Below are 113,646 nucleotides of genomic sequence, written 5' to 3'. Positions count from 1 at the left end.
GGTAAGAAAACCAAAGCCAGTAGCTTTCTTCTTTCCAGGCAGGTAGTGGCAAAGTGGAGATCAGAGGGAAAGAAGCTGTTAATTAACTCTCTTCCTTCTTCCCCTAGGAGCAGCCTGAGTAAGGAAATTCTTCACCCACCTTCCGGTAAGTGAAGGAGGCAGTTTTAGAAAGTTGGGAGTTAATTCCTTCTAAGGAAACCCATCTCCAATTTTCTATCACCAAATTATGATTTTGAAAGCTGTTGTAGAGAAATAAGCAATGGATCTACTTTCTTTTCCATCGGAATGACAATGAGGGAAGAAAATGTAGATCCAGGCACAAGAATTTTTCACTCAGCATAAAGGCCTCTAATCTGGGAAATATGTGACCCTCTCAGGTCAACCCCAAAATGATATGTATGAATAGGTATTAAAGATTTTGGATAAATAATGAAGAGATAAATTAATGAAGAAATCATACTCCCTCCCAGGCACATGGTAAGCCTTAGTTCAGAAGGTACTTTGAGCATAGTGTTGAGTGCATAAATGAAAAATTTAGGATTCCAGTGCAGTTCTCCTTGGATGCAGGCAAGCATCTTGGTCATTGTGTACATGACTGGCTGGCTTTGGACTCTGGCCCCTGCTCCTTAACAGTCCTCCCAACATGCTCATCAAGTGCATTAGACCCTACATATGATTAGTGTGACTGTTTTCTCAGTTGTCCCAAGGATGCTAGATAACTAGTGACATTCTGGATGCATAGGAAGAAGTTAATTTATCACATGTAAGGAATGCCTTGGGACATTGGAACTTAATTCTCATAGAACTGCAGTTGAGAAAGGCTGGAATAGATACTTGGTCTCAACTGAAAATAAGCATTTTAGTCTGAACAGAACAGCTCTTCGTACTGAGCCGAAATAGATCCCTTCCTTTTTCAAAACTTTGCCTTATATTTACTGTCTTCTAGGAATATTTTCTTTCTTAAACCCATGATTCCAACCCAGACCCAAACAGTGGGGGTCCTTGGGTGAAAGACATGAGAAGAAATATGGAAAGCTTGAAGTCAAACAGACCTGGTTCAAATCCTAGAGCTTCTACTTTCCAACTGCATAACTTAGAGCAATTTATAAGCTTCAACTCACTCAGTTGTAAAATGAAGATTAAAAGAGATAAAGCCTTCAGAGCCTCATGCATAGACGGCTGTTTCAATCATGTATTAATGTGTATATTTAGTGGTTTGAAACAGCAGCAACTATTCATCTGCTCATGATTTTACAATTTTGCTGGACTATTCAAGGAGAGCCTGTCTTTACACAAGGAGTAGATTGGATTTGTCTAGAGCTGCAGGCTCAAAGGTGGCCCCACATGTCTAGGCTGCTGGTGCTGGCTATCAGCTGGGATTCTTGGTTGTCCTTCATGGGCCTCCCATAATTCAGCAATCTATGATGAGATTCTTTAATTGGGAACATGATAATTCTTTAATTGTGCACATGACTGGCTGGGAAGCCAGTCAGTTATGTACACAATGACTTCCAAAAGCAAAAACAGAAACTAGTAGACCTCTCAACTGGCATAACATCACTTCCGCTGTGTTCTTTTGATCAAAACAGGTCACCTGGTCAGCCAGATTCAAGGGGGGAAGAAACAGACTCCAATTCTGGATGGGAAGAGCACCATGCCCTTACCAGGATGGGAGGAATTATCTCTGTCTTCTGCAGACTCCATCACAGAATGCCTTCAGTATGTTATTTGTTATAGAAATGAAAACATGTAAGCAAGAGCACATCACCTTTATTCTTTCTCTAGGGCTTATTGAAACTCTGCTTCACTTTCTTCATTGTCTCCTAGCCCTCAGGTTTTAGTGCTCTGTCTTTAATTAGTTATGCATGTATTCATGTATCCTGTTGTCTGTTTCTCTATAATAGAATTGCATCCAGTTTTCCAACTTATACTGGAAAGCGCAGAGAGGAAGAGGGCAGGTCATCTTTAATATCCCTTTGAGCACCTGATACTGTATAGCGCTGTCATGACTGTCTAGAGAAAAAGACAGTGTTAGGGATCTCTGTGGAAGAGAACATGGATATAGGAAGAGAAAGAGGAGTCTTGGAGGTGCAGAGATTCCATAAGTCTGGCTAAAGGATTGCAGTCTTCTTAGTGGTTTTCTATATAGAAAGCCTCAAACAGATGGACACTTTTGCACTGAGCATCCACACTTTTATTTAGATTAGTCCAAACAGACACTGTACTGGAGCTTCTTAAGAACACAGTCTTGCCACAGGCTTCCTGGAAGGACAGAAAAGAGAGGGTAGGTTGTGGCCATAACAGCCAACAGCCAGAGTGCATCGAGGCTGCTGAGGCAACCCGTTCACATTCTCTGCATCCTGTGCTCTGAATTCTCCATTTACCCTGCTTCGTTGCTGGCACTAACTGGGAGAGATGGGAAAGGGCAACTAACAGTAACAAGAATAACATCAACACAATGTCATTAACCTTAACCTTAATGCAGAGAGGAACTGAGGGATGGCGAGAGAACTGACTGTGCAAGCCAACTGGCAGAGCGAGCTCTCCTGAGAAGTTTGCATTTTAATGCATCCCTCAGGGTTTTCATTTGCTATAGAGCAGTGAGAGGCTTAAATAAATGGCTTCTGGGATGGAATTCACTCTTGGGTTTCATCAGCCAGGAGCTGCAAGTCAGAGGAGACGTTGAGAACCAGTTCTCTTTAATTTTCTCATGAGCTTCCTTTTCACCCCACTCATCAGCTTGTACACAACATTTCTACTGTGAATGATGTAGTCTTGAAGGAGCTGTCAAGTTCTACATGACAATCTGAGCTGCCCTTTGTCAATAATGTGCTGCTTGGGACCACATAACCCACATGTTCAATTATTATTGACATATAAGGATAACAGTGGTTTTCTTCTCTTGGAAGGGAAGGAACCCCAAAGCTTCAAAGTAAAAAGCAAGCAAACTAATCTGTTTTTCATCATGCTTAACATACTGTGGTAGAAACACTTATTGACCAGAACATCTTCTTCTCTCTTTTTCTGCTGTATGGTGGCTGTGACCTCCACCATCCTTCTCTCCTGACTGTTTCCTTGTTGCCTTTCCTTACAGCACCTGTTCACTCCTTCCCACAGAGCCCCCCAACCCCCCCCTTACAATTATGTAGATGCTATCACTCTTCTTCAGAAGACCATTAAGTTTAATTCCTAACATCAGCTTGAGGAGTACCGATAGATGGAGGCTGAGACCAAAGTAGACCTCATCTATAGTAAATTTCCTCCACATGGATGTTAGTATTTATTCACTTACAAAAACGTGGTTAAACTGATCACCAGCCCAGGTTGGATACATGAGACAAGTGCTCGGACCTGGTGCACTGGGAAGACCCAGAGGGATTCAGTAGAGAGGGAGGTGGGAGGGGGGATCAGGATGGGGAATACATGTAAATCCATGGCTAATTCATGTCAATGTATGACAAAAACCACTACAATATTGTAAAGTAATTAGTCTCCAACTAATAAAAATAAATGAAAAAAAAAACGTGATTAAAAGAAAAGAAGTGTGTACACAGTCGCAGCTGCTCCACCTTCTCTCTCAAATGCCAGCACTGCCTCTAGCTCAAAGAGCTCCAGCCATGGAGAAGGGGGAATAATTAAGGAGGTCTCTATATGGTGGCTTAAGACTGCCTTCAAATCCATGGCTGGTAAAGCAACTGGCTACAAAAGCAACTGCGCCCTCTACTGGAGGGGTAAAGAAACCTCATCATTAACAGGACTGTTACTATGGCACTGGGTGAAATTAGACGTAACATTAGAAGTCATTAGATGAGCAAATCTCCCTTTCTTCTCTGTTGCAGGAAATTGCCCAGGACCTCAGAGCAGATCTGAGCCTCCAGAGGGCAGCTATGGGCGCTTCACAGGAGGCAAACCAGGCCTGTCTGGTCGGCCTTTTTGAAAATATCAACCTGTGTGTTATCCATGCCAAACATGTAACAATTATAGCAAAGACATCTAGCTAGCATACCATAAACGTGGAGAACCTGCTTAAGAATGCACTATGATGGATACATTTCATTCTTTAAAAAAAAAAATTCTCTTCTTCCTGCTATTGGTAGTTCTGAACATTATTTTTTTCTATTGAGTCAAAAGGTACCTAAGTGTATGTTTGCAAGTGGAAAAATGGGGGACAGAAATCAGGTATTGGTAGTTTCTCCGTTTTCATTTCTGTGTGAATTTTTAACATAAATGTGGGACCATAAAGCATTAATGCAAGTCAGAATGTTTCAGTAAACAAGATTCAGCAGTTCAACTTTATAACAATAATAAATAAACCTGTCATAGTGGAAATATAGGTAACTTTGTTCTGTATTTTCCAAGTCTTCTGTAAATGTGTTATCATACTTCCATAATTCAAAAAATAAAAATGAAAGAGAATAAATCAATAACCAGTTAAATTTTTCTGGACAGTGCCAGCATTTGGATTTTTAAAAACAAGCAAATTTCTTATTGACTTCAACTAAATGGTGTTTATAGCATTTTAATTATACAGTAGATTCCATCCATTCAGTATACTTTTCTGAGTTGTCCTACATGCAAGTACATGTTTTTAATGTTGTCTGTCTTCTGTGCTATGTTTGCTATTAAAATACATTAAACTATTTTGAAAAAAAGTGGTTGCCAGTGAGTGTATGGTTGAAAGGCTCAGGAATACATATCTGTCCCAGATTCAACAACACTAACCATAAACATAAAATACTGCACTCAGACCCCCGTCCCTCTTTCCTTACCTTCCTCGGAGTTACCCATTTCCGCTTAGGGTGCCTCAATTAGGAGCTGCAAGAATTAAGACATTTCTCAGTGTTAACATCTCAGAAATCTCTGGGAAACCTTTGAGAACATCAAGAAGGGATATACTTTCAGGTCTGGGAGAAGTCTATGGGTCTAATTAGGAATCTATGCAGAGGGAAGAATAGGACATGTAATGGCCCGTTCAGCCCTGATTCATGCTGCATACACTTAGAAAGAGCCCGCTGTGTGTCATAAACTGGGCTAAACACTGGGGGACAAAGGCAAATAAGATGGTCTCTGCCCTCAAAGTGCTCATAGTTTATGGGGAAATAGATCAGTAAATAGATCATTATAAACAATATTCCAAATGCAATGATGTGGACTTCCTAGTGGTCCAGTGGTTAAGCCTCCACACTCCCAATGCAGGCTGCTTGGTTTTGATCCCTGGTCAGGGAACTGGATCCCACATGCCACAACTAAAGATCCCTCATGCCACAATGAAGATGGAAGATCCTGCTGGCACAACCAAATAAATAAAAATAAATTAAATGTAATGATGATCTGATCAAGGTGACCGGAATGGATAAATAAGTGAATGCTTGAAAAGAGGTAGAGAGACTGTGCAGTATTTTTGTTTAACAACTGGAGATGAAAGTCCTTTGGTTTGTCTAAATGCCCAACAAAGAGCTGCAGCTCTCTGGGATTGAGTCAGGAGATCGTACAGTTTAATGAAAACAATCTGGGTGAGGTCCAGGAGACTTGGCCTCTTTCCACCACAGTGCCAACTCCTCAACTAACCAACACTGGAAATCCAGGGTAAGCCGATCAGTCACCTCCCTGTGCTTCAGGTCTCTCCTTTGCAAAGTGGAAATAGTGATTCTTCCTAAATTACAGAATTATGATGGAGAAAAATGAAAGAGTGGATAATAAAGACGGCTCCTCAGATACAACCTGATGACGACAGTAATGAGAAGGCCTGAAGGGGAAGCCCCCCAAGCCCTTCTCCTTCTAGGCTTGTGTCTCTGCCCTCAGATTTTCCACCTAAGGAGAGAGGAGGTGCTTGCACCCTAAGGTGACAGGTCTGCCCTTACCTTTCACATCCACCCGACAGTCCACGGACGCCTCCCCCAGGGGGTTAACCGCCTTGCAGGTGTAGATGCCTCCGTCAAAGGGGCCAGGCTTGCGGATTTCCAGGGAGCAGATTCCCAGGTGAGTAAGGGCTCTGTACTTGGGGTTGCCCTGGATATCCATCTTGTTCTTCAGCCAGATGATCTTCGGCTGGAAGATAAAGATGAGGGGGGAGAGTAAGAAGAAACCAACACAGCTCCATCGCCCCTGCCAGAGGGACAGCTCGTGCCCAGATGCTAGCAGGTCATTAAGTGACCGGAGAAGGCAATGGCACCCCACTCCAGTACTCTTGCCTGGAAAATCCCAGGGACGGAGGAGCCTGGTAGGCTGCAGTCCATGGGGTCGCACAGAGTCAGACACGACTGAAGCGACTTAGCAGCAGCAGCAGTATTAAGTGACATCTTCGTGTATGAGGAACAAACACTAAAAGGCAAACTGGAAACATTATCCCCATCGACCTGTCTTGAACCCCAGTGCCCTGAGTGTTCCTACCTAATGTGCTGTGAAGGTGACAGGAATAAATGTTTTGGTTAGAATGTTCCTCAGCAGGCAGAAAGTAACACAGCCCAGCACGCACAGACCTCCCTGCTCACCTTGGGGGAGGCACGGACGCAGCAGAAGAGCTGGGTGTCGTAGCCAATGACCGTAGTGCAGTCCACCAGGGGCTGGGTGAACTTCGGGGCTTCAGAGAAATCTCGCTGGGCAAAGCCCTCGGTCTTGTAAACAGTAGCTGAGGGGACCAAGAAATGCCTCAGGGCCCCATCCCTCTCCAACTCTTTCTCCTTAACTCTTCGCAGCTTTGAGTCCTGGTGGTACCTTACCTGCTTTCTGGATGTGGGCCAGGTCGGAAGTGACGGGGGCGTTCTCGCTGAGCCCACACTGGTTCTCAGCAAAGACTCGAAATGCGTAGGAGTTGCCGACGATGAGGTTGGAGACCGTGCAGCTGGTGCGGTGATAGCGCTCCAGCACGCTGAACCACAGCTGTGAGTGTCCCCACAAGACGCCGGGAGTGAGACCCCTGTTTAGGGCATTCACTGATCCCCAGCCAACCGCACAGAGTTACCAGAGCCCCATTCCAGAATGTTCGTGTTCCTCCCTCCCTCTCTCCCAGCCAGGCCTCACCCCAGATTTGGTGTCAGCCTTCTGCACCGTGTATCCCAGGAGGGCCGCATTGCCCATGTCTTGGGGAGGAGTCCACTCCAGGGTAGCACTGGAGCCCCAGACATCCACCAACTTGATGCTCTGAGGAGGGCCTGGCCTCTCTGAAAGGGCCAAGCAAAACTGTGGGCGCGACACGCCTCCCCTGCCATGACATCACTCCAGGAGGGGCGTCTGTATGCCAGCCCTCCCTCCACCTTCCACTGCGCCCCCAGTCCCGCCTCCCCAGCTCTCTGTGCGTATCCCCATTCAGGCTGGAGCGGGAGCCCCGAGGACCACCCAGTCTCCCATTCCCCACACGGTACCAATCACCAGGATGTCAATGGTGGCGGTGGCCTCCAGCCCGCCCAGCCGCACACTGAGCTGGTAGCGACCCGAGTCCGCACGCTGGGCCTCTCTGATGAAGAGGATAGAGTCCCGCTCCCCATTCCGCACACTCACACGACTGGTGTCCAAGGCACAGCCATCACGCGTCCAGATGGCTTGAGGTTTGGGTTTGCCCTGAGAAATAGGGAGATGACTGTGAGTGGCCCCCAGAGGCCTCTCGCCCCTCCCAGCTGCAGTAAGGGTCAGATCCACCAGGTCCACATGGTGACTTGACTCACAGCTGCAAATTCTTTGACTGAGAGTTTGGTGAACTGCCCCAGGGGACCTGCATCTCCCGGCAACAGTCTCAGGATCATGGGAAAGGGCTTTGCATCGCCCACCCTCTGAGAGTCTAGGTCATGGACACTCAGGGCAGCTGGGACTAACAATAGCTGCCCAGACTCTTGTCCGTGCATGTGTGCTCACTCAGTCATGTCTGACTCTTTGTGATCCCACAGACTGCAGCTTGCCAGACTCCTCTGTCCACGAGATTTTCCAGGCAAGAATACTGGAGTGGGTTGCCATTTTCTTTTCCAGGGGATCTTCCTGATGCAGAGATCAAACCCACGGCTCCTGCATCTCCTGCATTGGCAGATGGGTTCTTTACCAATGAACCACCCGGGATGCCCGCCAGACTCCTGAGAGCCCCACAAGCTGAGAGCTGTCAGATCTCTGCTGATTGAAGGGTGTGGATTAGCCTCGCAGCATCCCCTAGGCATGCCTGGCCTGATCTGACCTGATCCCAACCCCCCTCAGGATTGCCAATGGAAGAGCCACCTCAAATTTTGGGGGACACGCACCCTCCATTCAAGGCTAGGATGGCTGCCCCACTACTAGCAGAACTCTTGGTTTTTGTTTCCAAATCAAAACCCTGGCCTGGCTCTGGTCATGGACTCAACGTGGGCCTGGTATGATCACCTGGAATGGGATTAGAAGGTTCACAGTGTCTCCAACCTTCCTGATGTAGGTCTGCCTCAGGGCCCGAGGTAGCCAGATCTTGGGGTGCTCTGAGTGATGGAGAGAGAGAGAAGAGGGGGGTGGTGAGCTTCCTGTAGGGGGAAGAGGAGAGTTTAGAGGATGTGAATGCTGCATGGAGTTGTGTTCCATAGGTGGGTGACCCAAGCAACACTCAGCTAACTCAGCCCTCCCTCAGGGAATGAGAGGACGGCACCCGTTGTCTCACTGAGATTCAGGGATAAGCAACCAGCTGAAGGATCTGAGAGAGAGAGCGTTAAAAGTATAGGCAGAAAGAGGACAAAAGGGTGAGCCTGACTCCTACCTCTTTTAATCTGTAGCTCTCTACCACCGACTTTTCATCAACTGAGATATTTTGTTTGTGCATGGACCAGTCTAGCCTGAGTGGTTTGTCTTTCCACTCCTTTTCTACATTTGTCTTCAACACTCCCTTTATCAAGGCCACTTTCAGTGTCAATCCTGGCCCCCAAGTATCAGCCCCTCTTCCCATTTTGGGGCCACACATGGAGGAGGAAGCTTTACTTTCCGCAGGTAGTCAACACTCTGAACCCACCAGGACAGCAATGGCGTCACTGCAGGGGGAACTGGCTCCTGGGTCCCTTCCTCTTCGAGGCCACCCTGTTCAGGGGCCTGGGTAGTGTCTTCCATTCTGTGCAGGATCATTTTGTACAATCAGAATCTGGGAAAGATTAGGTCCATTGCTCACCCCACCCCCTTGATCTTCCAGGCTGTTTCAGTGAAAGAGAGATTAGATTATGTTTATTGGCTTCCAGGATGAAGACAGGAGATGCTCAGGAGTAAGGTTGGAGGATGGGTTCCCTTGGGGTCCTGGCTGGATTCCCTTGGGGTCCTGTCTGGAATCTACTCTGTTTTCCAGCCTTCTGGAGCTCCCCTGTCTCCTCCTTTCTCTAGCAGAAAGCAGCTTGATAGCAGATTCCAGCCTTTATAACATACATGTCCCTGTAAATACATTCCTTAACATTCACCCCAATACATGAATGTTTACTTACAAATAGAACTGTTTAAAATGTACATTACATAATGCAGGATTGGAATGGTGGAGTTGAAAATAAAACAAAAAAAGGTTCTACAAAGCTCTTCCTACCCCTGAGTTTGTAGGTCTTGCTTAGAGACCAGGAACTTCACTCCCACACTCCACCCCCATCACCATCACGAGGTTACTTGGGCTTGGTAGATGAATATAGACAGAAATGTTCAGTGCATGCTGTCCATTTTATTTGCCTAGTTTCCATTTTCACCGGGCGGCTTACATTTCAACCTGGGTTGTGCTGTCTTAGGCTGCGCCTCACCCCTCTACACCAACTGAACAGGAACTGGGTGGTACTGCGAGGCTGGGGGCAGGGGCCGTGTTCTGAGCGCTGTCCCACCCACGTGGCTCGGGGCCTGAAGCCTCAGCAAGGACTGGGCAGCTCAGAGCCCGGGCAGCTGAATGACCCCGCTCCGCTCGGCTGCCCTCTGTTCGACTTTGGCAGTTTGGGTGGAGGAGGGGCATGAAGAACAGAAGAAGTGTTGTGTGATGTGTTCCTCTCCTGTGGTCATCTTGGCAAGCGACCAAGGAGTTGAGAACAGGCGGATATGACTTTAGGGTTTTCTGAAAAAAGAGGGTGGCAGTTGAAAAGGAGGCTCAAAACCTCATCTTGTTGGCTTTGCTTCCCCACTGCTGGGTGGGGAGCGAACCCCTCACGCTTGCTGGGCAGAGGGTTGGGAAGAAGCCAGCTCTGATGTCCCTTGCACTGCTTATAGCATCTCTGAGTTAGGAGGGACCTTGGGACTTTCCTGGTGGTCCCGTGGTTAAGACTTCACCTTCCAAAGCAGAGGGTGTGGGTTCGATCCCTGGTCAGGGAGCTGAGATCTCACATGGCTTGGGGCCCAAAACCCAAAACATTAAAAAAAAAAAAAAAAAAAAAACCCAGAAGCAATATTGCAATCAATTCAATAAAGACTTTTAAAATGGTCCACATGAAAGAAAGAAAGAAAGAAGTGGGATTCCCTGACAAGAGGATGGATCAAGAGGGGACAAACTTAAGTGACAAGAATGTTCCAGGTCTGAGGACAAGCAGGCGAAGATTGTGCTCTCAGAGTCTCCCAGCTCCAGTGGGAGGGCGGGCGGAGGATGGGCTTGAGGCTGAAGCTGCTGACACAGTGCAGAGGTGGCAGAGGACTGTTTGACAGCACAGGTGTCTGGGCTGCGGCAAGCCCTTCCCCAGCGCACCCAGGGTTCGGTTTGCCCAGCAAAAGAGAGCAATCTGACCCTTGCTAAGCATGTTAATAGCAGGGCTCATCTGGGGCCTCTCTTTTCACACATCCACAGTCAGGCGAGGTGTTAATTGTACTGACCTTGGAGAAACCTGGCTTTTCCTGCCACCCAAGGTCTTTCTCCTCCTCAGATGCCAGGAGGGATGTGCAACAAAGACTACCGCCCTGAAGCACAGCCTTGGTTTCCTGAGACCAGTTCTGGGACAGCGGCAGTTTGGTTTTCTCCCTTCACAGAGTCTTAGGAAAAAAGTATTTCGAAAAGTGCTATGAGAGTCCTTGGCTTCTGAGCCGTGTTGCTCTCAGCACTGAATTTTTCTCAGACCGAATACTGTCTTACAAATTAGTGGAGAAAGGGGACTTCCCTGGTGGTCCAGTGGTTAAGAATCCGCCTTGCAATGCAGGGGCTGTGGGTTTGATCCCTGGTTGGGGAAGATCACACATGAGCAACACAGAGCAACAGAGCCCAAGAGCCGCAACTAGAGAGTCTGTGTGCTGCAACGAAAGACCCCTCGTGCCACAGCTAAGACTTGATACAGCCAAATTAATTAATTATTTAGAAAAAAACCCAAGTTAGTGGAGAAGGAAGCTACTTAAAGTCCAGAGATCTTGACTCCTCTTGAATAGAAAATCCCTTCTGACTTCCCTGATGATCCAGTGGTTAGGACCGCATGCTTCTAATGCAGTGGGCGTGAGTTTGATCCCTGGTCAGGGAACTAGGGTCCCACATGCCATGCAGTTCAGCCAAAAAAACAAAAAAGAAAAGAAAAAGAAAAAAAGAAAGAGAATCCCTCCTAATTCTACCTAATTTCATCCTGCTGAGGTTTCCTTCTCTGTCCACGGGAATTAACTGTCAACATCCTCACTTAATTTGGTTTCACATGGCTAGAGACTTTCCTGCAGTGATTCCCTAAGGACTGTGTAGTTCAGAATGATGGTGTTCGTTATGGTCTGGAGGGTGAAGGAACAAGATGGACACATTGAAAGAGTGAAGTGTACATGTGCCTGAGTGTGTGTGAGTACAGGACTGTGAGGGCATGTGTGTGCACAGGCCTGTGTGAGTGAATGGTTACTGAAAGAGCAAATCCACAGGGCAGGCTACGGCTTCCAGTAACCCCAAAGATTTCCATGGATCCCCAAAAGTGCCAGCATTTCTTAGAAAAACATTAGTTAATCCACAGGATATCACATGCATCTTACACTTCTCTGAGGAGGAGACTCTGTCACCCTCTCCTCCTCATGCTGATGACGGTAACACTGACTCAGCGTCACCTTCTCCAACACAACTAAAGTCAAGATTCTTGGTCATCTCAACACCCAGACTTCCAGTTCCTGCAGGGCCGCCTCACAGCCTCGCCGGCCGCTCCTCCAAAGATTTCATCCTCCCCTGCTTCAGCCCTTGGTTCCTTTAGTCATTGTCAAGGCCAGTAGAATAGAGTCTAGCCACTCTAGAATCTGAATTTCAAGCAGCCCACTCTCTCAGCACCACCTTCTATCCCGTCAACTCTCTCCCTCTAGTGCTTCACCAGCAGCGACCCTTCAGCCCACTGAGACCCCTGACCCATTATCCTCCTACCCCTGCACTCTCCATCACCCCCTCAGTGTTATTTTCTTTCTCACCCAGCTTAGCCTCCACGGTTGTCATCAGATTCGCTCCTTGCAAACCCACTCATATCCCTAATCCTTTCCACATCCTAATAACACCCAGCCCCAGTTAACTACCACCCCCTCGGTGCCTGCATCCGTACAGTCCAACGTGGCTGGGGAAAATATTATAAAACTGTGCTGACTTTAAATTGATGGCCAGGACTTCCCTGGTGGCCCAGTGGTTAAGAATCTGCCCACCAAGGCAGGGGACAATGGCTCGATCCCTGATCCGGAAAGATTCCACATACTTCAGGGCCACTAAGACTGCAAGCTGCAACTATTGAGCCCACCTGCACAACTACTGAAGCCCGCATGCCTAGAGCCATGCTCCGCAACACGAGAAGCCACCGCAACGAAGCCCTCGCAGCACAACTAGAGAAACGTGTAGCAACGAAGACCCATCACAGCCAAAAAAAAAGCAATTTAAATGGATGGCCACTACCTCGAAACAGACACTGGCATTTCTGCCAGACTTCCCTGATTCCTTCAGTCTCCTATTCTCCCGGGTGACTGTTGGACATCCTCCGCTTCTAAAACTTCCATACCTTCTCCCAAATCCTCATTCTAATTGATGATCTTGCTAGTGTCTAAGGCTTGCCTGTAGCCTATCTGGGAGATAGTGAAGGACGGGGAGCCTGGTATACTGAAGTCCACGGGGTCACAAAGGACTGGACATGACTCAGCGACTGAACAACAACAACACAGCCTATTCTTAGTTCAGCAGCCAGAAAAGTTTTAAAACCTACACCTAAAACCCTACACCGGCTGCCCCTCTGTCTCATAGTTGAACCGGTGTTCACAATGGTCCTGCCACCTTGTGACTCCAAACCTGACATTCTCTCCCTCACTCTGCTTCTGCCACTGCAGCCCCAGTCCATAAGGCACAGCCCTGCCTCAGGGCATTTGCACTTACTGTTCTCTCTCCTTGGAAAACCTTCTCAATTATCTTCATGCAATTATCTGCAAGCATATCTCTTGACTCCTTTAAGTTGCTGCTCAAATCACCTTATTAACAAGGCTTTCACTGAATAACCTGTTTAAAAACCACAAGCAAACTTTCCTGGTGGCGCAGTGTATAAGAATCTGCCTGACAATGCAGGGCACATGAGTCCGATCCCAGGCCCAGAAAGATCCCACATGCCCCGAAGCGACTAAGCCTGTGGGCCACAACTACTGAGCCAGTACTCTAGAGCCCTCAAGCTGCAACTACTGAGGCCAGTGTGCCCTAGAACCCATGCTCTGCAACGAGAGAAGCCACTGTAATGAGAAGCCTGAGCTCTGCAATGAAGAGTAGCTGCTGCTCACTGTAACTAGAGAAAGCCCGAGTACAGCAGTTAAGACCCACTACAGCCAAAAAATAAATAAATAGATCTTAAAAAAATAATGAAAAAAAAAGACAAACCTATTAAAAAAAACAACAACAGCAAGCACTCTTGCCATTACCAGCATTTTCTATCTTCTTTCTTTGTCTTATTTTTCAGCACAGCAGTTTATCACTATTTATACATTTTATTTGCTTATTTATTTATCTGTCTCCTTACATAGAATGTAATCTCTACAAGGAAATTATTTTTGCCTATTTTGTGCATTTTTGTAACAGTGCCTGGCACATAATAAGATACAAAATAAATATTTGTAGAAGGAAGAAAGAGGATAGGAAGGGAGAGTGGGAGGGAGGATGGTTGCTTCAAGGCTGGGCACGCAGCTTCCCAAGCGTGAAGACACAGGACGGTCCAGATTGAAGGAGGGCACAGGGTCAGCAGGAAGCAATCGAGCTGAGATCTACAGATGGGCCCTCCCTCTGGGGCTCAGGGTCCCGTCTTCTCCGTGTCAGGATGCAGCTGGTCCCATGGCCTCTTATTATTATTATTTAAAATTTTTACTTATTTATTTACTTTTGGCTGTGCTGGGTCTTTGTTGTTGCAGCGACTTTTCTCTAGTTGCAGAGAGCAGAGGCTACTCTGTAGTTGACAGTGCTTGGCCTTCCCATTGTGGTGGCTTCTCTTGTTGCTGAGCATGGGCTCTAGAGCACGCGGGCTTCAGTACATATGGCTCATGAGCTCAGTAGTTGTAGCCCCCCGGGGTTTTGGAGCACAGGTTCAATAGTTGTGGTACACAGGCTTAGTCGCTCCACAGCATGTGGGATCTTCCTGGACCAGGGGTCAGACCGTGTCTCCTGCATTGGCAGGCAGGCAGATTCTTTACCACTGAGCCACCAGGGAAGCGGGCCTCTCACTATCATGAACGCTCTCCTCTGGCCTTCAGGACACAGTGCCTCCGTGTGTGCTGAGAGTGACAAAGGATGCTTTCCCAGTGCCAGCCACCCACTTCCACTTATTTACTTAGCTATGGAGAGCACCTTCTTGACTAAAAGCTCAGTGCTGGCCAGTTGCAGTTTATTTTGATGTTGCAAATATTTTGACGCCTGCTCTATTTCACATGTGCTCACATGCTCACCACTGTGCCTCTCTGGGTCCCATAGAACTCCCCGTGAGAAAGAGGAGGCATTAAGAGGAAGGAGAAGTCCTTGGCGCTCATAGGGAACTTGGGGGCCATCTAGGCCAGCACCATGGCACTCCCTAAAAACCTCTGGATAGACTTCAGTAATTCTGTGAACTCCCTGAGCTTTGTTGAGTATTTTTCTTGAAGCAAGAGCCCAGTTTTCCTTAGTTTTCCTAGGGATCCATATCCAGCAAAGAGTTAAGAACTCTGATTTAATTCTACCTCTCAATTTACAGGTAAGAGATGGAAACCCAAAGGGGTGGATTGACTTGCCTAGGGTCACAGGACAGAGCTAGCATTTGAACTCTTTTTCCAAACAGGTGACAGATGCAAACACTTTGCACAGTGTCACCAGGAGGCTTTACTGTCAGGGGCCTCTGGGATGCCAGTGGGTGAGACCACACACAAGAATGTGGTCCTTCAGGCCTCACTTATGGGCTGGGGATGTTAGGAGTTGACAGCCCACAGCATCCACCCCTGTGGCCGGAGGGGTAAGTATGAGGGGATGAGCACCCTCTCTCAGGGCTTTGCGGAGACCAGTGGTCAAGGAGTCAGCAGTCCTGGCTCTCATTCTCCCTCACCCTGTGGCTTATTCCCTGGGTCTTTTGGGGGAAGAAACTGGCTTTCTGCCTCAAGACCATTCCAACCTAACATGTTCCCAGTAACTTCTGCTCTCTTTATCTGTTTTTCAATGGGGGTAAACTCAGTTGCCTATGTGCCATTGACATTCAAATAGCTTCTGAAGACCCATTGTCTTCCATAGGATGATAAGAGGTCCTGGACTTTCCCAGGACCTGCAAACCCTGTTTGCAGGTAGAACTCAGCCTTTACTCCTGATTTGGAAATAATACATTATCTATTCACATCTTAATTTGGCCTCTTCAAAAGCACTTTGGATTATCTCAACAATCCTTCCAACTACCTTACCAGGTAGATACTAATAATCACCATTTCATAGAGAGGAATTGAAGCCCTGAAGTCCATTGACTTGATCAAGGTCACGGAGCTGCTGGAGGCGGCCCTGGGAATTGAGTCTAGACCCTGTCTTTTCTTCTTCTCCCTATTCTGGCATTCCACGCTGTCTCATTTGTGGTCTTTGCATCCTCTGCACTTAGGGCTTCAAGGGGCGAGAAGCGGGGACTTTATACAGGGAACATTTTTCAGTGTTTCTTTGCAGGAGAGGGCAAAAACCAGTCTCCCTTGGTTGGCTAAGCTAGGCGCAATGGGAGCCACTCCAGTGAAGTCTCTTAGCTACAGAGGCCAGTTGTGGGGCCAGGGCCAGGTGTGGGGCGGGCAGCAGGGCTGCAGGCAGGGAATTCCAGGGCTGGCCAGGGCACCCACTACCTCTTAGGTCAAAAACACCTCTTTGCTGAGAGGCTCACAGAGACCACAGAGGAGGAACCTTAGAATGCTTCTCCTCGAAGGTCTCTGCTTCCGTGGTGCTTGGGTTAGGAGAGGCTAGAGTTTCCCATGGGAGCTGGCGGGGGCATTGGGATGGGTCTCGGACTCCTGGCCCTGCTGAGGGCGAGGCAGAGTGTCACATCTGTTCAGTGCTCAGCTTCCCAGCGGCTCCAAGCTTTTCGTTTCCCTCTTCTCCTGGTCCAGATGGATCCCATCTCACCCTTCATTCCCTCCCTGACTGATGTTAGTAATATATCAGGTCCTCCTAGGCCCTGTGACCGATACATTTTAAAGGTAAAAATATAAGCCTATCAGTATTAGTTACTATAGCGTATCACAAACACCATTCACTGACTTCTCAGGTAAAAAGCAAAAACCCAGCAGAGGCAGTTGAGCAGCAAGAATCCATCAAAGAGGGGGTGGGGGTTCCAGCAGATGCTCCTCCATCCTAAGTCCCCATCCCATGAAAGCATTTAGCTTTGCAAAACCCATGGACAACACCCACTGCCCGGCCTACCCCCTCCCCACCAGTCACCTTCTATGGGGGGCAGGAGCTGGGGAAGGGGGCTGCCGGCCCCCTGCCGGGGTGAAGCCTGAGGTCCGTCAGCATCTGCTGGGCTGGCTTCTTTCACCTTCAGTGTGGGTCCTAAGGCCGCCTCCGGAGCTGTGGCTGCCTCCATGCTGGGCCACCCAGAGGCTGGGCTCCAGGGGAAGATTTTCACTGTTGATGGTGAGGGAGGGGCTGAGCACCTGCTCTCCAGCCTGGCTCCCCAGGGTCATGTAACTGGGCTGTCCTGTTCCCACCCAGCGACTCCCATGAGGGATGAAGCGGGGGCTAGAGGAAGAGGGGGAGCAGATCACAGCCCGGAATAGCTGCAGGAGGAGGGCCCAGTGGCCCTGTTATCTTGGGAGAGAGAGGACACCTCTCACACAGCACCGGGGAGGGAGGGGAGCGCTTGAGCTTCAAACAGCCCCTCCCTGCTCAGACCATTCACATGGGGACTCGGGCTTCTGGGGGGAGGACTGGGCGACATCTCAGATCCTGATCTCCAGCTCATCCAAGGGTGTCTGGGTCCACAGGAAAAGGGCCCCATCCTCTCCTTTCCACCCCACCCACCTGCCCCATGGAAGTGGAAGGCAGAGTCTGCACCCTGGAGCCAGACCCCCAACTCACTTTGGCTCCATCACCAATTGCCTGTGCCTTGTAACAACAGTCTCAGGTCTGTTTCCTCATCTGTGAAATGGAGATAACAGTCTTAGGGCTTTTGTGAGCATTCAAAGAGGTAATCTGTGTAAAGTGCTTAGCGGTGTGTAGCCAACTAAGTGCTCGATGATAAGTGTAAGCTATTTTTAGGTTGGGCCAGCACTTAACCCTTTGAAACCTCCCTTGCCTGTGAGATGAAAGTACAAGTGAGAGGCGAGACAGCAGTTGCGAGAGGGGAGTCAGAGGACTTGAGTGTGACCCTGGCTCTGCTACTTACTCCTCTGCTAGGCGGCCCCAGGAAAATCATGGACTCTGGTTTAAGTCCCAAAATCTGGAACTTAGGTCCCTGCTCTATGAAATAAGGCATGACGATGCCAAGGTAGTGTTGAGGATAAAATGGTAAAAGTGTATGAAAGTGGCCAGAGCACAGTAGGTGTTAGTTACATACTAAAGGTCCTGTGTGATTTCTAGGCTCACTAGACCATCACTTACACCTTCCATGCAGTACAGCCAATAGATCAGATTTCCTATCGTACCCTCCCTTTCTCATTTCCAGAAGCTGGCATCTCCTCTGTGAATATATATATATTTTATGTGAATATATATATATATTTAAATATATATATATATATATATATATATTTAAATAGACTTTAAAAGAGCAGTTTTAGGTTCATAGCAAAGCTGAGTAGAAAGTAGCAAGTTTCCACATCCCTGCTTCCCCATCTTTAAAGGAAACCAATCAGTATGGTTCAATGAATGAACTCCTTACTCATTTTTCTCGTTTGGCCCTCAAATTGGGGGCAGCCAATAGGATCCTGGGAGTCTGTGTTACTACCCTGGGTCGTGGGACAGAAGCCCAGAGCTCATCTTTGCAACTTGTATTGGGACTGAGGGCCAGGACAACTTGTAGACCCACTTGGGATCCAGGAAACTGTTTTATCAAGAGCAGGATGGCTGAAGAGGGTGACTATAGAGCTTGACTTCTGGGGTTGGTGGTGAGAGGCTGTGCTGTGTTATGTCAGGACTCTCATGTGTAAAGGCCTTTCTGACTTATTTCTCTTATCTGAACCAGCCAGAGCCCTTACAGGTCCGGACAGTATACCAGGGTACTCCAAACACCCCTCTTATCCCCATGCTTTGATGAAGAGACTGGTTCAGGGTTTTGGTCTTAGCTCCTTGTTGCAATTGAAGGTATGAAAGAATCAAATAGAAAAGGCCAACTCCTAGGGTCTTATCCACTGGAAAGGCTAATTTAGTAGGTCTTGATGGGATATGCATTTAAAAAAGCAAGTTACTGATTCTGTCGCAGGAAATCTGAGAACACTATGTTAGAATTCTTGAAAATAAACCACCCTGGTTAACCTCCCCGGGGGGAGGACTCTTCCAGCAGACATGCAGTCCTCAGGAGCAAGGTCTCTGCCTGGTCATCTTCACACCATGGTCCCAGAGTAAACATTATATGGAAAGACCCCCCAACACAGGACAGCAGGCTAAGCAGTTGTCTGGCTTGGCTAAAGGCTAAACGGGGGTGGGCAGTAACCTCCACTAAAAGAAATATTTTGGAGTCAAGTTGCAACTCTTTTAAGGTCCTAAATGAAATGGGTTAGGAACGACTATGAGTAAGAGCAGCAGGAGAAATGTGAGAGGGGCAAGTGCGCAAGTGTTGAAGGTAAACTCCTCAGTGCTGTCGTCTGTTGAACCTGCTAAAGGATCATGTAATTCAAGTGAGTAATGACATATAGCTGCATCCAGAAGGAAGAATGTAGCAACCAAAGCTGAGAAGCTGTACTGGGGTGGATCAGCTATACTTCTGGGGAGGAAGAAAAAGAAATCTGGTCTTACAAACACCCATGGCGGGGTAGATCTTTGAGAGCATGAAGAAGAAAAAAGTGAGTAGTTTTTCCCATAAACTACCTAATACCCTTCATGTAGGACTTACAGACACATCGTCCTGGCTCATTAATTGATGTTCTCTGATTGCTGGGGTTCGATTTTTGAAGCTAGAAAAGTGGAGAAACTTTCATATTAACAAACTGTAGCTTAGTCATTTTAGTAGGTCAGGTAATAAAGTCCAGTCTGTTTTATTTCTAACCCAAATATTGCAAATATACAGAAAATTACCAGTACAAAGTTAAACACATCCAGATTTATTTACACAGTGCTAAAGAAATTTGAGTTTTATTTCCATTTTGTGGAATTTTATTCTGGGGTCTGGCTTTGTTGTGCAACTGACATAGGTCATTGAAACTTGATTATCCCACCTCACATGCAATTTCCTGTCCCAAGGGAACAGAAAACTTGGGTTTTTAGCGCACATGCAGTAATGATCTTAATACTGCTTTAGACTTGAGTAGGAAGGCTATCTGACAGCTTGGGGAGGAGGCAGAGAAGTTACAGAACCAGGAGGGACCACATGCTCAGACAGGGAACAGGAAACAAGAGAGGGATGGATACCAGGCACACATGGGGACCCTGAGCATATCTGTGCACGAGGATAAGGAGGGTACCATCAAAACCCTACCCTCCTCCCTGGATGTCCAAACACAGGAGGTGGGCAGAACCATCAGGAACATTCAAGTCAGGTGACTACAAACTGAGGGCATGCGGAGGATGAGAACTGCATTAAGGATTTGGGCATATCATTAACATGTACACTATACAGTTTATACATGTATATATGTACACACACACACATATATATATAGAAAGGTACAGATTAGTTTACGTTATTCTATATAAACAAGAATGCTTAAGAATGTACCGGTGTGAAAAAAAAATGCATACAGTAAGCTGTTGAAGACAATTTCTAATTAGAGTTCTGATTCTTATTGTTATAATGCAAAGTAGCCAAGAAATCAACATATTCCTGCTATTTCAATCATCCTCCATGAGGGCGAGGCCTCGGCCCTCCTGGGGCAGGACGGTGTCCCTGGCGCAACCTGAGCTGGGCAAACTGGTGGCAGATGGAACAGTCTGGCCTCCCTATCACTATCATGTGGAAATCTTAAACTTTGGTTTTTGTTTGAAGGACATGTAAGTCCATGTTTATTTACCTGCTTGAGGGAAGGTAGTAGCAAAGTTGAAAAGCTGAAGCTCTTCCTATTTTAGCAGTTCCAAGTACCCAGGTTAATGTGGGGCAAGGGGGCGGTACCAACAGTGAGCATGGTGAGCTCCAAGCCACTGCACACAGAAGCAGGGCTCTTTAAAGCTCTCCTAAGAGGAAACACGAAACTCTCTACTGGAATCATTTGCTTAGAAAACAAAGACTGAAGCCAGGCCAGTCCTGCCACGTGGGGTGGATGTGGACAGCCCTGCACTCCTCTATCCTTGTCCCATGGTGAAGGCCACGGGAGAACCAGCTGCTGACAGAGCCAGTGGTGGCCAGCACATTACTGATCTGCCAGGGATGAAAGGCCAGCTTCGGCATGCAGGGGCCCAGAGGTAAACCTAAGAATGAGACAGAAACACTGGAAAGCCTATTCAGAGGCAGATGACAAATTCTAAAGCTTTAGTTACAGCTCATCTATTGACTCTCCTGAGCCCAGCCTAGAACTGCCACAGTCCCCCAAACACTTTCACTCTTCTAAGTGGCGTTCCCATTCCATGAACAGCTTAGGCCTATGCATCCCTGGTCTCAGGTCTCAATGAAAACCAAAAGCCATCTTAAGTCCAAGACACCTGTCCACAGAACATGAAAGATGGTGAGTTCGCCACCTGGATTTCAGAGCTCAGATCACTCTGGACAGTCTGCTATGTCCAACCTACCTTATGACGCTAATTTCTATTACTGAAACAATCCCTTTTGCTATTAAGCCTGAGACTACACAACTTTATTTTCAGAAATAATCCTCCAACCTGACACCAGTAGGACAAATCAGAAATCTTTCTTTCTTAGGAGCTATCGTGGATCTATTAAGCTGTTTTTGTCTTGGGCCGAGGACATAAGCCCAAGCATATCCCTTGTGAGAGATGCGGAAGGCTAGCCAGCCAGTCTTGCTAGCAGTCCTCAAACCAGCTAAGTTCTCCAGCCAGTCATGGGTGGGAGGACAAGGGAAATGGAGAGGGTGACTCATCAGTGGAGATTCCATTCCCACACTCTTGAACCACCGTGACCCTCAATGATGTAAGGGGCGGTTTCTAAACACATACTCAAAATTACCATTACTTTTGCTTTCACCCATGAAGAACAGGAGAAGCCACGAAAAATTTCCTGTTTACTAAGGTGGCAAAAGAGCTCTACATGCTACTCTGAAAGAAGGGCCATTGTGCCCTGAAGAACTGCAAGACGTTTGTAAGAAAGCAGCCTGCTCCCACGTGGCAGCAAGAGCATCCATCAAAGTGCATGAGATCCAAAGACAATCACCGTCACCACTCGGGACTCACAGGGACCCTGACACCTTTACTCCATTTTTGTACCTCAGCTCCATCTCTAATGGGGATTACAAACCCTGCGTTTTTTTTTTTTTTTAAGAATGCTGTGAGGTTCAGATGACATAATGTAAGTGAAAAAGTGCCATGAAAACTACCAAGTTCTACAGAAACCCCAGATATCGCTGTAGGTAAAGAGCCCTAGTCTTACATGGTTAGAGAAGAGTATTAGCTCTCTTACATGTAAAACTAATCAGAGAACCACCGTATGTTGGCACATCTACTTCGGTGGGTATTTATGGGGAGAAGAGTGTATGGTCTAAGTAGGTCTTCTCTGGGCATCAAATTCACATGGGGCAGGAGGTGAAGGTGAACGGGATAAAAGCTGAGACTTTTTAATCATTTGTGAGCTGGTGTATCTTTGGAAGTACTTTCAATTTAAAAACCTTACAAAAGGAATGAGATTTTCCTAAAAAACTAGTGCTCTCTGGCTCTAACAAATATGAACTCTCTTCACAAAAACTGCCTTAACTTTATAGTGCCCTGACTTACATTAATCTTACTGCAATTTCAAAGTCTCTCTAAAATTCTCCATCCACTCCCTCCCCTGCTTTCCCTACTGCTGTTAATCCATTCTGGTGAGAAGACAATTCAGCCATCTGCTCATACATTCTGACAAAAGTTCATTTGGCACATTTACTTTTTCCTGACTTTCTAGCCATAAAATGAACTAGCAGCAAAATGGCAGTTATCAAAGAATGTCCCAATCATAATTATTGGGAGAAAATGTGACCAGCACAGTAGGTGTGCTAAGACTGAAAACGTACTACTATGTTCGAGCATAGCAAACAGTCAAGCTGTACGAAAACTGATTACAGCTTTCCATCGCTGTCTGGCCACCCAAAAAGCCACCTCGTTACATTTTCTAATTTATTTCATTTTTTAAAAATGTCAAAGGGAACATTTTTTTAAAATTTAAAATATGAACTTAATGTATCACACAAAACATCAATCTGCACTAGAAGTGTGTTTTTCAGTTGGTTTGGCTAAAAGTTTCAAGCCAACAAATTACTTGGCAAAGCTGGGGAAGTGGAGGGGTAAGGAGGAGAACTTGGTAACAAAACTGGTTTCTTTTTTAAAAGCCTAAATCTGAAAACACGTCTAGTCACGGCTCCATGTAGAGCAGCAACCTAAGAAGAAGCGAATAAGCAGCCATTCTAATGATTCACGGATGAGCTGTCCTCAGAGGCTGCGCTGCACACGCCACCAGCCGCGCCAGTGAAGAGGTTGCTCAGCCTGGGCACCCAGCTTGAGCCCCATCCTTGAGCAAGTCCACTGGCATACACATAAGGCCTGGCCTGAAAGATCTCAGAAGAAGCAAGAATTTCTCCTTTAATAGGTGCTAAATCTAGTCAATTCTCTGCTGTTCCCTTCTTCCTGCCCCAAGTTAAAAATATTGCCCTTTAAGTTTTCCTGATTTAGTGTCTTGGAAGCACATGTAAGTTAGTTGCCAAAGGGCAATTAACAAGGGTATTGCCTAATTAAACAGGGGAAAAGAAAAATCACTGTGGCCTGTGGCTCCTGAAAGAAAGAAAAACAAAAAGCAGTGATCTGTGTGAGGAGCTGGTGCGCACTATTCTTGGAGCGGGGCTGGCCCCAGAGGGAGAGAGGCTGCCCAGGCTGTGCCAGTCATCGCAGCCTCGTTGCTCATCCCTGCAGCTGCTTCGTGGCGCTGGCACTGTCCAGGGACAGCACAGCCCGGGGACGGCACCAAGGGCTTCATGAGAGCTGATGACGAAGCTGGCCGGTGCTCTGGGGTGGGTGCCACACAAAACATGCGACTGTGGGGTTAGTGAAAAGTTCCCTTCAATTCCATTTCATTTCCCTTAAAAACCAAAACCAAAAAGGGCCCATACCTTGCAAAAACACAGAACTCGTAAAGTTAAAGAATCAAAAATTTCCCCTCTCTTCTCCAAGCCAATTGTCAAGAGTGTTTTGGGTCCCCACCCCCCTATTTCTTTAGTGTAGGTCCTTTTGGCTTTGATGGAAGCAGCAGAAACAGAGCTGGGTCCTTCGCAATGGGAAATTTATTTCCCTAAGTCGGAGCCACAGGGAGTGTAGGAGGTACTGTGGATCCATCATCCATACTCGGTCCCAGCTCTTTTGAGGAGCTATTCCAGAAGGTCCTGAAAAAAAAAAAGATATGGGCCATATTATTTACAGACCAAAAAAAGAAAATCCCTAATCCTTATTTTGAAAGCCATTACGTAGCTTCTGGGTTGGCCAAGTCTTACAGTCATTAAGTTGCTGCCTCTAGCTTATACCCTCTGTTGCTTCAAACATACCTTGGTCATAAGAAAAGAATCGCTCTTTTTAAAAACTTCTGGACCACCCCTCAAGAAGAAACAGTCTCACCTCATCTGAGTCATCATGATAACCGCTTTTGTGCGTGTGGGAGGCCGTGTCCAAAGCATCCACACCATCCACACCATTAGCCTCTGCGTGCTGCTGGAGCACCGAGTATCGATGCACCAGGAACCTGTGGGTGGAAACCGCTGTCAACCCTCGCGCGGTGAGGAAGAACGTGTTTCTTATAGGGCTGTGGACTTCCCAAGTCTTACACACTCACAGAATGAGTCACACACACAGGAAGCACAGCCTATGGTTGGTATATGAAAAATGGAAGGAAAGATTTGGGTCAGATGTTTCAGTCACGTCACTTCAACTAGTCAGTTTTCGCCAGCAGCAGACTCTGCCCTTGGCTGACTTGTGGGTTGACTGACTCCGGTTCCTTACCTTCCGCCACAGACGTATTTCTTCACAATGAGCACTCCTGCTATGACTGTGACCAGCATCAATCCCACAGTGGCCAGGATAATTGGAACAGAATTTGACTTGGAATTCTTGATGAATTAAAACACAAACACAAACAGTTTTGGGCGTGCATATTCCAGGACTGAATTCAAAGAGGCTGCTTGATCTCCTATTTCTCTGTTCAATGATCTGTACCTCTAGGCACTTAATGATGAAATGTTCCCAAACCCCTCAAGATGACCATCTCGGTGCTACCAGGAGAAGACCACAGCTGGCAGAGGATAATCAAAACTTGAGCTGCCTTGAAGCTGTCAGACTAGTGCAAACTCAAGGGCTTTAATGTCAAAGTTACACTGGAAGCTATGGCAATTACCTAGATCAAATATAATTGTGACTGTTCCCATGACCACTGCTTATAAGTCTTGGAGCTTTTAAGGGTGAAGCAGAGAGGGAGACCATGATAGTAGGCGGGCTGAACGAATCTAGTATAGGGCCATCACCTGGGAAGGAGCTGTGCCAATGCTATGTCAGGCAGGCCCTCCCATGACACCAAGATTCGTTTCTTAAGTTTTGGTATGTTGTTATAAATAAGCTTCATCATATCATTGTTTGAGTGTGACCTACCTGCTTCTGGGTGGGAGATAGGGAGTGTGTGTTTTCAGTGTATCCCAGAGGAGGCGGAGCTGGATTCTGGGACAAGCTGTGTCCCTGTGGGCGGGAGTCCTGTGCAATCACACACACAAACACTCTGAGGACAGCCACCAGGAGTGCAGGGCAGTGATGCAGAGCAGCAGGAGCTTGCCCCCAACAAGTACACACACCCACACACTCTTCTCCCCTGCCTTCTTCCACCCCATGTCAGGCCCTCACTCCTGAGGTTAGACAGCAGGGACTGAAGACTGCCCATCTCTCAATTTCCAGACTAGGAATCTGGGGTCTACAGTCTTCTGTTCCCAGTCACACTGCTGGGCCAGTGCTTCTTTATCAAGAGGGTTCCTCTTACCAGATCCCCATATCCTGGCCAGACAGTTCAGTGCTACAGATTTGGAATCATCCCCCAAACTTGCTTCTAAATCAAAACCAGCCCCTTATTACCACAGTTGAGGTTTTCATTCTGAACACACCTGACATGACTCGGCACAGAGATCCCCACTAACTAGGGTCCCATGCCCTTCCCTTCCACACGGGCAAAACCCCAGCCCTTGATGGCAGGACTTGTTGAGTCTTTTTTCTAAGTGACTCTGAGCCTCAGAAATGTTCTCAACGCTAAGCTTCTAAGACTTGGATAAATACTGAGCACCATTTTCCCTCCCCCAAAAAAGTTTTCAGCAGATGAGCTTATTGTTGGCTTAAGTGACCATCCTTCATCCTAACAGTTTCCTGTGCAATGGGAAGCCTGACCTAAGTGCTCTGGCCACTTGTATTAGGTGACAAAGTTCTCAACACACTGTAACTTCGACTATTCCTGGCAGAACTCGAAACCCCACTTGTATCTACACCAGATCTACTTTAACATACCTGCTTTTCTGGACTCAAAAAGTTGCTTGTGCATTTCTTTTTCAAGTCTTTCACTTCTCGAACTGGATTCACGCCACCCTGGCATTTGTCTCCTGGAATTTTCCGGTACCTGAGGGGCAGAGAAAAGGTGTTGACAGAATACAAGGAGGCACTTTCTGGATTCTTGCTTACTTCCTGAAAACAAGATCTGAAAACCTGCCCAAAAACATCTGGTCCTTACACCATCTCCCAGGCCTTGGGGGAGACCCACAGGGGCGTGGGGGGATACTCTGTAGCTTTAGCCCTTGGACAGACCACACATCCCTTGCCCGGCTGCAGTGACATGCCGACTTTCTGCCCTATGTGACTGCTGGGGAGAGCTCGTCAGTACGCAGTACAGACACAGGGGAGGGCAGAGTTATCAGGGAGTAGTCAGGCTCCTCTACAATGGCACTCTCTGCGATGGTGACTATTTACTTTTAAATTAATCAAAACCACTTCAGTTCCTCACTCTAGTGTCAATAGCCACAGAGGGCTAGGGGCCGCTGTATCAGACACAGCAGATTACAGAACACATACCCCATCACAGAAAGTTCTACCAGACAGTGTTTTTCTAGACTCTCTCAAACACTCAGGAGCGTGTGGAGGGAGCGCTCTCTCTGTACAGTGGGGACGCGGGCCCGACGCGGGGGGAGCGGCCACCTCACCCGTTTGTGGTCAGGTGCTCTTCTCTTCCGTACAAACAGAACTCCAGGTCATGGCCCTTCAGTTCCGGCTGCTCCACACACTTGGAGTCATTTTCTGGACGGAAGTAGCCAAAATCACTGTAAGAATCAGCAAAGAATGTATCTTTCAAAGTTGCTGAAAGACAGGAGGCAAATAGTGGTGAAGGCTTTATGTGGGGCTGCTGCTGCTGCTAAGTTGCTTCAGTCGTGTCCGACTCTGTGCAACCCCACAGACGGCAGCCCACCAGGCTCCCCCGTCCCTGGGATTCTCCAGGCAAGAACACTGGAGTGGGTTGCCATTGCCTTCGCCAATGCTCGAAAGTGACAAGTGAAAGTGAAGTGACTCAGTCGTGCCCGACTCTCAGTGACCCCATGGACCGCAGCCTAGCAGGCTCCTCCGTCCATGGGATTTTCCAGGCAAGAGTACTGGAGTGGGGTGCCATTGCCTTCTCCGTTATGTGGGGCAGAGGATGGTTAATATTCCAGGCCTGGGTTGCCAGAAAGCAGCTAAGGAAGTCTGTGACATATAAAGAGGTCTCTTTAGGAACAAAAGCACACAGAGAGGGCTTAACTGGGGCGGGTGGAAATGGCTTATGGATTGGGCCTGCTGGACTGAGGACTCAGTAGCTAGGAGTTCCACACAGACAGCTCACGCTCAGGGAAGGGAAAGCGTGCAGTCTATAGGGGGTGGGGATACATGCAACTAAGACACGGAGAAACAGTGCGTCAGCCACAGACCTAAATGCAGGGGCACTTAGCAATTCTTTCATCTCCAAATAACTCATTATGTTATACCCATGAGAGTGTATATCAAACCTTTCCTGCCTTCCCCACATCTGTGTCCCTCCCTCTCAGCCTCTTAGATGGTGCCTGACGCCAATGTGAATGCCTGTTCCTGCCCTCCATTTCATCCCATCGCTCCATAGTGCCCCCTGACCTGTTCTTTCTCTGCTTTCCCCAAAGAAAGGACAAGCAGGGCCTTGGCACCTCGTGCCCCTAGGTGGGGGGTTGCTTCATGGACAGTGTGGAGGGACTGCCAGTCCCCTCACCTGGCGGCTTCTCCTTAGACTGCACCTGTCCTCTTCCTTCACCACCCTCTTTCCCTTATTGACCAAATTTCTCTTTTACTTGTTCTGTTTTACTCATTTACTTTTTATTCTCTGCATCTTGGCTTGAACCCCCAGCTGCAACCTTTAAAATGAAAGTCTGTGCCCCCGCAGGCCCACCAGTCATCCGACCTTGGGGGCTTTCTCTGTCTTGTTCACGTTGGCCACCTGGCACACCGCTGTGCCCACCCACTGCAGCCCCGAGAGCTGCACTCATCTGTTTCTCTGGTCACTGTTGGCTCTGCTCTCTTCCTAACACGTAGGTGCAGATGTTTTCCAAGATTCTAGCATTCATTCTCTTACTCTGTAATCTGCTCTCCCTTTGTGAGCTTAACTATTTGCTGCGACTAAAACTTCTAGGTTTGGACTTTCCTGGTCGTCCAGTGGAGAAGAATCCACCTGCCAATGCAGGGGACATGGGTTTGATCCCTGTCTGGGAAGATTCCACATGTCTTGCAGCAACTAAGCCTGGGAGCCACAACTACTGAGCCTGTGCTCGCCACAACAGAAGCTACCTCAGTGAGAAGCCTGCACACCGTGATGGAGAGGAGCCCCTGCTCGTCACAACTAGAGAAAGCCTGTGCACAGCAACAAAGACCCAGCTCAGCCAAAAACACAAATAAATTAAAAATTTTAAAAAATTAATAAAACTTCCAGGTTCTACCTCTCTTGAGCTCTAATCCTAGATTTTCAAATACTTGATGAACACTGCCACATAAATCTGTTGACAGAACCTCAAAGAAACGAAAATGTATGTTCAAAATGTATCACGTTTCCTCCTTTGTGCTGGCCTCTCCTTGTCCTTTCTTTACATTTGTCCAGGGCACTATCTTCCTCCGCACCACTGAAGTTGGAAACTTAGCCTGAGCACCCGCATCTGGACCCCCTTTCTGTCCTGTGACAGCCACGGCTTCCCCTCACAGCCTATCTTCCGGCATACTCTTTCTTCTTGAAATTTATTTATTTATTTATTTTTGGCTGCCCCGGATCTTTGTTGCTGCAGGTGGGCTTTGTCCAGCTGCGGCAAACGGGGGCTACTACTTGCTGTAACGTGCGGCTGCTCACTGCGGCGGCTCCTCCGGTTGTGGGGCCCAGGCTCTAGGCGCCAAGGGCTTCAGCAGCTGCAGCATGTGGGCTCAGCAGTTGTGTGCAGGCTTAGCTGCTCTGAGGCATGTGGGATCTTCCCAGACTAGGGATTGAACCCATGTCTCCTGCATTGGCAGGTGAATTCTTCTCCAGTGAGCCATCAGGGAAGCCCCAGCACAACCTTCCTGATCATGCTGTCGGGGGTCTACGCTCACATCAGTCCACTGGCTTTAATGATCTGCTTCTTTCCAGATGTACAGTCAAACCTTACAGCTCATCGGGGCTCAGCTCAGAGGCCACCGCCTCTACAGAGCCTCCCTGATCCAACTCCTTTTAGGTCTGGATGGAAGGATCTCTCCCTGCTCTAAATCCATAAGGTACTTACTACTTTCTGTTTTCAAACATAATCATGTGACTCTTACCAAAAGATCCTATAATAACATTTCTGTTATCACGTTTGCACTGCCCTGTGCATAACAAATATTCAATGAATATTTGGTAAATATATAGATGCTGCTTGCTGAAGGGAGAGGGTAAGAAGAACAAGAGAAGACATCATGCCTCCAATAGTAAGGTGAAATTTCTGGCAAAAGCTTTGTGTGTTCAATCCAAAATTCCAGGCACCACACCCTGCCCACTCACAAAGCACACATTCCTGAGGCACGCGGGGTATGTGTTCAGGCTCTGGGGCAGAACTGCCACGTTCGCATCCCAGCTCTGCCACGTGACAGTAAGTTAGTCATAACCCTTCTGTACCTTTGTTTTTCCCTCTGTGAAGTGTAAATAACCACAGCACCTACCTCATTCAGCTGCTGGGAAGTGTAAGGCAATGTTTAAAAACATCAGCTGCTATCATTAGGATTATGTGATTATCAAATACAATATGTAGACTCAGGGAGTCTAGATTTTAATGATGGAATCTAATCTATACATAAGAATTAAAAATATAGTAAGTGCTGTAAAATGGAGAAGGCAATGGCACCCCACTCCAGTACTCTTGCCTGGAAAATCCCATGGACGGAGGAGCCTGCTAGGCTGCGGTCCACGGGGTCGCTAAGAGTCGGGCATGACTGAGTGACTTCCCTTTCACTTTTCACTTTCACACATTGGAGAAGGAAATGGCAACCCACTCCAGTGTTCTTGCCTGGAGAATCCCAGGGACGGGGGAGCCTGGTGGGCTGACACCTGTGGGGTCGCACAGAGTCGGACACGACTGAAGCGACTTAGCAGCAGCAAGTGCTGTAAAAATATAGCAAGTGCAGTGGGAGCCTAGATGAGGAAAAACTGGGGAAGGCTTTAGGAGGCAACATCTGAGCTAAAGTGTTAAAGGCCAAGGAGGAATTCACCAGGCTTGGGGGTCAAGCAGCAAATGTGGAAAAGACCTTCCAGGTAGGAGTAGCAGCATGCGCAGTGGCATGGAGCTCTGAAGCCGCAGAGCATGTTTGGAAAAAAGAAGTAGTTCAGGTGACCAAGAGTCAACCTGTGGGCCATTAATGGTGAGAGAGCCCTTCTGGTGAGAGAGCCCTTCAGAGTCTGACAGTATCCACAAACTCCAGCCCTATTGTAACATCCAAGTGACCTGGGTGCCATTCTCCCTTGTAGAAATAGAGAAGGGAGGGCCCCTGGCCATTCCACACACAGATGTGAGCCACACAGGAGGAAACACACTGGGTCAGACTGGGGTTTGTTCAGTCCCACACTCTGTCACCTACAGTTTGGGAGAATACATTGTAGGAGGATAGGACTGCTATCTTCCTGTCTTCTTTTCCAAATCCACTTCTACCTCCCTGAGAGCATCTTCTGCAGCTAACAAGTTCCATAAGATTAGTGCCTGTGATGTGAAGCAGTTCCTCTTATCTGCCCTAAACGAGGCTACCAAGGGACTCCCTCATCCCTGTACAATCAACTAACCCTGTGCCAGCCACGAAACCAGTCCTTAAGCCTGGATGGTTCTGAGCTCCAGGGGTCCACCTCGATGGCTCCTGAGCCTTGACGGGACACAGAGACCAAAGATGCTGATGTCATCTCCTCTCAGGACAGAGCCACGCTCTCTCTGGCTTCAGTACTGCAGACAACTCCAAAGCTAGCCCTACCTGCTGAACCCAGGCAATCAGGCTGTTCACTAAAGCCCCGTTTCCCTAAGCTCTCAGCTCCCGCCCCACTGTGCGTGGTGCTTCTGTCCTATCGCCTTCCCTCTCTGCTTTCTCACTCTCATTCTCATTCTACACTCCTCTCCTTCTCCACACGGGTAAGTCAGATTTCGGGGGTTGTTGCTGGTTCTGCACAATAATTAATGGTCTGATACAATAATGTTATTTGTCCAATTACTAACAATTCTGCTTCCCTTCCTCTGTGCCTCAATTTCCTTGAGGAAAGAAGCAGCAACAGTTTTTCCACTCTTGAGGAAAAAAGGGAAAAAAAGGACTGAAATAATTTCAACTGTCTTTTGCCTCCTCCAGCACAGGAAGTGGCTGACAAGGATCTGAGGGGTGCAGATACCAGAGGAAGTCCTCCAGGGAGCAGGGACAAACGGACGGCTGCTTGGTCACAACATAGTTTCGACCATTCTGGCAGACGGATGACTTGCGTAGCCGGAGGTATTGTTCTTTATAGCCTAAAATGCAGCCATCTCCATAATCTCCAGGGTCTGTAGAGTGAGCCAGCCAGATGGTATAGTCCTTCTCTTCACCTAAAAGAAAGATAGGCTCTTCAGGAAACTGCATGAATCCACCCATGTGAGACAGCTGCCAGGCAACAGAAAGAAGGAGGAGAGGAAAAGTACAGATGTCTGACTTAACCTATTGCTTCCCTTTGGAACTGCAAAAGAAAGTTGCATTAGTGGGAGCCTACTAGCGATCGGCCTTTCCTCAAGCCAAGGGGAGAGTCTTTGCAGTTCACAGCCCATTTGAGTTCTAGGAAAAACCTTCTTGTGCAGCGTGGATGGAGAACCTCTAAAGTTACTTACAGACTGAGAGGTGGCTGTCGTTAAGTCTTGAACACTGTGCTCTCAGTGGGGAGCTGTCAGAGGTAAGCAACCAGATGTTTGCCTCTAGGGCAAGACGCCAATTAACCAAAAGCAAGGGTTTAATTGTTCTACAGGTGAGTATGCTTCCAACGGAAGAGGAAACATTCTCTTTCTAGTATCTGTGCTGAGGAAGCGAGCACAGACATTCTCTAGCCTTTTAACTCCTGTTGACTGGCTTTCACATGAAGACTGCGGATGACAGTCAACCTGGCTCAGTGCGTCAGATCACCCACTCCTGGAAAAGTGACTCAAAGGCTGTGGCCTAAAGGCTGCGGGTTAGGCTTTTATCCTTTGGGAGATGAAGACTAGCACCAAGCCTGTTAAAGAGCAGTGCCTAACCAATCTTTTAATGATGTCAAACTTCAGGGATAACTGTAGAAGCTGCCTGCATCTGCAGAGGGGAAAACTCATAAGCCAGCTCTTTTACAGTCTATTTAATGAATTTAGATTATAATGACTTTCTGGTTTTAAATCATTGAAACATCTTGTAGAAAAGGTCCAAACCAAGTGCTCTACTTCCTACAGGAGTCACTAAATTAACATGCTAAGGAAATGGGCCCCTAACACAGTCTAAAAAAGTCAGGACCAAAATTTAACCCAAGCATCTTGAAACTTTATATCTTCTTTCATATTATGCCAAGCAATCACGGGTCACAGGTGGTCACTTTTTGTCCAATTTTTCTTTTATCCTTCTTATTTTCAATACAGTGTCAGCATCTTTAGTACTGGGGGTCTGGGTTTGCTTGTGATTCTTTAGGAATACCATGAAATGAATATTTTAACTCCTCCTCTGAAGCCATTTTCTGGGTCTCTAACATGTCTTCCAGTTTGAAGTCACAGCATTCAGAAATGGTCAGTGTGGGCTTCTTGCCTGCTCAGGAGCCAGTCTAGAGTCTCAGTTGTGACTGACATTCAAGCCAAACTCTTTGCATGAAAACTTCCTTACTTCAACATTTTAATAAATGACATAATCAATTAGATGTAACACATTTTCCTCTTAAGTTTCCGCTTTATAGTTCTGCTGTAACCAGTGGTAAAAAACCCTAAAGTCTTATGACATAATTTTAGACAAACATAAACATGCATTATCCTTACAAGCAGAAAAAAACTCAGAAAATGCTAGAAATCTAAAGAGCAAAACTAAACTCTTCTAGATATCCACATGTGGCTGGTGTGAATTGAGATTTACAGTAAGGGTGAGTGTAAAATATGCATCAGATTTTGAGGACTCAGAAGAAAAAGAATATAACAGATAACCACATGAAAAGATGCTCAACATCATTAATTATCAGAGAATCAAAATTACAATGAGGTATCACCTCACACCAGTCAGAATGGTCATCATCAAAAAATCTGCAAACAATAAATACTGGAGAGGGTGTTGAGAAAAGAAAACCCTCCTACACTGTTGGTGGGATGTAAATTGGTGTAGCCTCTATGGAAAATGGTACAGAGGTTCCTTAAAAGACTACAAATAGAACTACCATATGATTCAGCAATTTCATTTCCGGGCATATACCCAGAGAGAACCATAATCTAAAAGGATACATGTGGACCCCTATGCTCATAGGGGCATACTGCACTCCATACTGCCCCACTGTTTATAACAGCCAAGACATAAAAACAAAAGCATCAACAGAGGAATGGATAAATGGTGTGGTACATATATACTATGTTGTAGACAGTGGTGGTACATATAAACTATGGAGTATTACTCAGCCATATTAAAGAATGAAATAATGCCATTTGCAGTGACATGAATGGGCCTAGAGATTGTCATACTAAGTGAAGTAAGTCAGACAAAGATAAACATCATATGATATCACTTATATGTGGAATCTAAAAAAAGGTACAATGAACTTATTTACAAATAGAAATATCCACAGATATAGAAAACAAACTTATGGTTACAGGGAGAAAGTGGGGAGAGTGATGAACTGGGAGACTGGGATTGACATATACACACTAACTGTATATAAAATAGGTAACTAATAAGGACCTACTGTAGCACACAAAGAACTCTACTCAATACTCAGTTTATATAGGAAAAGAGTCTAAAAGAGAGTGGGTATATGTACATGTATAACTGATTCACTATGTTGTATAGTGAAACTAATACAGCATTATAAATCAACTATACTCCAAAATTTTTTTAAAAAAATCTTTAAAAAAGAGTGTAAAGTATTTCACTAATAATTATAAAATAGTTTTACATGTTAAAATGATATTTTAGACATACTGAAATAACTATATTATTAAAATGAATTTTGCCTCTTACTTGTATAATGTAGCTAGCTAACAGAATAATTTAAATTATATATGTTGCTCTCCTGCTATTTCTCTTGGACAGTGCTTATCCAAACAGGGAAGTGCTTCTCTGCTGCCATTCCACTGCCTGCTCACCCACGCGGAACATCCTTCAATCCTCTTTCATATACATGATTTTCTTACTCCAGTTAGAAGAAATTGAACTGGATGGGTTATTTAGGAAAATGGGTTTACAAGTTTCTGACAGAAAAGGTCAAAGGAGACACTCACAGTTCCTTCCAAGGATGTCTGTGAAGTCGATGGTGTAGGAGACCCACTGGCGGGCCAGGAAAGGCTCTGTGAAGCCCCAGATGCTGATGTTCATGGACCTGGCTCCGGGTTCTGAGGCCAGGCCCGTAAAGTAGATAGGCTCCCTGGTGAAGGTGTAGGTTTGCCAGCACTGACCCTCGTCTGTGGAGAACCTGAAACCACAGTTAGAGGAAGCTCGTGACAGAGGATCAGCATTTACCGGAATATCAGGAAAGCACTCCAGCTGTTTTCATCCCACATCAGAGAACTCTCATATTTAGGTGACGGCTTACTGACTGACAATTGTATTAATTTCTAATGCCTGCGGTTAACAGCGAAATGGGATTCACTCAAATAGTATGGAAGAAAATGCATTTATAAAAATTCTTCCAAGGGAAAGAAAGAATAGTGACCCACATAAGAATGGGCTTCTCAGTCAATAAACAGAAATTATACAATAAGAACTTGTACTTAAGGAGTCATTTCCCATCCAGAGTGCTTTAATGCATCCATAATATTCTTGTGGGAAGAGAGAAGGGTATTTTTTTTTTTTAAGTGATAAAAAATGTTAGCTAGCAGAGTCAGAGGAAAAACACAAAGCCATTTAATTTGAGTTGCTCTGAATGCAACCCCTTCACAAGCACCTCCCCTGCAGCTCTGCAGAATGCCCAAATCTGAATCAGGGTCCGGAACTTCCCCGCCAACTGAAAAACATCCCGCGGTAGCCCTCTGGGCAGACAGTGTGGGTGGAGCTGAGCTCATGCATACTTAATCACATTGATTGGATGGCTGCTGTGCTCGATGGCTGCGATGATGCCTCCAGAGTCCAGGATGGTGTAATAGTGGGGTCCTTCCAGCATCTTCATCCAGGAGTAACCCCCGTCATCTGAGATGTACACATCTGGGACCATCACTGAGATGGCATCCCCCACGCTACCTACAACACAGCCCACCATCTCATCAGCACACATCAGCAGTGAGACACAGAGGATTCACCGTCACGAGGAGAATTCTGAGTGAGCTTATTCTGATTATTTCCCATCAGGCCTCTTGGAAAAAAAAAAAGGGCACGACAATTTGGTAAAGGAAGAGGTCATGTTGCTGCTCTCTGATAGGACTCCATGAAAAACCCACAGTATCGTTATCTTGCAAGAAATTCTGCAAAGGGTGCTGAAAGCCACAGATGGTGGTTTTCTCACTGGGTTCAGTGCTATGACTGAGCTTCAGTGTGCTCAACTAGTTCTTCCCACAGAGGTGAGGGAGGGCCGCTTACCATGGGCAATGACTATGCCAACAGCATTAGGCTCTGACAGTGGGGCCATTGGAACGTTTAGTTTCTGAGAGATGCTATAGGAAGCATGGATATGAAGGCTGCACTGTGGAAAGAAACCAAAGCTTAGATTAAAACCAAAGATGTAATTTTTTTTTATTCATCTCACAGAGTCTTCTAATAATAAGGCGTTTTAACTTATTAACCCAGACTTCAGTGGGATACTCTTTTTTAAAAAATTATGGTTAAAATAACATACCATAAAATTTACATTTTAAAGTGTGCGGTTCAGTAGCATTAAGGACATTCACACTGTTGTGCAGCCATCACCATAATTCATCTCTCGGACTTCCACATCTTGCAAAACTGAGACTTCTGTGCACATTAAACCATAACTGCCTATTCCCCCTTTCCCAGACCCTGGCATTCCCAGACCCTGACACCATTCTACTTTCTTTCTCTATAAATCTTTTGATTATTAAATTATTATTAAATGCATTATGCATTTAAGAAGCAAGAATATCCCACTGAGCCTATAATTCAACAACAAAAAAATAAGTAACCCACATTAAAAATGGGCAAAGGACTTGAAAAGACATCTCTCTAAAGAAAATGAGAGGCTTCCCAACTTGATGACCACCTGTCATATTTCAGATATGAACAAGATATGGTGGTCATAAGACCCAGTCCTGTCTTTATGAAACATTTCTTAGAAATTAGTTGAGTTATAAAGTAAGATGGCAATCCTTTAAAGGATGCTTTAAAAGAGGTTTGGGAGACTTCCCCAGTGGTCCAGTGGTTAAGACCCTACCTTCCAATGCAGGGAGTAAGGGTTTGATCCCTGGTCAGGGAACTAAGGTATGGGAACTAAGGTCCCACATGCCACAGGGTGTTGCCAAAAAAATTACAAAAAATAAACAAGTAAACAAAGAGGTTCAAATTGTTTAAAAAAAAAAAAAGCAGAGACATTACTTTGCCAACAAAGGTCTGTCTAGTCAAAGCTATGGTTTTTCCAGTAGTCATGTATGGATGTGAGAGTTGGATTGTAAAGAAAGCTGAGTGCCGAAGAATTGATGCTTCTGATTTGTGGTGTTGGAGAAGACTCTTGACAGTCCCTTAGACTGTAAGGAGATCCAACCAGTCAATCCTAAAGGAAATCAGTCCTGAATATTCATTGGAAGGACTGATGCTGAAGCTCAAACTCCAATAATTTAGCCACCTGATGCAAAGAACTGACTCACTGGAAAAGACCCTGATGCTGGGAAAGATTGAAGGCAGGAGGAGAAGGGGATGAAAAAGTTTGAAATGGTTGGGTGGCATCACCAACTTGATGGACATGAGTTTGAGTAAGCTCTGGGAGTTGTTGATGGACAGGGAAGCCTGGTGTGCTGTAGTCCATGGGGTCACAGAGTCTGACACGACTGAACAACTGAACTAAACTGGCTGAAATTGTTAGCCTTCAGTTTTGTTTTTCTTTAAAGACAAATAAACCGTAATATTTTGGTCTTTCTTCACAGTTCAAATTTCCTACATCCTAGTTAATTTCAACTTCTCATTTCCCAATTTTCCACTGTTAGCTGTGGACCCTCAGCAAGCACAAAACTTCATTATTCAAAAGCCTGGCACTAATAAGAGCAGAAAAGAATGGTTGCTTTGCTCCAAATACATGACAGTGGAAGTAAAACAAACCTCGTTCTTATTTTTGGCAGTAGCATCGCATTCACTGTTCTCAGGCTTCCTCAGGTGCTTCCACCTTCCTCCTTGGTCAAAAGTGATCATAGTCTGGATAGAATTATCTGGATAGGAAAAGGATAACATTAATCTTGATATATTGATTAGGAAGCATCCTAATCAATTCCATTTATCATTGCATAACTCTCTTAACAGAGATTATGTAATACCAATAGAACCCTGGAGTCCCACAAGCTGGTGACATCCAGTGAAATGGCTCAATACTGGTGAGTATGATACCTGAAGGCGGCTTCCCACCTGAATAGGATTCAACTAATTCCAGAAATCATCTAGATTGATACTCTTGGAAAAAGATACCATTTATCTCCTTATCAACACAATTCTATTCTTCCTTGCTTGCTTGCTCTGGAGGAAAATCTACAATGAGAAGGCACTCTAATCTGGATTTAGATAAGGCCGTGATACCAGGCTTATTTTAGGAAATGTCAAGATTTGAATGTATCTGCATTAAGTCTCAAAGAATAATTCCTAGCTTTTGTGTCTTTACCATGCCACATCCTATTTCTCTTACACAGTTTTTTTTCCTTCATGTGTCTTCCCTATTCTCTATTGCTAATGATACATAAACTGTTGAACATTTAAATTAAAAGAGATGCTTTGAGTTTTCTTAAGGAAAATTTTAAAAAGAAAGCTAATAAAGTAAATTTCATTTGCTCAATAAATGTTTTATTGCCTATCCACTATATGAAAATTGCTGTAAGGCTTTGGGGATATATCTGTGAACAAATTTGGAAAAAAAGAAAACCTCTGTGGAATATATATTTTAGTATGGTGAGACAGACAAACACTAGACACTGTAAATAGGTAAATTACATAGCGTGTTAGAAAATAAATGCTATGGAAAAATCTTGTACAGATAACTGGGAATGAGAGTGTGCATGTGTAGCAGGGAGGCAGACTGACATTTAAAACAGGATAGTCAGGGCAGGTCTCATCAGAAAGCAACATGACCAATGGCTGGGAGGAGAAAAGTGTTGGCCATGCAGACATCGAGGTCACTGCAAATCTCTCAGCCAAGAGTGTGTGAACCTGATGTGTTTAAGGACTGGCAGAGGACTGGAGTGATTGCAAGAGTAAGCAAAGGAGTGAGGAGCTGGAAGAGATGTCTGGGATGAACTAGGGGCCAGAATCACTTAGATCCTGTAGACAACTGCAAGGTGTTTACAAAATTAAAACAAACATCCCCCACCTCCTACCAAAAAAGTGAATACATAAATAAATAAAACCTTAAAAACCTTTGTACTTCAGAGTAATGTGTTTATTTGTTCAACTGGGCTCTGCAGAGCCACTGAAGAGAACACAGGAAAAATCTGGGCTGCCTACTGCTCCATCCTTGACAATCAGAAAAGCAGTAAGTGGTTCAAACTCCTTCCCACAGGCCTGAACTTCCCAATACATAAGACTTATTTCATAAACTAAATAACCTCAAATCTTTCTTTCTGCCTGCTGTTGCTTTGTTCTTAGTTCTAATCACCATAACTTACTTAAAATAGAGAGCCAGAATTCACACAGACAGGCTTGTTGGCCAGGCAAGCACCATTACTGAGGGGACAGGACCATCAGTTTCCCCCAAAGCCTCAACTCTGAACGTATTCAGCTGAAGGACCCACCTTCTGAGAGCACACTTGTCATGTAGACACCACGAAGGGAGGTCACATTGGTAAAGTCCGTCTCGCCACCCGTAGTGGTATAGAGATGTCGGTCCAAGGATTTGGAATAGACAATGCCTCGATCGTCGGAGGTAAATATGGTACCAAATCCAGTGTCTGGAATAGGCAAACAAACAAACAAAAAACCCACCAAGTCTTGGGAGGGAACAGAGAAAAAACAACAGTCTAATCATACACATGACACATACACACACACACATCAGCCAACTGTCTCTCTTCATGATGCAGATGCAGACCTGAGAGTTAATCAAGGATTGATAGTTAAGAACTTCGTGGCCATCTTTAATTCTAGTACCCAGCTTAGTGCGTGAATATAGCAGGTGATGAATTTGTTTAATAAATTAATCAGATGTTACAGAAAAGCTCTTACATTTTGGTATAATCAGTTATATTTTGGTAGCAGAGGCATTGCTACCTTTATATCTTACACATCTTTAAATCTTTTTACTCTAAATGAATGCTTCTCAAACTCTTTGTGATGAAGGATCAATTTTAAATTTTAATTATGTCACAAACTGATGCTTTTGTAAATATAACAAAAAGTTTATCACTAGAAAAATGAAATATAAAAGAAAGAAAAAATACAATCTTCAAATTTTTTAAATTATTAGAGTCAACAGATACAAAATTTCTTTGTCAAAGAGCTGTAAGAATTTCTAAATGCTGCTGCTTTCTGCACTTATTTGGTAATAAAGAATCTGCAAATCAGTACTAGTTCTCTGACCATTCTTTGAGCAGCACTGCTCCGGAACACCTGGAAGTACATACAAACCATGTCAGGGGGTCAAAGAAAGTGGTCTTTTTAACAGAGGCTACACATCATCTCTAAAACAAGGAGGCCACTAATAAATTCCCAGGGGTGAAAAGAAAAATCAAAGAACCCGCCTGCCAATGCAGGAGACATAAGAGATGTGGGTTCGATCCCTGGGTTGGGAAGAGTCCCTGGAGGAGGGCATGGCAACCCATTCCAGCATTCTTGCCTAGAGAAGCCCATGAACAGAGGAGCCTGGCAGGCTATAGTCCACAGGGTCACAAAGAGTTAAAAATGATTCAGCATGCACACTAAGAAGGAAAGCTACTAAAATAGGGTTCAGAGTTTAAGTCTCTATGCAGTCAAGGGTGAACCATTTGCAAAGCTCTTACCTCCAGGTTCATCTACATGCATAAACACCATGTCGTCATTAGCTGCTAGAATAGAGTAGAACTGTTCCTGCCCCACAGATGGGAGCTGGGCCATGCTCCATGTGTCTCCTTGATCTGTTGACACATGAATCCTTCTTGTTGTATCCTGGAACAAATGCCGATACTTATCTTTTAAATATTCCACCAAGATGCCATACGCAGTGACATTAATAGGCACATTATTATTTAATAATTATACTAATTACCTATTTCCTCACTAGGTACATCATTACAAATGAAAGGTCCTAGTACCAATTATCCAAGCTTTTTCTAACCTCTTGCAAAGATCCAGGCACTGGAACAATCCATTCTACTGTAAGTAAGGTTATCCTGGCTTTCTCTTGGGCTTCTTCATTCTTGTGTGGCCCTCTAAGATACCAATATTATCCTCCTAACCTCTGGCATGCCAATTTCCTTCAACAGAGATAAGGGTTTGTTGGGACCATTATGAGCTTGGCTCTGCAGCCATTCACATACATTTGCTCAGATAATTCTTAAAATAATGGCTGCTGCATAGAAGTTTGGTTCCTTTCAGACAGCTCTGGCATCATCGAAAGAATTAGATAATGGGTCTGGAAAATGGAGATGAAACCCAGATTGGGAAGATCATGAAGTAAGTCAAAATGTGACACGTCTCCTCTTTAAGGAAGGCTCTCAGAACAGCCATGATGGAGGGAACAGGCCAGGCTGGCAAGAGGGCAAGGAGAGTCAGAAATTAACATAAGGAAGTTGATCAGGGAATATTTGGCTGTTAAAAGGGGTCTCCCTTGTGGCTCAACGGTAAAGAATCTGCTTGCAGTACAGGAGACTCAGGTTTGATTCCTGGGTCAGGAAGATCCCCTGGAGAAGGGAATGGCAACTCACTCCAGTATTCTTGCCTGGAGAATCCTATGGACAGAGGAGCCTGGAGGCAACAGCCCATATGGTCAAAAAGAGTTGGACACTACTGAAGCAACTTAGCACGCACACACAGGTTGAGGCAATTAACATGTACTATCTGATAAATAGTTTAAAATAGCTTCTAGACACAGTTCAGCCAGGGCACGAGAATCAGTCTTTTTTAAAGTTAAGTGATGAGTCCATTTAACTTGCTTTTCTAACTTACATCTTAGACGTTTACTTTGAATCTTATACTCGCTGTTATAGGTAAAAACTGGAGTTCAAAAGCACACAGTAGAACTTCAGTTCTGCGGACAGCAGCAGTGTACAGGCAGCTATCTCTGGAGTTACACAGTCTGGTTACCACCAGAGTTCCACCTAGACAAGTTACTTGATTTCCTAAACTGAGATAACAGTATGAACTATAGGGCTGTTGGAAGGATTATTATAAAACTGCTCAAGGGCATGATGTGTAGTTACCTTGTCTACTTTTCTTACCTCTAATTCTCTCTGAACCCACTCCAATCAGTCTCTTAACCACAGTACTCCAAAGAAACTGCTTTCATCAAGGTCACCAACAACCTATACTTTGCCAACTCCAGTGGATAATTCTCAGAACTCATCTAACTCCACATCTCAGCTGAATTTAATGCGGCTGACCATTTCCTCCTCATTGAAACCTTTTTTTCACTTGGCTTTCATGACATCACCATGTGCAGCGACATTAACAGGCACATTATTATTAATAATTACACATCTCATTATCCATTTCCTCACTGGGTACAGCTGTTATGAAAGGTCCTATTCTCCCCACCTCACAGTCCCTCCCTCTCAGTCCTCTCTGCTGGCTTGTTCAGTCTTTTCCCACCGTTCCGTGAGGGGCACCAGGGCACCCAGTGCTCGGCCCTCCCACCTCCTCTCGATCTACTCATTCCCCCGTAAGATACCATCTTATGGTATCACACAGCTAGATGAGACCATTCCACATAATTATACTATGTAATTTTGGGAGAGTCACATACCCAAACGCTTACCTGACATTTTCACCTAGCTATCTTACACGCATCTCATATCCAAACCTGAATTCTTGACTTTCTTCCCACAAACTTGCTTCTCCTGCATCCTTTCCCTCTCAGTAAACGGCACCACCACTGACACAGTTGCTCAGGCCAAAGACTCTAAAATTATCCTTGGTTCATCTTATTCTCTCACAATCTGCATCTTATCTACTGCAAACACTACTGCACTTCAAAATACATCCATGATCTTACTACGTCTCCCCTCATCCACTGTTAACAGCCTGGCCCAGCCTCCGGTCTCTCTCACTGCTGCTGTTGCTGCTTCCATTCCTGACCCTTAGGTGACACTACACACACCTATTCCGTCAAAACAAACAGCCAGTTAGACCATTCCCCTGCCTGAACCCCTCTCACAGCTTCCCAGCACATGGAGCACGGGAGCCAAGGCCTTCCTCACAACCTACAGAGGCCCTGTGTGATCTGGCCACTGGCTGCCCATCTTCGGACCACCCTTTCCCGTGCGCCAGCCACGCTGCCCTTCTCACTTTTCTTCAGCATTCCAAGCCTGCTCCAGCCCGAGGCTCTCTGCGCTCACTCTTTCCTCAGCCTAGATGTGCACGCGGCTATGCTCTCACTTCAGTCGGGTCTCAGAGAGCCCTTCCAAATCACCCTGTCTGGAACAGTGCTGCTCCAATTCCTGCCACTTTTTATGTATTTACTCTGTTTTAGGTTTCTTCATAGTTTTAATTATTACCTGATATTATATCATATTTGTTAGTTTGGTATCTATCTCCCTACTTGAATAGAAACTCTGAGAGCAAGACATTTATCTGTTTTGTTCACTGCTATATTCTCAGAACCCAGAACAGTACCTAGTATATAGCAGGTACTCAAAAAATGTTACATGTTTCCATTCTTTTCATTGGACAATGAGCAAGGAGATTGCTTTTCTCAGAATCCATGTGTATGAAAAGCCCAAACACTGGGTCTACATATCCTAAACAGACACCAGGATTCAGTTGGTGACACAGGCCAAAGTGGAGGGAAGTCCAGAAGAATCAATCAGCCCCAATAAAAAGGATCACTTCCAAATCTAACAGTGACACTAAATACTACAGAAGGCAAGAAACTCCACCAGTACGTGTACTGAAGCTATCTGTCTGAGGCACATTTACAGAAATATCAGAACCCAAAGAAAAGAGGCAAACACCTACCTTATCAGCCATCACAGAGGCAAAAAGGAAACGTCCCCCAAGACCAAATGAGTAGATTTTCACACCAATGGTTTTGAAGCTTTTCCCCAAGTCTGAAGTTCTCCGTAATTCCAGTGCCCCAAGGTCAGCTTCTTAAACAAGACAAAATATTAATTAAAATTTCACTTACTGGTGAGCTTCTATGCAAAACAATTGTTTTAGAAGTACTGTTAGTTTTATAGCAACAGAATTTTCAATGCTATGCATGTTAATCAGATAACAATATAAAATGATATAGGAATTGACACAGGAAATTAACATTTTGGTTTTGTCTTTATACATGTGAAGTTTTATACTGGACAGGAAGAGAGAATTAATTTCAGTACAGTGTTGCATAAAAACACCACAGGATCCTGCTTTACTTTCTTCATGACACAGTCTGAAATTATCTTATTGTATTTTAAGTTGTATCATTTGAGTTCTGATTTTCTGGCTGATCATCCAACATGTCTACTTGAATTTAAGCTCCATGAGAGCAGGCCTTGGGTGTTTTGTTCTCACCATCCTGAGAAAAGTATTTAACATACTACTGCAGGTGTTCGAATGAATGAATAAATGAAATGAATCTGTTGAATGAATAAATGGAAGATTATGCCTTCAGCTTTGTGCCACTGACTGGAAAGCCAGTGGCTTCCACCAACACAAACACAGCCCATGCCCTTTGGCAGAAATCACTATGCATTTCAATTTGTTATTGGTTGTAGCCTAATATTTACTTTATGTACGTTGCTAAAATTAAGGATACTGTCTCTGTGTATAGCCTGCACTTTTTATTTGATCAAAGCACAGTACAGTACTTGGTTGTGTGTGTTTCAAAGATTTTAAAACTCACTAACAGCTGGTTATCTTTAGCTATTAAAATTGCGAGAGAATGGAAGGCTCTTTGATGCTTCTACCTATTACAACTCAGAATATTCTACCATGAATGGACACCAGGACACTCTTTTCTGGGACTAAAATATACTTACTGCAGGAGCCATTCACATAGGTGGTAAAGAAGATGATGTTTTCTGATCCCCTACAATGAGGCAAAGACAGGGAAAAGACACTGTTCAAGACTGCTAACAGACTGCATTAACCTTAGTCACTCCGCTCCAGGCAGGTCTAATGAGCATCACCCATGGGTACTGGCCGAAACAGCCTTCTCGGACGCTGCACACTGGATCTCCCACAGCATCGCAGCCAGGCCCCCCGTCTGCTCCCAGGCATTCTCCACACGCCACTGCTTATTTACGCGAACTCTGCCAGCCAGTGCAACTGGTCTCCCTACACTCTCCAAGCCTGCCTCCTGTGTTGGTTCAGACTGTTTCCTTCTTAAAATGTTCTTCTCTTACCTGACTAAATCTTACCCTCACAATCTTTAGGCTCCAGCTTAAAATCTAGCTCTTCCATGAAGTTTTCTGTCACTCTAACTTGAAGACTTCTTTGCTGCAAACTTCTAGAGCAGTGGTTCTCAGCCAGGGCCGATTTTGCTGCCCAGGGGACATTCTTGGTTGTCACCACTGGGGGAGGGGAGATGTTACGACTTACGTGGGGAGAGACCAAGGATGCTGCTAAATGTCCTGCAACGCACAGGCTTGTCCCCCACAACAAAGAACTATTCAGTTCAAACGCCATTAGTGCTTAGGTTGAGGAATGCTGCTGGAGAGCCCGTCAACCACCTGGCCGTCCCTTTGTCTCCTGTTTGGCTATTTTAATCACATGCTGTGTGCCTTACCTCCCCTACCACACCACTGAGCTCTTCACAGCAGGTACGAAGTTTTGTTGTTTCCCCTTAGAACCTAGTTCAGTGCTTTGCATGAACTAAATAATTTAGTTCTTTCATCTGAAATAGACAACTAGGTCAGAAGTTGAATTATTTAAACTCTAACTTGGAAAGGGAGTTCCAGGGAACTAGATTCAGACCTTGACAGGACTTATACATTAGCACCAGCAAAAGGTGCTGGGTATCAGATATAGAGAACAAACTAGGGGTTTCCACTGGGGAGAGTGAGTGGGGGAGAGGCAAGAAAGGGGTGGGAGATTAAGAGGTGGAGACTACTATGTATAAAATAAATAAGCTACAAGGATACATTGTACAGTGCAGAGAACAAAGCCAATGTTTTATAACTATAAATGGAGTATAACCTATAAAATTTTTTAATCACTATGCTATACACCTAAAATGATTATAATATTATAAATCAACTGTACCTCAATAAAACAAAAAAGGTGCTGGGTCTGAGCATATTCTTTCAGAGCTTTAGACTGTAAATTTCTAGAAACCAAAGATCTAAAAGGGGAGTAAATAGTTATCAGCAGCCCAGATCTTATATTTAGACACTATTCAATGAAGCAAGTTAACAAAAGTAAAAATTCTTGTATAAGATACAAAATACCATTTTGAAATAACTCTTTAGTTTTAAAGATGAGTTTTCTGTTGTTTCCTTTAGCTTTACTGAGGTATAACTGACAAATAAAATTGTAAGATATCTAAAATGTACATTGTGGTGATCTGATATATGGATGCAAAGGTGAGTTTTAATGATCAAAATTATTATAGTCTTATTTGAACACACACTACATATTTTAGGTCTAGCAGGAGCAAAATAATTTGTTAACTTTGTTACTTTAAAAATTCCTTCCTGATAAGATCACATAAGATATAAACACAATTAATTAAAATACATAAAACAAAAGCAGACACGTGATGTGTACCACAGTAGTGCTATAAAAACCTCATTTAACTATCATTTTCTAAAAAAGTATACTTGTTTAAGCATCATTTTTAAAATGTTTTGCTTAATTTCAATGGACATATTTGGCGATGTCTATATCACACATTTTCCTACCTCCCTAAGCAGAGAACAATAAACACCAAACTCTTCCTTGGGATTATGGATCATTGTCATGAACACCAACTGTATGAAACTGTAATGCAGTGCTCGCATTAGTAGTTACTGCGGCTTCTGGGTTCTCCTGACCCAGCACTAAACCCCTCCATCCTGTCTACTTCCCTGTCTTGTTCTGTCTCTGCGTGTTCTTAGAGCTCTTCCTGCCTCCGTGCAACTCCCAGGCAGCGGACTCTCAGGCTGGTCTGTGCTTGCTGTTTACACTCACATACCCCACTTCTGGCAGCAACCTGCTATCAACTGGGAAACTAGATCAATGAACTTGCTAAAATTAGTCAAAGAGAAAGAAGAAAGAGGCTCTAAACAAGAGTCTGAGCCTAATCAGAGTTTGGAGGTATGACGGCTCTTAATTCTTGTTTAACCATCCCCCAAATTCCCCAAATAAATCTCCTTTCATAGAAGGAACAAGCTAAATCCCAGAGAAGTCAAGCCACTGACTAGCAGCTGATCCAGGTTAGAACAAAGGTGACCTGACTCCCAGGTAAGAGCTTCCTCCACTGTATCCTCTGTTGAGCAGACGGGGTGGGCAATCGAGAGAAGTGAACGAGTTGTGGTGCATGGATAGTGTGACTCTGGCAGCCTGGAAGCTCTCTGAGCTTTCTTCCTGATTCCTCACTACATTCCACCTAACTGACATGGATCTCTAGATGAGGGAGGATAAATGTGCAGAGAAGCATGTAAGTCCCCCAGTCAAAGCTGTACTTTATGCTGTTGCAACTGACGTCACCATTTACACAGAAGAAACCTCTTGCAGGCAGCGCTACTCAGTGACAGGCCTTGTTTTACACTTTAACACTTAGTGAGACAAGCCTTCCTTCCCAGCAGAATCAGAAGTTCCTCCAGGTCAAGGTCTATGCTGTGCCCCTCTCACAGCCCCTGTGGCACCCTGAAGAGCACTGGGCACATATTAAGTGCTCAGCACTGATTCGTGTGACTTCTGGCGGCATCGTCAGGAAAGGTTTAGGGCTCTGCACAGATGGAATCTTCTGTTACTCACCATTTGGCCAAACAGACTGCTTTGTGGATTTCTTCCCATTTTCCCCCAAAATTCTTGGACACCCACAGGCCATTCTGAAAGATTATAAATGACTTATCAAAATTCCAGCTTTATCATGTACAGCTGCTTGTATGACCTTTAAATAATTCATATCCAATCATTCAGGGCAGTGAAAACACACACTGAAATTCCAGCCAAGCTGTCTGAGCTCACAGACACACACAGTTTATGGGGTCCCCTCTAGGGTCTTGGAACAAGTTCAGAATAACAAATGCTTATGAAGTGCCTACTATGTGCCAGGTGTACCAGACGCTGCATCAGGGATACAAAGATGAATAAGACACACTCCCTGCTTTCAAGGAGCTCACAGTTTAACAAGGTACACCTAAGAAAGTTCAATACACAAGGTAAGTGTTATGGAAACATGGTCTCTAGGGTAAGGGCAGGGAAAGGAGAGACAAAGCATCAGAGCTGGCTTGTGAAGAAGACAGCCAAACTGAGTCTTACATGATGAGCAGTGTAATCAAAAGAAGGCAAATGGGAGACGAGATGTCATTGCACAGAGAGATTAGTACAAGCAGAGGCAGAGAGGTGATGAAACATCTCAGTGTGTGCAGGGAGCTGGAGCCTTCAGACACTGATGGAGCAACATTCCAAGGTGGAGAGAGGAGCCAGTGCTGGGGAGGGGGCGGCTGCTCGTGCAGAGCCCTCCTCCTGTGCCAGGCTGAGGAATCTGGTCCTTATTTTATATGGGATACTTGAAGTAGGGGAATGACACAATTAGTTTTACTTTTTTTAAGAGGAATACTTGGATGACAGTGGGAAAGATGGATTTCAGAGGGTTCAAACTATTAATAGAAGCAGGGAAAGCAGTGACTAACTGCTGCATTAAGCGTTAGTGAGGCCTGAAGCCACAGCTGTGAGGAATAGGCTCAGAAAGAATATAGACTCTAGATTCAGTAGAACTGGACACTTTCCTGTAGGGCAGGACAGAGTGCATGTGTGTGAAAGTTGAATACTCTGGGACTCTGGGTGAGGGGAAAGCAGTGTTGTGGAATCTTCAGCCAGCATAAGGATGAAGGGAAGAACAATATGGCTGAGAAAGGTTAAGTTTGAGGGACCTGTGGGACATCTAGCTAGAGATACCCAGGAGACAGGAAGACAGGCATCTGCAGCCCTAGGAAGAAGCCAGGACCAGAGGTAGGGATTTGAGAATCTTACACATCACAGTGGTAGCAAAATGGTATAGAGTGGAAGAGACTACTCAGAGTAAAATGAGTAATAGGGATTTAAGGGGAGGTTGAAAGGAGTTTAAAAAAGAGACTAAGAAGCAATGGTTAGAAGGTGGGAAAGAACCAAAGGGACTGCCACAGAAGCCAAGCAAGTGAAATTCCCAAAAGGAGGTCAATACTTTCAAGTGCAGCAGAGACTTCATAAGATAAAGACTGACAATTTCAGTGACATTGGCAATAGGAGTCTAGTGAGCCCCAGACCCACTGGAGGTGGGACCGAAACATCCTGGAGCAGCTCAAATGAAATGGTGATGATTAAGGCAGAAATAACTTCAGCGGTCCTCCACTCTCACCCATCATTCTTCTTTAACTCTTCCTCCTCTAGTAACGTTCAGCTCCCAGCATTTCTAATTAATCTAATCCTACTTAGAAACAGGGAAGGGTCTGATATCTCCTATCTGCACTTTAGTACAAATTGGTCCATCTCTCCACTCTGATTATTTGTACTTCAAACTCACTCTTAATGGGAAGAAATTTCAGGTCTAAAGGCAGATTGTGCTTGCCTCTCCCTAGGATAGCTGTTTTAATAAACTTAAGATACTTGGTAAGGGCAATTGGGTTTTCAAAGGCAGATCAATGGTTCTGTCCATTCCAACAGGGGTCTCTTTGTCCCCTTACAGGGCCTTCAGCTCAAGCTGCTGAAGGCCACTTCCCAGGAATTGTTGCTTTCTGACGTGAAGCCTATCTGGTAGGTTAGTTTTCCTCCTCTGGCTGAGTTTAACTCTGACCTTCTTTGAGCCTCCCAGCCTGACCTCAGCTGAACGTTCTGCCCCCAGAAGGTCCAGAACCCAGACCTCTCTTCCAAGAGTCCTTCTCATCCTCCCTATGGCACCCTGTTGCTCAGCCCAACTTGTCTATATTTGATAATCCTATTTCTACTCCCAGAGTGGTCGTCACAGCAATGGCTCCCAGACTTCAGTGTACAGGCTCAGCTGGGGAGCTTGTTAAAAACACTAGCCACCTCACTGACACACTATATCCGGATCGGGGCTGAGCAATCTGCATCTTAAACCAGCTCCCAGGGATTTCTATCTGATCGTGCAGGTCAGCAGACCACACTCTAAGCAATACGATGAGAGAGAGCCATATAAACACAGAGTGTAATTATGACTACTATCATAGTCTGGCAACTCAGCCACTCTGGGCCCTTAACATCCATGATAAAACAGACTGGTCCTCCAGGAATGGTAAAGCTGAGCTGCTCCTCAGGAAACTTTCAGAACAAAGGTGGGGGGGGCCACTCGTGGTTTCTGGGAAGAGTACAGGAATGCGGCAAGGGGTGCAGGGAATTAGGACTCTGGATATTTAACACATGGGCGTCAAAGACAGACATCAACTGGTTTTTATACTAAGGACTGAACAAGAAAAATTATAAAGATGTAGTTTGGCCATAGGAAGGAAACAATAACAATGTTAGAAGTTTAACAATTTATGTCTGTCTCTGGCAGAACATGAATGATTAAACTGGTTCCTAGTTCATTACTCTAATAGTAAGTATCTGTTCACTTTTAAAAAAATTGGAATGATAACTAGACACCTACCTATCTGGTATAGACAGCATATGAAAATTGTGTCCTTTACAATACAGGAAAACACACAAACATACAAAAACCAAAAACCCACACACAAAAAACCATAAGAAGTCACTAGAAAACAGTCCAACATAAAAAGCATCATCTACACGGTCCTCTTAAGACGGTATATTTTGAGACTACAAAAAACACAAAAGGCAAGACAAGTTCTTCAACTAGACTTACTTCAGTGCTGAGAGCTAAAAGATAATCAGAATTTTGCGGGCTATACATCATCTGAGTCAGAGGATGAAAAGGGAGATTGGTCTGGACAAAGTTCTTTGCAAAATCTGATGATCTGAAGATTCTTCCTCCATGACTTCCTCCAGATACCTCTGCTGTTAAAATCACCTGATGAGGGAGAAGGAAGTTCAGAACCAGGGTATAATACTATAAAAATACATGAAGTTCCTCTACCATTTTCATCAGACATTTGTTCAAAAATTTTAGTTCCAAAAGTAAGAAGAGTTATAAAAACAGATTAGTTGATACACTCTATTTCTGAAGTATTAGTCTTACGAAAAAAATACTGTCCTGAGCCAGTGCATTGTATCTATGAAGATGTGCTTCATCAATCTGAGATTAGCCAGTTTCCCCAAAGACTAGAATGTTTTCTTTAGATGTATACCTTGTAACGCTAAACAACCACCACATAATTATGAACAGTTTTGGTGCATCTTAGACAAGGTCCAAAAAAAGAACTTGTGTGCAAAATGCCCCTTCTTTTGTGATCAGTATTAAATTGTTTCATTTTATTATATTGTAAACATTGTAACAGTAAACTAAATATATTGCTGTGTAACACTGGACCATTCAAATATCAACATCTGACAGCCCTGCATATGGTATTATGCACAGCTTTGTACACGTATGAAATAGTCTCACCTTCCCGGAGTTCTCAGGACCAATAGCCATGCCAAATTCAGTCCGAATGAAGGTGTTATTGATGAGATTTGTGATATCCTTAAAGTTCTTTCCATAGTCCTCACTGAGAGGGAAAAAAAGGACAAATTTAGAATGCAGAGGTCATGGGCACTGTTGGCTTTGTACCTAGCTTCCCTCACTCTCCTGCAACTTTATTGAGGCACTCACCTTCCTGATTCTACCCCTACCCGCAGTGGTGGGCCTAATTAGTGGAAGGAAGTTCCACTCCCTCAAGGGTGACAGGGTGAGGAATGAGGAAAGGACCCAGGCTGAGCCAGTAAGACAAAAGTGGGGGCTCTATTAGGAAACACACTTAAGACAATCACTTAATGAAATGGTCTGTCTTCCTTAAGGATCAGTGGTTCTTAACCAGGGCATTTTTGCCCCATGGCCCCACCCCACACCAAGCAAACATTTGGTAATGTCTGGAGACACTGTTCATTATCACAACTCAGGGTTGGGTGCTACTGGCATTGTACTGGCATCGTAGCAGGTAGAAGCCAGAGGTGCTGCTAAACATCCTACAATACACGGGACAGTCTCCCAAAAAAGAGAGGGCCACAAGCATCTGGCATCAAAAGGGGCATCTGGCACCAAATGTCAATAGCATCAACATTGAGAAACTCTCTTGTTGTAGTATGTGAATACAAAACAAAACAAAAAAAATGTTACAGGCATTCTGATACAGTGAGAGCCCAACTTGAAGAAGCAGCCAACATAAGTGGACAGTAATGCTGAAATAGCTCTGGGATTCCAGAGAGGTAACCTGTGACCCTGCACTCAATCAACCCATACTTCCTCTGTATTTAGTTATGAGCCATGAATTCCCTTATTTTTTTTTTTTTTAAGATTTTTTGATGTGGACTATTTTTAAAGTCTTTATTGAATTTGTTGCAATATGCTTCTGTTTTTTATCTTGGCTTTTCAGTCCTGAGGCATGTGGGATCTTAGCTCCCCTAGCAGGGATCGAACCCACACCCCCTGCATTGGAAGGTGAAGTCTTAACCACTGGATCACCAGAGAAGTCCCAATTCCTTTATTACTTAAGCTATTATAATAAAAGTTTGAGTTGGGCTCTCTGCAAAATGTAGCCAAAGGCCTACTAACTAATTTATCAATGCACTGTATTGTACTCATGATAAAGCTTGTAAGTTAAGTAGCAGGATCTTGAGTACCTCCTCCCCCAAAGTTACCATCCTTAGGCACAAATCTCTGAATGCATGCAGCATGCAGCTAAAGAAGACAGATAAACTTAATCTCAACTCCTAGGGTGTTTAAAGCTTTTCCCAAAAGTTCATTTCAACAATATCTTTGAGAAGTATTAAAGTCAATTTTTAGATTTCAAAAAGTAAGAGGAAAAAAAGTCAGGAGTGTTTAATACTATGCACAGCTCTAACATGATATACAATGCTAGATCTTAATATTAATTAAATTTCAGTATCCATAAGTGATGACCACTGTGCACTGCAAGTCAGTTGCCCATGATAAATGCAATGTACAGTGTTCTTCACTGATAGAATATATGACTTAAAAGGTGGTACAGTTTTGCTATCAGCCTCAACAGAAAAAGAATCACAGAACCACAGACCATGAGAGAGGCAAGGAACTGAAGAGAACATCTTGTCCAACTCCCTTATTTCACAGAGGAGGAGGTTCAAGGGGAAGCAATTCATCAAAAGTCAACCAGTCAATTAAGGGCAAAATTGAAAATACAATCTAATTCTCTTAACTCTCAGCCCCAAACTTGAGGCAACTTTTAATTATGTGTAAGGAATTCTTCCTTTGCAACCAGTGGTCCTGCTCTTTCTTGCCAGGGTTTGTGGCCTGTCAGGAAAGGTTAGCTTAGAAGAAACTGAAGAGAGACAGGAGGGAAGTATCGCTGCGTGAAGGTACAGGTCCCTTCGCTATGCTAAAGCAAACTACATGTGACTTTTAAGTTGTCTTTCCATCTCCTAGAGCACACACAGAGAAAACTAAATAAAATAGGGATTAGAAACTACCCAACAGATTCCTGTTACCCTTCCTTTGACTCCTGAGTACAAGAAAAGGTCTTATCTTCTCGACAGCAAGCCAAAAGATATGCATATTCAAGTTCTGCTTCTACAATGCACACATCATCAATAGCTCAGACCATGTCCTAAAGGGTTTGCAGCAGCTTGATTATCACCAGTTCACAAATCACCCCTCCTTCATGACATCCCAGGGAACCTCCACAAACCTGCTGGCAAGTGTGGTTGCTTTTCAAGAACTTGGCACAACAAACACATCCCTGCCCTTCAGAAAAAGAAAGCAACATGAGGGAAACAAAAAATCATCTGCTACAACACTCTGGTACTTTAGCCAGATAAACAAATGGAGCATGATAGACCAGTGTCCACCTGCTGGGATTTAAGTAGTGTTTTGTCAAGGCATATATTTTAATATGGCACTTTGCTTTAAAGTGGCTTTATCTTTTATCAGCATATATATTGGCATACATCATATATCATGGAGAGGAAATCAATGAAACATGTTGAAAAATAAATCACTTTTCAAATTCCATATGATAATTAAGAGTTATGAACAGGAAACATTAACAAAGCCCTGTGAAACCATCTGCTTTAGAAGTTAAGTCTTTCTAATAACAATTCTATACATCAAACCTAACAAAGCTCTTTCTGGTTAGCAAAAATAAATGGTCACTTTCGCTATATCTGTGGTGTAAACATGTATAAGAATATGCACATTTGTAACAATAAAAAATAGTACTAGAGTACAAACGTTTTTGGGATAGAGCCTAATACCACCAAAGAACATGAAAAATCTAGACATTATTTAAATAAACGGAAAAAAAGTAATCATCACATGGAGTTCTGATAAGACATAGCATTAAAATTCCTCCTAAGATGAAGGACTCAGGAGAGTATTTTTCCAGAAGGCCAACATGTTGACCGACACTCAACCCAAATGCCAATAACCAAAAATCACACCTCTGTTTTTGACCACTTTTCATTTATAATATAGAGGAACTGTGACAATGGGCATTTGACCTGCAGACATTCAATGAAAAGTAACAATAAAAGAATCCTACAATATCTCAGAGAATCTTACATTTTACTTTTTTCAACAATCAAACAAGCATAAATATCCTTGTTTGGTTGACTTTTAGGCCTAACCACTTCTTTACTCCTTTAATTCATTTTTGTCATGATTAAGCCACTATAAATATTACATAAAAGCAAAAAGGAAGACAATAAACTCCAAAAAAAATTAGTTTTGTAGTTTTCACTAATCGAGAAAGCTTATACAGTTAATCCTCATTATTTACAGATTCCATATTTATAAGTCTGCCTGCTCAGATCTGTAACCCCAAATCAATACTCATGGCACTTTCCTAGACACTGGCAGATATGCATAGGGCGGCGAAAAATGTGTCACTTGGGGCTCATGTTCCCTCCTGAAGTCCAATAAGCGGCTGCCCTGCTTTCTCGTTTCTGAGGTCCTTATCTTGCTTTGATTGACAATAAGACAATCCTAAGAACAGGATTTTCATTCCCATGAAAATCATGGGAATATTTAAGTGACAAATTTAAGTGACAAAAACCATCTAGCTTCATGATTTTTATATGTCTTAAGTTTGTAAAAATGAAGGTGCAGTAAAATGCCACCATCATACATTTCAATAAACGTTAAGAAACAAAAAGCAGAAAAATATATTTTGCAAACAGAATTTACGCTAACCTTGTAATTAGAATATGCAGTCATTGCTAATAATCTACTATGGTGAAAACTGAACCAAGCCTATCATTAAAAAGGTTGTCATAATGAGATGCCTTGGAGAACCTGGTTTACTGAGCTCTGCTTTAATATCTGCTGCATATCTTTATTGTTTATTTATTTATTGGCCATGTGGGTTCTTAGTACCCTGACCAGGGATCAAACTTGCACTTCCTGTGGTGGAAGCATGGAGTCTTAACCACTAAACTGTCAGAGAAGTATCTGTTGCATATTTTTAAGTTATCCTTTTTATTAAACCTCAGGTAACATCCTGAAAAACTTACACTGACTACAGTATAAACTTTAACGTGAAATCTCTTAGAGATTCCCTTACCAATTTCCAAAATTTGAGCAACTTTCAATAGGAAATAGCAGTTGCACGTGAAATAGTCCAGCAGTTTTCTGCTAACACAGCATAGAATTTTGCTGTACGTGAAGCTTACATGTGCTTCACTAAGTTAACCTTACAATGGAAGGTGAGTCTCAAAGGGCCATCAAACAAAAAGGCAAACAACATTTGCTGCTGAAAATCAAATTATCATCTTAACTATAGCTAGTTATTTCCTTTTTAATTTCATATTTGCAAGTGAGAGGTAAATGAACTTTATAATCTGTTATATGAATTAATATTCCTGAAGAGGGAATCAAAATTTATACTATTCAAATATGATGCCCTTAATTGAAGATATTAGTATGTTATTCAATTCTATCCAATTATTAATGCCCAGGGACTTTATTTCCCAAATCTTTTAACAATCCTCTTTCTGAAGTGTGCTCGCTCTAACTCGGCACAGGTAACAGAAACAGCCAACTTCCTTCTCCTCATGCACACCTCCATGCGGTGCGGCTTATGGCAGGCGGCATCTGATTAGCTGCCTTCTATTTGAATCCCAAATGAACCTTTGATCCCATAAGATTTAAGAGAGAAAGATAATCCAATAAATAATACAATCATTAAAGCTGTGAAAAACAGAAGAGTCTTCAGAGCAGATTCAACAGGCTTTTCTTTGATTTCTCAGTTGCGCAAGCTCAGCATATTCAGGACTCATTTTGCTCAAATTGCTCCCTCCCTTTCCCATTTCTGAAGCAACACGTGCCTCTTGGCTGGTGTGTCCAACAACATGAGTCACTTTAGACTAGGCCAGGCCAGCCTAGCTGGAGAGGCAACAAGGCATATTTACAGGGTACACCCAAATTTTGGAAGAGTTTTCATTTCACAGCAGGGAGGAAGTGATTAATATTCAAAATGACCTCAGTGAAGCCAAACAAACCCAACAAACAAACCTGGTGTGCAAAATGAAGAAAATGAACCTTAGTAACATACTATACCAGAAACAACTCGCTTTACTCTCTGGTAAAGTGTGTATTAGTGGTTTCTCACAAGACTAGACAAATACAGGATGGAAAAAGGCTGAGTCAGAGGGTGGTAGGTATTTAAGCAGCAACACAGTGATACTGTTCTGTTTTGTCTGGGGTTGTCTCAAAGTGAGCACAACGCTGCAAAGCAAAAGGACAGGAAAAGCAGTCGTGAAAACACTTCACTCCCTGTGGGTATGACTCTGGTCTGTCAGGCCCAGTTCTAGCCACCTGATTGAAGAGCATTATAGAGACTAACACGTGAATTCAGAAGCAAAAAAGCGGCTGAAGCAACAGGCTTAGAACATAATTCAACCAAGAGAAGGAGTTTAGTAAAGGATTCAAAACATGCAGAGATCAGAGAGAAGGTTTTCATTTGCTACCATAATATAAATTGGAAACAGGCATCTTCTATGACATACATGTGTGGTATTTATCACAGCAGCATTAACAATAGTGAAAAAACTACAACTTAGGTGTCCAAGAGAATAATGATTAAGTAAATTCTTTCAAGCTAACAAAAATGATGAGAATTTGACAAATATTATGGTACGAGCAGTGACCAACCAGAATGGTTACAGTTCATAACATCAGGTGTGGGTAACACTTACATGTTGGCTGGGGTCGGGGGTGTGTGTACTTGTAGAAACTATGGAGGCATCTCGGGGCAGGCAGGAAATCACCTTTTATCAACTGGTATGGAAGGCTTTCAATTCATTTAAAAAACTACTAATAAAAAAAAAAACTACTAATAGTGCCACAGTGCCAGCACATGCTGCTTACATGCTGTATCTGGCCATTGGCAAGGCAACAGCTAACAGTACCAAGTTCTTATTCCATGATAGGTGCTGCAAAGCACAACTCTCAATGGCTCTAAGGTGGCTATTATCATCTTTCTTTTACAGATGACAAAAAGACTCAGGGAGGTTAAATGACTTACCCAAGTTCATTCTGCTCACAAATAATGCTAAGATTCAACTCCAGGCCTATATGCCAAGAGGTAACTTTACACTGTACCATGTTGCTTCCTAAGACTATAGAGTTATATGGTATAACATTAAAGGGGAAAAGTCAAGATAATAAACTGTAAATAAGATTACTTGACTTTAAGGTGAATTTTTTTTTCATTTAAAATTTCCAATGTTTTATAAGATGGTTGCATTGATTTTTTAATGGAAGGTGAGTTGGTAGAAGAACTGTATCACGAAGACTTTTACAACAGCAAAGTTTCTTAAAAAATGGAAAGAGTTCACTAAAGTTACAAAAATTTTAATGTATTTTTTTCCTCCCCAAACAGGATACTTTTCATCTACCAGAAATGGTTCAACTAGTTTTCTAACTTAATAAACAAAATCACCTATAAATTACAGTCCCTTCTAGAATTAGGATTCTGTAATACCTTGTCAATCTTTATCAAACAAACAAAAATACTATTAGCCTAAGAATTATCAGAGAAGGCAAGGCGTTCATTCATTCAATTAGTATGTACTGCCTGTCTGTTACATGTCAGTCATTTAGCTAGTTGCTGGAGAACCCCAAGTTAGTCAAGAACCTGCCTTCACGCAGTGTACAACAATTTCAAGATGGCAATTCTTTCTTGACATATTTTTAAATTAAAGTCTCTGTGTTGAAGGGCAGAAAGCACCAGCTCCAGACTCAGGAGCAGCAGTCAAGGGTCACCTATGGGGAAAGGGAGGCTGGACTGAATATATTAGAGTTTCAACATGGGTTCATTCCCACCTTGACCAAGGTCAACAATCAAGCAAAGAACCCTGAGAAAGTATGATGGCTCCTGGGAGATCCTTTGGCCCAGAGGGTAATTTCTTTTTTTTTCCAGAGGGTAATTTCTATATTATCTGCTGAAATGTCAAATTTCTTTAGGTCCCTAGGCAGAAAATGGGACAGACACACATGATTGAGAAGACAATCAGCAATTTCCGGGAGTTAGCTGGCTTTGAATCTTACAGGGAAGGAAAAGAATCCTTCCCTTTAACCAAGCTGGACCTTTGAAAAGACAACTCTCAAACTTTGTGAATGTCACAGTATAGACTATAGTCCCAGAACATACATTACCATCATCATTACCAGGCACTTTGGTAGGTCTGACCTGAGAACCTCCTCCAGACCTAAAAACAATCTGTTTGGGGTTCATAACATTAGATGAAAATATTTATCTAATATTTTGGATATTAGATATCTAACTTCCCTAGCATTCTAGTGGTTAGGACTCCATACTCTCACTGCCAGGGCTTTGCTTCAATCTCTTATCAGGAAACTAAGATCCCTCAAGCCACCTGGTGGGGCCAAAAAAGAAAAATCACTTGGAAGGTGCAGTAAGGATTGTTACTTCAGGAGTATAAAACCATTTTGTGCTCATAATAAATAGAAAGATGGTTAAACTCTATGCTGCTGCTGCTGCTAAGTCACTTCAGTCGTGTCCGACTCTGTGCGACCCCATAGACGGCAGCCCATCGGGCTCCCCCCGTCCCTGGGATTCTCCAGGCAAGAACACTGAAGTGGGTTGCCATTTCCTCTTCCAATGCATGAAAGTGAAAAGTGAAGGTGAAGTCGCTCAGTGGTGTCCAACTCTTAGCGACCCCGTGGACTGCAGCCCACCAGGCTCCTCTGCCATGGGATTTTCCAGGCAAGAGTACTGGAGTGGGCTGCCACTGCCTTCTCTGAAACTCTATGCTACCTCCCCACAAATAAATATCCATTTAACATACACACACTCCTATAGATACTTCCTTTATCTTCTTTTACTGTTCTGCCACTTAGTCAGGTAAACCTTATTTCCTTGGAACTAGATTCCTTTTCATGCTGCTTTAGGTTGCTAACTAGATAGATATTAAAAAATGTACTGAGGGCGACAATCTGGCGAAAATTTAAGACAGCTAGAAGATCTTTTGAATCAACTGTTAGATCCCATCATGCCTAGAAAAGCAGAGAACTTACAGTCACAATATGTTACTCAATCAAATTCCCCAATCATATGCTAGGCATCTCACCTTCGATATAGCTTGGACTGTCCAAAAGTCATAATTACCAGTGGTACATGGAAGGTGGTTAAGACTAGAATGATCTGGAGAGACAAAAGCATGTGGTCAATAAGAAAAATAATCCAATTACATGTTTGCAACATCTGAATATCAGAAAGATTGCCAATAATTCTGCTTCATAGTAGCCTATATCGTAATACATCTGAAAACCAAGAAGGACCAAGTGATTATGGCTTACAATGATTCAAATTCTCAGCTTATTTTGTTGAGATGGTCCCACTGCCTACACCTGATGCAGTGTGAAACAGAGCTTATCAACTCCAAATAACAGTAAAGGAAGAATTTAACTATTTTGTATCCACATTATTCAAAGATATTCTCAATCAAGAATCATCTCTCTCTCCACTTACAAGGCTAGAACGAGGTGAATGCTCTAACAGAGGCTGCTATGTCACATCTGTCCTTTTCTTCTCCCTGCTATTACTTCTCCATGAAATCAGATTTTTAAATAAGTATTTTTCTAGAGAAAACATGCATGAAGATATGATTGTGACAGACTGGAATAAGAGGCTAGGGAGTCTCATACAGCCATATAACAAGAAATTTTGGAGATACCAACTATCTTAGATAAAGTGATAAATCATGGGAAATAGGGAACAACTCAAATTTTAGAAGCAGATGAGACAGGCTTAAAGAAATTCTACCAGCAATTTAAAAATTAATAACTTGCTCTTTAGTATAAAAATTGTATTTCTTTCGGCTTCTGATATAGCCTCACGTGCCTCAGTGCTCTGCTATATACATTACTGGAATACTGGAGGGCGTGAGCTGTGGTCCCTGCCCTCACTCAGGCAGGATAATAACAGAGCCAGGTAATGTCAAGCCCTGTTCAAGACCTGAGGCCAATGAATCCTCAGCAAATCTCCTACTGGGAGTCAGGTTACATGCTAGGAGGATTAAGGACAGGCTTACTGACTGTCTCATTCCTCCAGTCCTGGCAGTACCTACCTCCTTTGTGGTTGGGGAAAGGACAACAGATGGAGCTGAACAGTGATAAGCCCATGGCTGCCACAGTCCTTTAACACTAACCATGGTAAAGGATACAGGAACGATACAGTTCGGAGGAAAAATGCCAACATGTGTAATGTGCCCTCTTCTGCTTCCACATAGAAGTTTTCCCAAGAATTGTAAGGCTCTCTTTTCACACAGCACTCTCCTCTTTTCTTCTTCTTGCTCATCTTGATATCAAGCAGCCACCAAAGATTAAAAAGGTGTCTAGCTCGCTATTATGGAAGAAGGTGGTCACAAGATGTTCCCAGTACTAAAAGCAAAACCAAACCAACCACAGCCTTCTGGAAGTCTGTCCTACAAACATGCATTTCCTACAGCTGAAGTTGGAGACAGTTTCAGAAGGTAAAACATTTAGCACTTAAACTCCCCCAAATCTACACCATCTTCTTACTAGGCTGAATCAACAAAGTCAAAACATTACTTACCCCAGTGCTGTCTCCAACCCAGGACAAGGATACTGAGCCACTGAGATCATCGAATACATGCTATAAGGGGGGAAAAAAAACTCATTTAGAAATGACATCTCCCCTTCAATCTTTGACTTCTTTAAATAACACAGACCACTATTACTTTCAAAGTAATTAGCTTTACAATTAAAAGGGGATATGGATTTCTGGAACAAAATTTGGAAGAGACAGCATTTAACTACTTAACCTGAATCACAAATAACTTGGAAATTTTAATTCTCTCTCACACAAAGTAAGCCAAGCAGATGAGTTCTCTTCACTGTACCAGATGGGGAGATGGGATAATCTATTTGCTTTCTCCAACAGAACTAAATATAAAGATATAGAAAGTATTCTTAGGCTATTTTAAAACAAGAGATCACAGCCCACAATGACAGATATAATTGTAACCCAATCAGCATAATTTAAATTTTTCTAAGGAGCCTTCACAGTGCAGCCAAATAGCTAATAGCTGGATTCCTTTTGTTTCTAGGCTAATACATCCAAATGACAAGGGAAAGAAGCAAGAGTAAATGCCCTTGTTTCACCTTTTTATTTAATAATAATAACTACAACAGTAATAATATTAATAATAATAGAACCACCTTAATAAAGTTGTGGTGAGAGTGAGGAGACGAAAAAGGGAAAGCTGGTATACTGTATCCAAAATATGGTAATCATATTAAAATTCGTTATAATAATTATTGTAGGTCCTTTCGAGTTTTGGTTTTCCAATACTTTCTTCTCTATTTATAAAATAATATATATCCATTATAGGAAAAAGTGGATGATAATGTTGTTGTTTAGTCGCTAAGTCCTGTTTGACTCTTTTGCGGCCCCATGGACTGGAGCCTGTCAGGCTCCTCTGTCCATGGGATTCTCCAGGCAAGAATACTGGAATGGGTTGCCATTTCCTTCTCCAGGGGATCTTCCCAAGCCAGGGATCGAACCCATGTCTCCTGCTTGGCAGGTGGATCCTTTACCACTGAGCCACCTGGGAAGCCCAGACAATAATAGAGAGAGACAACAAAGAAAATATAAATCTTATCACACAGAGATACTCAAAGTTAACATTATGTGTATAATCTACTAGTCTCTATCACTTTTTTAACCGATAAAGAAATAATACCAAAAAGGCAACGCTGGCACTTGGTAAAAAATTCTTACTACATATATTAATATTAGAGATGTATACAGTAAGAAGTGAAGTTCCTTCCTCTTCCCTGCTGACCCAGAGGAGTCAGTAGTTTGCTGATGACTATGCTTTTCTTTTATGAAGACTTAAAAATATTACAAAGATTGTTAAAATCTTAAATATGCCTTGCCTTTCCAAATATGAGCAGTTCCTTAGGAGCCGAGGATATAATTTTTATAGTCGTGGTATGCCCTATGCCTACCATGATACTTTGCATGCTCAATAAGCATTTGTTGAATTATACATCCTTCCCAAACCACAAAGTTGATTCAAAATACAGCATGTCTATAAATGGTGGGATTCCAGCTGCATGGTCACTCAAGCCACCAATCCCAACAGAGATGTCTGAAGAAACAGAACTCAGACATTAACTGTTTGGCTTATCTTCTGACTTTCTTTTGTGGTCCTGCTAGATGGGTCGCTAAATTCACCTATGCTCTTTTCCCCTGCACTGTAAGTAGCTTTGAGGTGGACAGAACCTCTTGTACAATCTCTGTAAATAGTACACTCAGTGCCACACAGACGGCGTGCTCAGTAAACGCTAGTTAACTCTCAAGTGCTCAGAGCTTCTCAGAGCCGCTGCAGGACAGAAAGGCTATTCATACATGTCAGCTGGCCAAGCATCTGAGAAAAAGTAGGTCTGCTGCTAGAGACATCTGGAACCAGAAGCCTAAAAACGGACACAGCAGTGCGTCTTCTAAGATACCACACAGAGCAAGACAGCATCTTCTCCTGAGTGAGGATCAGTGTCTGAAATTACATCAATGAGCTCCTTGAGGAGAAACAGGGATATCCAGAGTTTCCACAAATACCAGACAGACTGCACAGGCTAACAGTTATCTAAACAAAGGCTATCTTTCCAAGACAGGCTCTGGGCACAAGAGCTGACTAGGATAAAAAAAAAATTCCATCACTGGAGCTCTTGCTAGCTTGATCAAGCTTTCACTTTTCAGGCAATGTTCTACACACCTGACCCAGCTAGCAGACACACTGGCATTACTCATATCTTCTATTGCTCAGTCACAGAAAGAGGAGGACTATTAGATGACACTAGCAACCCTCGACTTAACCCAAACAAAGCAAAGGATAGTTGACCTCATTCACCATCCAGAGTTTCTTTGGGAAAATGGAAGTGAAATTCATGAACTGTAATAGTGGCCTTGTGCTACCCTTAGTCTTCCCTTCCCAGCAACCAATCACATTTTACTTTTGAAAATGCATAAACTCACTGAGAAAACTCATCCACCTAGATAAAATGCAATTAATTTTTTTATATTTCAGTCTACCAATCTTATAGTGCTGTAAAAGAAAAAAATGAAATCAGATCTAACAACAGACCGAAGCTCAGATAGAAAGAAAATGTCATATGGAAAGGAAACAAATCCAGAAGAATTGGGGAACCAACACCACAGATTCAATCCTACCCCTTTAACAGGAAGATTACAGATGTCCAGGAAAAGTGTGGACAATCTGGTCAAGGTTAGGAGACAGAATTTACAAATGTCAGCAAAAGGCCATTAATTCTACTGCTTATTTATCATGTTTAATAAAATGTACATGTCATTCTACACTATGGTAGCATCCTAGACATTTCAAAACATGTATTACTTCTAATTATAGCAACAAGAATCATGCCTGCCTCCCTCATTAGATCCGAAGCCCATCTGGTGCAGGGACCAAGCCTATTCATTTTAGCAACTGATACATAGCATAGTGTGCTCAGTTGCTAAGTCGTGTCTGACTGTTTGCTACCCCATGGACTATAGCCTACAGACTCCCCTGTTCATGGGATTTCCCAGGCAAGAATACTGGAATGGGTTGCCATTTCCTCCTCCAGGGGATCTTCCTGATCCAGGGATTGAACCCATGTCTCCTGCATTGGCAGGCAGATTCTTTATTGCCGGCACAGTGGTCAAGAATCCGTCTGCTAATGCAGGCGACACAGGAGACGTAGGTTCGATCCCTGAGTTGGGAAGATCCCCTGGAGGATGGAGGAGAGCATGGCAACCCACTCCAGTATTCTTGCCTGGAGAATTCCATGGACAGAGGAGTCTGGCGGGCTAGAAAGAGTTGGACATAAATGGAGCAACTGAGCGCGGCACAAACAGCATAGCACATGGAAGACAATGAACATTAAACTCATTTCTTAGAAGAACTACTTTCAGAGCTCTGAAAGGGAGGATAATGGAGTGAAAAGATGAGGCCAGATCCACTTAATTTCCTCAAGATAGAAATGAGTATGAAATGTTAAAGTTCTATTCTGAGAGGATTTCTGTTTCCAGCCAAGATGCAGTAACATGGATCAGATTTATCTTCCACCTGAAACAACTAAAAAAAAAAAAATTAAATAAAAACCAACACAGAATATATAAAACAGTAGTTCTCAAGACACTGGACTTTTGGCAATGAAGGACAATGATCCCTAAGAGAGATCAGCAAATGATGGCCTACATCTGCCCTAGTGTACTGTCCTGAAATAATTTTCAGGCCATGGTACAGGGAAGGGGAGACGAGGCCGAGTCCAGAGGTCTTTCTCCCTTGAAGAGATGAGCTGACAGTCTGGGGAAGCCAAAGAGGCTGGAGTTCATAGTGAGGTGTCTGACAGAGGAGAGAGCTGTACAGAATGACGACAGTGGAGATCTACAGATGTGGGCCCCCTAACCACCCTGCCAAGTTTTCATCTGAGTACTAATCATCACATGAATGCTAGGAAACTACCAGAGGCCAGGGTAAAAATTGAAGGAAACAATATCAGGGCCTTACTCAGACCAGAAACAATTCCTGTTTCTAACAACCATACAGAAAACCTCATATTTCACAAGGAACTGGATAGAATAGTCAGAAAAGTTTTACCTTGGTAATGAAGAAAAATTAACCCTAAACGCTATTCTAGTCTTGCCTAAAAAACTTAAAAACAAGACCGAAAAGGATCAAACTACTGTCAAGTAACCTAACCGTGACCCAGAACAAAGTTCAAAGATACTTATAAGGATATTAAAATATATAGCACTCAAACAGATAAAATTCACCATGTCCAACAGTCAACAACAACAATAAAAAATCCAGACATGCAAAGAAGAAAACAGGACCTATAATGATGAGAAAGATCAATCAAATTGACCCAGAAATAATACAAATAATAACATTAAGGACATTAAAAGTTATAATAATACTCCAGATGTTCACTCAACAAGTTAGAGAATAGACTGAGCAAAGATGAGCATTAAAGATATGGAAGAGCATTTAAAAAAACTCAAATTGGACTTCTAGAGATGAGAATTATACATCCTAGATGAAAATTACAATGAATAGGATTAACAGGGAATTAGACATTGCAGAAGAGAAGATTAATAAACTGGAAGCCATACCTAGTGGAAACTATCCAAAGAGAAACACAGCAAAAAAAAAAGGCCAAAAATATAAATATTAACAGAGAATCACTAAGCTAAAGAACTTCAAGCAACTATACATAAACAATAAATACACACACACACACACACACATATATAATTGAAGTATGGAAGATGTGGAGGGTGGAAATAGAAAAAATTGAAGAAATTATAACCAAAGTTTCCCCAAATTTAAACAAAAATATAAACCCAGAGATCCAAGAACCTCACAAACCCCAAGCTCAAGAAACACAGTGAAAACTATACCAGGGCAAATCATGTTCAAATTATTTAAAATTGGTGATAGATAAAAATCTTACAAGTATCCCGAAGAAAAAATGATATTACACACTGAGGAATAAAGAATCATAGAAGATCTCTCTTCAGAAACAATGCAAATCAGTGTATCAAAATCTTTAAAGAAATGGGGAAAAATTGTAAAGACAGAAATCTATACCCAGTGAGAATACCTTTTAAAAGGTCAGGTTTTAAAGAAGGGTTCTGTTCTGAACTTTTCCATTGCTCCTCAGCATTATATGGCAGGATTTTAAAGTTTATTTTATTGAAGTATAGTTAATTTACAATGTTGAGTTTAATTTCTGCTGTACATCAAAGTGACTCAGTTAAACATGTATATATTCTTTTTCATAATGGTTTATCCACAGGATATTGAATATAGTTCCTTGTGCTATACACAGTAGAACCTTGTTGTTTATCCATTCTTCTACAATAGTTTGCATTTGCTAATCTCAAACTCCCAATCTTTCCCTCCCCTGCTGTTCCTTGGCAACCACATGTCAGTTTTCCATATCTGTGAGTGTGTTTTTGTTTTGTAGATATATTCATCTGTGTCCCATTTTAGATTCCACATGTAATTGATATCATGGTATTTGTCTTTCTCTTTCTGACTTACTTCTCTTAGTATGATAATCTCTAGATCCATCCATGTTGTTGCAAATGACATTATTTCATTCTTTTTAATGGCTGAGTAATATTCTATTAGGACTGCCTAGGTGGCACAGTGGTGAAACATCTGCCTGCCAATGCAGGACACACAGGTTCAATCCCTTGGTCAGGAAGATCCCATGGAAGATGAAACAGCAACACACTCCAGTATTCTTGCCTGGAATATCCCATGGACAGAGGAGTCTGGCAGGCTACAGTCCATGGGGTTGCAAAGAGTCAGACACAACTAAGTGACTAAGCACACACATATACACAATATTCCATTGCGCATATACATTTTCTTTATCCATGTATCTGCTAATGGACATTTAGGTTGTTTCCATATCTTGGCTATTGTAAATAGTGCTGCTTATGAACACAGGGGTGCATGAATCTTTTCAAATCATAGTTCTGTCTGGTATATGCCCAGGAGTGGGAATGCTGGATCATATGACAATTCCATTTTTAGCTTTCTGAGGAACCTACATACTGTTTTCATAGTGGCTACACCCCATATTGTGGGTGTTTCTTTTTGACAGCCACAAGAGAGGGACTACACCAGTGAAAAAGATTTGAAAGACAGCTGAAATCCCATTTTTCCATGTAAAACCAACCATTCTAGTTCCTAGTTATCAGAGCTTGAATGATCTCTTCTTAGGTATTACTTTCCACAGTGCTTATGGATGCTGCTTGTACTGTAAATTGTATAGTACTCTCAAAGTACTGTTGCTTGTACTCTCAAATTATGCTGCGACTTCTTAGATGGTAAATAGTATGATCTGGTATTACCTGTCAGGCCTAGCCTAAGATCTTATAGATATTAAGTATTCCATGAATAACTCCATAAAAGTCTATTTACAAACCCTTGCTACCAAAATTGACCTGTGTGTAACTCCCCCGCAATGTGGTTTCCACCATTTCGGTAAATAATGGCTAAATAGGGTTTCTTCCCATGACCTTACTGCCAGCCAAAACATTATTAAACACTAGTGTGTATTCTTGAATGTTCACATGTACAATAGTGACCTTATTCCACTCCTTCCACTGTGAAAGTGAAAGTGAAGTCGCTCAGTCATGTCCGACTCTTTGCAACCCCATGGACTGTAGCCTACCAGGCTTCTCTGTCCATAGGATTTTCCAGGCAAGAATACTGGAGTGGGTTGCCATTTCCTTCTCCAGGAGATCTTCTCAACCCAGGGACTGAACCTGGGTCTCCCACATTGTAGGCAGACGCTTTACCATCTGAGCCACCAGGGAAGTCCTTCCACTGTAGTTACCATCAATTCAATATAGTCAAAAATTGGTGAAGTGCCCTTAAACATATCAAAGTGTTTAGAGACAATGGCCAGGAGTAGACTATACAGAAGAGAATTCAAATATTTGACTATGAAGAAATAAAAGTCTGTCCACTGAGATTTAAACAGGGCTTACGGAGGTGGGAACAGATTTAATAATAGTGGATACGGCAGAGGGGGTTGTGCAGGCAGAACAAACACAAAGATATAGGCAAGTATTTTGAAAAAATTCAAAAGATAACACTGATAAAACATATTATAAAACATATTAATTTCACCAACTAGTAAAGTTCTTAGTATATAGTATATCAAGTGAAAGTGAAAGTGAAGTCGCTCAGTCGTGTCCGACTCTTTGCAACCCCATTGACTGGAGCCTACCAGGATCCTCAGTCCATGGGATTTTCCAGGCAAGAATACTGGAGTGGATTGCCATTTCCTTCTCCAGGGGATCTTCCCGACCCAGGGATCGAACCCGGGTCTCCCACATTGTAGGCAGATGCTTTACCGTCTGAGCTACCAGGGAAGCCCATACAGTATATCAAGTACTTGTTAAATAAGAACGTCAAGATCAGGATAAACACAGTTATGGTGGGGATGGGAGGATAATGAAAACAGAGAAAAGGAAATGTGTGTGAAAAGAAAATCACTTCTTGAAACACCCAAAGAAAACTGACACGATGCCACAGGATCACTTACTCACACAAGGAAGGTTTCCAACGGTATATACAGCAGAACATAATCAAGTAATAAGCTATGGTTCAACTGCTCTAATCAAGGCAAAGTAAGATGAATAAGAGAAATAAGAGCAGAGGACAAAGTTCTGTGGATAGAAAGAACCACAAGGCAGAATAAGCCCTTTAGGAACAGAAAACCCCAAACTTCCGACACAGTATTTCCAATGAACATCCTACAATATGAAAATAATAAATATACAGAAACATTTAGGAGTTGAGGAGTCCAGCCAACAGTAGGTAGAGAATATACCTCAAGCATTGTTACAAAAAAAAGATGTTATGTATTAGCTGTATACATAACAACTGAAATGGAAAAGGTGGCAGAGAGTTGAGGCCTGTTTTATTTCTGATAAACAATAGTTGTGTTGCCCCAGTGTAGTATGCCTAAGAGGTAGAGTATTTAGCATAAAGACAACACTATCTGGCCACTACATATTGCTAAACAGCCAGCCAAATGTAGGCTCTAGAAGCAAGTCGGAATTAAGGGAAACCATGTAAACATGCTGTTTGTGTGATCAGCGATCCAAAACCAGCATCCAGAGGGACCGCAGAGTAAATATAGTAGTTCAGATTACATAATCATATGCTATCATAGAAAGCTCAGAAACCAAGAAATTTAAGACTAGTTATGTAAAATGTCAGCTTGATTCAATCAGGAGCAGATGAGCATGAAACTTAGCCACATCCAGTGAGAGATTTATTAATCCCATAGCATAGTTACTGGCACAGGAATAGACAAGACAGATCAATAGAACAAAACAAAGACCAAGACTACACAAAGTTTCTTTTAATGTATGATAAAGCAGGCATTTCAAATCATTGGTGAAAGAGAGTTGGTAAAGCTAGCTATTTGGAAAAAATAAAAAGCTGGATTCCTAACTTCCTTCCTACTACCCCCTCCCCCACACTCCAAACTAAATTCCACATAGACCAAAGATTTAAATACAAAAGGTTAAGCCACAAAAATCCTAGAAGTATGAGTGAATATTTTTACAAACTTAGAATGAGAAGGCCATTTCAAAAATGATACAAAAGCCAGAACCCTTAATATATCAATTACTTTGACTATATAAAAAAAAATTAATAGCAAAATATTGAACATAACGTGGAAACAAAACTGGAAAAACTATCTGCAACACAACGAAAGGTTAATATACAAAGTGTTCAGGTCAATAAGAAAAAGACAAAGGCTTCAAAAGAAAATAGGTAAAACACACAAACAAGCAATTCACAAATGGACACAGAAATGACCAATAATGGTTGAAAAGTTATTCAATCTCACTAGTAATCAAAGAAAAAGAATGTGATAACATTTTCCACCTTTTGGAAAAGCCTGGCATCCAGGGAGTGGAGGAGACCAGAGCGCCTGTGTGCACTGTGGGTGGGAGTGGAGTATAAGCACTGCTGTTAACTCTTCTGGAGAGCTCTTTGGTGATGCCAATCAACTGAAAATGTCCAAAACACATGACTCAAGCAATCCCACTCAGGAATTTATCATCAGGGGATAATTACACACCTTCACAGAAGACGTTATACACCTGCATGTTCACTACATCCTGCAGGCCATCTTCTGTGTTCAACGCCTTACACACATTATCATTTAATCCACATAACAACCCCATGTTACTATATCTGTATATTCTAGATGAAGAACTGACGCTTTGTTAAGTAAGTTATCTCAGGCAATAAAACAATATACCAGGTGTCACTGAAAATGTTCAGGTATTTACCAACTTTGAAAGGTTCAAAACATGTTAAGTAAAAAGCAGATTTACAGAATAGCAGGTAAAATCATGTGTTTATGTTTATGGTTAAAAACAAATTCTTCTAAATACTAACAGAAACCACCTTTTATTGGTAGAATTTATGGTGATGTTTCTTCTTTATAGTTTTTCTGGAGTGACTGGATTACTCGCCACCTCATCATCTGTTGAAAAGATTGTGATGTCTAGTGTCCCAGGTGGAACTGATAGCCATATACTGACCCCAGCAGGGGAGCTCTGGGTAGAAGGGAGTCACTGATGGGCATTTACAACCAAGTTGGCTTCCAGGGACTCATTATGTTAGAAAGTAGGTGACAGCTTTCTGAAATACATTCACCTTGACATTGAATAATGCAAGACTCATCCACACATTTAATGCCCACCATTTAAAAGCCTGAGGTTCACACGTTTAAGAGACCATGAATGAACACAAATGTCCATTTCTACGCTCATCTGGCTCATCCTTAGTTCCATCTTGGTCTTCCCTGGTGGCTCAGTGGTAAAGAATCTGCCTGCAATGCAGGAGACCTGGGTTCAATCCCTGGGTTGGGAAGATCTCCTGGAGGAGGGCATGGCAACCCACTCCAGTATTCTTGCCTGGAGAATCCCCATGGACAGAGGAGCCTGGCGGGCTACAGTCCACAGGGTTGCAAAGAGTTGGACACGACTGAGTGACTAAAATTTAAAAAAAAATTTTTTTTCCAGTTTCACCTGGAAAAAAAAGAAAGGCCACAAAACACAACATTCTTCACAGAAATAACTTTGTCTTCACATCTAATTAAAACTAGAAGTCTAATTAAATTACTGTTGCTATGGCTAGGAGAACTCACAGTTGGTCCCAGGAGTCACTGTAGCTTGGAAAAAAAAACTTGGTAATGAGAAATCTCTGTCTATCTTTAGTTGCACACCCAACTGAAAGTAAAATACTGAAAGAACTCACACCAGCACAACTGAACCTGGGTCAGTTTCATGGGGGGACCTGGTTTAAGAGCCACTTGCAGAGGAACAGCTTCTCCGGCAAATAAACAGGGAGTGAGTGATGTCACCCTTCACACACATTCCTTCTTTCCACAAAAAATCTGCTTGCCTACCATGTGCCAGACCCTCTTTCGGGCACTGGGGACACAGCAGTGATAACACACACTCTGTGCTTGTGAAGTTTGTACTCTGTGAACACACTTAACAGAAGTCTAAAAATGAAGACTGAACATGCGAGATATTCAACCTACAGAAGACAACCTGTCACTGAAAATAAAACTGCAAAGGAGTGTTAAAACTTGGTCTAGTAACTAGCTGGTTGGGAAAGTAGGCACAAATCATTTTCTCTCTTGGGAATCTATTATATTTCCTCAGGAATAAAACTGTATTATGCTCCTTCACTCACTGGAATAATGAGCGTCAAATGAAGTAACAAGGCACTGGTGACTCCACAAAGGCTGAGAGTTGAAGGTTCGGGCTTCCAAACCCAACCAGGAAACACAGGGATAGACAGGACACAGGGATGTGTAAGAGAGGTCTGGGACAAACCCGGGCAAAGCTCTTGCGGGCAGGAAGAAAACCTTAACAGAATACAGTTCTATTAAATAAGGCACTGCCTAGGATCACCCAACGTGAGCCAAAAATAAGATCACAAATGTTCCAGTTCTCCTGGAGACTATCCTTAGAAATAAAAGGGCTAGACACAAAACAGCATACAAGCTTGCAAACCTATTCAATTATTCAGTTTCCTGGGAGGCTGGATGATACAGAAGAGAGCACTGGCTTTATACCTGGTCAAATTCTGGCTCTGCCAATAGCTCTGTGAATCTGAGCAGTGCAACCTAACTTCACCACCAAGGTGACGAAGCTGGAACAACAACATTTCTAATTCTTGTAAGCTTTAATATTCTATGACTCACTGATAATTTCACAACTCAGTTTGCTTTTCCACTGCTCTGTCTTCGTTTGGGAAAAAAAAAAAACCAGCTCCTTGTTCCACAGTAGTCTGGCGTCAACAAGAAAGGGCGACAATAATCCTGTATCTAGAAAACTCAACAGCCTGGTGGACACTCACTGAAAGGAAGCAAGGGAGAGAGATCTCTGACGCCACTGTCCATGCAATTAAAACCTATGGGCTTGACAACAGCATCGAAACGCGTGTATTATCAAGGGTGAAACAGGTCACCAGCCCAGGCTGGATGCATGAGACAAGTGCTCGGGGCTGGTGCACTGGGAAGACCCAGAGAGATCGGGTGGAGAGGGAGAGGGAGGGGGGATCGGGATGGGGAATACATGTAAATCCATGGCTGATTCATCTCAATGTATGGCAAAAACCACTACAATATTATAAAGTAATTAGCCTCCAACTAATAAAAATAAATGGGAAAAAAAAAAACAAAAAACCTATGGACTTGACCACTAAGAGAAACCTGCAGACCATCACACTAAATCAGTTTGCTAAACCTGTTAGACTGTCTAAAACTAGTAATCTGTTTTCTTAGTTTACCGAAGCATCTTACAGAAGTAAAATTAAGCTAAGTAAAATTTTTTAGTTTATAGAAGTTAAATCTGGGGGACAGTGTTTCTAGAGATAGGAACAGCAGTGAGAAGGAACAGGATCTTGAAAGGGGACTATCATTTTTACAGGAAAAAAAGAGTAAACTTCAGCAAGGCAGACCATTTCACTAAGCTTATAAATCTGGGCCATTTGAAATGGGTGAAAATAGCCCCACAAATCTCAACAGACCTTGAGGGTATTAATGCCACACCACGTTAAAATAATGTGAGTCGTGGTACAGCATAATTTAATCTCCTTAATGATCCAAGATCATACTGTTGACTAAGGAGGCAGAGAAGTATTTTAGAAAGATATTCATTAAAAGACAAACAACAAAAACTTTGGCACTAAAAGGGTAGACATAGTTTTGAAAAATTCATTTTCATGGGATAATTCATTTCTATTCATGCCTAATAAATCAGTTAAATTTCAAAACTGTTAGGATTTAATTTTTACATCTTAGTCTCATTTCAAAGAAAAGGAAGTGATGAAAGGGTCTGCACCAGTTGCCAGCTAACTGAACCATAAAAGCTCATGGCTCCCGACAGGGTGTGGAGCCCAGCCCCTGACTCTCTCTGCGACAATCACACGGGCCTTCCTCCAGATTTTTGGAGGCATTATGCTCTTTTTAGCCCCACATCTGTGAACATGTTGTTCTTTCTGCCTGGGACACTCCTACAGGAAAAATTCTATTCATCTTTAAGCACCAGCTTAAATAATTTCTCAGAAGCTCTATCAATTGCTTTTTCCCTTCTTGGTACTTACTGTATTTGTAACTACATATTTGTTTAACGTCTATTTTGTCTACTGGTCCATAAAGGCAGGGATCTTGTCTGTTGTGTTCTATATCAGTTCCCAGGACCCAGTACAAGGCCTAACATGTGGTAGGTGCTCAATAAAAAATGGTTGAATTAAAGAATAATAATAATATTGACTTTTATTGAGCACTCATGATATATAACACATCACTGCTACTTTATAGATGAAGGAAGATCAGAGAGGCTAAGTAATTTGCCCAAAGTTACACACCTGATAAGTGGCAGAGCAAGGATTCAAATGTCTGTCTGATTCCAGACTAAGCATTTGCTGACTACTCTTTCTCTAGCACTGTGTGAGGCAAAGGGTGAAGTTAAGGGGCATGCTTGTACTATCTTTAAGAAGTCTATAATCTGGAGAATACCAATGGGATAAATGAAAGTAAATACAGAATTGAATGCTACAGTAAAGCCCTGGGTTACACAGCGCTGTTAAGTGCCATAGGAGAGAAGAGAAAGCACCAAGCAGAGCTAGAAAGGCTTCAGACAGGAGGAATGCCAGGAGAACAAAGAAGCAACAGAGCGCATGGCAAGATAAAGCGACTGGTGAGAAGGTAACCTCAACTAGAGCAGAGAGTTAATAATGTAGGCCAGGAAGTGGGGCAATGCTACTTTAAAGAGATATGCACGTAATAAAAAATAATTCAATAATATTTCTCTTCTCCTTCATTAAGCTTTAGGTTTTTTAAAAAATTTGTTTTCGCTGTGCTGGGTCTTCGTTGCTGTGTGGGCTTTCTCTAGTTGTGGCGAGCAGGGACTACTCTGGTTATGGTGGACGGGCTTTTCAATGCGGTCGCTTCTCTTATTGCAGAGCACAGGCTCCAGGTCAGGCGGGTTCAGTAACTGTGACCCCTGGGCTCAGCAGTTGTGGCTCCCAGGCTCTAGAGTACAGGTTCAACAGTTGAGGCACACGGACTTAGCTGCTCTGAGGCATGTGGGATCTTTCTGGACCAGAGACTGAACCCATGTTTCCTGCAGTGGCAGGCAGGCAGATTTTTTACCACTGAGCCACCAGGGAAGCCCCAAGCTTTAGGTTTATCATGCAGTTTTATACCTACGGCTGATTCATGCTGATGTATGGCAGAAGCCAACACAACACTGTAAAGCAATTATCCTCCAATTAAAAATAAATAAAAATTAAAAAAAACCCAGATACTTTGGATAGACAGTCTCTCCCTCATCAGACCCAGGTTCTTTTAAACTCCAAGTTCAAGAACATAAGTAGAACATACTCATTAATCCAGATTTGGTTCTTTTTTTTTTTTTTCCAGATTTGGTTCTTATGAGTAACCATACTCATTCTCCTGGAATATTTCAGCTATGAGGAAAAATTTTAAGTGCATACACAAATACCTGAGCATCTAACTAGTAATCCGTTAGAAGCTTTGTGAAAATAATCATCATAAAATACCTTTAATAAAGGATGAATACACACCAAATCCTAATTAATCTTCACAAGAACCTTAAGAGGTAGGTATTTAATCTTCACAAGGACCTTACGAGGTATGTATTAGTATATCCATTTTTTTTTTTTTTTTCTTTTTTAGTATATCCATTTTATAGATGAAAAAACTGAGATTCATTAAGATTCATCTGTCCCTGGTCACCATTAAACTTTGAATCCAGGTCTAACATGGGATCACATTCCTTAATCACCGCCTAAAAGGACTCAAATTAATATTACTTGTTAGTATCACTCATATTAACAAGTTAAATTTTGCTGTAATCATGAAGGTTAAAAAAAAAAAAAAGAACACATATGCTTCTTACACTTCTGCCAATCTTGACTCACTCTCATTCTTGCCACCCCCGCCCAAGGCTGTCACTCAACTCTGCCAAGTGATGAAACCAAATACATTTATGCCGCATCTGTCTCCTTTTATGCACATGTTCCTCGGGAGCTGGTATTTACCAGCATCACTTGGCTGACAATTGGGCTCTGTGGACACAGAAACAGATCAACAGGCTTACTAAGAAATGACATAAATCCTATATATATATGGTAGGATTCAAGGTTTTCAAAATGTTTTCTCTTCAAAGTCTTTTGATAATACTCCATTTTAAATGATGGGGAGTTGAGGCTTAGAAAGGATAATTGAGCTCTGTTGAGGGAACTATGACCTTAAGGAGCAGAGAGGAATTCACAACTACATGACTTACAGCTAGGGTCTATAATCTTGCCTTACCTCTAAAGCGAATGAATTGACCTAAAATATCTCTATGCAACCTTCCAGATGCAGCGCCAAGGGACATACATGTTCTACACCCAGCTCTTGGCCTGTAAGCAAGTTATTTAGCCTTGTTGGTAAGAGAGCTGACCAGCTAATCAGCCTAGCAATCTATGATTCAAACTGTTAAGCACATTATCAGCAAGAGTTCAATTTTATCCTTGTTGACAGATGTTCAGAAAAATCTGCTCACAGGCTTCATTGTCTTCTAGCTCCTGAACTTCTCACCCCTGGGCCTTCTCACCTCAGGTCCCCCTTCAATAAGGTCCAGGAGTCCTGGAGTGTTCCTTGAAACCTTGAGCACTTCAAGGACACAAGGTGGTCTGCCCTGCCATCTGTCCTGCTCCGGACTGGACATACTCTTCCAAGACCACAGTGGTGGTCGAACTCTAAAAGGATAACTCCTCTTGGCTCTCCATTTCCACATCTGGTTTATCTAGCTCTAGCCTCATGTCAACCACTAACTGGTAAAACACTTTCCCCAGTAAGCACCATTAGCAGACTGCTTCCCCGTACTTCCTGTCTCTTTCCTTCCCCTACAGTGAGCTATCTTTTTAACTAGGTTTTTCTGGGAACCTCATTCGTACTCATCAACTACTTCCCCCCAGCAGAAAGTCTCTGCTGATCATCCCCTGAGCACATCAAGGACTTCCCTACCTCTAAGCCTTTACAGGTCTCCCTAAGAATTCCCTCCACACCTTGATTCTCTCTTCATCCATGAGGCCTTTCCAGACTACTGCATTGCAGTCATCATGCCTTCTTCTAAAATTCTTTCAAACTCTCAGCAAACCATCACTGAACAGCTAAATCCTTAAGATGACAACCATACAGACTTTTTTAATGTTTAACTTTTCTTTTGCACAGGCCAAAATTCCAAAAGTGTTTAAGTGAAGGATACCTACACAATACTTTACTTTTAACAAACATTTTTATAAAACTTTTTTTTTTTTTATAAAACTTCTTATTTGACCCTCCAAATAATCCTAAAGCTGACTCTCTAGTAAAATGAACAACAACAAAACTATAAAGGTTAGAGAAGTTAAGTGATTATCTATGATCATACAATACAGTTATGAAACAGCAGAGTCAGGATTCAAATCTAGTATTGTGCTTAGTCACTCAGTCATGTCTGACTCTTTGTGATCCCATGGACTGTAGCCTTCCAGGCTCCTCTGTCCATGGGGATTCATTCTCCAGGCAAGAATACTGAAGTGGGTTGCCATGCCCTCCTCCTTCCCAACTCAGGGACTGAACCCAGGTCTCCCACATTGCAGGCGGACTCTTTACTGTCTGAGCCATTGAGGGAAGTCTGGGTATTAAGATTTCTTTTTTGAATTTTGTATATAACATGCTTATGACGGGAATCCCTTTGACAAAGAGCAGGTACCAAATAAACATTTGATCTGAATTATCTGAGAAGTACTAAAGTTAGTTAAAAATTTCCTTCCCAGTTCAATTTCTCTTGGTACTTCAGGATGATCTTACTGTTGAACTAGATTTGCAAATAGGCTCAACTATAATATTAGAACTTAGTTCTTTAGAACATTCAGGAAAAAAGAGCAAAACTCTTAACAAAAGCAAACATGAGAGATACATAAGCCCTAGAAGGAAAAAAACATACATTTTCTTCTAACGAAGAAGAAATCTAAATCTAAATCAAGCCAAGTAATCACACGTTAAGTTTCTAACTAGCACAGGGCCGAGTATATTTATGGAAGGCTGACCATCTATTTTCAAACACACAAGCAACCACTACAAAAAGAAAAAAAAAAAAGCCTCATTTTTGGCAGAGTACTGTAGGGAAGGAAAAGGAAAACAAATTTATTGTTAGCTATCTATTTGGTTTGCTTTTGGACTATCCAAGCTAGTAGTTTTGATTAGCATTAGATTTTTTCCAATCAACAAAGAACAATAAAGTATTTTTGCCCAAATAAGAGTTGAATTTCTCATAAATATATGGACAAAAACACGACCATTATCTTTAAGAACACTCTTATTTCACTGAAGCAAGCTCTGGAGCTGGTAACAAATTACCCCAGATGTGAAATCCAGGCCATGTTCAAGTTCAACTGGGAAGCAGAACAGCCACAATTTGCTTCTAAACTTGGAATCAACCAATAAACATTTGTGATCACAACCTCTGGCCTCCTCTTCTTCTATATGAATCACAGAATTTATTAGACATTTTCAATCTAGTCCAAAATTCTCATGTTGTAGATGAGAAGCTGAGGGCCAGATATTGAAATGCAAAACAGAAAATAAATTACATTCATAGAAAACTTTCTCAGCAAAACACCACGGGCTCTGAATGGAAGATTCTGTCTTTGCTATGGTTTCCTGAGACTGGGGTTGAGAACAGAGAAGGAAAAATAGCTCCAATCTTAAAAAAAAAAAAACAACCAAAACACCCCCATATGTCCAGCATTCACCTAACAGCCTCTACATATATGAAGAGTCTATCATGAAGATTCATCCAACCCAGCTAGCTCAAAGCCACATACTATTAACCCAACCTTGACTGGAGTCACCACTACAGTGTCAGAAGGAAAAAAAACAACCACAAAACACCTGCCTAGAACAGACTGAAATGACCAATTTGTTCCTCAAGCCCCATTACTCCTCAGAACCACCTACATACAGATCAGTGAGGCCACAAAGACAGCAGGTAAAACACGTTTTCCACTAAGTGTTTAAAAAGGAGTATAAGATACAACTGAAACACTGGTTAGAAAAAGATAATTAAAAAAAAATTTTTTTTTAAGAAATTTACAAATGCAGTATCTGTTTCATAATATTTTTGGAGCCACTGACACACAGCCTTTCGCTAAAAAGGCTGTATTTTTAGTTATATGTCAAATTTGATATCTGGTCTACCTTAACTTCTGGTCTAACTTAGCTTCTAATTGTATAAAACATCTGCACTTCGTTTCTCCCGTCTCTAGGCACAGTCCACTTTCTAAGAAGAGAGAACTTTGAGGAGTAGGAAGGGAGGAGGAAGAGGAAATGTGATTCTCCTGATCTGACCACTACAACTCAGCATTAAGCACTGCCCTTTCTTTGAGGATCACGAGAGAGTAACAGGCCAACTAGGACAAAGTTGTGGGGCATGGTCTCTGTAGTCACTCCCTGAGAACCCAACGTTTAGTGGCAAGAGTTGATTTGAAATCAGGAGAGTGCAGAAGAGGCTGTTAACTGCTTCTGTGAACCTAACACAAAATATCAGATCAAAACAGCAGGATGAGGAGCCTATTATTATCACCATTACAAAAAGAAAATTGCCAGTAGAAACTGACCAGTGTTTTTAATTTTCTAATTAAAAATCACTATGCACAGAGTCAAATACTTGAGTCAGCAGAGAACTTACCTAATTGTTACCCTGTATCCCCTTTGAGCCATTTATTCTATGTGGCTAGCTCTCTACCCTCAGCTTAAACAAACCTCAGATGATAACTAACCCTTCCCCAGATAAGTATACTTCATCAACTTGGCTGACACTGCTAACTGAAATCCCCAACATAGAAGTCATTTTAACAGGTCCTAAGGGATACAGGTCTGATGGATATACTGTATGGGTGCAGAATCCTCAACAGGATTTTGCTCGTTCTGCTCAATTAGGACCAGGAAGGAGAGCCTAGAGAATTCCTATTCCTTGACCTCAAAACGAATGGATGAAACAGGGCTCAAGAGAAGATTAACTAGAGGGTGAGGGTGGGAGTGCTGGGGAAGGTAGTATAAAGAGAGGCTGGGTACTGCAATAAAAGAGGCAGTTAGAAAGTTTCAGGGCAGTTAAAGGCACTGACCTTCAGATTTCCGGGTGTGACAAAGATCCACAACAGGCTAAGCGCAGCCGCTCCGTAAAGCCTCCAACAGGCACATTCAGTCCTGTCAGCCTGGACTCAGTCCTGCCAGCACCAGCAAACAAACACACACATTCTTCTCAGAACTGACACGCCATACAACAGGGCCTCACTACAGGGCCTGTTTTATTTAAGAAACCAGACGCTTTGATGTTGCGGTAGAAGTTGTGAAGTTACACGTAAAGAAACAGTTAATGACAGGAACAGAAGGACAGAGAATGAACCACAGTTCCTGGCTTTATTAATCCTAAGTGTGAAAAGTTTTAAGGAAATTGTCAAATGGTCTGAACTCAGGAATGAGAAGTAAGGAAATTATGTCAGCCACCGCCATAACTCTGGCCAAGGCATTTCATCTGTTTCTTTAAGACAGAGTTTCAGGCCTAACCTCAAAGGGGTGCTTATAGAAGGAATGTTTTGAAGCAATCCAACTTAGCAACCAACATTAATAAAATCTTCTAGGGTTGCTCAACTTCTCTCTTGCACAAAGGTTATAAATGTCATGAACACTCTAAGCATTTAAAGGAAAGAATCAGTTAAAAGTGTGTCATGAAAAGAGTTTGGGGTTAAAGGCAAAAGGAAGGTTATTTATTGAGTCTAAGAAGAAAAGCATTTATAAATACACACACACACACACACTTAGTTGCTGGATTTCATGACTGAAGAGACCAAGTCTATATAGGTCATTACAGCACAAGGTCTCCTAAAACTTGAAGAATATAAAAGCACTCTCATGCTTTAGTTCTACTTTGCTTTCTAAAGATTAAACCCCAGCATAGTCTCACAAAGCTAAATAGGCCACAGGAACAGGTCTAGGAGGGATGCTAAAAACTTTGAGGCTTTTCGTTCTCCAGTTTGAATTATCTCTTCTTTGTATCTTGGCACCTCCAATATCTAACACATCTTGGACAGTGGAAGACATTCACCTACACTGATTACATGAAGGAGGCTTGACATGAACAGCAGGTTATCCCTATAACAAGTAAGAAGAGAACCAGGAACTTTTGATTCTTCTTAGGAACTGAACCCTGTTATCTTACAAAAAATTACTCTAAATGGCACTTTCTCAGTTGTACAAAGTATACAATATTTCTAATAGAAAGTTAGAAAGTTGTTCAGTCATGCTGATACATTTATTTCACACTGTCTATAAAGGCTCTCACAACACTAGATCTCTTCAACAGAGTTCAGGATGATTCATTATGACTTCTAAAAATATAGAATTGCAAAGCAGAAGAGACCACTACATAACAATTCTTGGTTAAGGTGGGTGCACCACTAAGAACTGCTTTATTCAACTATTTCTAAGGTGATTATTATTAACAGTGGCTCCACTTAAATACATGCCATAAAAAAGATGGGATTCTGAAGAAACTGTAGACGATTAAGAAACACAAAAATAGTTCTCTTAAAGAAGGTCACTGAAAGAAGACTTAAAAAGCAAGTTTTAAAAAAAAATCACTGGAAAGAGTAACTAAATAAAATGAAAGGGGGAATAAAATATATATATATATAGAGAGAGACTTCAAAGAAATGAGATTTCAGATCTGCTCTTGAGTAGATCTGGCCTAAGCACCTCCTGAGCCAGTTTTTTTTTTTTTTTTCAACCTCTTGCTTTAGAAATCAATATATTACAAATGACATATCAATTCAAACCAACCAGGGAAGACTCTGACTAAAGGAATAAATCCAGGAGCAGCAGCAGGTCCTAAAGGTAGGTCAATCAGCAAGAGAAGAATCCAAATATGGAGTAAGAATGCTGTGTCTGGAATAAGAATGTTGTGTCTGGCTGGCTCAAGGAAGGAAGTGGTCCCGTTATAAATTAGGCATTGGTGTTGTAAAGCCTTTCTCCACTCCCCACTGTGAGATGGAAGTCTACAACATTCTTCTTTTCCTTGTCAAACAGGAAGACTTCCCAGTACTCATTCTGCCCTATGTGCACCCAACGTGTCCCACAGGTCAGCATTAGCTTGGCCACCTTTTCACAGCTGTTGCTGTGAAAAGACAGTCCAAAGACTGCATTTAGCAACAGTTTTCCCTGACTGCTTGTGCTTTGGCTGAAATTGTCCTGGGTCCCCAGAACAAAGAATTCTGCACAGATAACTAGTCCAGGCAGAGGAAGAAAGATCAAGGGGAGACTGAAGTTGGGCTGATCCAGAATGTGGTTCTACAAAGACAAGTGCAGTCAGCCACTCACTTCTGTCTCCCCACGGCAACTCTCTCTGAAAGAGGAAGAGATATAACAGAGAAAATGCACTGAACTGAAAAGACATTATGCAACAAATAAATCGTTAATTCTAGACAAAATACGAGGAAGATGCCCAGGTTGCACTAGAGCAAGTAGCCAGGACACTGACTACTGTCAATCCAGCAGCGTGCAAAGGTTGAGCTGCTTGTCCCTAGAGACAGAACTGTCACAATTTCTAAAGTTTTCGTCTAAGACCTGGCTCAAAGGAGAATCTCTGCAGTGTTTCTTCACCGTCGAAAACCATTGTTGTAACAGTATGGAGACATCCTGGTTAGAGTTCAACACCAAGACAGAAGACCAAATTGAAGGCGTAAGACAGATCACATACTGTAATCCCACAGACAACCTTGTTCCTTTAGCTATTAAAATACACACAGAAACCTAATTACTGCTTTGGTACTGCTGAACACCCGCGACCGACCCTGAAAGTTCTGACCCCACGAAGACACACCTTTGCTTCTGCGCAGCCCCAACTTCTCCAACCATTTAAGAGGTAGTTAACTCCTGCAGCTTCCTGGTGGGGGACAGCGTTACTCGATCCTAATTATTCATACAGACAGAAAACAACAACGCTCGACAGATTTTGACAACTTAAAAAAAAAAAAAGAATGCTGTGAAAGTCTAAGCCGGCCTCCCCTGTGACGAAACACAGCCGCCTGGGCCGCGACAACCGAGGGTCGCTCCCCCGGCCCGACTCGGCCCTCCTGCCGCCGCAGTTTCGGGGCCGCGGCCCGGTGAGCGCGGGCGCCGCGCGGCCGGGGGTCGCTTCCTCGGGGACGCGAGGCGCGCGGACAGAGAAAGAGGAGCCGGTTGCGCGGGCCTGGCGGGCCGGCCTCCGGGGGAACGAGGGCCGGTATCTCGCAGTCAGGGAGGTGGCCGGACCTGGCGCCCGCTCACCTGGTGTGTGTTGTTAGCCAGCCTGCTCACGAAGTCCTGGACCCCGCCGCAGTCTTCGTCCTCGCCGGGCGCGCTGCGGCGCCAACGGCCGCCGCGGGGAGCCGGGCCCCCGGGCGCGGCCGCGCGCAGCCCCCAGCTCACCCCGACGGGGCCGGACCAGCTCGACAGCGGCGCAGCGGGCGGCGGCGGCGCGTCCAGCCGGTCCTGGCCGAGGCTCGCCGGCGGCAGCAGCTGGAGGAGGAAGAGGAGAAGGCCGAGGCCGTGGGGCCAGCGCCAGAGGCTGTCCGCAGCTCCCCCGGGCCGCTCCATCGCCGCCGAATGCCTACGCCGCGGACACCTGCAGCCGGGCGCTCCCGCCCACCCCCGCCGGCGCCGCGCCACACCCCCGAGCCCGAGCCCGGCGCTCCTTGGATACGCGGAGCCGGGCCTCTCCGCCCCCATAGGCTGGCCGCTTGTCCTTCTTCCCCAGCCCACTGCTCATTGGCTCGCGTCGCCTCCGGCTTCGGGGGTCCTGGATTCGGATGCCAAGATGCGGGACTGATTGGCTGGAACGTGGCAGAGACGGTTGAGGTCATCCCCCGCTCTCCCCGCGTCTGCAAGGCCGGGCTTCCAGAGTTAAGAGGCGCTTCCTTCCTTCGCAAGAATCCCCCCCCCCCCCCGCTCCGTGACGCCCCCCAGTACTCTCTGGCACCCTCAAGTTGGGCTGGGTTGGTCCCCTCTTCTCCCCCAGAGACACCCCTAAAATTCCTTTGGGTTGCGGCAGCGCCTGGAAAATTTTCCCAGGGAATCCCTGAGCTCGCTCATCTGGAAAACGGGGCTCCTTCATGAACCGGTGCTTCTGGTTTTTAACCCCCGCACTTTGGAGCGCCCATTGTCTACTGCAGCAGCCGCCTTGCTGACAGAAGTGAATGCGAACTGTGTGGGCTGAATCTTGTGAGGCACATAGACATCAGGACACCGTGACTCACGCAAGCCTGGTGAAATCTCTTCTCACTCACCTTTCTTTCAGGCAGGGAGTTAGGCCAAAACAGGAATTACTTATTGGTTTTCCTGGGGTTAGAAAGTAGCTTGGACGTTAGGGGCAGGTAAAAGGGTGCAATGCAGGTAAAAGGGTGCAATATAATTGCCCAGTGCCTACTTTAGACATTATTGCGTAAATGCACATTTATCTTTATCAAAGTACTTTAACCCTGCAGTGAGTGCAAGGCACAAGTTTGATTTTCTATATGATATCCCCTAATTTAGCATCCTGCCTCCAATAAATAAAACAAAATCCCTAAACTGTTGCCTTTATCGCAGAAACTGCACACATAACTTTATTCTGGAACATGCAGTGCAGGTAAAACCAGTTCTGGATTTTCTCCTTACTGACTTCATCCCTTCAGAATGCCAGAAGTTGTTCTGTAAAATAGGGAACAAATAGACACAAAATATACAAAATATTACACCCAAATAAAGTCACTAAAAATTACTTTTAACACTTACTGCAGGTAAACCCAAATGATAATATATTTATTGTAGAGCAAAATGAATGGTTCAGTGCCGCCAACCCAAGTGTTACATTAAAATCCTCTAGTCACATTAATTTGCAAACAAAAATTTACTGTTTTAATGTTTAATGTTTACAAATTTACATTTTGCCAGAACAACAAGGTGTGACAAGTGAAAACATAATTTTGAAAGGTAAAATCACTGGAATAGTCTTCCAAGTTATCAGCTACTGAACTGACAAGATAAAGCTCCATGAAAACTGGTGAACAATTTGTTCTTTTCCATTAATTAACTACAATGTGTCAGATTTTTAAAATACAGATTATTTTTTAATCTATGCCAAGTAGGGAGTAGATCACAAGACAGTCAGTTCCAGTAGCATGTGATTAGCTGGAGAGAGAAGACAGGCTATACAGGAATATTTCTTTGTTTGGGCCAATACATGAATGGTCTATTGTCTTACTGTCTGAAAAGAAAAAAGCCAACTCAACAGTGCCATCTCCTGGAGAAATTACTAAATACCCCACTATTTAACTCATTGTTGCAGTTACTTAATATATTGCTTTTAGTTTTCATTATATGCTTACAGAATATGTTGCCTTCTTCAAACTGTACTAGCTGCTGGGGACATGGTACCTGGCATATGGCACTCAGTGTTTGAGTGAATGAATTATTTCAGTATTTCACTTTTGTCTAATGACACAGGCACTAAATATAAAAGTTGCACTGTCAGATCTCCTTTGTGAAATACCACACCTAAGATCTTACCTTACTTGCAAGACTAAAATATGTAAATTTATCCTATTACTAAAACCATACTATTCTCCAAGATAAATCCTATAGCAGAAAGATGAATTGAAAGCAGGTACACATCACACAATCATTGTTTTTGTTAATAAGATTATGTCTCTTATTTAAACAGACACGAAAAACCTTAAAGGAAATTTTAAAAGTCTGCAGAAAACTACAGTCAATCTCTTTCAGTAATTCTGTAATTGGAATTACAGAGGAAATGAATTTTGTTTCACCTGTACAGTGCAAGCTGAAACTGAGAGCAACTTTATTCCTTAGTATTTTTTTCTTCCCTACATAATAATATACATGATTCCAAGACACAACTTCACCTCTCCCTAAAGCATGTTTAGTCCATTGCTGCATTAATCTACACTGAGTTAAAACAGGTATTTATTGTTTAGTTCTCCCTACTAGAAGTTTCATGGGAACACAGACCATACCTACACCACAGCTCTATCTCCATTACCTAATACCTTACTATATTTTTAGTACTCAAATTTGCTAAATCTGAACAAATATTAGTTGAGATGATTTTTCAATGGCATTTCTTATTAGGATTTAAGAAGTGAATGTGAGAGAAACTAATCTCATGATTACGCTATATTTAATATATCACTAGAACTGTTTCCAGAACACTGGTGACAATATACCTCTAGTTCCCTCTTTTCTTTACCTGTGTATGTCTCAAACAAAGCTTTTTTCCCATCACTGCAGTTTCTAAATGTATATAAGGACATGTTTTTTGCTGGAAAAAGGTATGAATTTAATATGAATTCAGCCTATTCAAATAATCAGAATTTTAAGTCAATAGAGTAAAATTTCCTAGAAATATTAATGAAAATAATACACAATCAATTATGCATTATTCACATATGGATTAGTCATGTTGTGGATAATACATTCTCAAATCTCATTGAGGTTTCCAGGTATCTTGGCTTCTCATACCTGACACTTTAAAAATTAAGAGCTGATGATTTAAAACCAGAAAAATCTGTGTTCAAGTCCCAGTAGCTTAATTTTTTGGGCCTATGGTCACACATCCTTAGATTCTTCATCTGTTAAGTATGATGTTATAAGATACCTACTTCACACGGCCATTTTTTAGGCTCCAATAGATTGATTCTTTAAATCTCAACCAGTCATATAATGGCAGCTCTAATGGGGGAAATTCATAGTATATTTCAAAGTCTAATGTAAACTACTTCTGAATTTAATCCATTTTTGATTGCCAGCAAGACCAAGATCGTGAATTCATTTCTTTTATAGTGATTGACTTCATTAAAAAAAATCTCATTCCGAATTATCTATTAAGGCACAAGAAGTAGTACAACATTGTAGCTGGCTTATTCCAAGCCATCAGTGTTTTGGGGAGGACCTCAAAACATGTTCTTTTTGATAGTCAGTTAGTAGCAACTTCTTCATATAAGGAAAGCAGCAAAAATACCCATTTACTCAAGAAAAACTACAGAACTGAAAGGGGTTCACAGTGGTATTAGTATCTATTACACATGAGAAGGAGTTGGACCAGTTGGAAGTTCATCTGTCAACACCAAGGAATTGATAATAAGTTGATTCTGTTGTAGAGAGCCAGTAAAACAATTAAAAAATACTCTGATAGGATATGGCTGTTAATACCACTATCCTTTTTGCCTCTAATATAAACATTTTATACACAAGACTGCATTCGAAGAGAATAGTCTATTAACAAATATTTTAAATTTTTCTTTATTTCAGAACTGCCTTTATGTACAGACATCATAAAAAAATGCACATACACTGGAGATGGAAATAAAAGTTAAGGGCAACTAGAAGAACTGAAATTGTCCCCAAGAAATTCTATGGATCACATGTCCTTAAATGTCCTTGATAACCTCTTCAAGTTCTTCCTTTGTGAACATGTGGAAATTCTGGCCAGGCTGCACTGTGGCTAGCTAGAAAGAAAACAGAGAAGGGTTAATAAACTGGGCTCGATTACCTTGCTTTAGTCCTCGCATGGTCAGGAGTTGTTGGTGATGCAGCTGTTCATTAGGAACTAAGGGATCTGCTGTCCCAGGGATAGCCTTTCCAGCAGCAGGTCCCTAAAATAGCTCTCTGACTCCAAAATAAAAACTCTTATTGACCAAATTTTCTATTTTGAGGTTAACCAACCACATAATAGTTAACCAAATGCCTGGCGTCATTGTCACTTCTTGAGATTACTTCAACAAGGATCACAAAAGCAGCAGTAAATTGGAGTCAGAAGGTTTTTCTGTTGAAGATTTCTTTAGACAGGTTAGATTCTGAAATAGACAAGCATATTCACACACTTGCAAATTAAGCTTGTGTGTGACCCTGGGATATTTGGACACCCTGTACCTCAATTTATATCGGTATAATGGAGATATTAATAAGAATAGCACCTAACTCACACAGTTACTGCTGTTGTTCAGTTGCCAAGTTGTGTCTGACTATGTGTCAATCCATGTAAAATGCTTAGACCAGTGCTTAAAACATTATAATAAGCACCTCTTAATTTAACTATTATTGTTGGGTGCTATTTTCTGTAAAATTGTCTATATGCTAACTTAGTAAGAAAAAGGTTTGTTTTGTGTTTTAAAAGGACTGGCCATGAAAAGATCCCATTAACACTGACAATAGGAAATCAGCTGTGACTCAAGGTATTTGTAAAATCCAGCAGTCCAGGTTACAACATATTTAAGCAATATAAGACCAGAGGCAGAAGACGGTTAGTTTCAAATTTAACCAAATCCCCAGGTTTCCCATCATCTCTACTGACAACACAGTCCCATGTTCCAGGGCAATACTGAGGGACAGGGACAACTTCATTTTTGCCTTCAGCTTTTGTGTTTGTTTGAGATGTCATTTCCTTATATTTTATTTTTTAACTTTAAAATTAAACATAGTAGGGCATTTTTTGAGTAATATTCACTACTGGTATTTAGTATAATTTGAAAACTGCCAAAATCAGCCCATCCAGTTCCATGATATGAACATGGAACTCTGCCTCAACTACAGGTAAAATTTAGAAAAAGACTACGGCTGCACATCTCAAAACACCTGAAGATCTAGCCTAGGGACAGACTAAAAAAACCCTGCAGTCTCCACTAGATTCTCCTAAAAGATCTATCCAAGTACCTGAAATGTCAGTAGAGTCCCAAACACATTTGTAAAATATATGTCAAATAATTTACTGATGTCCATATAGACCATAAGTTCTATTTCAAGGAAATTAAAATATATAAACACTTCCCTTAAGGACATGAGGACAGAGAGATACAAAGTCAGTAAACCAGAGGAACAGTGAGGGGCTAGAGATTTTTTTGTCAAGTCACCTATGGCTCACAAGCTAGTCCTCCTAAACCATTACAGGGGCTAAAAACCAGAAACTGGGTAATCCTGAATTAGAATAGTCCTGTAAAACCAGGCTGCAAATCAATATTAATAGGACTTAAACCAAATACTGCCTTCAGGAAGGTACTCATCACTAGATGAGTAAAAATAAACCCTTGCATTTACATAATGATACATTTATTTACATAATGAATATGAAAGCTACTTTTCTATTCGTCTCACTTTCAAAAAACCTCTGTGAGGCAGGTAAAAGAGTTATTTTCTTTTAGTGATGTGATCAATAATTAACTGCTAAGCACCTGTGTAGCAGTTATGGTTGTACAAGGCACTAGAGATCCAAAGATAAAGTCTGTCACTAAGGGTTATAGAGGCCAAATGCTTTTAATGTCAGATAAGGGTTGTAACAGAACCTGGCACACAGAGAAAGGGACAAAGGAGCAATCTAGAGAGTCCAGGAAGGATTCAGGGACAGCAATCTTAAGTAGCAGAGGGCAGGGTGAATATGCAAATACATAAAAGCATGAAACAAGATGATGTATTTGCAAAACAAAGCAATTCTGAAAGGCTAGAGCAGAGGTTGCATATAAGATGAGACAAAATGGAGAGGTACTAGGAGTGAGAGCTCACAGAGACACTGTATTCAAGTGGTTAAAAGTACACATCCCCAAATAAGGCCTGGTTTCAAACCCTGACCCCACCATTTACCAATGCTATTACTCTGGGCAAGGTCCTACCTTCTCAAAGACTCAGTTTCCTCCTCTGTAAAATGGAAATAGGAACACCTAACCCATAGGGCTACTTTGAGGATTTAAAGATAATTGCATGTAAAACTGTTTTTTTTTTTTTTCCTTTGCTTGTGCATGCGTGCTCAGTCATGTCTGACTCTTTGCAATCCCATGGGCTGTAGCCTGCCAGGCTCATCTGTCCATGGGATGATCCCAGCAAGAATAATGGAGTGGGTATCCATTTCCTCCTCCAGAGGATCTTCCTGACCCAGGGATTGAACTGCATCTCCTGCACTGGCATGCAGATTCTTTACCACCAAGCCACCCAGGAAGCCCTGGTTCCAGCACACTTGCTATTTAACCTTCCGACGTATGCTCAGTTACGTCCGATTCTTTGTGACCCCATGGACTGCAGCCTGCCAGGCTCCTCTATCCATGGAAATTTCCAGGCAAGCATACTGGAGTGGGTTGCCATTCCCTTCTCCAGGGGATCTTCCTGACCCAGGGATCGAACCTGTGTCTCTTGCATCTCCTGCATGTAAAATTAGCAATTTTTAATTGCATGTAATGATAATTTCAGGTAAAATTAACCTAACAGGTTAAACATATGCCTTGAGAGGTAGTGAATTATTGTGACAGGAAAAGAAGTTTGGAATTTATCTTGCAGACAATAAGAGTCACAAAAGATTTTTTTAGCAGCTGGCTGCCCATACGTGTGTGCTGTGCTCAGTCATGCCTAAGTCGTCTCTGACCCTATGGACTGTAACCCTCAGGCTCCTCTCCATGAGATTTTTCAGGCAAGAATACTGGATTGAGTTGCCATTTCCTCCTCCAGGGTATCTTCCCAACTGAGGGATCGAACCAGTGTCTTCTGCATCTTCCACATTGGCAGATGGATTCTTTACCACTAAGCCACCTGGGAAGCCCCCTAGAAAACACTTTTTAAAAGTGGAGAACAATCGAGATTAGCTACGCAATTCAGAAAATCCACTTCAGTAGCACAATGAAGTAGCAGGGGAAATGGAAACGAGGAGGGCAAGGCTACAGGCAGGAAGACTGGTTAGGAAATCTCTGAGAATATACAAGGCAGCAGACAAATGAGAGACTGAACAAGAGAAGGCCCTGGGAGGAGGGATGAAAAGGCACTGATATGAGAGTTATTTAAGGAGGCAAAGGCACAAATCAGTGAAGACAAAGGGAGGTCAGTGTCTTCAAGGTTTCTGCTGTGAATGACAGGTACACTAGAGGTGTCATCAACCAGGATTAGAAATATGAGAAGAGGAAATGGTTTTCAGGAAAAACAAGTTTTAGAAGTGTCAAAAATTTGAGGTGTCTGCTTCAGAGAAAGTCATATAGTAAGTCTTAAAAATGACCATGAAATCTGATAAAGAGGAGTATGTTAGCAAGGGACAGTCTCAAAAATAACAGAAACCAATGGCAGTGATTGAGGAATATATGAGAGGTGAGGCAGTGAGGACAATGAATACAGAATCATCATCTAGCAATTAAAGGTTAAAAAAGATGATTAATAGCAGTAAAATGTAACAGGCTCTTGAACCTCAAAATTATGAAGCTAAGTGAAAGCAGTGAGACACAAAAAGAATACACACTGTAATCCACTTATAAGAAATTCTAGAAGATGCACAACAAACCTATAGTGACAAAAAGCAGATCAGTAACTAAAAAGGGGCATAAAGGAACTTTGGGGGATGACAGAAATGTTCTGTATCTTGATTGTGGTGGTAGACACAAGGGTAATTCATTTGTCAAGATTCACTGAACTGTAAACTTAAAATAGGTCCCCATTACAGCATGTACATTATACCTCAACAAAGTTGATCTTTCAAAAAGGATACTAGGTAGAGAGAGAGGCTGACAAAGGTGAGTTTAATTTTTTTTTTTCCCTAAAGAAAGATTGATTGGAAAAGACCCCGATGCTGGGAAAGATTGAGGGCAGGAGGAGAAGCAGGTAACAGAGGATGAAATGGTTGGATAGCATCACCGTCTCAAGGAACACGAGTTTGAGCAAACTCTGGATATAGTGATGGACAGGGAAGCCTGGCGTGCTGTAGTCCACAAAGAGTCAGATGTGGCTTAATGACTGAACAACAAGGTATAAACATACTTGAGAAACTGAGGACAAATACCTGTTCTAATAGGTTTGGTTGAAAACTGGTGATGAGAAGAGAAAGACAAAGGAATAACCAAGATAAAGTTTTCAAGGGGATGTCAATCCAAATTTAAGCGGGAGGAACTTTTATAAATTATTATTAACTGCATTATGCATTTCAAAATCAAGAATATCCCACTGAGCCTATAACTCAACAATAAAAAACCAAATAACCCACATTAAAAATGGGCAAAGGACTTGAACAGACATTTCTCTAGAGAAAATAAGGGGCTTCCCAGGTGGCTCAGTGGTAAAGAATCCAAGCAAGCCAAATACCCCCCAACCCCCACACCCCAGCTCTTCTCAGATCGTCCCACCTTTAGGCCAGCCCCTTGTCCTGGAATCCAATTTTGCCCCTTTCCCTGCGCCTGCAGAACCTGGTTCTACTGGTGACAGACTGATAACAATACTCTCCATTCTTCTGCCCATAAGCGGTCAATCCTTCAGAGGTTTAATTCAAATATAAATCTTCTCAGTCCATGAAGAGTACAGCTGAAAAGAATCCTGGTTAAGTGCTGACTAGTTTAATTTCTGATTTGTGATTCCAGCCTCAGTTGGCCTTTAAAAGTTTTTCTGAATTAAAACATACGCACACACCATGCCTCCAAGGGTAACCACTATCCTGACTTTTTACGACAATCTGTGATTCCAGCCTTAGCTAGTATTTTAATGTGATTCAGCAATCCTTTTACTCCTCCCTGTCTTCTCTCTTCCGTATTGAAGACACTTTTCCAATTATTTCCCATTCTTCTTAATTTCACTGTTGCATTCACCCACCCTCAGAAGGTGATCTAACAATCACCAGGGAAATATAATCCCTCTCTCCCAATTCATTTCCAAACTTACCTTATCTTATCATTACTTCCTTTCTTCCTGTTTACTCTTAGGATGCTAAATTAGGGCATTCCTAATCTAGTCCACGTCTCTCCCGTGTCGTCTCTTATCATCTCCCCATCTTACATACATCTCACATTCCAACAGTAAGACAAAATCCTCAAGGTTCCCTTTGATGCCTGATGATGTTTTACATGTGCTATTTGCTTTTCCAGAATACCATTCTCTTCTCCGTTTTCCAAACATCACTTCTTTCAGTAATCTTTCCTAATGTCCCAGTGTAAGTTGTATGTTCCTGTGTCAATCCATTCTTATTGCTATTACAGAAGTATCAACCCAAGCTGTAACTATCTGTATGTCCTCTATACCACACAGTATACTATTAACACTTAAATTGGAACTGGACTTTCTGTGTCTGTATCCCTGGCATCTACTGATACACAGTACCTGGCACATAATGGGTATTCTATATAATGCTGAATCAATTCTACTTTCTAAAATGAACTCCTTCATTTGTACCACGTCTTCTCTCTCGAGAAATTTTCCATCACTAACTTCTGCTTTAAATTCTTTTAACATTTTTTTCTATTCTCTTGCTTCTTTTCAGACTATAAAAGTATTTTCTAGTCTTTCTGTATCCTTAAAAAGACAAAAATCTTTTTCTTGAATGCTGCCCGCTGCTGCTGACATTAATTTCTTCTTGAGAAGGCAGCATATTCTTGTTCTGTCCTCTCCATCACTCCCCTTTCTTCTTTAACTCAGCAAACTTTGGCTTCTGCCATTACTACTTTACTAGAATTGCTTACTCAAAGGAAACCAATAATTTCTTAAGAACTGAGCATATAAAAATGTGACTGTTTTGATCTATTTAATCTTTAGCAATGAGAGCTATGGTATCTGAATAAAAATCAATAAAACAGAAAAGTACCTCTATGTTAGTTGCATTCAGCTTCTCCTCCATTACTTGTTTGAGGATTATGAGTGAAGATTTGATGGCTTCTTTCAGTGTCATGGACTTGAAACAAACAGGGTAAAAAGAGTAGCCATTAATTGTACATAACTCTTCTTTCCTACACAGATCCCCCTTGTAACCTCCACCTTTCTGAAAAAATGATTCAGCAAATATTAATAAATCAAACATCTTAGTAAGTACAGTGCATTATCTGTAGAATTCAAGTAAGTGGTGTATAAGTAGAGTACAGTTATTCAGAGGGGAAAAAAAAAGCCTTATTTTGAACCAGAACAAAGTCCCCAACTTTAATACAGTAAGTGATCTTTGAAGGAGAAAGAGTTAAACTTCTCCAGTCCTTGTCTTTTAATTTAAAAACAAGAAAATACTGATGATATCCTATGAATAATTCCCAAATGATCTAGAAGGTAAACTAATGGTTTAGAAAATCTGCTCTTTTCTTACCCCATTTTATACTTAATTTCCTGCACATGTAAAAGCAATACAATGAAGGATTGCTATAAGCAGACATCCCTGTATGAACCACCTGAATGACAATATGGCAGTCTTCAGCCACTACAATGAGTCACCTAAAACCAAATCTTCCCATCCCACAAAGGTAAAAAGCCCACTTGCTTGAAGAGCCAGACTAGTCAATACAAAACACTAAGTGAAGCTGTGAAGATAAAGGATAAGCAAACTGTGGCATATCTATACCATGGTGTATCACTCATCAATAAAAAGAAACTATTGAAATGTTCAAGAACATGAACATCTCTCAAAAACAGTATGTTGAACAAAACGCAGACACAAAAACACAAACTGTATGGCTGTATTTATAAAAAGGCCAGACAAAACTAACCTACAATGGCAAATGTGGCTGAAAGGGAGGGAGAGACTGACTGGAGAGGAGGCAAGCGTTTTGGGATGGGATGATGGAAGTGTTCTGTATTTTAAGTGGTGATTACCAGGGTACATACAATCATCAAAATTCATAGAACTGAACTCTTAGGTCTGTACATTTTATTGTATGAAATTCTACCCTGATTTTAAAAATAATAATAAAGGCATGAGAATGCTTAATTACCTTGTGGTAAACTTCTTGCAAGGAGCTCTGGGCACCCTCTGAAGCGGAGCCAATTGCTCGAGCATCACACTGTACAAAGGTTCCAGATGGGTCCATGTGAAACCTGCAAAACCATCAAAAAGAAGAGGATTAAAATGCTTAAGAATGGTGATATTGTCCATTACAAATGTCTCTCTAAAAAAATACAAATGCTTGGCCCTGCAGCCAGGAAATACCAAGGCATACATCCAAAAGATGTTCCATGGCTGGAGAAATCAGATCTTTTAAAAAGTGTTTAAGAAAACAAATAATTTCCTCTGGGATTTAGAGAAGTACATATAAATATACTTTATACATACAGTATATATAAATATGACACTTATGTATGCCTATCCAAATACCATTTGAGGATAAGGATCAAATCAATATTCCAAAGCAAGGCTCTAAAACATATTTTGACTATAGTAACAAAGCTACTTCTCCTTTCTTTCCAGAAGTAGCACTGGTTCCAATAGGGGTGCTCTTCATAAAACCCCCAAATTTGTCTTTGTGTAAGCAGCCCAGAATCACTCAACTTTATAGAATTAGAAGCCCTTCGTTTTTACAACTCTATAATAATCTTTTTCAATTGATAAACAACCAATCCCATCCAAAATGATAAAAAAGTCTCCTGAAAAGGAATCAGGAGAAAAATGATAAAACGGTACTTACAGTTGGGGTCCTTTTTCATCAACTCCTCCAAATAACAGCGCTACTCCAAAGGGACGGGACTAGAACCACAAATCAGAAGATATTAAAGTGAAATAAGAGGGCAAGGAGACCAGGGAAAGACATGCTCTGAGGACAGACATCCTAAGTCCCACAGCACAGCAAGACAGCTTGGCACAGTCGCCACACTCACCATGGCACCTGGGTCTGCGTCTTCTTCTCCAAACTGGAGCGCCAGATTCGACACAGCCTGAGTCACACTCTCCACAGTCATGGTCTCATTGTAGGTGAACCAATGGTTCTAGAAGAAGAGCAATGCATGGTCTACCTTTTAACAAGAAGGGCATAAAAAAGTAGCCCACCACCTCATTACACACATCCCTTTGAAATGTGGTTGAAAACTGAAGGCTCAAGCTCGGGTGTGTTCTCCTTAACACTAAACTCAAATGTTTGAGACTGCATGAGAAGAGGAGGAATAGCTCTGGAAATAAAGTTATACCAAAAGGACTCTGGGCAATGATGGCTAGAGGATCGCTCCCCTGAAAAAGAGCTAACCCCTCAAGGAACCAAATTTAGTCTCTTCACAAAGTGAAAGTTAATAGCTGAGTGCCACTTTCCCTCAAAGATTCTATTTTATTATTCTGCTGGAGTTTAAACTGAATGACTTATTCTTACGTAAGTACTGACAGCAAACTTGCAAATAAGCACAAAGAATTTTTACCAATCAGGTATCTTTTTTTCTGACCATCTACTCTGCAGGCAGCAAGAGCTCAGTTAAAAAAACAAAAAATCAGTATTCCTAAGCAGCATTTATCACCTGGTACATATCATTACTCACCACAGGAGAGCTGTCATTTGCAAGCCTAGCAGCAAAGGGCAGGTGGGGCAAAACTCCTTTAGCTACCTCTCCCTCCTGCTATGGTGCTCCCACAGAAAGTCAATTAGGGAACAGAATGCAGTGCAATGCCTACTTTACATAAGGCAAATCAAGAAAAAGCAAGAGACTGTCAGCGCTATTTACCAGGGCTTCCTTAGAGCCGTAATGGTTGGATGGCTGGACTCCAGGCCTCAGAAAGTTACAACCAGGGGTTCTGCTCAAAATCACTCCCAAGAGCTACATCAGGTATTAACACAGATAGCTGCAGTATAGCCCAGGCAATGTATCACCACTAAACAAGGAACCGAAGCATCATGGTAAAAAGGAGAGGTGATGCTGATTTTACCTGTGTCTCCACTCTGGCTTTATCAATTAAAGTCTTAGCATCAGCAATTAGCCCACTCATGGCACAACCTGCAATGTAAAAGCAACAGTGACCCAGTAAGCCGAATCCTTGTAGAACTTTTTCTTCCACTCAGGAAATACTGAAATTTTGTTTGGAGTGAAACCACGGCAGCCAACCAGCAATCCCATAGCACTATACCCACAAAATTAAATGAGGAAGTATCTGCACTGAACACAAGTATAATTATATCACTAACAAAAACCATCCACAGTGACACAGAAGTCCAGCTCTTAAGAAAGGAGACCGAGGACAGCTAATCAAACATGAATTTTCATATTTACATACTCAAACATTCCTTTATCACTCTTTTTAGCCCATGCAAGCACTAACACTCCAATAGGAAAAATAAAGAAAAAAAATTTAAAAATAACTATCTCACTATGAGCTACAGTGGAACACCCTAAAGTAAAATAAAAAATCTTCTCACTTCCTGGCCAAACATCAACTAGTTATAGTAGAGATGGCCCAGGAAGTCGAGATTATGGCTATTACTTAACATGTCATGACTCAAATCCAAATTTCCAGCCTAAGTCTCACTCCCACAGTTCAGACCTATAAAGCCAAATGACTCCCTTAATATATCTGCATGGAGAGACCACAGATTCAACTCATTTCCCTTCTTGACTTCATCTTCTTCCCTGGCACTCATAACCAATCAAAAATCCCAAATTCTATCGATCACTATCTGATTAGCCTGTCTGGTATTAACCCTTACCTCACCAATGTCTGGCCACTTCCTTGGCTAAAGCCCTCCTCATCTCTTTATTTAGACTGTTAAAAATTTTTCTGACCGGGTCTCCCTGCCTTCAGTTTCAGTCCTGTTCACTCTACCTTCAACACTACTGTCAGAATGGTTTTTCTAAAATTCTAATCTCATCATATCACCTCAATGCATACAATCTTTGATGTCAATGCAAAAGGATCAAGTTTAAACTCTTTTGTATGGTAAAAAGGACTTTCACTCTTTGATCCCAGACTCATTTCTTACCATGTTACACCTCCCAGTCATCCCAAATTGCCGGTGCCAGGGTATTTTATATTTTACACCATCACAGGTTTGCTCTTTTCTATACCCTCTGATCACAAAGCTCTCCCCTGCTACACCCAGACACTTACTCGCTTGGTAAATACCTCCTTATCCTTTAGGATTCAGCTCGGCTCAAGCGTCACCTTTATGGAATTATGTTCTAAAAGCCTCACTACCACAGGCCCCAGGCAAAACTAAGTATTTCCCTAATCATACTTCTATTGAGCATATGCCATAGTCTTTCTTAATATCTACATCATTTAATTGCATTGACTTATTTACATGTTTATCTCTGTGATTAAACTGCATGCTCCTAGAACACAAAGGACTATGTCTATGTCTCTCTCTTTTCTGTGTCCCAGGTGTTTAGCAGAAAGTCTGGCACATAGTAGATTGTCAGTTTGTTGAATGAAGTGACCCTGACCTACCTCCAAAAAGTAGATGAGATGGCTTGAGATGGACACAATATTCTAATCCTTAAAGACTAAATCTCAGTTTCTGTATCTATGAAAGAGATAGTGTCAAGCTTCCTTCGTCACCATGGCATTTGGTTCTGATGTCTTCAAGCAATTAATTATTTTATCAATGTTTCATTAATTAGATGACTAACTAGATAGGTTAAGAAAATGTGGGCAGTCAACTAAAATACCATGCTATAAATAAGTAGAACTACTCCTTATGTTACAATGATGCCAGAAGCTACAGGAGGGGAATTTATCAGAGACCCAAAAGGGGAGGAAGGGAAGGCAGGGGGAGATAGAATAAAATGATAAATCTGAAAACAGAGGAAGAGTAGTGATCTGGGTCAAAGTCTATTATCTTTTTTTTTTTTTTTTAAAGTCTATTATCTTTATACTCTCTGCATCTCTGTCACTCTGAAGATCTTTAAGAATTTCTCTTTTCTCAGTGGACACCCCAAGCTTCCTACACTATAATTCTGCTCCAGGTGGTCTCCCGTTGTTATACATCCATGAAGATCCAGTCATCATAGGGAGCTGGCCTATGATTCAACTTTTACATATTTCAATAACCATCACAAGTGCCAAGTCTAAATCTGAGGGAGAAAGGAACTTCTGGGAGTAGAAGAAGCCTACAACTGCTTCCTACTACCGATACTATGCACAATGGCCTGGAAAGCAACAGCTAACAAGGGAATAAGATGTTCACCTAATGAACCTCCCTTGGAAAATCAAAGAAGACTGATGAACTCAGCAAGATCCTACAGAACAGTCTTCCCCTACTTCTTACCTATGTGAGCATCAATCTCTACAATTTTCTCAATGCTGCTGGGCTCCATGAGTGGAGAGGTTATTCTCTTCTCCACAGCTAGGCATACACCCTCTGATGTCTGGATCCCGATGGCTGTGGAACCAAGCTAAAGAAAAACAGGTTATGGTTATCACAGAGAAGTCAAAGAATAGTCTCACCTACTCACCAGAAATCTCTCTGTGTATCTTCACAGGATAGAAGCTTCAATCAGTCATCTCTAGTACACAGAGAGAACAGCAGTCCCCTAATAAATAATGTACTGTTCCCATCAGTGGCAAGACCACTGATTTACAGAATTCTGTGCTTGTAAAGGGGAAGTTCAATAAGGTCTTCAAAATGTCTGGAAAACAATCAACTCTAGTGCCAATTTTTTGGAGAGGGGCAGGTTCTAAAGTCCTAAACACAGTGGATGAGAAATAATACAACTGTAATGTTTCTTTTGGACTTGGTATCTTTTTACCTCTGCTACCTTGAATTATCCCCAAATGTGATATCCCTCAAATCTATGTGACCTCCAGAAAAGTACTTAGCTTAAAAAAAATTTTAAAAAAAAGGAAAGAAAGAAAAAGAAACACACCAACAACATAAAAATCTCTCTCAAGGTCACTAACAGTCTACAATATAGCTTGATTTCATCCCTCCAGCTGCACACTATCCTAGTCACCCACCCTTCATCTCACATCTGCAAAATGGGGATAATAATAATATCTATACATTTAGAAGGGTAAACACACTAATACATAAAACACTTAAAATGGCAACTTGCACATAATAAACGAGCAACAGATGTTAGCTGTTTTATGTGCCAAGATGACTTCAACAGCCGCCTACTTAGTCTCCCCATCTTTAATCTCTCTCCCAATGCATTGTTCATGGATAGCCTGACACAGTAATATGCTATTTTCATTATACTTCTTCTGTGAAGAACCAATGTCTCCCTATACTGCCTACAGCATAAAATCCAAGCAAGCTTCCAGAGTTCTCAAAACCTAATCATACTTTTCTCTTCCAACTTTATTATGCATTATCCTCCAACCAGATTCCCCAGTTGCAGCCAAATCCATTTTCTCATGCCACGTCATCCCCTGCATCTGCACCTCTGCCATGCCGTCATCCCTGGAATACTCTCTTTCCTTTTCCAATCAAAGTCCCACCCCATCATTCATAAAGTCTCCCAGGACTATATGTGCTCGCTCCTCTAAGTAATCATTTTTTTCACTTAGTTCTACAAAGCAATGACTGTCAGTGTGAGCGTCAGATTCCTGGAGTCTGTTACCGCAAAGTATTTGACTGAATTTCTTGAATCATTGTGCATAACGTGCTTTCAACACATATGCAGACTGAATGATCATAGCTCTGTATTATTTTTCAAATGTACAAAGTTATGACCTTATTTTTGTTGTTGTTGAGTCACTAAGTCGTGTCCAACTTTTTGCGACCCCATGGATGGTAGCATGCCAGGCTCCGTGGGGCTGTCCAGGCAAGAAGACTGGAGTGGGCTGCCATGACATTATTTAGAAGTGTTACTAAATGTATATACCTGCTTTTCATTGTATATTTTCTTAATCCACAGTACATGCATAGCTGCAGGAAATGAACTGTCAAAGAATTTTATGTAAAAAATGAATGCTCTTACTTCTGAGTAAAGGTGCAGACTGAATATGTGCATTAGCTCGACTCCTTCCCCAAGCCTGAGGATAGGAGATTAAAGGGCTTAAGCATGGGTAGGATAAATATACTAGGACAAAGAGAAAGGCACAGCCACAGAAACAACAAAACTTTGAAGAAAGAAGGTGGGGAAGTGATACTTTATTTAGCAGACACAAGAAACCCAAATCCTCAGCTAAGTAAAGAAAGCACAGACGCAACCTGATTTATATCACAGGACCACCCCACTACTGGTGCTCAAAAAGGGAATGATGGCAACAAGGACCTCTGGGAATAGAAGTGCAACAGCTAAAAATGACAAGATTAGTTCAGTGTGTGCTTAAGAAACAGATTTCCAGATCCCTTACTCCATGCTGTAAAGCTAGAGTATGCCCCCCACTCCCACTCTTGCAGATGACTCTGGAAAGCATAAAATGAGGATGTCTACATTGGAGGACACCAGGCACGTTCAAAGCTAGGAGTACTACTGTCAGAACAAGGGGGTTAAGTAAAAACTGACAAGCTTAATGTTACAAATCCCAGCCTTCTTCCCCTACACTGCTCTCAGAAGTGAGTAGCCAAAAATACCCTTCAGGCATGATATGAGAAGAGGAAGTTTTCTCTACAGCAGGAGTTTTCAAATATTCTGATCCAAATCTACATTAAGAAATATATTCTACATCACGACCAAAATGTACAAATAGATACAAAGAAATAAATATAATAGAAACAAAGTTCCATGAGAAAAAGAAAAGAAATCACCAACACTATGGGCAAGGCATCCTGAAATCCACTGCTCCATTTCACTTAAAAAGAGAGATGCTCCTACTACCTGCTAAATTGACCCAATGCCCACTAATTCAAGATCTGCAGTTCAAAAAAATGTATCTAAAGAATCTAGCTAGTTCAAGGGGAAAAAAACCTAAAGAAAAAAAATTTTTTTAATCCTTGAAGAATTAAAGTATTCTTAATTCTTTAATAAAGCAGACATGAGAAATCCAAATCCTAAGCTAAGTAAAGAAAGTCCAGAAGCAACCTGATTTATGTCATATCATTTTAAGGATAAAATGATAAAACAATACAAGAGGGAGTTAAAGGAAGATGACAACAGAAGATCCTAAATGTACAGCTATGCAACAGGCCCAGAGAACCAGTCCAGGTGGCAGCAGGTAAGAGGCTCAAAGATTTCTTTAAGAATCTTTAACAGGATACTTAATGTGCCTGGGTGTTTTGAGAGGATACATAACTTGGAGACCTTGGGGATGTATTATTGATATTTACATACTAAATCAGGCAAATTTTTTAAAAAGAATTATTAACTCTCAGGAAAACAATATTGTGAGGAAACAGAGAAACAGTTCAGGTAGCTGGTCCATCATTTTCTGCCCACTATCTATTACAATGCTTCCACCTTTACTTCTACATCTTCAACTAAGAATCTGCTTTGCCCTTTTCCAGACTGTCATACAATCATTTTCCCCAAAATACACTTTTTAGAAGAGGTTATTTAGAGGCAAACACAACAGTTCTCTTCAAATATGGGAGGAATTGTCTTACGGAAAAGGTTTAAACATCCTGTATGGTTCAAGGGTAAAACTAGGGCCAACTGAAGAAAATTTCATGAAGGTAGACTCTTGATTCAATACAGGATAAATTTCTAAACCATTATGACCTATTTTCAAACAGAATGAGCTATCTAGTGAGAAAATATTCTGTCACTAGAACTATATAAACAGAACCTGTTTGGGGGATGTAGAGGTGATTGAAACAGTGAAGAGCTGGACTAGATCAGTAATTCTCAATACTTGCTAGACACTAGAATCACCGAGGGAGTCCTTAAAATACTGACGCCTGGACCTCATTCTCCTAGACCTAATTTAGATTTAAATCAGAATTTAGACTATCCACAATCCAACAAAGAGAGGTTCCCACACAACTAAATCTCAGTATATAGTTTACTTTCTAACTAATTTTTTGAAAACTGGTTTGAACTATTCAATTTTGTTGTTAGATTACAGAACACATCTCTTATTCAATCCCAAAAACATCTAGTACAAATTGAAAAATTTACCAACAAGAATACAGGTGATCAGTTAAATAATTTGTTCAAGAAGGCAAAATATCTCGCAGGTGCTAACTTGGGAATTCTATACCCCTCTCTTTATAGTTAAGAACATTACAAACACAAACATGTCCTTCCAACCCCACTAAGAAAAAGTACTTACATAACTGTGAAGCAGTTATTTGTTTAAAAAGCTTTCAAATAGTTGGGACTGAATCTGTTATAAAAATGGTTAATTGTGCCCAACACTAAATCAACTATACTTCAATTAAAATACTTTTATGGTTAACTGTGATTGATTAAAGGGAGATAAAGAACATTTTCTAAAGAAATTATTTAAATACATTTACTCCAAATGCTCTGCCAGCAAAGCATTAAACATGAAATTTCAAAAACTATCCCACTTGATACTACTTGATACTATACCTTGATAGCTTCAATGGCATATTCGACTTGAAATAATCTTCCTTCAGGAGAAAAAGTATTCACGCCTCTATAATTAAGAAAAAAAACAAGAAGGTATTAAAATTTTCAGAGAAAAGAAAAAAAAAAAAACAAACCGTAGAGACATTAAATTCAAGTTCCCTGACATCTAGCTCAGATGTGCATATTGTTGTTATTCTCTTTTAACCACAACAATCTTCTATTTTTTTGGTATTAACAGTTTTTCAAGAGAATGTAACCTATATACAGAACCCTTCTGTCCCACTCCCCGAGTATCTTCAAACTGATCAAATGAGAATAGGTGACTTTCTGCCTCAAGCCTGAATCAATTTGGAATCCCTTTGGTAGAGTCATGCCCCCAAACTATCAGGCAATTCTCAAGAAAATGTGCATTTATTCTTATCCTCTTTCCATTATGTGAATTTGACATTTCTTTTTAGTAGAAATCAGCCACAGGGACATTTCTCTGTTTATTCCTATGAATCAGTATTGTTATCAGAACAACAGACAGATCTGTGTGGTTCCTAAAACCTAACCTGATTAATTTACTCAATATCTTATACTAATTATATGCCAGAATGCTCTTCTCCCTTAAACAATTCCCAACCTTTCCTTGCTCCAGTCTGTTAGAAATTCCTTTGGAAAAGAGGCAGCATAGTCTTAGCTATACAAGCTTTCAACACGTGATGGACTAAGAATATCTGAACAAATAAAAGCAAATAGTTGTGTTCCTTGGTTTATGGAATCTGGAGTTTATAACATATAACTATCATGATAAAGAGCAGTGTTTTCAAATTTGTTTTGTCAAAAACTTTTTCCCCCCAAAGAAATATGTGTGTGTGTAACTCCCAAACATAAAACAGATAATAAAGGTTGATGTTTACTGCATGTCTACCATATGCCTAGCACTGTTATAATCCTAGAAATGACAACACACTTAATCTTCAAACAATCCCATGAAGTAACTAAAGCAGATACTATTTTAGAGAAGAGGAAATTGAGATACAAAGAGGTTGAGTAATTTGCCCAAAGTCACTCAGCATATAAGAAGCAGAGCTGGAATGAGAATTCAGGCAATCTGACTACTGAGACGAAGCTTCTATCAGGACTCAAAGGAGAATCTCACCATTCCAGCCTCTCATTTTCCCCAGAGGTGCTTTCCCTAAGGTGATTTTTTTTTTTTTTTCCCTAAGGTGATTTAAAAGGAAATTTATGACTCTAAAGAACAGTTTTTTAAAAATCACTGAGAGGGCAGTCAGGGCAGAAGATCTGGGATTAAATTCTAGTTGTGTCACCTACTAACTTTTCTTCTCTCAAATGAAAAAAAAAAAAATCTATCCTGCTTCTGTCACAATACAATTGGTACTGAATGGCACAGATTGTGAAAGTGAAAGTTTAGTAGCTCAGTTATGGCCGACTCCTTGCGACCCCATTGACTGTAGCCTACCAGCTCCTCAGTCCATGGGATTTTCCAGGCAAGAATACTGGAGTGTGTTGCCATTTCCTTCTCCAGAGGATCTTCCTAACCCAGAGATCAAATCCAGATCTCCCACAACATAGGCAGCAGACGCTTTACCGTCTGAGTCACCAAATTACTCTGTGAATGTGAATACAGTATTTTCGCTCTAATTCAGGAACTTCATCCTGGTGAAGTATTCCCATATCTTCTCTAAAATGGGCTCTGCTCTTGGCCCTCTTTTCAAACTTTCCCTGGATTATTTCATCTACGCTAAGCACTGCTGCTGCTGCTGAGTCGCTTCAGTCGTGTCCGACTCTGTGTGACCCCACAGATGGCAGCCCACCAGGCTCTCCCGTCCCTGGGATTCTCCAGCCAAGAACACTGGAGTGGGCTGCCATTTCCTTCTCCAATGCATAAAAGTGGAAAGTGAAAGTGAAGTCGCTCAGTCGTGTCTGACTCTTATGCTAAGCACTAACTACTTCCAAATCTCTATTGCCAGTTTGACCTCTTTCCTCGTTAATCTGAATGACTTCTGAGTTTCCACATGGATATCCCATTAATACCAAACACTTAACACTTTCCAATCATATTGATATATCTTAAATCCAGTCATCCTTTCGAAATCAGCTCCACCTGCTGCCGTTCCTACTTCATTTTCTACTTTAAGACACCTCCCATCTCCCAGTTTCCCAGGCTAGAAAGTTCTGAATGATCTGACTCAATCCTTCCCTTTTCCCATATTAGTGCATGAGTGCTCAGTCTCTTCCATCGTGTTGGACTCTGCGACCCCATGGACTGTAGTCCAACAGGCTCCTCTCTGTCTGTGGGATTCTCCAGGCAAGAATACTGGAGTGGGTTGCCATTTCCTCCTCCAGGGGATCTTCCCGACCAAGGGATGAACCTCCAGCTCCTGCATGGCCTGGCAGATTCTTTACCACTGAGCCACTGGGAAGCCCTTTCCCATATTAACCATATGCCAAGTCATATCAATTTAAATCATTTCCTCCCCCACAGTAACTCAACTCTCCCTTCCATTCTCAATGCCCTCATTACCTTTCACCTAACTATGACAGCCGTCTAACTGGTATTGACTCTTTCCTCTAATCCAGTCAATTAATTGCTATAAAATACAATTATGACTATGTAACTTAAAATGATAATTAATGGTACAAAATAAGACCCAAACCCTTCAGCTTCAAATTAAAAACCACCCAATACCCAGCACCAGTGTTTTTCTCTGAACTCCCCCTATTCCCATATGTATATCATATGTGCCAGAAGCCTAGAATTTTCCCAAACATGAACTGTGCTTTCCCATGGCCCCTCCTCTGTCCATCTTATATTCTCTCCCTCAAAACTATTGACTCTTACTGTGCATGTTTATTAAATTCTTACTCCTAAACTCAGTTTAAATATCAACTCCTTCTAAAGTTTTCCATAATCCCCTTATAATATCAAATGCAACCTCTGTCATTAAAACTCCCATAGTGTTGATTTCAGCTTCTCTAATGACATGAACACATTTCTGACTTATACTGTAGTTACTTTTGTAAATAGTGGTGTTTTTTTTTTTTTTTTGGCCATACCTCATAGCTTCCAGGATCTGTTCCCCAACCAGGGATCCAACCTGCACCCTCAGCAGTGAAAGCCCAGAATTCTAACCACTGGACCACCAGAGAATTCTCCTGTTAAGTAGTTTTTAAAGGACAGTCTCCCGTACGAGAGAACAAGGATCACGATTTTTGTTCATGGCTGTATGATCAGCAACTATAAGAGTGCCTTGTACACAGCAAGCATTTAAATATATGAACTAAGCTGACTATATTTTAGGCATTCTTACGAAGATACAATGGAGGAAATGGCAACCCACTCCAGTATTCTTGCCTGGAGAATCCCATGGACAGAAGAGCTTGGTGGGCTACAGTCCATGTGGTCGCAAAGAGTCAGACACGAGTGAAGCGACTCAGCACGCACGCAGGAAGATACAAAAATGAGTAGCATAAAGCAGTTAATAAAGATGTTAAGTAAATGATCACAAAAACCTTAACAAAGGTTTTCTGATGAGGACAATTTTCATCATACACTTACTCTTACTCATACACATACCCTTACTCAAAATTTTATCACACAAAGACAATTCTCTTCAATGTTCTAGAAAATAAATACCGACCAACAAAGTCATTTTATAGGACGGTAGGAAAAAGTCAGTTTTAAAGCCTCAAATACATCTTCTGAGTCAGTAAAGTATTTTTAGAAGTAGCAGTTCTAAGTGATAAAACTTTCAACACAGTTCAACATATACTTGAGAAGAAATGCAGCTTCTCAAAGCCACCTAGTAAAGAGAAAACATTTGCCTTTCCTGGCCTCAAAATTTTTAAGCAACTTAACAGCTATGTGAGTCGTAACTGATCAAAACAGAAACTGAAAGCAAAAATGTCTACAGCATAAGTAGATACAACTTAATATTAACATTCCCAAGCTCTGAAAGGTTTTTTCTTTTAAATAGAACAATCTCACAGCTTTGATTTCAAAAAAAAGGTTTGGTTTTCGACACACTTAAAGCAACTTCCCTTAAACTTTTTAAAAGTCAAAAAGGCTGTTTGAATCAGCATGATGACAAAACTCTTTGAGAATCACTCTAAATTCCAGTTCCCACAAAATCAGACTCCAGACACTGTATCTTGGCAAAGCTGAGTCTTCCTTCGCTCCTCTGCAGAAACTAGACATTCCAGGACGCCCTACTACATCTCAATCAAAGGAATAGCAGCTTTATTCCCACAACTAAGAAACGGAAAACGAGGCTGTCCTACTAGAAAGAAAAGGGAGCTGAAACCATCTAACCCATTAAGTGATCCCTAATTGCTTTTTCTTCCAGGTAGCGCGTTTACTTTTAAAAGGCAGTCGTACTCAGCACAAAAAGAAGGGGAGAGAGGGTGACTCTCGGCCTTCCCCGGGTTAAAGGTCAGAGTTCCGGGCCCCATCAGCCTTCTTTGCCGAAGCACAAAGCGGAGCTTCACGCTTCCGCACCGACTTGGGACCCAGCAGTGACTCAGCGGTAGGACAACTGAGGCCGATGGGCGCAGATCTAGCCTGGGGAACACAGCGGACACCTGGGAAAGGGAGGAGACCCCCGGCTGGGCCAGAATTCGGGTTCGTGGGGCTGCCCGGATGACACGGCAGAACCCAGGCCCAGACCGGGCCCCGAGACCGCCCACCCGTTACCCTACCCCATTCCCCCCAGCCATACAGACCTGTCGTACTCAGACCGGGTGAGAAACATGGTAAGGGCAGGAGAAAGCGGCAGTGGCTACTCCGGGCTTCTTAGAGCCAACACGAGTCCACCTGCAACCAACTCACCCACACCGCCACACTGCCAGGACCACTCTCCCAGCTGCGCGTGCGCTCGCCACCTCTTCAGCCCGCCCTCCCGTCCCTGTCTCTTATTGGTTGGTCGGAGTTCCCGCCGAGGTGATTGGACCAACGAGCTAACCCGGAGGCCCAGGGAGGGCGGGACAAAGGTCGTTCTTCCGTTTTAAGTCACCAGTGGTTGCTAGGGGCGCTCGGAGCTGAAGGCGTGTGGTGAGAGTTTACTTTTTAAGAGTTGTTGTGAACCCGTGCCAAGATTGTCTACTGGGGAATTTTATGGCGAGCCAGACTGTCTGAACCCTGGTTTAATGGGTCCCTATCAGAGAGCGTTTGTCCCAGGCCCTCCTCGCCTCCCACCCGCCCGGCTGTTAGCTGTATTCCCCGCTCTTCCGGCTTCGACGCACACTTCCTCCAGGTGCTGTGACTGCCTCCAGGACTGAACTTGGGAAATAATGGGATGCGTCTGAACCGGTGCTGTGAGCGAGTCCATTCACTTTAGCCCACCCCTCCCGTGGCTCGTTTGCTGAGAAAAGTTGGTGAGTTTTAGTTGGTAGGAAAGTCTTGAAGTTTCCCCATGGCCAAGGTAATTTTACAGTAAGTCCCCTACATAGGAAATTTCTAAATTGAAAGTTGCACACTTTCAAAGGTGGGAAGTGCCTTCGCATGTCCAGTTACCTAAGTTAGTTCACATGTCTGGCGTACATTGGCACGTGTGTGCGTCCTTTACAAGTGGTTTTGCTTTTTTTATTTTTTTACTATATAGAGTACAATAATATAGTATCTTTATTTCAAGCCCAAGATAACCTGAAGCGAGTTAAAGCAGTGGTGATGTAGCTGGTACTACTGTACTTTTCAAGGTACTGTACCATAAGATTTAAAGTGTTTTATTTTTGTGTGTTTGTTTCTTATATATTAGTGTGAAAAGTATTATAAACCTATTACAGTACAGTACTATATAGTCTATTGTGTTAGTTGGGTGCTTAGGCTAACTTTGTTGGACTTACTAACACGCTCTTGGAACTCATTCATGTGTAGGGGACTTCCATTCTTACCCCCCAGCCACTAGTACTACAGGCTTTCGACCTAGTGACCCAGAGCTCTGGATCTGGGATTCAAATTGTTCACTGCTTTTTCTATTATCCATGAATTAACTGGCAGCAGTGTCTTTTTTGTTTTTCTAACTTCCCTTCCCTAAGGGTAGGAGAGCATACTCACAGCTTCACAGAAAGACTGTAAATGAATTATATGTTCAAGAAAGATAGCCAGTTTGGAAGTCATTTAGTGGGTGGTGTATGACTGAAACAGAAATGCCAGAGTTCCATTTCTGGTTAATAATATACCACTGGTCAAGGCCCCAACCTCTCCAGGCCTGTTTCTCTCAAGTTCCTAACTTGGCCTCAGATTAGGTTTGTAAATGACCAAGGCAATTCAGTGGTAAGGGAAATGTAGAAACAAGCTTTCTGAGTATTGATATCTGTTTTCCCTATCCTTTATGTCCTTCCCTCATGAGTTCAACTGGAATTTTGTTTTGTGGCCCCTCGCCAATCAGAAGTTTGACACTGATAAAACAGGAGAAATTTCAAGAGCAATCCTCAGGCACATTTTAGATTTCTGAGAAAGAATGGTATCCTTCAGGTTTCTGGTCAGCTTGATATGGCATTTCTATTACAAAATGTTAGTTAAGTTCCTTATGCTTTCTCTTGTGAAGTTCTTTTGAAATTAATATATAGTAACTATTTATACATACTTACATAAATATTACCTGTGTACCTAAATAGGTTGTTTTTCAGTCACTACGTCCTGTCCGACTCTTTGTGGCGCCATGGACTACTACTACACCCCACTAAGCTCCTCTGTCCGTGGGATTTCCCAGGCAAGAATACTGCAATGGGTTGCCATTTCCTTCTCCAGGGGATCTTCCAGACCCAGGGATTGAACTGCATTGCAGGCAGGTTCTTTACCGATGAGCCACCGGGGAAGCTCACTTCAAGCATAATATTTCCGGAACACCCAGGAATGCAGGGTGCTCTGCAGCCCTTATTAATATCAGATATTATGGTGAATGTCTCAAAAAATTATTTGAATGTGGAATTCTCAGAGTAAATGTGCTTGTGCCTTATATACCATAAGTGAAAGGAAGCTGTGGGTAACTGTGATTGTGGATAAGAAGGGAAATCTTGTTTTCTCCCAAGAAAGTGGACCATTAGGGCATAAGAATCCAGCACCTACTGTAGTTTATTGCCCATAATCAATCCCATTCAATAAATGTTTCATTAAAAGTTGAACTGGATATCCCTCTGAAAAAAAATAATAAAGAAGCCATAGAAGACAGAAAGGAAAGGAATGAAGTAAACATGAGAGAATGAGCTGGACTCAAAAAAAAAAGAAAGATGTATAAACATCTTGGAGAGCTAGGCACGTGGGTCCTGGAGCAAAATAAAGTGTGACAGAATAGCCAGAGTGGACTGGAAACACTACGCAAAGAAACCAGTAAGAACTGGTCCCGAAACGGAATTCTTTATGTGCCTGTAGTTGTCTAACTTATAAATGACTGCACATGGCTGCCAATGTGCTTCATTGCTGTAACGTTTGGGACTCCTCTGATGGGCAGTTTTGACTGGAGGACCCATCAGCCTAACTTAGAGTTTCTTCAATTTGTGCTGCAGTCTGAGACCTGCCTACTCAATCCTTTCTTTTTTCTCTGCGTAGATGTCAGGTATATGACTTCATAGTCACAGTTTGCAGACTCTCCCACCTTCCCTTCTCCTTTCCCTTTTATCTTTGACAGATAGCTCCCCTAATAAATAGCTTGCATGTTGTTATGGGTTGAATTGTGATAGCCCCAAAATCCATATGTTGAAGGATCCATATGTTGAAGCCCTAAACCCACAGTACCTCAGAATGTGACTGTATTTGGAGATGAGTCTTTGAAAGACACAAGTTAAAATGAACCTGTTAAGGTGAACTCTAACCCAGTTTGGCCGATTGCTTAAAAGCAGAGGAAATTTGGGCACATAAGGAGACACTAGGGGTATGTGTACAGAGGAACGGCCATGCTGCAAAAGTGGCCATCTGCAAGCCAACGATGGAGGCCCCAAAAGAAACCAAACCTGTTGACATCTTGATCTTGGACCTCTAGCCTCCAGAAGAATGAGAAATAAATTTCTATTGTTTAAGCCACCCAGCCCTAGCTAATGTACCTGTCAAATCACACTTTGGTAACTGTCTCTCAGAGGGCCCAAACTAGCACAGGTGGTACCAGGAGAGGTCCAACAAAACATAGAAAGTTGAGAAAATGTGACTGGCACACTTCCTGCCTTGTAAACAGAAATGATGCTTTCCTGAGTAGTGTAGGGGCATGGGTAGTTACTAACACAGTTGGTGATCTAGTTGCTAAGGGTTTAATCATTAGTAACCTGGCTTCCCTGGTAGCTCAGATGGTAAAGAATCCGCCTGCAATGTGGGAGACCAGGATTCGATCCCTGGGTTGGGAAGATCTCCTGAAGGAGGACATGGCAACCCACTCCAGTATTCTTGTCTGGAGAATCCCCACGGACAGAGGAGCTTGGTGAGCTACAGTCCACAGGGTCGCAAAGAGCTGGACACAACTGAGCGACTAAGAACAACCTGGGAAATCATCCCATTGGAGGAGAAGTCCTTGCAGGTACAATTTCAGGCATGTGAAATACATGGGGGTTGGGGGAGAAACATGCCTGTAAGGGCAGTGGAGTTTACTGGTTACTGCCAGGTTGTAGTGACACTCTGGAAAGGAATAAGGAGAAAGCAAGGGTTCTCCCCTGGGTAATAGTTAAGTATGAGAGACAGAGGGCCTCTTTAGCAGCTTTCAAAAGAGGCTTTTATCTTCTGTAGTGGAAGAGCTGACAGTTAAGCCACCGACTCAGGACATCAGAGAGGCAACGTGTCAGGGCCCTGGTTGAGAAAACCTGAAACAAGAGATAGTGCATCTGAATGGACATCTGTAAGGATGTTAGTTCTGCAAGCCCTGCATGAACTCTCAAATTTGCAGAGGTGGTTTACCTCTTCTTATTACTCCCTTCATGCTGAAAGACACTGCAGAGCCACTGCCTCACAAGGCAACATAGAAGTTGTCCCTACCTCCCCTACTGGCTGCCAGGGCAGTACCTAGAGTTAAATCCTAGTGAAACCCAGCTGAGAACATACTTGGCCTGATACAGAAGGAAAGAGATTATATACAAAGAGCTGTAAGAATTAGCTAGCATATACAGACAGAAGCCAAGAGAGTATCCTTCAGTTGAATTTTGAGGTTGCTTGATCAAAGGGGCTGGACTATAAGACTGTATAATCAGGAATTCATTGAATTAGGAGCACTTTCTGGAGGCACAGGATTTAACGCTGTAGCAAAAACCCTTGGGGATGAAACAAACTGCAGGGGGGCTTTTAGGAACCTAGAGAAAGTGATGGCCAATGCTGAGTGAAGTAGAAATGTTTCAGTTGCCCTGGCATGTGGTAGAAGAATGAATAAAAAGATAAGGAAGTGGGCATGCGGGAATAGGTGTGAGGCCAGAGGACCCATCAGAGGATTATGTTCCGCAGGATGGCCCAGGAAACACACCATTCACTGAGGCCGTCAGAAATCTTCTGGTGAGGGGCAAGAGCATCACCAAGATGTTCTCTGCAGGCTGGGCTGACATAGGAACAGTCTGGAGTTGGAACAGAGCTGGGATTGATTACTAACTATGGGAATGATATCCCCCTTCTCCCAAGTAATACAGGCCAGATGGTGGCACTTAGTCACCAGGAGGCCAAAATATTAAAAAGATTAGCAACATCTGACAAAATTGGCAGCCAAGGGCCTTGACCCACAGGGAATATGGAGATGGATATAGAGCCTAGCATCTCTAGAGGTAAAGTTAACATCTACAACCAAAAATAGGCCAAGATGGAAAAACAGGAGACTGAAGATGGTCCCCCTCACCCCCAACCCTAGCCAAAAAGTCATTATCCCTTGTTCAATGTCTGGATTTGGGCCACTATTCAGATCTGAAATCCATTGACTTTAAGAGATGGCAGATCCTGCAGTACTTCAGCAAGTTATACATGTAATAATTCTCCAGTCCTTCCCCAAAGAGACTTGTGGCCATTTTCTGTAGTGACTGTACACAATATGGAAGAGGGATAACCAGAAAATTGACTCAAAAAAAGGCTATCAGTACCCTGAGACCCAAGCATTGTCATGGCCCCCTGTTAGACTGGAAGCTTATGAGGGCCTTGTAGTAAATGGGGTCCTTGCTAAAGTCGGTAACAGTGGGTCTGTGGTGTCTGTGGGCCCATTCAGTGATCATTTCTCCAGTTCCTGTGTGTGTAATTGGAATTGATCTATTTGACAGTTAGGTGCCAAAGCAATTACAGTTTTGGACCCTGAATCTTAAATCTTTGTAACTGGGCTCAAACATCTTTATTAATTAAAATAGGAACCATTACAGTCAACACATTTTTGCCAACAAGAAATAAATTTATTTATCCCTGTCATGTAAAAGTCTGTGCTTCAGGATTAGGCAAACTCTTGGAAAGCATTTTCTGCATCCTGCTGCTTGTGGGAGCATTTTCCCTGCAAAAAGTTGTCAGGATGCTTGAAGAAGTGGTAGTCGGTTGGCAAGAGGTCAGGTGAACATGGTGGGTGAGGCAAAACCTTGTAGCCCGATTCATGCAACTTTTGAAGCATTGGTTATGTGATGTGCAGTTGGGCATTGTTATGGAGAAGAATTGGACCCTTTCTGTTGACCAATGCTGGCTGCAAACATTGCAGCTTTCAGTGCATCTCGTCAATTGGCTGAGCATGCTTCCCAGGTATACTGGTTTCGCTGGAATTCAGAAAGCTGTAGTGGATCAGACCAGCAGCAGACCATCAAACAGTGACCATGACCCTGTTTTGGTACAAGTTTGGCTTTGGAAAGTGCTTTGGAGCTTCTTCTTGGTCCAACCACTAAGTTGATCATCACCAGTTGTCATATAAAATCCACTTTTCATTGCATGTCACAATCTGATTGAGAAATGATTCATTGTTGTTGCACAGAATAAGAGAAGATGACACTTCAAAATGACGTTTCTTTTTGATTTGCGATCAGCTCATAAAGCACCCACTTATTGAACTTTTTTACTTTTCCGATTTGCTCCAAATGCTGAATG

The 113,646-nt window shown here is 42.4% G+C and overlaps 3 protein-coding genes across 6 annotated transcripts; all 3 read right to left on the bottom strand.

Moving 5' to 3' along the window:
* Window positions 1-1,855: 1,855 nt before the first annotated feature.
* On the bottom strand, window positions 1,856-16,935 carry MYBPHL (myosin binding protein H like). Its single transcript, XM_043877282.1, has 9 exons — window positions 16,757-16,935; window positions 8,341-8,429; window positions 7,362-7,557; window positions 7,021-7,160; window positions 6,720-6,879; window positions 6,492-6,628; window positions 5,862-6,048; window positions 4,770-4,815; window positions 1,856-2,262 (listed from the first exon to the last, which is right to left on the bottom strand). The coding sequence occupies exons 1-8, from the start codon at window positions 16,899-16,901 to the stop codon at window positions 4,805-4,807; spliced, it is 1,065 nt and encodes a 354-aa protein (XP_043733217.1). The 5' UTR covers window positions 16,902-16,935; the 3' UTR covers window positions 1,856-2,262; window positions 4,770-4,804.
* Window positions 16,936-19,485: 2,550 nt separating this feature from the next.
* Window positions 19,486-83,236, bottom strand: SORT1 (sortilin 1). 4 transcript variants are annotated; one of them, XM_043876797.1, is made up of 21 exons: window positions 82,833-83,236; window positions 60,913-60,972; window positions 59,426-59,499; window positions 51,267-51,369; window positions 50,568-50,732; window positions 47,519-47,592; window positions 44,599-44,648; window positions 43,592-43,722; window positions 40,441-40,585; window positions 39,238-39,393; window positions 37,565-37,671; window positions 35,879-35,981; window positions 35,374-35,542; window positions 34,588-34,778; window positions 31,524-31,713; window positions 26,815-26,931; window positions 26,129-26,237; window positions 25,235-25,333; window positions 24,593-24,699; window positions 24,212-24,335; window positions 19,486-23,982 (listed from the first exon to the last, which is right to left on the bottom strand). In XM_043876797.1, exons 1-21 carry the CDS (start codon window positions 83,139-83,141, stop codon window positions 23,968-23,970), a joined length of 2,598 nt encoding a protein of 865 aa, XP_043732732.1. In that variant the 5' UTR covers window positions 83,142-83,236; the 3' UTR covers window positions 19,486-23,967. The 4 variants fall into 4 exon arrangements, with proteins under 4 accessions (XP_043732732.1, XP_043732733.1, XP_043732734.1 ...); XM_043876798.1 differs by having other exon boundaries at window positions 43,592-43,719; XM_043876799.1 differs by lacking the exon at window positions 25,235-25,333 and having other exon boundaries at window positions 82,833-83,234.
* A 3,591-nt stretch (window positions 83,237-86,827) lies between these two features.
* PSMA5 (proteasome 20S subunit alpha 5) lies at window positions 86,828-107,521 on the bottom strand. Its single transcript, XM_043878587.1, has 9 exons — window positions 107,364-107,521; window positions 102,636-102,702; window positions 98,480-98,606; window positions 96,145-96,212; window positions 95,115-95,222; window positions 94,925-94,983; window positions 94,235-94,337; window positions 93,127-93,213; window positions 86,828-87,049 (listed from the first exon to the last, which is right to left on the bottom strand). The coding sequence occupies exons 1-9, from the start codon at window positions 107,390-107,392 to the stop codon at window positions 86,972-86,974; spliced, it is 726 nt and encodes a 241-aa protein (XP_043734522.1). The 5' UTR covers window positions 107,393-107,521; the 3' UTR covers window positions 86,828-86,971.
* Window positions 107,522-113,646: the final 6,125 nt, after the last annotated feature.

Source organism: Cervus elaphus, chromosome 20, assembly GCF_910594005.1.
Source record: "Cervus elaphus chromosome 20, mCerEla1.1, whole genome shotgun sequence".
NCBI classification, from domain to species: domain Eukaryota; kingdom Metazoa; phylum Chordata; class Mammalia; order Artiodactyla; family Cervidae; genus Cervus; species Cervus elaphus.
The sequence above is the reverse complement of the archived record's forward strand: the minus strand, read 5'-3'. Positions and strand labels throughout refer to the sequence as shown.

What these genes read in the sequence shown, in the direction of transcription:
- MYBPHL (XM_043877282.1), bottom strand. Translation starts at nt 16,901, where the DNA reads ATGGAGGCAGCCACAGCTCCGGAGGCGGCCTTAGGACCCACACTGAAG. An exon ending in AGGCTGACACCAAATCTGGG is followed by an intron (nt 6,880 to 7,020) that starts GTGAGGCCTGGC and finishes GGACACTCACAG; the next exon opens with CTGTGGTTCAGCGTGCTGGA. An exon ending in GGCCCACATCCAGAAAGCAG is followed by an intron (nt 6,629 to 6,719) that starts GTAAGGTACCAC and finishes TGGTCCCCTCAG; the next exon opens with CTACTGTTTACAAGACCGAG.
- SORT1 (XM_043876797.1), bottom strand. Translation starts at nt 83,141, where the DNA reads ATGGAGCGGCCCGGGGGAGCTGCGGACAGCCTCTGGCGCTGGCCCCAC. An exon ending in GACAAGTGTGCTCTCAGAAG is followed by an intron (nt 37,672 to 39,237) that starts GTGGGTCCTTCA and finishes TTTCCTATCCAG; the next exon opens with ATAATTCTATCCAGACTATG. An exon ending in GAGCACCTGACCACAAACGG is followed by an intron (nt 26,238 to 26,814) that starts GTGAGGTGGCCG and finishes TCTGCCCCTCAG; the next exon opens with GTACCGGAAAATTCCAGGAG.
- PSMA5 (XM_043878587.1), bottom strand. Translation starts at nt 107,392, where the DNA reads ATGTTTCTCACCCGGTCTGAGTACGACAG. An exon ending in ATGCCATTGAAGCTATCAAG is followed by an intron (nt 98,607 to 102,635) that starts GTATAGTATCAA and finishes GTTTTTCTTTAG; the next exon opens with CTTGGTTCCACAGCCATCGG. An exon ending in AGAGATTGATGCTCACATAG is followed by an intron (nt 96,213 to 98,479) that starts GTAAGAAGTAGG and finishes TTTACATTGCAG; the next exon opens with GTTGTGCCATGAGTGGGCTA.